The sequence below is a fragment of the Amphiprion ocellaris genome, chromosome 10 (genome assembly GCF_022539595.1).
Source record: "Amphiprion ocellaris isolate individual 3 ecotype Okinawa chromosome 10, ASM2253959v1, whole genome shotgun sequence".
Classification (NCBI taxonomy): domain Eukaryota; kingdom Metazoa; phylum Chordata; class Actinopteri; family Pomacentridae; genus Amphiprion; species Amphiprion ocellaris.
This window is the reverse complement of record NC_072775.1, coordinates 16,992,476-17,121,774: the sequence shown is the minus strand read 5'-3', so window position 1 is coordinate 17,121,774 and position 129,299 is coordinate 16,992,476. Positions and strand designations below refer to the sequence as shown.

The 129,299-nt window shown below is 39.6% G+C and overlaps 8 protein-coding genes and 1 long non-coding RNA gene across 13 annotated transcripts; 8 read left to right on the top strand and 1 right to left on the bottom strand.

Annotated features, from left to right (window-relative positions):
• Positions 1–1,619: 1,619 nt before the first annotated feature.
• Positions 1,620–10,043, top strand: espnlb (espin like b). 2 transcript variants are annotated; one of them, XM_055014631.1, is made up of 6 exons: positions 1,620–3,285; positions 4,174–4,242; positions 5,548–5,680; positions 5,843–5,961; positions 7,688–7,867; positions 7,982–10,043. In XM_055014631.1, exons 2-6 carry the CDS (start codon positions 4,213–4,215, stop codon positions 9,551–9,553), a joined length of 2,034 nt encoding a protein of 677 aa, XP_054870606.1. In that variant the 5' UTR covers positions 1,620–3,285; positions 4,174–4,212; the 3' UTR covers positions 9,554–10,043. The 2 variants fall into 2 exon arrangements, with proteins under 2 accessions (XP_054870606.1, XP_054870607.1); XM_055014632.1 differs by lacking the exon at positions 1,620–3,285 and having other exon boundaries at positions 4,073–4,242.
• An 866-nt stretch (positions 10,044–10,909) lies between these two features.
• rab6bb (RAB6B, member RAS oncogene family b) lies at positions 10,910–18,271 on the top strand. Its single transcript, XM_023285756.3, has 8 exons — positions 10,910–11,094; positions 13,291–13,349; positions 14,032–14,085; positions 14,578–14,683; positions 14,880–14,991; positions 15,120–15,213; positions 16,085–16,151; positions 17,202–18,271. The coding sequence occupies exons 1-8, from the start codon at positions 11,025–11,027 to the stop codon at positions 17,264–17,266; spliced, it is 627 nt and encodes a 208-aa protein (XP_023141524.1). The 5' UTR covers positions 10,910–11,024; the 3' UTR covers positions 17,267–18,271.
• A 387-nt stretch (positions 18,272–18,658) lies between these two features.
• Positions 18,659–25,413, top strand: aire (autoimmune regulator). Its single transcript, XM_023285789.3, has 13 exons — positions 18,659–19,668; positions 19,991–20,165; positions 20,529–20,666; positions 20,910–20,975; positions 21,056–21,190; positions 21,403–21,539; positions 21,630–21,751; positions 21,874–21,943; positions 23,491–23,610; positions 23,784–23,905; positions 24,527–24,605; positions 24,704–24,802; positions 25,183–25,413. The coding sequence occupies exons 1-13, from the start codon at positions 19,522–19,524 to the stop codon at positions 25,261–25,263; spliced, it is 1,491 nt and encodes a 496-aa protein (XP_023141557.2). The 5' UTR covers positions 18,659–19,521; the 3' UTR covers positions 25,264–25,413.
• Positions 25,414–47,145: 21,732 nt separating this feature from the next.
• LOC111578813 (angiomotin-like 2a) lies at positions 47,146–55,067 on the top strand. Of its 2 annotated transcripts, none has more exons than XM_023285778.3 (11): positions 47,146–47,311; positions 47,824–48,603; positions 49,095–49,263; positions 50,756–50,900; positions 51,014–51,103; positions 51,836–52,131; positions 52,241–52,416; positions 52,554–52,607; positions 52,723–52,919; positions 53,111–53,242; positions 53,734–55,067. In XM_023285778.3, the coding sequence occupies exons 2-11, from the start codon at positions 47,900–47,902 to the stop codon at positions 53,817–53,819; spliced, it is 2,049 nt and encodes a 682-aa protein (XP_023141546.1). In that variant the 5' UTR covers positions 47,146–47,311; positions 47,824–47,899; the 3' UTR covers positions 53,820–55,067. The 2 variants fall into 2 exon arrangements, with proteins under 2 accessions (XP_023141546.1, XP_023141545.1); XM_023285777.3 differs by having other exon boundaries at positions 52,506–52,607.
• A 6,954-nt stretch (positions 55,068–62,021) lies between these two features.
• LOC111578814 (uncharacterized) lies at positions 62,022–67,088 on the top strand. Its single transcript, XM_023285779.3, has 5 exons — positions 62,022–62,473; positions 62,937–63,036; positions 63,487–63,607; positions 63,711–63,948; positions 65,176–67,088. Exons 1-5 carry the CDS (start codon positions 62,189–62,191, stop codon positions 66,562–66,564), a joined length of 2,133 nt encoding a protein of 710 aa, XP_023141547.2. The 5' UTR covers positions 62,022–62,188; the 3' UTR covers positions 66,565–67,088.
• A 419-nt stretch (positions 67,089–67,507) lies between these two features.
• On the top strand, positions 67,508–73,942 carry LOC129347218 (zinc finger protein with KRAB and SCAN domains 8-like). Its single transcript, XM_035955286.2, has 5 exons — positions 67,508–67,926; positions 69,580–69,676; positions 69,772–69,871; positions 69,975–70,224; positions 71,043–73,942. Exons 1-5 carry the CDS (start codon positions 67,675–67,677, stop codon positions 72,267–72,269), a joined length of 1,926 nt encoding a protein of 641 aa, XP_035811179.2. The 5' UTR covers positions 67,508–67,674; the 3' UTR covers positions 72,270–73,942.
• A 1,601-nt stretch (positions 73,943–75,543) lies between these two features.
• LOC129349746 (uncharacterized) lies at positions 75,544–79,372 on the bottom strand. The gene is made up of 2 exons (XR_008602858.1): positions 79,246–79,372; positions 75,544–76,095 (listed from the first exon to the last, which is right to left on the bottom strand). It is a non-coding gene; the product is annotated as an uncharacterized LOC129349746 (long non-coding RNA).
• A 2,557-nt stretch (positions 79,373–81,929) lies between these two features.
• On the top strand, positions 81,930–86,670 carry LOC129347216 (zinc finger protein with KRAB and SCAN domains 7-like). The gene is made up of 5 exons (XM_023285776.3): positions 81,930–82,375; positions 83,150–83,225; positions 83,358–83,424; positions 83,524–83,773; positions 84,853–86,670. Exons 1-5 carry the CDS (start codon positions 82,100–82,102, stop codon positions 86,152–86,154), a joined length of 1,971 nt encoding a protein of 656 aa, XP_023141544.1. The 5' UTR covers positions 81,930–82,099; the 3' UTR covers positions 86,155–86,670.
• A 1,898-nt stretch (positions 86,671–88,568) lies between these two features.
• LOC118471319 (serendipity locus protein delta-like) lies at positions 88,569–125,397 on the top strand. Of its 3 annotated transcripts, none has more exons than XM_055014012.1 (7): positions 88,569–88,969; positions 91,567–91,666; positions 91,812–91,878; positions 91,965–92,223; positions 92,751–92,853; positions 123,807–123,965; positions 124,901–125,397. In XM_055014012.1, the coding sequence occupies exons 1-6, from the start codon at positions 88,694–88,696 to the stop codon at positions 123,827–123,829; spliced, it is 828 nt and encodes a 275-aa protein (XP_054869987.1). In that variant the 5' UTR covers positions 88,569–88,693; the 3' UTR covers positions 123,830–123,965; positions 124,901–125,397. The 3 variants fall into 3 exon arrangements, with proteins under 3 accessions (XP_054869987.1, XP_035811182.2, XP_054869986.1); XM_035955289.2 differs by having other exon boundaries at positions 92,751–94,057; XM_055014011.1 differs by lacking the exons at positions 123,807–123,965; positions 124,901–125,397 and having other exon boundaries at positions 92,751–108,209.
• Positions 125,398–129,299: the final 3,902 nt, after the last annotated feature.

Sequence of the window (129,299 nt, the reverse complement as noted above, 5' to 3'; positions counted from 1 at the left end):
ATACAAATGAAAAACGATGCAAATGAATGATCTCAGCTCCTCTGAGTCCTCATGTATTAGATGATTTGTTCTATGGTATACCCTGAAACAGGCCTATACTATTCAGAACTATTATTTCATATCAAGGTAGAACTTCCTGGCACGATGGATCAGCCCATAATACCACATTTTAGTGAATTTCTTGATATACTGCTGTAATGTCCCCTGTATCCATCGAATAAGATACTCTCAACAGTGATGTATATACTTAGCAGCTATAACATTAAAACTACTGGCAAATACAGTGAATAACATTGATAATGTCATTACAGTCCTATGTTCTGCAGAGCAACCTTGGCAGTCACGTAAATGTTACTGTGATGTGCCACCTACCTAAACATTGTGCACACCTCCCCCTTATGGCAATGGTACTCCCCAATGCCAGTCTCCTCTAGCAGGACAATGCACCCAGCCACATCTCAAAAAACGAGCTTGACAAAGAGCTCAACCTGGCTTCCAGACCCCAATCTGATCAAGCATCTGCAGCTTGTGTTACCACAGCGGCTGCACCCAACAACCTACAGGACTAAAAGTCCTGCTGCCCATGTCCATAGGGCAACCCCTACATATCCAGTGTCCAGAGCTGCTTAGGTGACACATGACTACCTGTATCTAAAGCACATGGTGTTTCCTAAATGACACGTGTATTATGTATATACTATATAATAAAGCCTTCTTGTGTTGACCCCAACATGACAGTGTTGTTGCAGACGTAGCAACCTAATGAACGGATACCGGATCACAATGCTCTTCTCATGTCTGTTGCGTAACAGTTTGTACTTTTGCTCAGACTGAGCACATGTGCAAGCCTGTGTGAGGCTGTTCATGTGCAGCCTTCCATTATTGATTATGTACTCACCATGTGCTCTTCTGCAGCAAGGCCAGTCAGACTAATCCCCTGACACAGAGGCAGAAATACTGGGCCTGACACAAAGGCCTTGGACTGAGTGAGGTGCTGCTGCCTATCATCAGGTTCTGAACAAAAAGTTTGGTAAGGTACTGTGGGTCTTCTCAGTGTAATGAATGCTGAATATTTAACCATGTGTTCTGGTCCTTTTTCCATAGCTGCCCATCTATGTACCCTCATCATGCCTATGTATGCATGAAGCTGCTGGGAAACTCTGTAGACAGTGTTGTGCATATATATGAAGTAAATAAAGTATAGTAGACCAATCAGCCCAATATTGTGTAGGTCCCCCTTGTGCCACCAAAACAGCTCTGACTACTGAGTCATAGGCATCAAACTCTTCTGGTGTCCTGTGGTGTCTGAGGCCTCCATCTATCAGGGTTGCTCTGACACATCCCGTGATTGCTCGATTAGGTTTATATCTGTGGAGTTTGGAGGCTACATCAATGCTTTTAGCTCTTTGTTCTGTTCCTCAAGCAGTTCTGAAGCAGATTTTGCAGTTTTCTGGAATGCACAGTCATGCTAGGTAAGACCACTGCCATCAGAAAATGCTGTTACCATGCAGGGGAGGTGTGCATGGTCTGCAACGATGTTTAGAGGTGTCGTCCGTGTCAAAGTAACATCTGCAATGACCTTCAGCTCCCAATGTTGTCCAGTAGAGCATTGCATTGTATTGAGATGATCAGTGTCATTTGTCAACTGTCTGTGGTTTTAATGTTGTGGCTGATCAGTGTATATGCTAAAGGAAGCTTGTTATATTGCCCGTTATTTCATAAACAAAAAAATCTCAGCTGTGGCTGAACATGAAGTCTACACAGTAAGAACAACAGTAAAAATAACAATACAATGAAAGTAAACCAAGTAATGGTTGACCTAATAGTATTAGGAAGATGTATTTTTTGCCGATGATGCGGTTCTGTTGGCTTCATCGGCACATGACCTTCAGCGAGCACTGGAGAGGTTTGCAGCCCAGTGTGAAGCAGCCGGGATGAGAGTCAGTACCTCCAAGTCTGAGGTCATCTTTCTCTGCCAGAAACCGGTTGATTCTTCGTTTTAGGTTGGGGTGAGTTATTTCCCCAAAGCAAAGGAGTCAAAGTATCTGGGAGCCTTGTTCACAAGGAAGATAGAGTGTGACATGGACAGACAAACTGATGAAGTCTCAGCAGTAATGCTGGCATTGTAGTGTACCGTTGTGAAGAAGAATCTCAACCAGAAGGTGAAGCTTGCAATTTACCAATCCATCTACATTACAACCCTCACCTATGGTCATGAGCTCTGGGTAGCGACTGAAAGTATGAGGTTGCAGATACAAGTGACCTTCGTAGGATGGGTGGACTCAGCTTTAGAGATAGAGTGAGTAGCTTAGACATCCAGAGGGAGCTTGGCCACTGGCCCTTGGCATTGAAAAGAGCGAGTTGAGGTCATTCAGGCATCGAATTAAGATGCCTACTGGACATACTCCTTGAAAGGTTTTTTGAGCAAGTCCAACCCTAAGATGACTCTGGGCTAGACCCAGAACTTGAGGGCGGTAGTTCCTATCTCATTTGGACTCTGAACATCTTAGGATCTCCCAGTAGGAACTGGAAAACATTGCTGGAGAGAAGAACTTCCAAAATACCCTGCTTTGCATCCTGCCACCGTGACGAAATTGAAATGACAAGCAAGTTAGTCTCAGATACGTCGGTTAGTGTAAAGACTGGATTGACTGACAGTAATCCACAAATCACAAACTAAATCAGCATACCACAAATTAACAATCATCAAACACATCTGTCTACATCTGCTGCTCACAGATGGGACAAAATGGTGGCCTTTAACAAAATCGGTTAAACTGTAACTGTCACGAACCATTTGTGAACAGGGGTTGCTATAGTGACAAAAAAAAAAAAACAGCCTTTGATGTCAGAAAAGACAAATCTGGAGGTGTCAATAGCGCATCATGCTACAGGGAGCAGCAGTCAAGCAGCCATGCATATAATGTACCTGTCATCATGTGTCACTGCTCATATTTGAGCAGGAGGCTGCAGCTGACTCTAAGTTCTCTCCTACATACATCACAGTGCTATCGTTCTATACTTCCAGCTCCTGGTCACTCTATCCCACCTCTTTAATTATGCATACTAAGAAGGACCCCCATCTGAGGTTTGGGTCCTGGTGGTGCTGCTCCTTAGTCTTACTGTTTATTGGCTGCCAGAGTGAACAGACGGACTTCGGCTGCTAGACTTTCTGCAATATTATTTTATTTTTTAGAATATTGATATTGTATTTTTCTCGAGGTTAACATTTTTTTTCATCATCTGTCACATTTCTGGTGATTTGACGGTTTCAGGAATATATTTGTAAGTACTAAATACATTTGGATTTTCATGACTGGAGTAAATAGAACTAATGCTGATTAAACTAGGACATTTTGAATATAGGGACCCTATATTTATTAAAACAGTGACTAGCGATATACTGCAAAATATAGATTCATTACCCCCAAAAAAGGTATTTCTTTTCTAATTGTTTAAATATATTTAAACAGGTAATTTTTTATAATTATTATTCAACCCTCACTAAGTCTACCAGCGAAGATATGCAGCAATGACACTGAACTGCAAATATATTGCAACCTAATGTCAGTGTAAGATGAATATAATTTAATTAAAAATGTAAAATATTGCAGTGTATTAAAACACCAGTTACAGGTGAAATGTTGTTTTATTAGATATGTATTAATGGAAAAATGAATGACATCAAGTTGTTCTAAATTACGGTGATGTAATTTATGCATAAAACTTTTACACGGTTACCATTGAATGGACATCCGTTCCTTAAACCGTGACAGGCTTTAAACTTGGAGAAACACTGTAATTGTCTGTGTAGTATCAAGACTATCGAATGCCATGGAGCTTGTGAAAAAGTCCTGTGAATCAGGAAGGTTACCCGAAGCAGGATATCATGTCTCTCCACACTCCAACATGCTTTCTCCTGCACTCTGTGTGGGCTACGCTACATTCACCGACCGGTGTCCAGTTTCACCACTTCTTGTTTTAGTTCCAAGTACTACGAGCTGCGTCTTTACATTAACTGTGTGTGTATAAGTGTGTGTCTGTGGCCATTAGGGGGGTCTCAGTCTTTTAGCAGATTACTTTCACTGTTGTGTGATCTGTGTCACATTTCTCCTCTGGTGGTGTCCTCCATTGCTTGTTTATGTGTTCCGGTTTTGTTCTTGTCATTTTCAGAAACAGGAGCTGCTGCAGCTTTGTGACACTGGAGTGTGAATGAGCAGGACCAACATGGAGAACAATAAGGTGACCAGTCGTCAGTCCAAGGACTGAAACAAAAGTTTTAACTTAACACTGGTTCACAAACATGTAGAACAGTGCTGAAGAAAGGGCATTACAAAATAAAGCACTACTGTAATCACATTACATCTCTCTGTAAACACAGTGATGTAATGAATTACAGCTCTTAAATTCTTTCCAAAGTCATTTTCTTGATAAACAACTGAGCCTTGTTCTTTTCAGCACCGGTATTTTTCTGTGAAAGGCTCTTTGGGCTGGTTTTCATCAACTTTGCTAGCTTTGAAGTAATGCTTAATTAAAAGCATTAAAGAAATACACTTTCTATGTCTTCTTCATTAGTTTAGAGAGTTGTGCAGATATGTGGAAACGTTTATAGTTATATTGCTAATTGGAAATTGTGTGATAGTACGCCACAGGCAGTGCTGCAGAGGGGAGTAAGGTAACATATTTTTTAAACATGAGTAAAGTGTAATATGTTACTTTTTTGAGTAATGAAACCAAGACTAATGTAGAAGGAAACAGATATTTAATCAACCATTTTCATAGCAGACACATTGGCTCGTCAAACAGAAAGTTACCTAATTAATTGCTGCAGTATTTTGTATAATTCTGTGTCGTGTGTTGCAAAAATGTCTGAAAAGAAGCCATTATCCTCACCAAAAAATGAAAGTAATTATGACCGAAATCTATTTGGTACATGTATTATTTAAAGGGTTTTGAAAGAAAAAGCTTGGAAACCAGAGCTGATTGAACACCGTAAAGGTGGTAAATAACATGAATGCAGGAAATGTATGTCAAAAAAGGCTAAAATAAAGTGTAGGATTGACTGATTTGCAACAAAAAAAATAATCAATGTTCTACTTTAGTACTGACCTTTCTTGAAAATAAACTCTTACATTATACTAGTGTTGATGATATTCAGCATAATTAAAAGTGAAATATTGGTATCATGTTATTAATACATTTAAGACAATATTGTAAACAATCAAGGACCAGTAATGATATAGTTATAGTTTCAGACTCTCTCCACATCCCTACACTTGATTTTCAGTGTAATTCATTTGCCATAAGAGAGAAAAACCTTTAAATAAACACTGCTGAATTTTACCAACAACATTATTACTGTATCTTTTCAGATTTTCTACAGATATTGCAATAATATGTGGTGAGAATCTGATATTGTGACCATCCCTACAAGGCACCAAATCAAAAATGCTGCTGTACTTTCTTCGGTTAAACATGCTGTATTTGTTTTTTGCGAACTGCTCCCTAAAGCTTTGTTCATTGCTGCTCCATGTGTGTCCCCAGCAGCCAGTGAAGGAGGTGCTCCCGCTGCCTCGCCACCCCACCATACTGCCTGCAGCCTCCCCATCTCTGACTCCTGCTGCCATGTCAAAGAAATTCACCACAGGCTCCATCCAGCATGTCCAGGTGGCCTCTTCAGGTGACTGACACACAGATCACATGTTCGCATTTGATTGTCTTTAGGAATGTGAATACAATCATATGTTCAAGTATTTTTTCCACACATATTTTCAGTCAACCAAAAGAAACATTTCTTTTGAAAGTGAATATTTGACCTCTTCACCATTTTTTTTTTTTGAAGTGGTGACATCGCTCAATCATCTGAAGCCTCCAGAAAGGGACCTCACGCTGATGTCTCACATGAAGTCTATTAAGTCTCTGCGGCATGCTGGCATCACTGCAGTCTTCACTGGACAAACGGTGAGCAGACTAGTCCGACCTTCAAGACAAATGTAAACCCTGCACAAAGTGAAAACACTCCAAATACAGATGATAGTATTGTCTTCTAGATGAAAGGGGCATGATTAAGAAGCTGGAATACAAAAACCTCCCTGGAAATGCCTTAAAAAATAGAATGTCGTAGGATTAAAGCTGCTTTATTGCAAGAAAATGCACATGGATTCAAGCTCACAACTTAATCAGATTCCATTGGAAGTACAGCCCGTTAGTTACTGTTGCTACCACTGTTGATATGTCAAGCTGTTCAGTCCAGCAGGCCATTCAGAGAGCAGAGGAGAGAACAGAAAAGAGCGTTTTATTATTTTGATGGACTTGATTTAAAAGAAGAAATCTGTTAAAAAAAAAAAAAATTACTGGATTTCTCTTTCTTGTTGTTGAAACATTTCACCTTTCATCCACGAGGCTTCTTCATTTCTAACTGACTGATGAGGAGTCCCAAATATATATTGTCACCCACAAAACACGTCTAATAACCCAAATGGTAAATGGCTGTGAAACTGGCAGGTTAGGGATGACTCAAGGTGTTCATGGCGGCAAAACATACCTGGTAAGTGGTTTCGGTGACGCCCTCTTCTGTTTAGAGATGGCTGTTCCACTTGAACAAAGATGGCTCCCTTAACTCTTTTCTTAACCCATGTCTCTTCACATTGCTGTCCTCGCAGGACTGTATCTTACCCCATAGATGCAGGTGAACTGCACAGTCTGGTCCAAAGTAGATGGATCTCCTGTGTTGAGCCATATGCTTGTGGAGCTGTTGCTTAGCCTATATTGGTCTGTGCACTCCTTGCTGCATTGGACTACATTTACAACGTTGCTCAGCTTGTGTATGGGTGTGTTAACCTTAGGGTGAACCAGTTTTTGTCTCAGTGATAAGTATTGAGTGTTGCTGGTTGGACTGGAATCCAATTCTCAAAGCTGATGGGATTGATCATATAAACATATAAAAAGCATGTTTTTGAGACTGTCATCAGTACATTGTGATTTCAAGGTGGAAACGCGCTGCTACTTCACTGACTGATTATTTTGTTCGTGACATATATACCGAGCATGTAAAGTATCATATGTAAATGTTATCAAGGTAAAAAACTTAATTTCAGTTGAAGGGGGTCTTTAAAATTGTATTTGATGGCTGCATACAGGGCACCACTCTCAAGGCTCTTTGGTATGTTCGAAAATCCAAAGCTTGCCATGACTGCCAGCTGTACTTAATAATGTTTGCTAAGCTATGATTGGACAGTCACTTTTACAAAAAGGGGTTCCGCAAACTGACAATTAAGCATCTGCTCAGGTTGTATGTGGCTAGAAGTTATGCTGCAAATCATGCACAGCCACTTAACCACATAAACAAATGAGAGGAACAAAGCTAACAGAAAAATGATTTAATCAAGTGCATGTTGTACACAATGTGGACGTCTAAATAGCATCAATAACTAACACACCTATATGGGTGGATCACATAGGCGTGTTAGTTATACACATTGTTTCTTATTTTGTGTTGACTTTTAGCCTCCTCTTGTTTGGGTTATTTTAGTTTTACTGTGTTGTTCAACAGACTTCAGATAACTATAAAAGCATCAGAAGAATTGATTCTTGAGAATTTTATAACAGTGATTTTATGTTAGTAGATGTGGTTCCAGACCCAGAGCTCAGCAGTGTCACTCTGTCTTACATTACTGAACGGTGACAGAAGCTTGATGGTGAGGAGGTGCTGAAGGAGTTACCAATCGTCGATGTGATCCTGGCTGACATTGACTCCCTGGTGCCCACTCACGATGAAACCGGTCGGCCAATCGCAGAGTGGAAGCGACAGGTGATGGTGCGGCAGCTGCAGGTCAGACTGCAGGATGAGGAGGAGCAAAGGAGACAGGTACCGGTCATTGGTTCTGTTGTATTGTATCCACAGAACATTTTAAAAACACATAAACTCTCTTACCAAATGCTGAACCATTCCCGTCACAAAATCTCCTTGCCTCTCTACTAGGACGTGGCTAACGGCTACACACCAGTAGACGGCTGGAAGTACTCTCAAACTCACAATGCAGTCTTGGGGCCCTTTGGTGAGCTTCTAACAGAGGAGGATCTGGTGTATCTGCAGCAACAGATTGAGTCTGTTTCACTGCAGAAACGCTGCCAGGCCTATGAGCTGGAGCTGACCAGGCTGACTGAGGAGCTCAGGTCAATTTTACCTGATCCTATTGTCAACATTTCCCTCAACAAAGAGGCCCTGCAACAGATGGACTCTGAGGGGAAAATGCCCCCGACTCTGCCACTCTGGTGCAGTCGTGTCTCGGAGATTGTTAGGAGTATGTCTCTGCTGGTGGCTAATCTGACTCCAACCACAGAAATAGAGGGTGAGAGGATGATAGTGGAAGGCATGATGGAAGGGATAAAAGATGGATCAGGAACCGATTTAGGACAGGGATTCATGCAACAGGGCCCTGAGACAGCACATGTGGAGAGCTCTAGTGGATGTAGGATACCACACATAGGGATGGCGTCTGCCTTTAGCCATCGTTTGGAGAGCAACAACTACAGCAGAGCACGGAGGGAAAGGGTGGAGAGGGAGATCCAGCAGTCTGGGGTGTCAGTAAAAATTCTCAGATCCAACTTTGAGGGTCAGATAGGCAGCATTTACCCCTTTGCTGGGATCATAAAAGGAGGACAGGTAGCGGTTGGCGCTCCAGGAGGAAACAACCACAGTGCCAACACAGGCCTTAGCTGTGAAGTCAGCCAATGTGGTGCGCCCCAAAAACTTGTACCTGTAATGGAAACTACCAGCTTAAGAAAAGAGAGAATAGTGGTGCTGTTCCTGAGCCACTGGAAGAAGTCTGCATACGCTATTTCGGTGAGAGCAGCGAGGCAGAGGCAGGAACCGGCTGCAGTGTTAGTAGCACAGCCCCAACAGAAAATCACCTCCATGTTTCGGTTTTGCCAACAACGAGGTGCTGTGGACAAAATGTTAAACTCCTGGAAGAATAAACTAGAACTCAAAGATGCTCAGAACTCGTGTTTATCCTCCTTCTCACAAAACCCGCCCCCTCAGGTCACCTACTCCCCCGAACAATTCCTGCCAGATTTGGACGGTGTTGCAATGAGCCACGACAGCTTGACCCTCGACCTCTTTATGCTGGGGTACTTCCACATCTTAGAGCAAGACCTGTCGCCTGAGGAGAGGAAGATGAGGCATCTGCTCTGCTTCGAAGTCTTTGACCATGTTGGCAGTTTCCCCTGGGAGAAGGTGCGAGACTTCCACAAGGCTGTTCTAAGGGAAATCCAGGCTGGGAGGCGACAGTGGAGCGACGGCTTTGAGGACATCAAAGTTCGCTTCTTTGGTGAATCAAAACCGTGTCGCTGTCCATCATCATCATCATCATCACTGGTGCCAGACTCCAGATTAGTACCCAAGGTTATAGTTCAAAGTGCGACTCCAGATGAGAGTTGCAGTGACACAGACTTCACCGGCTTTAACAATGAGGACATCTGTAAATATATTGACCGAAGTTTTGCTTTTTGGAAAGAGAAGGAAGCAGAGCTGTTTGATTTTCAACATTAGGTTTAATAGCATTTTTGCACAAAATGATGTTGATGTGTTTGTTTTGGCAAACTGATTGGAGCTTAGTAAAATTCTGCTGAGAATGCCTGACTGACGTACTGTTATTGCAATAGAAATTAGAGACTTGGGTAGTTTGCGTAGGCTTCCTGCACCCAGTTATGCCGCTTCTGCAAACAGAAAAAGATTTCTATGATTTTTTCATTTAAAAATGTCTCATGGTATTTTTATTTACTGACAGCAGGGCCAAAGAAAACATTTCATACCGTTGGATTCAGCTGGTAAGATCACAGAGAATTCTTAAAATCAATTTGCACTCTGTTACTTACTTAAAGACGCAATCCACTGACTTAACATATCAAAGTTGATTAGCTATAAAAAGTGACTTTTAAAATGTTTTCTGTCAAAAAAATTGTTATATTTTATTTTTTCCTCCCAATTCAACAACATACCTCTGTAGTGGCATCCCTTGGGGACTGTGAGTTGATCTGTGTTACAAATCTGGGGGTTTGCAGGATCTAGGGGGTAAAAGTTAGGGTTTCTCTTCCCTTTTTGCACCGACTTTGAATTTTCTTTCTTTCTGATGTGCCTCATCTCCAAACTACGTACGAGTGTGATATTAAATAGCTGGAATGCCCCTTTAAAGACTGACACATTCTAAATGAGTGGAATTTTTTCAAAAAAAAAGCAAAAGTAATTCCTCTGATTTCTTTTATTGAATAGTAGTGATAATTCTTTCAAGTCTTTTGATAAAGAAAGTATTCAGATCCTTAGATATAAAAATAGCTGTTCAGATACAACAGTACTATTTAAACAAAATGGCTCTTTCTGGAGTTACATTGCTATACTGGCCTAAATAAATAAATAAATAAAAACTGCAGAATGTAATATTTTAGCAAATTTGACCCATTCTGCTTAACATAGGGTGAACAAAAATATGTAAGACTAAAAAAGTTGAAAATCCTCCTTAAAAAAAAAGATCTAATTGCCTCACTACATGACTAATCATTTCAGTTCTGACTTTAATTTATATTTAGCTATTTATCTCAATGTTGAGCATTTTTTATGCTTAATACAGCATCAGATTTTATGAAATCATTCTGACTATAAACTATACTTCATTCCAGATTTTTAACTGGAAAGAAATCGGTAAGTGTAGATGTCAAATAAACAAAAGCTGCAATATTTAAGTCTAAAATGTAGTCACACAATTTCAAAATTTGGCACAAATATAGTTGGCAAATAAATTTAAAAAAATGTACAGTTTAGTTTCATGTCCAATAGAAAAGGTGAGGGATTGAAATAGGTGAGGTCGCGCAGGCGCACAAGCTCCCCAAATTGACAGGAGGATGCTGAGCTGCATTCCCATCATTCTGTGAGGAGAGGAGGATCCCCCTGTGCAGCCACGACGGAGGAGACGCCGAGCGATAAGAACATATACAAATAATCCAAGTTGAGCTTTTTATCTGCCACCATGTCAGCTGGAGGAGATTTGGGGAACCCCCTGAGGAAATTTAAACTCGTGTTTTTGGGCGAGCAGAGCGGTGAGTCAGTGCTTGGGGAGGTTTGGGTTGCCCCTGGATTAAACATGCGTATACGTTGAAGGCCATGTATGTAATCCGTGTTGATCTGTAAAGTTGACAGTGAATCTAAGAGGATGTGCCGGCTCGCTTTGGTGAATCTGACGCCCATGTTGCTCAAGAAAATTTGATTAACCGAGGAGGAAAAAAACGAGAGCAAGAGAAAAAAAACGCATGCGTAAAAATCAAACCCTTCATTTATATCTAATCCTTGCGATCGCTTAAATACAAACTCCAATTGTGATAAATATCCTTGAGGATTATTCACTCGTCGCAAATGGTCATAATTCGCATCCCGGCAGACGCTGTGAATTGGGATGTTTTGATGTGCTGCAGTGACCGACAAATACGCTCAGCCTTTTCCACATAACGCGTTTATTTCACTCCCATCGCTTATTTCTGACACGAAATATCCTCTCCTCTATCATACGACAGTGTTGGGTATTTCTCCCAGCACTCGTGTTTTCGGAGAAGATGATAATAAACAGTCCCCCATGTGTCAGTTCGGGACACACCCTAGGCTGCTCGATGTCTGTAGCATCTCCAAACCTCGCAGTCTCCGGTTCGGTGCCATAAATAATCAAATAAAACCAACGAGGCCCTGACAGCGTCACAGCCTTATACTATTCATTCAATAATCCATCTATTCGGGGTGGGAACGGGCTGCGTATGTGCTTTGATGTGATGGCACAAATTGAGGAGGAGCTGATCGATAAGGGCTTAGCGCTGTAAAGCTGCCTGGATACGTGTTCAGACATCGGATATGTGGAGGAGCCACACCAGCAAAGAAGAGAAGAAGACACATAGTTAGGGCCTAATATGACAGCAGCTTGACTGGTGTTTGTGTCTTTACATTGTGATGCTCCGGTGTGCATGTGTGTGTGTGTGTGTGTGTGTGCTGCATGTCTATGACAGGGCTGTGTGTCGACTAAAAGCCTCCCCGTATGTGTGTTTGTGTGGCCTCCACTGCAATGTTGCTGTCCACGGTGCTGAACAGAGGCCTGCTGTGGCCACTGCCCATCGCCGCCTTCAAAACTGTTGCCGTCTGCTTGAGAGCAGGGCCCTGCTGGAGGATCCTGTCCTCAGCCCGCTGCACATCCGATGTAAAATGGAGCTAAAGATGCTGCCGGGAGGATGTAAATACAAATGGACATCACTGGGCTCACCTTGATGCTCTAAGAAGTCTGCATCCGGCTCATGAAGGCTGCTAAAAATCTGTGTTTTGTATCTGTCAGTTACAAAATCACAGTCTTCCTCGGTGATTATGGAGAATAGTTTATCAAAACATGTTTTCTGTGCTGTTATTCAGTGGCATTTTTCCTCACGCTGGTCTTCTTACACATGTTTTCAAGAATTAAAGACAATGGAGCAGAAATAATGGGTCAAAGCTGATTATTTCACCGGTATTGCTCATGTTATTTGGATATGGGCAAACATTAGTGTGAATCGATGCCACAAATACAAAAAGCACACAGAAAACAGAACAAAATACAAAAACTCAGCAGGGAAATACTCACCAAATAGCAAGATGCAAAGCTTATAATGAAAATATATAGAATATGGCACCAAATACATGCAACACAGCACATGGAGCTAAAGCTACATAGAGTAGACAAGATTCACAACTTAATAAGGACATAAACACAAATTGGCACAAAAACATAATCCTACATAAGCAAATGCGCAAAAACAACATAATACAAACAAACTAAACAAGTAAATACCCATAGAACGATGCCTGGTATGAAACATAAAGACACACACACAAATTGGCACAAAATATGTGATACAACAAGAAATTCCATGCAAACATGCGCAAGATGCAAAATCTTAGCAGGAGAATGCACACTTACAAAAGCCAAGATAAAAAACCTAATAGAAATATTCACGCAAATTGGCACAAAACATAACAGTCAACAAGAAAACACCCAGAATACAGAACAAGACACAGTAGCTGCTAAGAAAATACACACATAATAGATACAAGACTTAATAAGAAAATGTAAATTGGCACAAAACATACATACATACATCTTGACTGTTCTTACCTGCCATTTTGTCTCAACCAAGAGACATATTTTCAGTAAATAATGTTGATAGAAATTGCTTATTGATGTGTTGCGCTTCACTAAAAGCTAACATGTGTGTGCTCTGTTTCAGTGGGGAAAACATCTCTCATCACTAGATTCATGTATGACAGTTTCGACAACACATATCAGGTGAGACTCAACACAGATCCAGAATCAACGTAGATGAATTTATTATGAACAACTGATTGATGGCAGATCTGGATAGTGATAAGGTAGTACCTCTTATTGTGAAAGCTCCATTTCCAATTTTCTTTTGATTAAATCCATAAAAAAACCCTCTACCAACCCTTTTACGGCGGCACATTTGCAGGAATGATGGGAGTAATCCCTGCAGCTGTACAATGTGTTAAAACTTAGGTAAAATAAAGATGGATTATATTGCAGTATTTGGCCAAAAATTTACACTTGATGTGCAAACTACAATCAGTCTCGCTAAATTAAGTTTGCATGAGTTAAATCCTGATTTGAATGTTGTTAATTATCCAAATATGATCAGAAAACAGTGTAGTAGAGGTATTAGTCTGTTGAAAAAGAGAACAGATTAGAATTTGCCTTTCGCAGAAGTTAGGTACATAACAAGTCTGACTGATAGAGCCCCGAGGGCAGCGCAAAATGAAATTAGTGTTTCAGTCTGATTCACTTTCTGTTCCTATTACCTCTTTTTTTCTTAACAGCTTTTTAGTATTTTGCTCTTACTTAACAACAATCACTCTGCTGGGAACAACAGATGGTGCAGGGAGACATGTAAAATGTAACGTCTGGGTTTCACTCATGATGATTTTCCCCCTTTTTTGCTCTTTCCTCTCCACAGGCGACCATTGGAATTGACTTCCTATCAAAGACAATGTACCTGGAAGACCGAACAGTAGGAAAACCTTGCTTGCCATTTAACATTCACACGTAGAAACACCCTTGTAGGGTTCTAGTCAGTGAACATCCGAAGTATGAAATGTCCCTGTTTCCACTCTGTTTTGACTAATCCTTGATTTGATTTGCTTAATTGACGCTCTCTTCACACACTAACATGATTATCCTAAGGTTATTTCTGGTAGCAATAGCTTCGATGCATTGGCTTTTGGAGCCCTAATAAGTCAAAGCCGTACCAGTGGATCATCTACTTTAGCTGGTATTAATACTGCTTCTTTGTCAGGATATTACGCTCTGCCTGCCTGCCTGCCTGCCTGCACATGAGCTGATACTGGCTTATCCCCTCACAAGTGTATTTACAAGGCCTTTACATCTGTATAGCCTGTGTGTTGTGTGACAGTTGATGCTGAAGCAGCTGCTGGAGGTGTGTGTTTCTGTGTGTGTGTGTGTGTGTGTGTGTGTGTGTGTGTGTGTGTGCGTGTGCGTGCAGGTAAGGCTGCAGCTGTGGGATACAGCTGGACAGGAGCGTTTCAGGAGCCTCATCCCGAGCTACATTCGAGACTCTACAGTGGCTGTGGTCGTCTATGACATCACAAGTGAGCAGCAACTTGTTATCTACATGTCGATGCACGTGCTGTAGTTTTATACTTATGCATGTATGTATATATTAGAGTGTTTTTCTGCAATAAATGCACAGAAGTTTCAATTGAAAGGCTTGTTTGATATGTGGGATTTTAACACCTTTAAAAAAGGGAAAAGACAGGATTTAAAATGAGATTCTGGTCTCCACAGATGTGAATTCATTCCAGCAGACCTGTAAATGGATTGATGATGTCAGGACAGAGAGAGGAAGCGATGTTATCATCATGCTAGTAGGCAACAAGACAGACCTGGAGGAGAAGAGGTAAATATGTAATCGACTCTACCGTTTAGCTTTTATCTCTGATGTCAGGAAAGAAAGCTGCTCAAAGCAACACGTCAGAACAGAATGAATTGGCCTGAGATGCTGAGCCTGGCCTGATTTTCCTGCAGGCAAATCACGATCGAGGAAGGAGAGCAGAGAGCCAAAGAGCTGAACGTCATGTTCATCGAGACCAGTGCCAAGACTGGCTGCAATGTCAAACAGGTGATCCCTGCAGTTTCACCATATTTCGCAGCATTTTGGGCATCACTTGATTTCCGATTCTCTGCCGTTGCTGCATCCCTGCAAGGTGATCGAGACACCGGTGTGGACAAATACAATTTAGATGAGTAAATATATGCAATAGTGGTAACATCCAAAACCACTTAGCTACACGTGCACACAAAGGGGAGGAAGATATAATTTGCAAATGCAGATATTGCAAACTGCCAAAAACAGTGCTGGATTGTAATCTAATACTTTTACTCAAGTACTGCATAATTCAGAAATGCATATTGTACTTTTTACGTCACTACATTTATCCGACTGCTGTACATGTTTAACATATTAAGACTTTACATGCGATAAAACGTATGTAAGCCAATGAAACATGATGGATTTTAACTCGTTACTCAACAATATGTTGAAATAAGCTCTGAAACAAGCCATTTTTTGCACTGAGTACCTTTAGATTTGATATTTTAACTACCTTGCTGAGACAATCCTTTCAGACTATTCATTAGATAATGTTTTTGATGCAAGTTTAAAATTTTTAACCATGCATTTCGCAGTTTGCAGTACTTTTAGTCAAGTAAGGAATGTCAATGCCTCTGCTGTCACTGTTCAAAAATGTATTGAGGCAGCATTTTATCTTTCAAACTCTACATCAAGCAAACATCAGTAAATATGGAAAAATAAAATGCTGTTCCGGCTATAATTAGGGGACTCATCATCTCACACGCAGTCTATACCGGACATGTAATGCACATTTTAACTTTCCTATTCCTGCTTCCTCTCCCTTCTTCTTTTCTACATCGTCTTTCCACTCTAACTCTACATCTCCCTCCTCTCTCCTCCTTCTTTCCTCTCCCTCTAGCTGTTTCGTCGAGTTGCAGCGGCCCTACCTGGAATGGAAAGCTTGGACGACGCGAATCCTGAAGGAAGTATCCTTTATAGCCGCCGTGACTCACTGCGCCGAGAGCCAAACAGCCCGAGAAATGGCCAGCTTATTTTTAATCTCTTAGCGGTTGCTGGCTCTAGTACAAACAGGCAGCCCAGTCTACTGTCTACTAAGGCATCAGCCATTTAACCTTTTATGCTATAATAGAGAAGAGCTGCACAGAGCCAGGAAGATGGTGAGGGATGCTCAGTTGCAGCACCACACAGTGGCTGTCTGGGAGGTGACAGCAGCAGAGGATGTGTGATGGAGGACAGATGTTTGTTGAAGATGTGGAAGAGACTGAAAAAGAGGGATTCTTAACAGTAAATGTGAATTAATTCAAGAAAATAAACTTATATATTCTATTTTCTCCTTTACAATGAATAAGAAGATAACCAATTACCATTTGACTTCAGATTACAGCCAAAAAATGACTGTGTAGTATATGGATTTGTCAATAAAACACTATAGTACAGGACAAATATGCAAGGAAAAAAAGAGATAAGAGATTAGTTTCAGTATCTTAGGGTGCAGCTTTATAGCTATAGTGGTTATTTTATAATCTTGCAGTAAAGTAATTTAGTTTTGGATCTAAAAACTGAAGTTCAGGAAGATTTTTTTGTCCTGCTGATTGTAAGATATTAAGAGTGAACTCTGCTGATTTTACACATAAAGTTCATAATCTTTAGCAGTACTGCTGCATATGTGATAAAGTTGTACCAAGATTTTGTGGCTTCAGAGGGAGTTGCGTGAAATCTGATCAGGCTAAAGACTGTAAGTGTGGGGGTGTTGACTTAGAAAGGAGTGATGTTGGCCTATATCTTCCAGCTTCCTGCATAACACACCCGGATCTTTCACTAAACCGTTGACAGTCGAGCTGCCTTATGGGTAATTTAGGTGAAAGGATTAAATAAACAGAATTAAAAACATGTAATGTCAATGATTTTTTTTTTAAAGGATATTGCATTTAAAGCTATAATTTAAAGCATTTCAGTGTGATATGATGGATCTTTCATTTCATTTCGTGTCTTTTTCTTAACCGGTCCATCCTCAGTGATCGACATCAAGCTGGACAAACCAGCAGAGCCTACTGTCCCTGAAGGCGGGTGCTCATGTTAATGCAGAGCTGCATTTGGACAGCTCCTTTCACACCATAGGCTTGTTGTGTTGCTTACTACTGGTTAGCTTCCAGTTGACTTCTCTAATTGGATATAGGATCCGGGCCTTGTATCTGATTGGACAAATCAAATGTTACCTTTCAGTCTTTGTTCAGTTGTAAAATATTGTATACTTTGTCAATATGTAAGTGACTGGAGGAGAAAAGGGAAGATTAAAAAAACAACAACAACAATATGATGACATGAAAATGACAAAAAACTGTTTGGGAAAACTGAAAAAAAGGAGAAAAAACGGGACAACCAACGGAGTTCTTTTCGCTGTTATGTTTTGTATTTTTTATATATAAAATGGGAAAGCACCAAAAATGATGCCTAAACACAGAAGGAGAAATAGTTGGGGGTCAGCTGTTTTTCTAGATGGCTGAACATGTCTGAATGTCTGCAGCACGCATGCACGCTGATCTGATCTTAGACCTTTGGCCTGCCCTCCAGGGTCTCCACGCTCTGGACGGAGGTTGACTATCTTAGAATGTTTTATAGCATCTCTCTATAGCATCTCATGACAAAACGTATCTCATTTGATATTCCCACAAGAGTCAACTTCCAGTAGGTTCACCTAACAGTAGCTGTGAAAATGTGGCACTCTATCTCTCTATGGGTTTAACTTTTATAGAACAAACTGTACTGTGGTTGAAAAAAAAAAGAAGTAATAAAAAGACAACTTACTATCAACACTCCTCATCCCTTCAGAAAGTCCTCTCCTCTTCCTCCTTTCCTCCCTCTGTCCCTCTGTCTCTCCTTCCAGCCTCCCCATCCCTCCATCCCGGTAATACACATATAACAATCCACTGTAATGCACTGCACTGTATATAATAATGTAATATGTATGTTGTGAACGTCCCTCTGTAGAAGTGGTCCTTGTTCACCAGTATGAAAAATGTAATAATGTTTAATGATTAATAAATTACAGATTAAAGGGCTTCACTCTCCTAACCATCAACATTTACCTGGTAGCAAAATGGTCTACTCTATTTAATCCTGGATTGTATTTCTGTTTTTACAGAAGGAGTATGCAGAATAGCCTATATGTCGCATTATGTTATCAACACCCTTTCACAAATGTTAGGTTTCTAGCAATGCGCATTACAGTTGTGGCAAACCTGCAGTGGACTTGTGACTAATTTTGTGGACAACTTATAGCGAAGAGTTGATTTTTTATTCTGTTTTTTCTTCACATTTGCTAGAATGTTTACTATTCGCAACAATTGTGTGTTTCAGTCAAATATTTCTTTGAGGCTTACCGTTCAAAAATTAACCATCCATCCATTCATTAGCTGCACCCACTTTATCTTTGATGGATATTTAAATGACCCATTAGCACATACCTCAGTTCATCTTCTGTTAAAATGCTGAGAAAACACAGACAGTTAAAGTGCAAGACAGATGTCTGCAAAGAACAAAAAGCACACTGCCAAAGTACCTTGGCAAGGATTTGTGTGAAGAATGCATGTAGGCAAAGTACCAGCTTTAATCTGCAGTTGACAGCAAGTCAAGTAACCTTAAGCACAAAAAAGGGATGTATTTGTTACGAAATATTGGTGTGATTTAGGGAAGACAGCACAGTTCTTCCTTGTTGAGTGTGTTGAAAGAACTATGGAGGTTATTCAATGAGGAACAAAGTGACAGTAGAGTAACTGAGATAAATGATGGGCTGAGAGCAGAACAATCAATCAGTCTGTCAATCAGTTAATTGTTTACAGCGTTGATTTTCTTCTGCCTGTTGCAAAGTCATTGTTGTCGCGCCAATGCTGAGTTCCATGCAGTGAGTCAGTGGCTGCAAACCTGATAGTTGAGGGGAAGTTGAGGTGGAAAGAACCTTTTAGGAAGAAAACTGTCATTGTGACACATTGGGTCACTTCACTGAGCTCGTCTGGTGTAAGAGGGCAGGTATTCCCCTGCAGTTGTTGCAGTTAATGGACAAATGAACTCCACAGAGACAACAGGTCGCTGGGTCTCCTCCCTGAAGTCCAACATGCAATATGGAATTTCTGAAAGTTTCAAAAAAATCCATATACATACATACAGTGAAGACACATGAACGATAATTACTTTCAAAATATTCCACATATCCAGTCAGCCTGAACTGATGGACCAGTGCAATATTTCCTTCCCTGAGAAGGACACACCTCTTGCATCTGCAATACTTGATCTAAGATCTCGGTCCAGTTTCTATGTCATTTGCACGCAAAGCCCATCATGTCCAGAGTGGAGGCGTTTAGAGACACGAACCTTCGCTCTCTGCTGAGGGAGCTGCGTACTGACATTGCTATGGCTGTGGATGACCCTTTCCCTCTCGTCTACGGTTTGGCAGACAAAAATGTCATCACAGAGCAACTACTGAAGGTAAGAAATGGAGAAGATGTAGTGTGGAATAGTTTTATTATTATCATTTTAATCACAAGCAGGTACAGTATTGTGCACCTACCATATTTTGAAAATATACTAAGGAAATGTATTGACAAATTTGTCAGCGCAACTGATTTTTATTTAGTCGCTTCCATGTTGCCAGATATTAATTTGCTTAATTTAGATTTATCCCATCTTAATGCACTGTTGCTAATCACCTTATAATCGTGGACTGCTTATATACATATATTAGAACACACATTTTAAAGAATACGTGGTTTTCAGACTGCAACTACTGAGACAACATGTATTTCCACAGGACACTCTGGAGAAGGAGGGCAGAGAAGGGATCCACAAGTCCATGTACTCCCTCCTGTCCTGGGTCTTGGAGCAGAGCAGGTCCACTGTCCAGGCTTTCTGGAACAATTTATCCAAAGACTACAATCGAGACAGTTACCCAAAGCTGAAGACACTTCTTGCAAACTTGCACTCCAGTATGTGATGCTCGTATTCTTTCAAAATAAATGCCTGTCTTTCTAATCACTGGGAAGTGACTGAGCTGTGTTCATTAGGAGTCTAATCACAGAATAATGCAACATTTTAACACCCTTCAGTGACTAAATTATTACTTAAGATGAGCTATTCAAGTCAAATAAAACACATGGATACATTTAATTTTGAAAGATTTTGGTTTCACAGAAACTGGCATTCCTGAGCCCTGATCCATTTTTGTCAGTGCTATGTTTGCTATATCTTGTTTTCACATCACTGTTCAGGTAATCTTCTCGCATTATTGCATATATATGACTTAAGTTTAGACTTTAATGCGTCACATTGTTGGTGATTGTGTTTGACAGGAAGAAATGCTGCAGCATCCAAAAGTGAAAACAGATCTTCTGGTGGTCACAAGACTCACAGCAAGAAGAGGAGTCATGAGGACAGAGGGACCAAGTCTCAGCATTCACAGTATCATGCCAAGAAAAGTGATGCAGCAGGTTCTCTCCCATAATGCATTTACTCTGTATTTGCCAGCAGTATTACATGTGTCACTGCAGGCCACTCTGTTAGAAGACTGCAAAAGGGGAAAAAAAGACAGACATTTTCATCCTCCTGATGACCAATAATAATGAACTTTATCACAATGGAAATAATTTATTTTGGAGCGAGTGCAACATTTACTTTTGTGGTTGTGTCTTTGGTAAAATCTGCCTCGTGGTTGCCTGTTTTTTGCTTCACAGGGAGTAAAGTGAAGCTGTACAGAGTGAAGAGTGAGGCTCCAGCTCCACGGCTGCCATCTGGAAACAGTAACTACATGAACTGTAATTAAAATAATTATATAGTCATTGCGCTCATACGACATAATCAGCAAAAAATTCTGCTCCAGGTGCACAAGTGGTGTCTTCCTCAGTCCAGAGAGGAGCTCTTCTGTCCTCCTCTTCCTCGGCCTCCTCTACAGATCCACCAGTCAGTCATGAAGCCAGAGAAAATATTCATATCAAGCAGGTTTACAGCTTGGATGGTGAGCAGTTGGACGAATATCTCAACTCTCCTTTCTTTTCTATAGATTGCTAAATTTTGTTTTGTTTTGTTTTTTTTTGGAGGGGGAGGGATAAATACAATATTTCAAAATTAAGTGCAATCAAATTAATAATTAGCATACTTTTTTATTATTATTATTTTTGCATTTTTCCTCCTTAAAAATTCTCCTTTAAAAGTCTTGTTATTCCACAGGATCCACCAGAAAGTGCACTGAAGTCGGTGGGGAGTTTTATTCTTGTGGTTCGTCAGAGGAGACAAATGCAGTGCAGTCCAATTCTGCTTCTGCTCAGAAGACATTTCACCACCAGGGGGAGACAGACACACGGATGGTACTTTCTAACAGCCTTTCACTTATCACTGATCACACCTGTTTTTTATTTGAATGGGTTTCCTTCTGTTGTCTGCGTCTGTTTGTATAGATTCACTTTAATGATGATGAGTGTGCAGTGTGTAAGGACGGAGGGGAGCTGATTTGCTGTGACGGCTGTCCTCGAGCTTTTCATCTGACCTGCCTTGACCCTCCACTCACATCCATACCAAAGTGAGGAAAAAAAGGTTTAAATGTATATGTGGATTATTTTTTATGCATGTGTATTTGTATTCATAGATGCCTTAGTTTTAACTCTTGCCCTAAAAACAATGTGCTATTTTTTTTATCTGCAGTGACACTTGGCAGTGTGAGCGGTGCTGTGGACACAGAGTGAAAACAGAGAAAGCCCACATTCCTCTACAGGTAAGTTGGTGAAGCAGAATTATTAGAAAATGAAGTTTACATGGACTAAACACCAGTGCATTTACTCAGAGATTGTATTTAAGTACAAATTTGAAGTACTTGCACTGTACATGAGTCTTGAGCCACAAAGAAAAGCACAAATGTTCTGCCGTGGGCTGCAAGAGTGAACACAAGAGTCTTCATGCACTCTCAGCATCTGAGGAGGTTAAGACTCAAAGGATTGCTTTTATTACTGATAGTACTGTCACCCTAATGATAGGAAAATCCTTAGTGTTAGCACATTGTGCAGCTAATGTGGCTAAATTTACACTTTGTTTTGAAACACAGTCCATTAAGATTACATGTTAACTGGCAGTCACTTCATAGCCATTTCCAAGCTACAAGTCTGCATGACTAAACTACCAATGTTACAACCACAATATTGTCTGACAAATTCCCCATTAGCACATGAACACAGTACTCTGCCAAGGCTGCTCAGTCTTTGTATCATTTCCTACGGCTGAAATCTTGAAAAATTTCATCTTAGAAATCTCCGCAATATAGAATGTTGCCATTTCATATAGATGTACCTACAAACAAAATGACCTTGCTCTGAGCACACATGTGTTACGCATGTGTACGTCATGTACAGATAACAAATCGTGTGACCTAAATATGTACTGGGCGGTGGGAACTGAAAGGACTCGGAAACACCCCCACAATTTAATCAGTCATTCCTTGTGTCAAATCCTGATCAGTCCGCAGCGTTCGATTTGTAGTAGGATCACAATCATGTGATCGTCAGCAGTCAGCTGACGTAGTGTTCACTTGTAGTCATAGTTACAGCGACGCGGTGCCACTATCTCACAATGAATAAAAAATCTTTAACAAATCCGTGGATCCAGACTATAAGCCACATTACTGCCAAAATCCAATCAGTTGGTCCTTGTGTCAAACAGACAGACAGACAAACCAAAGGTGATCATCACCATAACTCTGCTGATGCTCCACCTCCTTGGCGGAGTAAAAAATGACCTATCTGTGAGTATGGGGTTATTTCTATGGAAAATGATTCATCAGAAAGTAAGTCAGAAGCAATTAAAAGTTCTAGTATTCCACACATACATATCTGTGTCAGCTGTCTTGTGATTTAACTTGAATCTTGTCAGTCACACACAGAGAGAGTGTTCTTCCTGAAGGGGGTGTGGACAGCAGCAGCTCAGCTGCATTTAAAGCTGCAGATACAAAAACAGTCCATGTAGAACAGGAGAAAAGTATGTGAATACCTCCTCCAGTACTTTTGAAAACAATGAAGAAGCATATGCTCCTTTTCATATAAGAATCGCTACCAATGACACCGTAGTATTAGATTAAAAGGACTTTTTGATTTTAGTAAATAAACTCAAGGAAGTTTCAAGTAATTCTGTATATAGCTCCCTTCCTCTTTAGTCATTTGAACTTATTTTTTTTAAAGTCGTTCAGCATCACAAATCACAGTGTGTTTTTGAGTAAACACTTTTGCTCTGCATTTTCTAATACTGATTAAAATGTAAACATTCTGTGTTTAGGTATTTTCTGCCCAGCCTCAGCAAGCAAACTCCATCACAAATGTTTCTTCCTGCTCATCGCTGTCATCGTCCTTCACAAGTGTCACAGCTTCTATGAATGTGTCCAGTGGCGAGAACCAGGTGAAGAATCCATTTTCAGTTTTCTGTAAATTCTTTCCCAGCTTTTCAGTTCCAGCCATCAGTTTCATCATGTTGGAGGCCTTTTCTTCGGTTATGTGTTTTAACCGCTTATATACTTTGCATCGCTGCTAGATGCAACAATATGTTGCTAAATATATGAATTGTGTGTCCAGTGCTCAGGTGGAGAGCTGGTTAATGTGAGGGAGGTTTGTGGTGTTTGTCACCTTGGAGGAGGAGACCTGACTCATTGCCTTCAGTGTTTGGAGCATTTCCACATACGCTGCCACTTTTCCAAGTAAGACAACCACTCATTTCTTCGTCCAACGCAGTGTTACATCACTTAGACTTGCAATGAAGCGTTTTTAGAAGGTGACAGAGAATTCTTACTGTATTTGTATTTCACACAAGATCCTGAGATCCTAAGTATCATCTACATTGTAAGTAATGTATGTAAAGTAGATACAGTCCTTTCTGGGAATTTCTTTCAGTATTGATCAACAGTGTACATTAAGAAAATGTGATCATTATCTAGCTAATGGTGGCTAAGGTATTAGAAATGGGTGTATAGCATGATGTGTAATGTAAGTGATGATCAATGATTTTACCCAATCAATCCATGTGATGACATCTTGTAGCACAGTTGCTCATTTATGTTGATAAAAAAGTAAGATGTGCCCTTTCTAATAGAAAGCTAACCAAAAACACAACATTAAAGAGCCACTTGATCTAGAGAAGTGTTTCCCTAAAAATCATTGGAAGTGTGTTTTACATAAAGAGCCCATATTAGTTCAGTGTGCCAGCTGAAAGGGTCCTCTGTAATCCTCCTGAGTGTTGGAAATTACACTATCGATCAACAGAAACATTATACACCATGGACAACAGTCTGACTCAATCAAAATGTTTGTGTGTTTCCTAGAGGGAGGTCCATCTGCTTGTCCTGCTGCAGGCCGTGGGGAGGATCTGCACAGAAAGAGGCTGAATCCAGACAGGTGTGTGTGCACATGAAGGACAACTCTGAAAAATCTGTGTTTATACAGAGAATATAAAACATTCATTATCTGAGTGTGACAGAGTGTAATCTGTGTATCTCCAGCTAGCACCGCTGGTACAAAACACAGTCAGTCATGATCAGAGCGTCACCGTCTCGGAGCCCGTCCTCCACAAAGATGAGCTGGACTCCATCCTGGGAGACGTGAGTGGGGCTCAGTTACACGTCGATAGCACAGATGTAGACGTGATACGAATTTAGCAGTGCGCGTCAGACACAAGATGGCTGCTCTGCTTGTCCCACAGACCGGGAATGAGCTGCCACAGTAAACATGCAGCAATGAGGACAAAATAATAAGTGAAGTTGAGCAGTGTGTCATAGTGTGGTTTGTGTTGATGTGTAGTTTGTCTTTTCTGTCTGAAATGTGTGTTTGCTATACTGAGAGGGAGACTGTGAATGTGCTAAAAGTATAACTGCTTAATAACTGATGTGTGACCCAGTTTTTAACAATATCTCACATGATTTCCACTGTAATGTCACCAAGTCTTGGGTACAATGATTGATCCTTCTGTGTATCCCGGCAGAACTCCATTGACAGCATCCTGCAGTGGGCTTTCACCAACATTTCTCGGCCTCTTCCAGACTCTCAGGGATGCTACCAGTGACAGCCCATCAGGCACGCAATATTGTAGATCTGCACCGGTGAAATGAATGCATGGATACTTAAAATGAGCTGACTGAATACACAGAACCAAGTGAGGATGATTTGATTCTTTGCTTCTTAAAGTGCATGAAATAAATGTCTGGTGACTGCCTTTTGATTGGACATGTTGCTATAATACACAGCTGGATTGATCTGTTACAGGGTCCCAAGAATTTGCAGTTTGACACTCGTTGACCAGTTTACGTACCATCTTCTGTACTTTCTACTGCAGGAACGTTTACATGGATGCTCCTGTAATCGACCCTTTCTGTCACGGTGTCGGATCTGATCGCCAAATGCTAGTTATTGCACAAAATTCAATTATATGAACACACATACAAATAGAACAGTGGAAGGTTTGCTATGTTAGCCTTTTCATCAGTTTAGTCAGTTAGATTAGCTGCTGAAGTATATGATACAGATCTGGCATCTGGACCAGATCTGGAATGAAGATAGGGTTGCAAATGCTGACAGGGTTAAAAAGTCTGGCTAATTCCTGGGTAGGTTTTCTGTAGTTCAGACAAATAAGAATCACAATGTGAAGAATGATCGCCTTAAACAGTATTCAGCTTTGATAGTTTGGTCAATATTTGTTCAATACTGCTGAAAAATTGTAAAACCAACTATTTTACATTGTTGATGCGTGATGTTGGAGAAGAGAAGACTGCTACTCGCGGAGGACGTCAAGACAGCAGAAAATGGCATTTAGTCTGACTCACCAGATGTAGACTGAGGGTATAAGTCAGTCATGGGCTGCAAATTTCACACAACTTTCTCCTCTCCTTGTGCTATTGACATGATACTGTTATCAAAATCACCAACCACGTTTTACAGAGGATTTGTATTATGCAGTAAGCCAGTCCTGCGACTTTTTAAAAATTCATTTTATGAATTAGCCATTGTAATGACTGTGCTCACCTCCCTGTGTGCAAATGTTTCACCAGAACAATTCCCACTGTCAGAATTTTTTGGGACACTGTTACTGCATTCTTATATATATATATATATATATGACTGTGATTGGGTTAAAGACGTACAGCCAAGCCAGAGTAATTTGCGTCCATAGCGAAATGATAATCCGAAGCAATAGATACTTTATTCCTCCCTGAAAGAGGTTCTACGGGGACAATCCCTGCAACTGGAATACGCTAAAAGGTTCAGGCCTCCCTAAAATGGCCTGCTGTTTCCTGCACTGGAAAACAACATAATGTGTATGAACTCCTTTGCCAAAAAGTTCCCATGAAGTCCAGTGTATCCATCGTGTCTATCCTGGAATATCATTTTTTGTCATAGTAATAATATTTATTCAGGAATATACACAAAAATGACTTTGGGCCCATCAATGAAATTAGCTCGTACTTCAGCAACCACTTTAGCTGCTGTTATATTTAAAAGGTACAGATTCACCAAAACTGACATGCAATGAACCTGACAATTCTGAAATTCAACCTTGCTATAATGCTGGTACCTACTTCATAGTTTGTCTGTCCTCCCTTATCTTATCTTTGTCCCGTCCTGTTATACAAGATCATGGCCAAACAGGAACAACTGTGTCGGGGTCAGCGCAGATGTGAGGGAGCTGGCAGAGGGCCATTGTAGTCTCTGCTCAGGCCAACCTGGGTCTAAAAAACAGAAATACACTTTTTAACCTTTTCATGTCTTTTGTTGTGGTCCTGAAAACCCACACATGCCATATTTTAATATATTTTCATGTTTTAGCTTTGGTACCATGTGTTTAGACCTCCAGGGAACACAGAGAGGAAGATAGACTAATCCCATATCAGCACATAGTTTCACTGCAAACCACTCAGAGATACACAAATGTTAAAAGATAGAGTCTTATAACTGCAAATAAATGCACACATTCACATGGGTACGGTGTAAACAATGCAAACTTCCATCTGTCCACAGAGTCGTTTCCTCTCTCTGTTTGGATCTGGAGAAAAATTCACATACAAACGTTAACAGCAGATGGTTTCAATACAATGAGGTATGCACGCTGAGAAATGCCTCTGTTTAACAGGAATTCCTTGAGGACTATATCACTTAGATGAGGAATGTTGTTTTTGTCATGCGATTTGTGAGTTTTAGCATGACTGTCAGAGGGATGGAGCCCGGCCAGGCAGCGCACAGATTTTTCTCCCCTTGGTATTGGGTTGCCATGGCTCCCAGCCCTTACAGGCCCAAAACAGAGGATGGGAAACATGCTCGTTGCAGTGTGTGTATATCTGTGCATGTGTAGCCCTGTTTATTTAGCAGCCCACTTTCTTAATGGTTCATGAAACATCCTGCATGCTTGGTGGCTCTGTGTCCCTGCAGGGAAGGCAGCATCGCTGACACTGAGAGATGAAAAGCTGTAAAAGAGGAACAAAAGAACAGTTTATGCAATAACAATAGCAAATCTGGCATAAATTAGCCTCAAAGTGTGTATAAATACCAGTAATTTGACTCTCCGGCAGGTTGCATAGTTAAAAACATTACTCATTTTCCAATTCTCACAAGCTGACAGGTATATTTTTGCATAAAACTCTGCCTACAGTGTTCATTCAAGATTCCTGCTTTACCATCACACAGCTCTCCTCTTTCTAGTTGCATAAAACATCCCAGGGGATCTCTTTTTTTAAACAGAAGGAAAAAACACCTTCTCACCACTAGGTGGCTCCAATCCGAGATAGTTAAGCACAAAACACAGAATCTTACTGAACCATGCTTCTTAAAGAAACCATTGCAATGTGATAAGAGGAAGTATTTTTCTCCTGCAATACAATGCATATGGGTGCTGATAAGCGGGAATTACCAAGATTTTATCATAACAAAAGGTGACAATGCCTCATACAAGTAAATTAATTCTATGAGGAGCATAAACTGTAAGTTTTGAAGTACGTATTTCAGATGGAAATGCTGCACTGATGAGTCCCCTACATTTATTTTACAGTTATAGCTGTGATTTACTTAGAATATCAGCAATTTATATATAAAGTGTATGATCAGCTTATGGTGTATTAATACTGATACCATGAAGAAAACCAGATGCGTACATCACAAAGTATCACTGATACCAATTACAAAACATTTAATAAGGCCCATTATACTATCAAACAACCACATTTGAGTATATTATTGCAGCTTATACTTATGTAAAGTAAAGTAGGATTATAAATGGAGTACTTTTACTTGTATTTACACATTTCATTGTTATTATTTTAAAGTAAAAGATCTTAATTCCTCGTATGCCACTGAGAAAGTCAATGTCATGGTTCCTTTCAAAACTTTCCCCAAAACTCTTACAATGTTTTAAAACTAAATGTCATATAGAGTTGTAGTAGTAGTAGAACATATAGGGTTCATTTTCCAGAGTAAAATCATAACATTTGGTATTGTATTATGTTATGTACTAAATAATACTGTGTTGTAGGTTCATCACCTCTGTTGCATCATATCTCCTCTCCAGTCTTGCATACCTTATTTCCCGCCAAACTGCATTCTCACATGTTGTCTAATGAGGCAGAGAGGTCACAAAGGTTATAAAGAGTATTTGTTAGGCATTGTTTAAAGCTTGAATCATTAGTTTTTTGTTTTTGCTTTTGAGCTGCAATTGCGGTAACTCATTCAACAACATTAGTCCAAATCCATGAAGCTGTGAATCTCTCACTGCTTCATCAATAGGTAAATATTTAGAATATGTTTGAGAGGCTGAGTGTTTCTCAGTTCCATGTTTGGGAAGTGGTTAAACAACAGTAAAAGAAAATTGCAGTAAGATACATATCTAGACTCAGTATCAGTCACAAGGTGGCATTCCTCAAACACACATCCTGTTCCGAGGCAGTTGCTCACAGGCCTGGAATTCTTTGGAAGAACATTATAGGTGAAATTCCCACGCTTTGGGCATCCTCTGTTCTCATTTTTTGGCACTTTTAAATGGTGGGCAGCTTTCCAGCATGTGTTCCTGCTGGGTCACCGCTGGTCTGATCTGAAGAGGTGAAACTTGTGCGACTTCCAGTCAGGACCTTCAATCTTTGTTCATACTATTGTTGTGGGCAGGAAATTGCAAGGGGCCCAACGCAGACTTGGCATGAAGCTTCAGAGCAGAAAGTGTTGCTTCTCTGAATCTCTGACTAACAACAGCACGTGTGGTTTGTGTAACTTTGTGTTAGGATCTTTTTCTCTAATATTGTGACATTTTGTTGTGTTTGTGGTTTCAGTAACAACATGTTCTATTCAGTGACAGCATATACACGATTCAACATTGTTTATTGAACTGTGTGCCCACTTTGTTATGTGCTGATCTGTTTGCAGCTGCAAAAGCTCACTGACCTTAATTCATATTGATTGTTGGAACCTCTGCTTCTCCCATGATATATTTATATAAAGATATATTTGGTCCTAGTGCTGGTGCTGCTTGTCTGTGAACAGTTCATCTCTTGATGGTAATAAATGGGAGTACAAGAAAACTTTTTAAACAAGGATAAAATAAGATTTTCCGAGATTTAACTGAAAGTTGAAGGCCTTCCTTTCACCAACACTTCTGATCAAATGATGCAGATAAACTGCTACAGATACCAAATATTTTTTATGACTGAAATAGGGTGTTTCCCCCTCTACTGCGTTTTATGCAAAAATAACTAAAACCCAACTGATCCACAGACTGCACAAAAGCCTGCTGTTTTTCTTAGGCAGACATTATTAGCCAGTGGGTTCTTTTTATTTAGCCTTGCAGAGAAAACTGTAAAAGATGACACTGGGAAAGTGGGTCATTTTAAGTGTTAAGGCTATACTTAGGCACACAACAAAAAGAGACTTGTTTAGTTCTTAAGTGATAGGACATATGATGACAAGGGATGCTTTATTTGTGGTCAGAGCATGTGGAGGTTCTGGGTTATTTTAATCCTCTAAGAGGTTAAGATACTGTGTGAAGTTCCTTTTTGTATAACAGAGGTTTCTTTTGCCTCATAGCTCTATTGTCAAGTCTTATTGTGTGTGTGGATTATAATTTTGTAGCCATGTAATGTTTCACTTCCGTTCAGCAGACAGTTTCAAAAAGAAGCCGATGCAAACTGACAATTGACGGTTATGTTGGTTGCTTTAGGTGCTTCTTTTAACTCAGGACATTTTCTTCTCATAAAGCATTTTGCAGATTTCACACGACATCCCCTGGAGCTAAAGAAAGCTTTACACAACACATGCAGTAGTTCTGCCCAAGACCAATAAGTTTCATGAGTAGAATAGGTGTTGTTCTCCTTTGACTACCACATTTTCACTTTATGCTCCTTCCCCACCACATTGCCAAATAAAATATACCACATTTATGTAACAGATTGTAGTATAAATATTAACTATCCAACAGGAAAACTAATTTAATGCCTCAATCTCGACCAGCTGAAACATTAAAACGCTATTCACACTGGTTTTCATCATAAGCCAAAAATACTATCTGAATGCAATGATTGCTCAATGGCCACTGCTGGGAATCTACATAAACAAACAACCAAGAGGAGATAATGAAGACAACTTGATCAATGCATAAAACAACTCAAGGAAGGAGTGGCACCATATGCAGCTATACGTGGCCTTTACTCATCTATCTGATATCATATGTAGAATGTTGACATTATAAACTTCAAACTCTATTACTGAAAGTCTATTTGATGAGAACAAATATGAAGATTTTCTGTAACCTTCGTCCCTGTTTGATTTACTGAGGTGGTTCAGGGCCAACATTCCTGCGTTACGTAAGACTGGTCTGAAGTCAATAAGAGTTCTTATTTGTGTTTCTGATCTGACTGAAGTGGATCAGAACACACACACACACACACACACACACACACACAAACACACACATGCACACACACGCACACACAGCTGTGTCACATGCTTCTCCCATTCTGCCAAGATACATTTGCTCTCTCCTCTCTCCTGACATGAAGTTTCCACTTTTAGTAAAATGTCAAGGTCACTTTTCCTTTCTGGTTTGACTGATGCTCAAGCTGTAACCTGATTGTGGGCTTAAGTCAAAAACAATGATCCCTTTTGTTTTTTTCAATGAATCAATGACTTTTCTCTAAGCTGAGTAACCGCAGCACAGCAAGATTAAACTGCTGAGACAGCAGCTTCACAGCATCCAGCTATTTGTCTGGACGTCTCACAAATTTGAAGCGGTTTGCAGCGATTTATTGAGACTCTTGAAGTCACCGTCTGTGGTTGCTTCTAGTCTCTGTCTTTCTTGCTCTGTTTAAAGTGGCATGGTCAGGTCTGCAAACATCTAAAACCTCTGGTTAGGGAGAGGAAAACTCTCCTGACTGTCGCTGTTCCCCTGTGTGTCCCCTGAGGAGGCCAGATAATGATACGCTGGCAGGGCAGATTGCAGGGTTGCCATCGGTCTGGAACTGTAAACACAGCGGAGAAGGCTCGTTAGGACATTCCAGAAAAGTCCTCAACTGGGGATTCTTGGAAGAGCTTCTCGGGTGTTTGCATTCTTGCTTTGGGACAGCAGTGCTAACAACGTCTCCTGTGATCACTGCCCCTTCTGAGTGAGAATTATATGAGGGGAAATGAAGGCTAACAGATGCTGGGCATTCCTCTGCACACTGTTAACTGGCCATTGGTGACACATGCAGGAGCAACCAATACTGTTTGCACACTATATATTTGTTCTTTGTTTTTATACTTAAGTTAAAGTTTGGAGGGTATTGCATATTGAGACAAAGAGGTTTCTTTAAACTTGCAATAACTGATTTTTTCCCCCTCTTGACGGGGCAGTCAAGAGTAAAGGACCCAGCACCAACAAATGCAAACAGCTGCAGTGTTTTGTTTTTTTTTCAAACAATTTCCTGTTGTTTTACAAATTTTCATGGTTCTGTTAAAATACAGACACCAACTAGTAAAAACTGAAAAAAGATGTACATTTACTAACTCAAAAAAATAATAAATTGCCAAACCTATAAATAACATTCATATCAAAAATTCAATACTTTTAATTTATATAAATGGTTATTTATTACTTTACAATGTTTGACTGTAAAATTACACCATTTACTACTGTATGTATGTAAATCAGCAAAAAATGCATTCATCATCATCATCATCATCATCATCATCATCATCATCATCATCATCATCATCATTATTTTACAGATATTTGCCACAATTTGAAAGAAAAATTCAGTAATTTAAGAACTGTAAAAATAGCAAATTATTATTTTAATCTATTTTATTTTTCAAATAATAATATTACAGATAATATTTAGTAAAATCACATTTAAAAAAGTAATTTACATGCTGACATTAAAAATCAAAAAGGCCAAAACCACATGTATTGTTCACATCAAAAAGTTATATTTTTAAAATAAGGGTTTTAGTCTTTTACAATGTGTAACTGTTAAAAAAAACACTATTTTATTGTTTTTAAGTCAGCTAAAAAAAAATCCAATTATTTTAAAGAAATTAGATCTTATTTTAATAGTTTTTACCATTTTTGAACATTATATTCCACCTTTTTAAAAACATATTTTACAGGACCCTTTCTGCCAGATTTTCACCTTTATTTATTTATTTTTTAAAATAGTATTTTTTTTTTTACAATGTGCTTGTTTAACTTGCAGCAGTTATGGATCAACTGATTCATTTTGGGTCATGTTTGTGTTCACCTGATGAAAGTAAAGCAACTAATCACTCAACTCCTGAAAAGAATACCTGACTTTTTCACCAACAGGGCAAAGTTGTGCTCCAAACCACTAACTAAACTCAATATAACGCTCCATAAACCTGAGGGGAATTCCAAATTCAGCTGACAATTCTTGTTATTGCTGCAGTCAAATCTTGTTGTCTAACCAGTCTGCTTTCTCTTCTTATTTGGAATGCATTAAGGATGTGCATCAGGTGTGAATGTGTGTAACTGGAGTGTGAAGGCACAAGCTGGTGACAGGGAAATAGCAACAACAACAAAAAAAAAAGTCAAGATAACACTGCTACAGGTTTGAAGAATCATTCATCTCCTTCCTCTTTCAACCAGCCACAAATTTATTCACCAGGTCCTCCTTTAGCTTTTGTCATGCGGATGGCTTTGTTGGTCTTGTGGAGTTTGTGGAGGTGTGCTGTTGTTTCTTTTGCTAGACAGGGAGTTGAGGTATTATATTCTGGTTGGTTGGTCTTAATCAGGTCTATTTGATTGTTACTTTTACTTTGATTTCACCCTGGAGCTAAGTTCACTCTCCAGACAGACCTGTGAATCTGTTGGAAGTAAAAATAACAATGATCACATCTTACAATCTGTTTCTGTGGCTGCCTGGGCCCTGGAGAAAGTACACTTTCATGTTGTAGACTCAGAATTACAATCGTCTATAGGTTCCTCACTACGATTGCCCATTTTTGCTTCATCACATTGTTTTTATATCATCATTTCTTGCAATGTAACGGAAAAAAATATTGATCATAGCATAGCTGTGTTAAAGGGAGATGACAGTATGTTACTTTTATTTATATTGGACAGGGAGTTATAGTTAAGATAACATTGCTAGAGTCACCGTGTAGCATTTAGCTCACATGTTAAGCAATAATCAGCAAAAGTGACTCACTAATACCAGACCAAGTACATCTGTAACAGCAAAATGAGGAAAAAGAGAATGAGTTCAACTTTTTATGCGCATGATAGGCATGAAAGTTAGGACAGTATTGCCTAAGAATCAATAAAAATATGACAGTTACAATTACAGAACAAACAAAGCACATCTTCATTGTATCATTACAATTATCACAAAGTAGCCCTTGTTGCTGCACTTATTAATAATGCATCAAATGACTGTAATTGTAGGAGTCGCACGTGACACATTCAGTTAAAGTTCAGTAAAAAAAACAAAAAACAAAAAGGCTTTGATAAACCCAAAGTATGATATGTACCCAACAGACAGAGTTTGAGATGCAAATTTAGATATTTTCCTCAGGAGATGGTGCAGACCAAAACAGAGCTAAAAGAAGAATGAACATTAAACTTAAATTTGTAGAAAAGCCAAATACATGACTCCAAATGATTGCTAATGCTTTTGAATTTGTTTAATGTTTATGTCAGAAACAGGTTTCTCATAATAACTAATATGACAGCGTTACATTCACATCTGCTGCTTACATTTTTTATCGCTTCTTTAAATCCTCAAACTGGAAAAATGCTTATCTTGTAAATTTGACCATGAAAAGACAAAATCAGCACATCGTTAAAGTAACAATTAAGATGACTGTTTAAGCACGTATAGCTCTTAATTGTAATTGTAGACATCTAAGCATTAGGGCGGCTTATACGGCTCACCCAGACCTCCAAAAAGCCCTTCTGTCAGTTGAAATAAGGTCATCTCAACAAAAAAGATGATCTCAGTGTCATATGGAGTATTTGGAAAGCTGTGCAATGTCAGAATAGATTAGAGGATTTGTTCCAAATAAATGCAAGCAAGCGTAACTGAAGGCATATCTCTGTGCTCGAAGCAGGTAAGATGACTTCAGAGCTGATTTTCAAGTGATCACCAGGTTTTGTTCAGTGAAACTATGAGGAATGTACTTTTTCTTTTAAAATCTCAGTGAACATTAAAGGAACTTGACATTTTCTCGTCTGCAAAACGGACTTCGGGTCATTGTGTTACGATGTCATTCGGCTAAAGATTATAGTGTATTTTTTTCCCTGCAGATGAGTGATAGACAATATAAACATGGAGATAATGGAGACAGATATAATGACATTCAATCAGCATCACTACCATGTCACAGATTCTGTCAGTTTTCTAAGAATGTTAACTACATAGTGCAGACACAGCTAATCTTCTGATAGCCTTATCTGTCTGGGTTAATGCACAATGTGACTCTTCATTAACTTCAAAGAGACTCATTCTTTTTTATTTTCTCCCATTTCATATTATTGACCATTTAAATTAATCGCAGAATAGATGTTTTCCCTGTGGCTTCTCGCCCCTGCTTTAAAAATAGTCTGTCTGTGCAAAACAAGACAATGACCTTCTTTTAGTTCACACAATACCATCTTTGTGTGTCAGCAGACACATCCAGGCCTTGAGTTGCAACCATTAACATATCTCACAGCTGAATCACCGTCACTTACTGGTAACAACACAAAAGCTGAAAGTCATCTGTCAGATAAAGAATTTTTCCATGTAGCACTTGTAGAAATTGTTTGATTTGCACGATAGGCACACAGCGAGCCAAGCAGACAAACAAGGGAGTTAACTATTTGGATAAATCCTTAAGGTATGTGTTGATGTTGAAGGTGTCATAAGGACGATAACAGCTTGTGATCTCTGACGTGGCACGTTGCAGCCACACAACACAAAATTACTATCAAATCCTAGTATTTAAAAGTGTCTTTACAGTCGAAATCTTTTTAATCGCCATATTTAGCCAACTACAAAACATATTTTTCCATAGTCCCAGAGGCGTAAAGCTGCTGTTGATCTGTTTTTATGTGTGGAACTCAGCTAAACCCCTTGACTCTTAGTTTAATCAAAGGAAATTCTTCTCACCTTTTTCATTGCATGAAAACCTAGAATCTAATTTCAGAGTTGGATGCCACTAAAGGTAGTGACATAAAATGTATGTTTTGTAATCTTGGTGAAGTGACCTTTAAAATTATCCAAAAATGTTGTAATAAATTATTTAACAATATTTAGAATAAAGCATGTATCCAAACTAGTCATTATGAAGTACTTTATAGAGGCAATATAAAAACAAAACAACAACAAAAAAACAAGTAAATCAAGATCAGATAAAAACAAAAGATAATGAATAGTCTTAGAAAACAAGAAACATAAATGTAATACAGTAAGGTATAAAAAGAAAAGAGTGTTAAAATAAACACTTTCTGGAGGGTACCCAGCCAGTGTGCAGGGTTGGCGGTTTGGTGCGTAGTATTACACAACAACTACGAGGAGTTGCACAAAGGCTGTGAATAAACTCTGTTTTATTGCACAATTGAATTACAACAGTTGTAGGAGTGCATGAAAATGGACGTAACATAGAAAAGATTAGTGTTTATGGATTGTGTTGCATCTGCAGATTGAATGGAAACATCCACATAGCAAAAACATTGAACTTTTTTCATGCCAGACATTGACCTGAACTCTGCTATGTAAATAAAGTTGTGACGCATACCATCCTGTAATACTGAAAACTAGGGTACTATGAATACTATGAATTTTCCCCTGAAAGTCTCTCGCCGATCGTCGATTTATCACCTAAAAATGCACCTCTGTATATAAAAATTACATATTTAAAAGTTGTATTCCATGGAAATATTCAGTGCCTGCCTCAAAATGACTTAAATTAACAGCAGCTAATAACGTATATTATTTTATAGCTACTGCTTATTATATTACTAATACTAATATTACTATGGTCATTTCACTCCTGTTTTCAAACCAGCATGTGCACTAGAACATCTGGACATCACAAAATTTACTTCTCAGGGTACCTATTTTTAACACTTTTTTTTTAGTGCTCTTTTTATTATGTGTGCTTGTTTTATTTTTATAATGTATATTTGTATTTTTCTTTTTCATTGCTGCTGCTCTTACCTTTTTCTTTATTAGATTTTATTTCATTTTTTTCTGTTTAGAAAGCTGCCTTGATAAAACCCACAAAGAATTCTAACATACCTGTAGTGTAATGTACCCATGCAAATGGCAATAACAAACTCTATTCTATTCTATTCTATTCTATTCTATTCTATTCTATTCTATTCTATTCTATTCTATTCTATTCTATTCTATTCTATTCTATTCTATTCTACACATATTTGAAGTGGAAACCAGTTTTGAAAAAGAATAATGATACAGAAAACTCCACTCTGCAAGTTGACAGGTTTGTTCTTTAGGTTTGTTCCTTTTGAAAATCCTTAAATCTGAACCTGTGTTTTTAAGACTGTCATTGGTACACTGCAGTTTTAAGGTGAACATGCTTGGTCATGGTGTTGATTGCTTATTTCACTCATGTTGTCTTCCAGTACATAAAAAAAAAAACCACCATTTGAACATGTTAACAAAGTAGAAAACAAACAAACTTGACTTTCGCTGGAGGTGGTGTTTAACTCAGAGGTACAGGCTCAATAGTAAACTCTACCAACAGCAACTTCCCATTCTTGCATCACATCCCATCACTCCACAGGCCTTTCTGTCCACCATCTACCTGCCAACCGTCTCTTCTCAGCCCTCTCTGAACCCTTTCACTCTCCTGCCACACCCCCCACTGACCATCCCAGCCCACATTCCCCTCATTGCTTCTGGACTATGGAAAGCCCCTGGTACATTTTCAGAGCTGCTGAGCTCGTATACAGACACAGAGCCCCCTCTCTCGCTCTCTTTCCACGGTGCCGCTGGCCAAAGCCAGCCATCAGATCACATGCTATGTGCAGCCTCAGCAGCAGAGCAGCACAGCTATTTGCTGGGGGCACGCATGCTGGGGACCGAATGAATGATTGGCATGCTGGTGACCTCCCAGGATGGCAGCGGCCCGCCGGGGTAGAGGACTGTTTTAGGACAGAGTGTCATGGCTTGTTGCTGTGTCATTCGTCTGTGGTAGGCATGTTGTCTCCAGGGCAGAAGGCTGCAAAATGTTTTCACACCTCAAAAGGGCAGCTTGTGTTGGTATTTAGAAGAGGCCTTGGAGCTACATCTCAGAGAAACAATGTTCAGATTGATTCAGTTTTGGATGAAAGATAGAGAAGACCGGCTTTGCTCTTCTGAGAGTCTTTGTTACACGGTCTAGCACCCTAGAAAACTGGGATATCAGTCACACTAAAAAAATGATCAGACATCTGGGCAACAGCAGCTCTTGGCTGATTGCTTCTGTTTTCTAACTTTAGAACCCCGTTTACATGCTGACACTGGACCTATCAAGATTCCTTTCAAACACCACAAATGCAATTAGCTGAAGAGAAGCTTGTACCTTTGGTGTTCAGTTAGCTTAAACAGAAGTGGAAGAAGAGAGTTGGGAGAGACAAGTGGAGAAAATGGAAAAGGGAACATCATTACAGTGACACTCAGCTATTTGCCCTCCGAGATGTATGAGTAATGCGCCTGAGAATGAGGCCAAATATGCAATGTTGTGAGACAAGAAGAAACATTAAAGTTGCCATGGTGTTGTCAACATGTAAGTCATGTGTATTAGAGTTGCTACGGGTCAACGTTTTATTAACCAACAGTGCAAAATCCCCATCAATCAAAGAATACTGCTGAATATCTCATGTTTTAGTTCACTGTTCTGGGCAGATTGCCATGTTTTTTTATGATCATTGTCCACCAAAATGTCTCACTCACAACCACTCAACAGCAGCATCCTTTTGCCATTAAAGGCATAAAAGCAGAACATAAAGCCATATACTGTCCAGTATCTGGCATCTTGGCAGACACTTTTAGTAATCTACTACAGAATTACAAACCAGACCACGGACTGCTGTGTTGGTTAATGTATCATTATGTTTCTTAAATCCCTGTTCTTCATACAATTTGACATATAGCTGCTTTTCTTCTTTGAAATTTCCTCTCTCTTTTGAATGCTGGTAACACTGACTACCACAATGCAAATACAATACATGAGAAAACTTCTCAGATATCATGACTGGGGAGAAAAATGTGGATTTTCCAGTTCTGCAGGAAGGGCTTAGAGAGTTGGGTGCATGTGGTCCCTTGAAATCACACCTGTACATTACAGCTGGGGTCAGAAACAATACAGAGTCAAGTAAAGGGACTGCAATAGTTGATCATTTCACAAAGTACCAAGTGTTACGTTGATATCACTCATGGTGGCATGGTAGAAGGTTACTTCAACATAAAGACTGAAAACAGATGGAAACAGCTAACCAGCGTTTGTGCAAACACATGCTAAGTCTTGTTTGGTGAATCAGAACATAAATCAGCAGTGTAAAAATGATAAATTGTGGTTTTATTGAGGTTTATTCTAGCAGTGTCCCAACTGGTTACGGTCTTGGTACGAAAGCAAGTAAGTATTTGTCCATCTAAGGTTTTGGTTGATACCTTATGCACAGAATCCGACTGATTCTTTTCATTACTTTAAAACTCGTCCTAGATATGACTGCACTACACATCTGTTTTGTCATCTTCTCACTCTTAACAGATTCATCTTTTATGACTCACGTCTGAAGTCTGTTTGCTATGAATGCCTGGAAATTCCCTTCACCGCAATGCGACTTGCAGCGACATGCAGAGCTTCTCGACTCTGCGCTTTGAACAAATAAGGAACCAATAGCTTTTCTTATTTTCTTTATTAACCGAAGCAGGTGTGAGATCATGCTTGCTCGCCTGCTTGCTTCAACATAATTTCACCTGGAAACCAACCCTGGCATTGCAATTCAAGCCACAGCGAAATACGAATACATGGGAAGCTTGTCGTCAGCGGTTTCCTGAGAACAGGATACCACTTGAGCGCACCTTGTCTTTGTCTATTGTGTGCTGTGAGAGGGAGGAAGCTGGGCAGGGATGTGAGAGCCAAGAAGAGGAATCCATCCCACTCCTTCCATCACTATCAGTTACATTCCTCCCCAGTCCTGCTGTATCAGATGACCTTGTCTGCTTTTCTGGCTCATTCTTTCCCACCAGTCCAGCAATGTAACATACATCCTGTCCTATGCAGGCCTTTTAACTCGTTGTCTCAAGACGTGTACAGTTATCAAAGACTCATGTGATCCAAAGAGTCCAAAGACCCGAACACGCTTGAGGCAACAAAAACAAAGTGAGAGGGATGGAAAGTGAGACGGCGAGACAGACAAAGAGTCCAGCATCGTGTTGTTTGGACTTCAGATGAACAAAAGCACAAATCTCTCTCCACACAGTCACTTATCTGACAGAAAGGCCTCCAGCTCATGTAATATGTTCTGATAAATGAGTTATAATAACTGCAGATAAGAATAAAATAAAGTCAAATACAAAAAAAATAGATGTTAATTACAATGCGGTATCAGCTGTATTTATTACAAGCCTGTTAGCTTAATGGGGTTTAATTATTGATGATTCTGTAGATTCTTTTCTTGACTAAATGATCAATACTGTAGTATATAAAATGTCAAATATTTCATAAAAAGTTCTTCAGTTACTTGATGGTTACAATGGAGAAATTAAACAAAAGAATGTTTGAGTGTTTTTCATTTAGAAATTTTAAAGATTGATTCATTCTTTTTTATTCTTATTTCATACACACTGTATATATGTTACATGGAGGGAGAGTGTTTAATACTTCAAATAAATATTCAAGTGTAAAACATATCTGAAGTGGCCACAATCCATCTTTATTATTATTCCAGATCCATGTTATGGAAGCTCTTTCAATGTCTTTTTCTTACTGGGACAGTGTGAAACAGTGATGCTCAACCTTTACTGACCCTCAAAACAAAGCGATGTGTACAAATATCATATCAATATAATATTCAGTGTCCTGATCTGTGCTGCACTGTGTGTATGGAGAACTATGAGCAAATCGAGTGTGATTTTTTTCTTGTTTTGATTGGTCTGAGGAGTAAAATTGACCGAATGTTGCAGAAATATGTTGCTTTTGTCAACTGATTCTCGATCCTTTATATTTAACTTTGCAGGCTCTTGTGGGTTGAGATTGCAGGTCAAAGGTTTATTTTTGGCCTTAATGTTGTATATTTTCTGAGTTCTTAAAGACAATGTCAGAGTCTACAAGTACAATTGTGCTCTTTCATTTCCTAGTAATTAAAATTATTAAGCATGTTTCTTCATGTGATCGGTGTTCAATCTGATCGGGAAATTTTGTCTCTGCAGCAAGTTTATTAACCATCTATTCCATGTACATCTACACAGACACAACAGATATTTAATGGACTCACTAACACCCTGAACACAATCTGTCAACCGGTTATATCATCGTAACTGTCAACCTGATGACGTCTATCCAGGTGCTCGATTGTTTGGCGCATTCACAGCAGCAGGACTCGTGGGCTGTAATTATCGGAGAAGGTAAAACGTTAAGTAAGGCTTCACGATGCAAACATGCTGTGATGTTGTCGGGATGTTTATGACTCAGACTAAATCCAGACGGCTGACTGATGCGACTTTCACCTGATGCTTTAATAGTGTTGTTCGTGTCTCTTAAATATACTTTATGCACAGTTTCAGTGCACATGAATGGAACATAAACATTAGGAAAATTCACTTGTTACAGTTTGTGAAATTAAATGCAGAACTGTGTCATAAATGTGTAGCTACAGTGTCTGCTGTCAACTACTGCGTACACAGGATACATCATTATTTTAAAAAAAAATCTACTAGTTAGTTGCAATATTTGGATTACTTTAATAACTGAGTCATTCACACTGGGTGGAGAAAAGCAATTTGCAGGTTGTACATGAGGGCAGCATGGGTTGTTTCCTGGCCAATTAGTTCAGAGAGGTGGATGTTGAAAGTGAGGAAATTAAAAATGAAGTTCTTGCAGGTCTAAACATGACTGAAGAATTCAATATTTTCAACACAGTGTTGAATCTGCCAGCCTGTTGGAAAACGGTTACCAAAATGTGCTTTCAAACTACTAAATGAAGGAAAAGAAACCTCAGAACTTGACTTTCATTACACTAGGGATCAAGTAAATTCACACAACAACATAAAAAAGTCTAGAAATAACAACCTGTAGGACTTGTTTTATGAAAATCAACAGAAACTTTGTTTTCCTACTCTCAGTATCTCCTTTGTTCTGACAGAATGACAAATAATTGCTGTTATTAGAATAGTTCCGACTTTTATTGACCCCTCCTACTAGTTAATCAGTCAATTGAGAGACTCGTATTTGCCACTTAAGCAAAAACTTCTTCTGAAACACTCTACATGAGATTTATTCTTGGATTGCTGTCATCATTCTTAAAAAATCCTTTTTTGTAATTAAGACAGTTGTAAAAGAAACAAATACTATGACAGCCAAGCATGTAAACCTGACTACAGTTTGTAGTCAGTGTTCTTTTTTTAAAGTGTTTAGTTCTAAGTCTGTGAATACTTTTTGAGTTTCAGATAGTCAGTCAAAATTTTGTCCTTTTCACTTGAAGCTCATGTACACAGAACATCACAGTAGGTTTGTTGTCACACTATATTGTGCATCTTCACAGTTTACATGAACAATAGTATCCACTTCCAAAAGCTGTTGAAGTTAATGCAGAGAAAAGTCACTAAGTACATTGTACTTAAGTACACTTTTGAGGTACTTAGGCTTTATTTGAGTATTTCCATGTTATACTCTTTGTTATCTGTCGTCTTACAAAAACCGGTGTGTAGTCAAGGTCACATTTTAAATGACAAACAGTGATTCTTTCTCTAAACTTTTCACATGGTTTAATTTCAGTAAATGATCAGATGATCCAATATTTCATCAAATATCAAAGATTAGAAAAAAAGCCCCAAACTGAAAACAGATTTGTGTATCAGAACTTTATTTCCTCTCCTATTAATAATGATTGGAGCCCGCAGATTGATCTACTGTCCTTGTATATAAAACTGGATGTAATGTAGTTAAAATTAACTCCGCCTGCAGCAGCTATAACAGTAACATGCTGCTGACACACTGGTCCATCACTATTAATAATCACATGAAGTCATATATAAGATATTCAGTCAAGGGGATCAAACCTGTAGTTTTATTTTGGACACATTTTGCAGCTAAAACTTTTTCATTTTTAGGATTTTTACTTGTAACTGAGTATTTTCACCATGTTGCATTTGTACTTTTACTTCAGTAAACAATGGAAACATTTCTTCCATCCAAACTATTATTGTTTACTTCTGTTTGATTTTGCCACTAAATTCTTCAGTCGGCTTACATTATGTGTTACATTAAATGAGATTGTTTTATAGGAATTTTATTATTATGAAATTTGCACTGGAGGCATTTGATGATTTTAAAATTTAAAAAGTTGCATCAAGTTGATCAAAGAACGCATCTACAGAAACAGCAGTCTGTAGCTTTAAGGACTCCCCCACACACACATTTGTCTTCCTGCCTCTTTCCTTTTGACAAAGACATTTTTATACTGACTTTAACACACAGCTCAGATGAGTAAATTTAGAGTCAGACTGTTTCCAGTTGTGTAACTGGTAGTTTGACTACTCTCACTGTTGCCTCATTTGTGCTCATGTTTCCACCAAAACCTCAAGAGAAATATGAGTTTGCTGTATATAGCAACAACACAATTGTGTTTCAGTCTGCAGGGTGTTCTCAGATGTTCCTCAGTGCCACTCTTCTTTTCACAAACAAGGAATAACTCATGAAATAGAAGTTTTTGTCTGGTTTGGGGTTTCGACACTTACAGACAGACAGACAGTGAGGAATTTTTGTGGCACAGCATTTTAGATGTTCATCTCCTGTAACGACTTTTTGAAGGCATCCATAATTTTCAAAGGGTCAGCCTCACATTCCTCTGCAAGTTCACAGGAAGCATGCAACAATGGAGGGCAAAATGACCAGAGGCGTTGTCCACCAGCACACACATAAGCTGACACATGCACACACACACTAGGAGGGAGGAGAGGAAGTAGTGAGGTGGTGTTAAATGACATGAGCAGGCTTTTTAAAAAGGTGGAGACTGTGCTGCTTCACAGTTTGGACCTGAAGGGGGAAATGCAAACATGTTCCACTTTGCTGACCAGTCGCCTCCATGTGAGTGCCGCCCACAGAGACGCAGTGTCTGCATGTTTTTTGAAAGAAGAGCCCTTTTAAGAGTACGCAGCATCTGAAACATGATGGGAATGCGTGTGTATGTGTTTAATTAAGAAGCCAGACAGATGACTGTGGACACGCATCATTAACAGCTCAGTACCAGCTCATGGGGCCGATAGATTGTTGAGTCTAATGAGATATTCAGCCTGAGGCCAGCGGCCTACTGTACAACAATCAATTCCTGTGAGCTACTCGGCTTTGATTGCACCCATCACTTTAACTACTCAGTTGGAGTTTGCATGTGATTCTTTTTCAGGGGTGGTGGGGAAATGTGGATTATGCAGAAGCAGGATAGCATCTGTGGACCTCCCTCTTTCTGCTTCTCCCTCTACTGCTTGGACATATGATTAGTGTGTTATGACTAAAACCCTGGCTATTTAAAGAGCCCACAATAAAAGTCAGACTCGTGTCTAAAGTCCTCAATATAGCCGCCGTTAGGTTGAATCTGGTAATAAATAGCTCAGACTTGTCTTTTGGCTTTGACAGAAATAAAGCCTGTCATAAAGATTTACTTTCCCTCTCAAAGCGGCAAGTTTATCTCTTTAAGGAAACAAACAAGCACGTTCCTCTCCTGTAGCCGTCACATGCCAAACAAAGTTGTGGTTTGGCCTGTTCTGACCGCCTCTGCATACATCCATCTTGTCATTCTGTATGTAGTCTCATCTCAGTAGGGAGAGAAACAGCGTCTGCAGGTTTGAGAGTTGAACTCAGTGTGGCGTCTTCCAGGCTCTGGTCTGCATCTACCCATCATGGGATGGGTACAAAGAGCCACTATGTTTGCAGTAAAGGGGATACAAAGACCTCAGATTCCAGGGGACAGCTGCTGCACACACACTGCACTGCAGGCACACGCACATATTTAAGGCATGTGACAGCCTCCACACACTTGCACCAGCAGAGGTTAAACTTACCCATAGTGACCTGCAGGGAATGCCACGAGGCTGGATTTCTGCGGGCACAAAAAAAAAGACAAACCACCAAATTTTAAGAGACGTTAGAGAGATTCTGCAAACAAAACATAAGAAGTTATATACAGTACATAATGCTGTGTTTTAGCCAAACTGTGTATAAACCAGATGAGAGAACCTCCACTTCTGCATGCTACAATGCCAGTGTATTAGGAATAAAGATAGAAGGTAATCCTTTATTTTATGACTCAGAACGTGTTTTTGAATGATGTCCTGGGAATATTCCTGGAAAGGACTAAAATTGATGGTAATTATGGGTAAATCCTGAGGGTGCAGTAGATAAACCCTCAAATGACTTATCCAAATTAGCTGCTAACACAAAAGTCTGAACATGCAAACAAATGTCACGTTTGACTTCAGACAGGCTTGTAGTTCAATACACGTCAGCTCCAGGCTGGATTATTGTAGATCCCTATCATCAGGATGTTCTAATAATTATCTGAAACACCTCCAGCAGATCCAAAATGCTGCAGCCAGAGTTTAAAAAGGAACTACAGACATATTTTTCTCATATTGAGAGAATCTTTGAACCTAATAAAAATTCTTGGTAATTGGCTCCCTGTAAAAAAACAAGAAGTCCTTAATGAGATGCATTCTATCTTAAAGACATTCATGTCAAAATACAGCACTTTTCTCTCAGCTTGCAGGTTTAATTGTGGTTCCTACAGTTTCCAAAAGCAGAATGGGAGGCATGACCTTCAGCTATCAGGCTTTGCTGCTGTGGAATCAGGTCCCAGTTTGAGTTGAGGAGACAGACACTTTCTCTACGTTCAGATTAGGTTCAAAACGCTCCTTTTTGCTTAGAGTTACGGCTGCTCAGGTGACCCTGAACCATCCCTTAGTTATGCTGCTGTAGGCCTTGACTGCAGGGGGACTTCCCATGATGCACCGAGTGCCTCTCCTCTTCCCTCCTCTCCTGTACTCCCCATACATTTAGATGCCACCATTGTATGCCACTAACTTTGTGTCTTTTCTCTCCTGTAGTTTGTGTTTTGTTGTCTCTGCTGGTATCTGTGACTGAGGAGTGACACGTTACTGATCTGCAGTAGTTCACCAACCTCCAGTGTGTTTGTTATTTTCTTTCGTGTTGTCTGTTTGACTTGTATCTGCTATCCTTTTCTCTCTTCCTTTCACCAACCAGTGGAGACAGATGGCCAGCTTCCATAAGCCTGGTTTGCCTGGACATTCTTTCCCGTTAAAACTTTTTTTTCCCCGCCTCCTGTCTCCAAAGGAAATCATTGGCTTTGTTGGGTTTCTGTCTTCAGCCTTAAGATGACTTTGTGTTGATGTTGTCAACTGGCACTTGAGAAAATATAAATGGTGTTGTTAAAATAATGGAACAAAGTTTCTAGTAATGCCTGAATAACAAATAAATTTTTAGGAAGTTTAGAAAAACCAACACATGTGACTACATTAGCATTTTTTCTTATTTATTTTTCCACATTGAATTATTTTTTTCCAGTGAAAATTAACAAAGTACATCTCAAGTATCTTGTGTAGGTCTACAATTTTAAGATAATTGTACTTACAGGCGTTTTGTTTTCAGTTATATGTACTTTTCTCTGCTTACATTTATTTAAAAACTTTGAGATTTTGATGTTTTAATACTTGCACAATATGATAATGTGATGCATTATAGTAAATCCACCACAGATAATGATCTAATATAATAACATAAGAGGGATACTTTTGCATATTGGGAACTTTTAATACCCTGTATGCATGGTGTGGCTGATTATTCTACACTTAAGTAGGATTTTTAGAACTATATTTACAATGCTGTACTGCTACTTCACACTAAATGATCTAAATACTTCACCAACCACATAAGATCATTAGACAGAGCAAAAACGGTGCCACTGTGCCACTTGAGGAGTCTCATTAGGAGATTTTCCTCCAGAGAAAGCAGATGAATATCTTGCCCTTCACTCCAAACACGAATGCATTTATTTTAAGACATTCACCCAAAGCTCTGTAAAACTAACACCCGTCTCTGTGCTTCTTTTTCACTCCTCATTGGTAATAATAAAGCGCAGTGCAGCCTCCCTCCTCCTCCCGTGTGGTTTTACGCTTTTGATCCCCGAGGGACTTCGCGTTTTACATTCCTGGCATTCCGACCTCAGTCCCTCCTCGGTTACTTATTATCGCCGCCTGCTCTCTCCACAATCATTTCACAGCGAGAGAGCAGCGCGGCAGTGTGTCCGGGGCCACGAAGATGAGACACGTTTGAGTCGGGAAAAAAAAAAAACGGATGTAAAACTTGTGGACGTACTCCGAATTTGACTTCGACAGCGAGGATTTTGGCGACGATGAGCGCGTGAGCTGGTAAGAGGAGTTTTTTTCTTTCTGTGCCGCACGAGAGAGAAACAACAAAAACGAGACGCGAACGTGGATAAAGTAGCCGCAGTGTAACTTCTCATGAGAACTTTTTAGAGTTTAGTGTGTTATGGGGGAACTAGAAGTTATTTACGGCGTTTTAAATGTGACTCCTGTGCTATTAGAGCGAAGTTATTTTACAATGCGGGTTTGTGCGCTTTTGCTCCCCCGTGAGAGTGGAATTTTTGGCGCATGCATTTTTTTTTTTTTTTTTTTTTTTTTTGCCTGCTGTGGAAAATGTGTCCACATCTCTGTGTTGTCGCTGTTGGTAGTTTAAACCCCACACTGCACTTTTTCTATTTAATACCTGTTCATCGAAGAAATCAAATACATTTGCTTGATTTTAAGTGTATGTTGCAGATGTTTCTGTTATTCCCAAGGCCTCAAACATAATCTTTCCTCATCATATATGTTTATTCCTGCCTCCTCACATTTTATCCTCTCATCCTTTTGTGTTCCAGGTTCACAGCTGATTTATTTTAATACTTCCAGAAAAGAAAAAGCAACTGATCTTTAGAGGGAATCAACAAAAGCGGTATGTCATCCACTGAGGAGCCGTCCGGCACGGTCCTGCACCGGCTCATCCAGGAGCAGCTCCGCTATGGAAACCCTACAGACACCCGCACCTTACTAGCCATCCAGCAGCAGGCCCTGCGAGGAGGCAGTGGCAGCAACAGTGGCCCCAGCAGTGGAGGCGACATGAGCAGGAGCCCTCGATCCTCCTTAGAGAGTCTCACCCAGGAGGACCCTCTGTTCCCCCAGCTCTCTGCCAGGCAGGAGCCCCAGGGCCAGGAGCACCAGGGGGACTACCACCACTCAGAAAGCGGCTACCAGCTGCACGGGGAGGCCCTGCCGACCTATGAGCAGGCCAAGGCGCACTCTCAGTATCTGGCCTCTCACTGGGCCCCTGCAGGCCCCATCAGGCAGCTCCACGAGGGGAAGCTCCTGCATGATGGAGCCTTCCATGAGGAGGCAGATCTGATGGAGATAAAGTGCAGTCATGTGCGGTCGCTCAGCGAGCATCGCATGCAGATATCTCTGGAGAGGCACGACGCAGCAGCTAAAGCAGAGGCCATCAAGATCACCTCTCACAGCTACCCTGAGCTCCCTTACTATGCTCCACAGAACACAGGGCCAAGCATGGACAAACGCTGCCCACCTCCAGAGTACTCAGCCCCCATCCAGGGCCAAGGATTTATCCCCCACCAGGTCCAGGAGCCAGTGCAGGCTCAGCAGCACAGGTACTAAAGGGACCATATCTGTGCATGTTTTGTAAAACTATGGTAACATTACATCATAGTCTGTGGTGTCATTTTTATACAAGAACCCGCCCAGTGATCAGTATTGTGTTTCATATGCGTAAACACATGCTTATCAATGTGAGTCACACTGTAGCCAGCATACCGATTCCTATTTCCGCCTAGTAATACTTATCGGAGAACAAGTCTAGCCCTGTAGGTGTTTGTAATGTTTGGCATACTGAAACAGGATAGATTCACATGCTTGTGTTGCCTTGGATGCTTTCACAAAACTATGTTCCTCATATAGGCTTTTACATTCTTTCAAATCTCTGGAGTCAGCTTGCTGGTTAATGGGAATAGAGTGATATTTCAGATGCCAAGCTCCAAAATAAAGTCCTGTCTCATACTTCTATCTACACCAAACAGACTGATTGAACTGAAGCGGCCTTTAATTGAAACTCAGTTTGTACTATGTTATGCATCTCTTATAGGTATGTCCAGTCTGTGGAGTCAGCTGAAGTTCCCTGCTACAACACGTACAACAGTCTGCCACCTGCTGGCCTGGAGGAGCCCAACCAGGTGGAGCTGCTGCTGATGGAGAATGAGAGGCTGAGGCAAGAGCTGGAATCCCACAGGGAGAAGACCAGCCGTATTCAGAAGGTAAAAAGAGAAATCCATGAGAGAAATTCATATTTTCATGAAGCTGACATCTCACACAGATCATGTTACAGAAATTAGAACATCCACAGTTGAGCTAGATTGACACATTTCACATTTAATTCTTAGGGATTTCATTTTCTCCTGAAAATATCAACACAAAAGGAAGAGTTGCAATAACATCTATCAAATAACATGAAAGACAGACTTAGAAGCTGCGCAACAATGTAACTGGCAGCCACTAAATGATGACAAATGAATTTCTCAATCAAAAGGAAAAAGTGACATCCAGACTACACCCTCTATCTGAGCCACCTGTCTATGAAACACAACCCTAGTCCACAGTTGCTTCCCTGACATCCAACTCCAGGCACGCTCCCTCATCTGGACGCACAGATGAGATCAGCAGCTGCTACCTTCCACAGCAGAGGCACAAACAGAGGTCACAGCCTGCTACTGTGTTTACACACTCCTTTCATTGTGTAGCTGACCTAGTGGAGGCCAGAGAGTGTGTGTGCGCTTTAGTTCCAGAGAGGCCATAGATTTTCTGTGTAATTCAGGGCTTGTCACACACAGCGAGTCGATTGGGTTGTGACCCCCATGCAGCTAATGGATGCCTGGGTGAGGGTCTACAGCAGGTGGTAGACTGCTGTTTAAAAAGTGAAAAGTCCTTTTAGGTCTTCCACCAAATAGCTCCTTTTGCACACTGCACTGCTTCTCCTGCCGTTCTGTTGCTTTTCTGACCAACCAGGCCCTAAAATACGATACTTAGTTGTTCAGCGTGGTGGAAACAGTTTCAGCGACATTTGACACCTTAGCCAATCTTTGTAAAATTCACTCCGCTCTCTGCGGGAGTTATGTCACGTGGCCCTCGCCTTGTCTCAGCCTTAAAGAATGATAATTGCAAGGGTTGGAAAGTTTTCTCCGTCAGGCCGCAGCCCTGAGTAAACATGCCTGTGTGACTGCTGTAATGGTGGGTGTCTCTTTGCCGTTTCCACAACCCAGGCACAGGCATGCACACCTTCCCTCCGCTGGCAGCCTTCCCAAACCTGTGTGTGTGTGTGTGTGAGTCTTTGTGTGTGTACGCCAAGTTGTGCTTTGTGGTGTGTTGTGTATGCACACGCTCCTGTGCGCTCACACACCTGGAACTACAGCTATCAGTCCTCAGGAATGTAGATATAAATCAGGCTCAGAGGGAGTGGTGCGGGTTTGAATTCCTTCTCAGAATTATACCACGCACGCACACACACACACACACACACACACACACACACACACACACACTGGGTGTACTGTACATACACAGTTACATATGTACCCATATGTTTATCTTTATTCTAACAACATGAATCAACATTCCAGCTCCTCTCTGGCATGTGAAGTAGGTTAACCAAAAATTCCTCTTCTCCTCCTTCTCCTTTTCTGTTCCTCTTTCTTCCTCTTTTCCAAACCTCCCCTTTCCTCCCCTCCACTTCTTTTTCCCCTCCCATTTCAGTTGGAGCAGGAGATCCAGCGTATATCGGAGGCCTATGAGACGCTGATGCAGGGCAGCAGTAAGAGAGAGAACTTGGAGCAGACGCTGAGGAAGCGGATGGTGGCTGAGATCAGGAGGCTGCAGGATTTCAACAGAGACCTAAGAGGTACTGACATACAAACACTAGAATACCACATAGAGGCTGTCTGCAATAATAGTAGCTCCAGCAGTCATATGCTGTACAATTTCGTCTAATTTTAAACCTTTCATGCATCACAGAAAACTTGGAGAATGCCAGAACGCATGTTGCAAAAGAAGTGGAGGCAGCCGACCATAACCAGCACATCATGGCGAAACTCCTCGAACAAAGTAAGTACATCGTTTTGTTGAGCCAGATTCCTCTCCACTGCTCTGTGTTACATCCTCCTTTGGAATGAACATGCTTCATTGGACGGGATTGTTGCATAGCATGGGGCCCTTTTTGTAGCTATGGGCATCCTGCATGCAAGACTTTCACTTGCATAACACCAGCTTATTTGGTAAGAGGGCTTAATAATAGGGAATTGGATCCACGCACCTCTTTGCCAAAGGAAACGAATCATCTCTAAATCACAGAGCAGCAGTGGAAGTGGTAGAAATGAGGTTCCCCCCCACCTGTTGTGAGTGTGATTTATGTTGTCTGTTTAAGGAACTGGACTCAAGCAGAGCGGTGGTGTTTGTATGGCCTTGATGAGGAATTCTCTGTGCTATGTGGGTCAAAAGGATAGGGCAGCTTTCTCCCCCCTTCCTCCTCCTTCCTCCTCTCAACATTCCAAGAGTGCTTTGCTAAATGAAGAACACTGGCCACCATGTAGCAACTCTGGTACTTATTACTGGGTTGGACTCCAGAGGGAGACAATGTGGAATGCTCAAAGATACCCCACTCCCCCCCGCTTTTTTTTTTCCTAGAGCAGACTTCAGAATACTTTGAAATGATTTCATATTTCAAGTGAAAACACTTACATCCTTTCCAACGCTGCGGCGTTCAACTAAATCCTTGACTCTAATCCTCACGCATTAGCATGCACTTAACCTGACCACCCCACTTTCTGTCTGATTCAGACGAGGAGCAGAACTTCGAGCGGGAGCGTGTAGAGCGGGAGCTGCAGCGATTGCGAGCCACGGCCGAGGAGCAGAGCAGCAGGGCGAAGCGGCTGGAGGAGGCCCTAGAGGCGGCTCGGGGACGAGGTCGCCAGCTTGAGGACGAGTTGAGGAGGAAGAAGGCCTATGTGGAAAAGGTGGAGAGGCTTCAGAGCGCGCTGGCTCAGCTGCAGTCCACCTGCGAGAAGAGGGAGAGCCTGGAGATGAAGCTGAGGACACGACTGGAGCAGGAGCTGAGGAGTCTGAGGGCACAGCAGGTAAACCTCTTGTCCTAGGAAAGCTGTTATGATCCTGGTGCCGTTAATAGGGCTGAGATTCTAAGTATTTCTTGCCAGCTGTTAAAAATACTCTCTCTCTTCATCTCAGAGGCAGTCTCAGCCTCCAGGAGTGACCATGTGCTCCCTTCAAGAGCGCCTACGGGAGCGTGAGGAGCGAATTCTGGCCCTGGAAGCAGACATGGTGCGCTGGGAGCAGAAGTACCTCGAGGAGAGCACCATGAGGCAGTTCGCTATGGAGGTCGCTGCTACCGCCGCAGCCCAGAGGTAAAGACCACTACAGCTTGACATTTGGTGCTCACATACTTCTCATCTCATTTGAATCAAGCTCAGTCTATTGCTTGTTCCATTTACAGAGACACCACCATCATTAACCACTCACCCTGCCACTCCTCTAACAACAGTTTCAACGAGGACCTGCCAGTTGCCGACCACAGGAACCAGGAGATGGAAAACAGGTAGATGCTTTTAATGAATGTCCCCTTTTGTTTTCTCAAGTCGTGACAGAATTTGTGTTTTCGTCACTGTTTGGGTTATCTGCTCACAAATGTCTTTTATTGTGCTCTGCATCAGGATCCGTGCGCTTTACGCTCAGATCTTGGAAAAAGATGCCGTGATCAAGATCCTCAACCAGCGGCTGCACCAGGATCAAGGTCGGAAGGACGAGCAAAGTCCCCGAACAAACCTCCTGAACACAGCAGGGGCGCCTCTCCGACCCGCCTCCTCCACTCCCTCCATCAGCGCCACCAAGAGCAACACTAAGAGTAGAGGTGAGGGGAATAATGATCCCATTTTTAATAATTCATGTGACTGAGGCAGCGTGGCCTACTGTATGTTTGACATTACATATGTGCTGTATAACCCATTTGAATCACTTGGTGGTTACTGTAAACTGCTAGAATGTGTGCAGGATTTTCTGACAGACAATTGAATTGACATTTTCGGTGCTGCTGTCTTTCAGGTAAAAGTCTTTCAGATGATCAGACTTTGCCAAGCCATCAGTTCTCTGTTCAGTCTGAACCTGGAACACTAGAACGGCAGGTGGAGGGACCCAAAACCAAAGAGGCTGCCAGAACTACTAAGCTCAACAGTGGTGAGTGATCTATCAAATATGCATGAGAGCATTTGTTTACAAGCTCCAATAATGCAGTAGTGCTCTCAGTATAAAACCTGAATGCTACATATTTTTGCACACATGCCGTACAGAACGTGAATAAGCAAATCCTGCACACACACACACATGCAGCATGTAAGACTTTATTTGTCTACATGAGAGCAGTTTTGGCCTCCACTTCATGGACACTCGCATTGATTAACCGTACTGCGGATTGACCAGCCAATCAGATACCATCTGTCCAGGTCATGGTTCATAATGCGGGCCCTGTGGAATGTGCATGGTTAGGAAATAATGTGGATCTGTTGACTGAGCACATTCACCAGAGTGGTGTGTTTGACTGTGGAAAATGTCTGTTAACCTTTAGTCATTGCTAGCCGAGCTGCATCCTGGACTTTTTCCACCGTTTTAGCCTTAAAACATTTATATAATTATCCATTCCCTCTTTCTTTCTTTTTTTTTTTCCCCAGACAAGACAGCGCCTAAGAAGTTGCTATTAAACCCCTTCAGAGGCCTGGATGAGCTGGAGTCAGAGGCAGTGGAGATCTTCATTTAAAGAATCGATGGGTGGATTCTGAATGAGACGCAAAAGCAATTCTGTGAAGAGTGAAAGAAGAGAGGATGAAACAAATATATTGGATGCAAGGATGTTGCGAAAAGAGGCCAATGCACAAAAAAAAAGACTTCACATTGTTGAGACAGAGCTGTGCTCTGACTCACATACTTTCATTAAGCTGGGCGGCTGCAGGCAGTTTGCCCGGCAGAGTGACAAAAGATAAATCTTCTGAGGTACTTGGACAGTATTGTGGATTGTAATAGGGCAACATGTTCTCAGAGAGTGTATGCCAAAATATTTATATAAATATCTATATAATTGCTGCTTTTCCCCTTTTATTATTATCTATTTTATTCCTTTCCCCAATCCACTGAATTGAGAAGCTACATATTTATCTTATCTGGTTTCCACATTCCCCAAATATTAACTTAAGCCTCATGCTCCTCTAGACAAATATTCATTAAGAGGTTATCTATGTGACCTGCATTCCCCTCCTCTCCTGAAAATGCAGATTTAATCTGAGTAATCTCATTCCCATCACGTAGATGTTGTCTGTTTGGAAGACTCCCCTTTGCTGATTAATTTAAGCTGATAACACCTGAAACACTGTTGATCTAAATGCTCTTGCTGTTCATATATCTTAAGCCTGAGTAGCTGGTTCTGCAAAGGTTCTGAGATGTGTGAACGCTGAGCTGCATAATATATAAAATTTGGTAATTATTTTTATTTTTTTTGCCAAACTGACACAAACCTGATGTTGTAATTTTGGGACGGTGCAGCATCATGGTGTGGATTTCATCGTCTTTGTTTCTGACGCTTGTGTTTTCTTTTCTCAAAGTATGTTTGCATGTGTGGTTACAGTATGAGTGTGTGTTCTGATGTGGTGACTCTGCTGGTTTGGTCACCACTGAAGGGCAAAAGTTGAAAACGGCGTGTTGGGTTGTTTTTTTTGTTTACTGTGAGCTTTGAACTAACAAACAGGTTAATTATTATTATTATTATTATATTTTATACAGATGTTTGTATTGTTATTTTAGATACAATAGTGCTTTGAGCAGGACGCCAAAGAGTTTATGTTTGTCTGTTGTAAGTTATGTGCCGACAATCACGGTCTTGTCAAGCTGTACACAACCAACCAAGTGTTGACTTCAAACGGACATTTCTGTGAACTTTAAACAGTATGAAGGTTTTTACAGTTGAATTCATGCAACATTTCATAAAGCAATAAAATACTCTAATATACATTAACTGGCTGCTGAACTTCGGATTTATTTCATTTATATTGTTGGCTGCCGTGAACTGCTACACCAGGAAATCTCAAATATGCCGGTAGGTGTTAGAAAATCCAAATTTCTCTGATAAACTTCTCTCTACCGTTCTCACTTGGTCTCCTCGTTCCCGTCCTCTCATTCCAGCACAGAGAAGAGTGCTCTTCATTAATGAATACCAGAGCTGCATTCTTCTGGGTTCAACTTTCTCGGGTGGCCTGCTCACTTGTTCTCCTCTTGCCATGAAGAGCATGCTTGACATAGATCACATTCTCATAGGGACACGTAACTCTATACGTGACAAAGGCAGGTTTCTCCCAGATTAGCTGCTAATGCCATTTGAAATTCCTGTGCACCTTTGCAAGCATGCGTTGCATTCTGAAATGCTTTTCTTGCCTTCTGATTTAACTCTTAATGGAGAGCTCAGTTGGGTGGTATCTGTTTCCAAATAGATGCCTCTTACACACACACACACACACACACACATGAACACACACACGTGCACACAACAGAGCCACAGATGTCGACTTGTACCAGTTTGGGGCGGCTGAGCAATGCAAACAATGAGATTTCACAATGCAGCAGGACAATGACAAGGACAATGAATGTTATGGTGTCATCAGTGTGCATTCATGTTTCACCAGTCATCCACTGTGGTTTGGTTTGTTAAAAATAAAACATAGCAACAAATCTAGTACATGGCAGCTTTATTCAGCACACATTTCTAATTCAGAAATTGTAATACAGGGTGTAGTTCAACAAATTTAAAGCATTTAGATGTTTTGGATTCATTTTTAGCATACAATAACATCAGTTTGGTGCATGAGAACAGCCCCTAAACGTACAGCCAGTCACAAAGAGCGATCTTCAGCAACTCCAGGATCAAGGATTCCATGCAGCAGATGTTATGACCTGCTGATTATGGAGTCTATTTGGGATTACATGGAGAGACAGAAGACAGTAAAACAGAATAAATGCACAGAGGCAAGTTCTCCGAGAGGATGGAACAATTTAACCGCCTGCAAAACTGAGCACAAATGTTTTCAGGAGAACTGGAGTTCTGCAGTTTTAAAGGCAAAGCAAGTCACACTAAAAACTGATTGAATTTAAGACTTTCTGGTTAGTGCACTTAAACTAAAGAACAAAAGGTTTTGGTTATTTTTGTAATAAAAAAACTCAATCTAGGGTTCAAAACTCTTGCGCAGAACTGCATTTCTTTAAACAGTTAAAATCCCTCTCCGGTCATAGGAAAAAAATGGTAAAATCTGCTGTATGCTCATAAAAATTACATATTTAAAAGCTATTCTACATGTAAAGAATCCCTTCCTGCTTTAGAATAGCTTAGATGTACCTCTAAAATGGGCAGATGTAAGGAGTCCCAGACTCTCTCTCCACTTCACTCCATTTACTGCAGCTGGAGCACATCAGCTCACTTATAACTCTGCTTGAACGCTGTAAAATTATTCGACACTACACAATGGCAAATTCTAATATTGAGAGAAATGATTTTGGAAAGCCTGACAGTAAAGATCCTGAAGTTTATTGTGTTTGAAACCACAGAAAGCAGACTCACTGCTGTTAAAACTGTCATTGGTTCGCTGATTTTAACATGGAAATGCTCAGCCATGTTGTTGAATGCTTTTTTTTGCTCATGTTATGCTCCTACAACATAAAACAACATCATATGGACATGTTAACGAGGTAGAAAATTAGTTGTTTTTTTTATACTTTGCCTTTAAAGTTATGAGACATTCTAAAAGCACATTTTTGAGTTTTTAAAAAAAGTGAAAAGTTCTTTGAAACTTTCTTTTAGAAAGAGGTGCAGCCAATCCACACTTAAACAAGTGCATATCAAGTGCACACTTCATTAAAATGTGTTAATGATTTATTAGCACTTACAACTTCAGATGATTACAATGCAAACACTGATTAATGGATAACTCACATTTATAACTACATCATAACTAAAAAGTAATTTATAACCCCAAGTAGTATTAATACAACACATCAGACTTTGTCAGGAACAGATAGAAACAATCCTGGATTTCCATCACAGTTTCCGATGTTTTCACAGCTCAACAACTTTGCCAGGCTTCATTTATGCAGAAATAATACTAAATCTCCCCGATGGTGCCGATTTGGTGCTCTGACCTTCATGTGGAGGGTGGAAATGAAAAAATGATTTTCTCTGTATGGATTGTTCAAACACTGAGAATTAATTAAACAGCGACATATCCACAAAACCTCAGAAAGATCAGAAAAAAATATTTGAAAATAAATTACAATCCCGGGTTTGTGTCCCGGCCTGGGATCTTTCTGCATGGAGCTTGCATGTACTAATTGTGCATGCGTGGGTTTTCTCCAGGTACTCCAGTTTCCTTCCACAGTCCAAAACTATGCAGAGGTTAACTGGTAATTCTAAATTGTCCGTAGGTATGATATGAGTGTACATGTCTGTCTTTATATGTAGCCCTGTGATAGACTGGTGATCTGTCCAGGGTGTCCCCTGCCTTCACCCAAAGTCAGCTGGGATAGACTCCAGCTCCCCACGACCCTAATGGGGATTAAGTGGAGTATAGATAATTAATGGATGGAAGCTAGAATTCAACAGACAAGCAAAGTTTATTGGGTCAAAAGCATAGCCAGTATAGTATAAAGTCCTCAGAGAGCTTTGTATAGACTGAGGAGATAAACCAGAATGATCTTGATTTGGGCTTCAGTACTAAACATTTTCAACAGAGACTGAAATGCAATCAGCGGTATGGCGCTTAGAGTGAACATTACTTTGTTACTGAGGTGCATTATGGGAAATGTAACATCCGGTTTTATAAAAACTTGACCTCTTGGCCTTTGTTGCTTCAATTTTTACCCTTCTTTCATGTGTCCTGTTTGTCTTTAACTGGAATTCGACACTGAACGCTCCTTTAAAGGAGCTTGGATTCCAGTGTGGGGGAACTTTTCTAATATATAAAACATGTCAGATACGCAAGGCCAATAAACAATAAATCATCTATTAACCTACAAAACTGATTTGCCCATTATGCTCATGCACAATGAAGAAAGCATAAATCAGGACGTATCCCGCAGTGGTGTGTTTGATAAGTGGATGGGGACTGTGTTAAAACACCTAAGCAAGCCTGGACTTGGGCAGAGAGGATATGAGCTGGTGAGATAGCACAGATGCTTTTGACAGGGAAGCTTGTATGGGAAAACACAGAGCAGGAACTGGTGGTATGCAATGCCATCAATCTTATTTATGAACTGAGAGCTCTTATCTGGCACACTGACTGACAACATTGTGAAGACTCGCCAAAATTCCTCTGTGAATGTGAAAGGCAGCTGACATGTTGCGACTGCGGCTCTCTCGCTTTTTCCCAGAACTGGTATGATGGAGGAGGATAGAACGTAAATGCGAGTCAGGGGTGAAATTCCTTTGTGCTCAAACATCCAAGAAAGTGAAATTTTCTAGACTTTGTGGAGGAGGTTTTCGCTCATTTTCTCTAGCTTTGCCACATGGGAACTTCATAGTGAAACTTAATGACCGTGAAAGGAATGAGTTTGTTGCTGTGTAAACTGTGAAAATGATGTTCTCACACGGTGTGTTTGTGTGCGCTGCCGGGTTTATTGCCCTGCCCTGAAGTTTACAGTCTGACGGCACATTCCTAATAAGCATCAGTGTTTGAAGTTTCAACACATTCGACGAATGACAATATCAGAGTAAGCCAGTAAAGAGGAGCTACGTGGAAAGCAGGTTATAAAGTAAATCAACATGGCTTTATTCTATTTCTGAATAAGGAAAAACACTCATTAGGGAAAGAGCTGCAATTTAATCCACTAAAACACACAACAAACAAATAACAGCTACTGTATACACATCACAGGCATGTACAAACAAACATAAGGATGCAAATGAATGTGGAGGCAGTGTGATGAGAGATTGACTGACTGGCCTCCTCAGGGCAGATAAATGCACAACTGATTAATGGACACATGGAGTAACTTGTCAGATAGAGGTCGTCAAAACACCCACCAGGGAAGTTAGTCCTTAAAGCTCAATCATCTTTTTTCATGCCACAAAAGTCTTAGCATGTTTTTGGACATTGATAATACTTGCCTCATGCCCAGAGGGACGCAGCAGAGCAACTTGTCGCCACCTGCCACACAAGGCTGCTGCTGCAGAGGCTGCAGTCATTCGTGTTTGTTCAGGGGCCATGTGTTCAAAACTGCAGAGGTGACCCTGAACCCATATTTCAACCACACGTCCATACTGTGGACTAATCACCATTAGAAGATATAACTCAGGCTTTAAGTGACTGAGCAGCGTCAGTGTGTGAAAGATTTGCTGCAAAGTTAACATATTTTCTCAGACAACTTTGAAAATGACCCTTAAGATCCTTCACCTTTTGACATCCACTTATATTCAGACTATTACTCAGGCATCCAGGGCTCTTGAGGCGTGATTCATGCGTTGAAAATCTCCCTCTGACACAGACGAGGCTGTGTAATGTGTCATTGTGTCACCAGCTTCACTGTCAATAAAAGAACATGTGGCTGACTCCCAACAAATGGTGCTATAGTCGTGGTTAAAAGGTTAAAAAACAGACTTCACTGACTGTTGAGAGTAATTTACACACTGAAAAACCTGAATTGTTTGATCATATTAAATAAATTGCTTTAATGGGTAACATGCAATTCAATTACGTATAATCAGATGAAGTTATATTTATGCAAATGGTTTAAGTTACATGTGCTTGAATTATTTGATACCTCTCAAATGAACAGTTTGCATCAATGCAACCTTATTTAAAGCAAAGTTAGGTTGATATTTTTTCAGCTTATGCATTTGCTTTGCTGAAAGACAGAGCTACGGTTGAAGAATCTGAAAAAACCTGAACATGATGATGTCAGATGCGCAAAGCTAAGAGAGGATCAAATTTTTTGGACTTTCACTAAAACTACAATCCCATTTTAATGGGACGAAGTGTCATTTCAAGTTGATAGAATCCACAAAAATGACTTTTCATCACCAAAACAGAAAGTTAGAGGAGATTTTTCCCAGACAGTACTCTACTTTTTACAGTAAAGTCACAAATCCCCTGAGACACAAAACATGAAGCTTGTACTGTAGTTACAGTTTGTGCTTCACCTCCTGGAAGACATGCGTTCTTTGAGTTGAGGGATTAGAGGTGTTAACTGCTTCACAAATCCACACACAGCTTCACATGTACACGATGCTGCCGCTACGCTTCTGCTGTACATGTACTAAGGTGTCATGTTATCAAAGCCTTGGTGAGCATATGCTTCCTAACATCAGACTGTGGAGCAAAATGTGATAAAATACAGCGACCAAATCAATCAAAACAGAGGGTATGCTTTCAAGAAATAGGGTTCTTGCTGTTGAATATTACTGAACAATATCACAGCCAACTACTGACTGCAGTCTTAGTATCCTGGGCTTTATGTAATTCTAATTTCAGAACTTTGAAAGCTCAATAGCGCTACCTGCTGGAATCTTTATTGACATGCATCTGATTTAGCACATTTCCCAAGACACAAAAGGTTTCAGAAGCTAAAAAAAATCACCATTCAGAGGTCTACAGTCAAAAAGTGTATGTTTTTTTCTTTATCAACAGAAAACCACAGTTTAATTCACTGTCGCTATGTTGAATCTGTTATTTCTGTCTGTAGCTAGTCTAACAATAGAATGTTCATTGTTGTAAAAATATTAATTGCTTAGGGTGACACAATGTAGCAATAAGTCACTGGAAAATTCAAAAGTAGATCAGAGTGGAGCACCCCTTTAAATGATAGGTACTTCTTTGTCTTGACACCTGCTTCACTTTAGTTATACACAAAATACAAGATCTGTCCAGCCCTGTTAATGTTTTTACTTTTGACATTTGCTGCAACAAAAGACATGCCTTATGCAATATTCTGGGAGTAAATAAAAGAGGGTGTGATATCCCTTCATGTGTGTTTGCTTTCTCTGTGGCTCTTATGATTCCCTATTTGTGTCTCCATCTGGTTGTCTGTGTACTCTTTTCTGTTTCTTCTTGTAAATCTGCTTTCCCTGCTGGAATATCCGTTTTGTCTCCTGTTCATCAGCCCTGTTTTCTATCCTCCTGTTAGACCTCCTGTTCATCTGCCAGATTTTTTCACCCTGTTGCGTCTTTAGTTCTTGGATGATCATTTTCCAGCTCCCTATGCTGTTTTAGTTATCGGGACTGTAGTTTCTTTGTACTAACTTTGTTTGATTGAAGTACTGATGTTGCTTTTTAAAACCTTACTCTGTGAAAGTGGAAAATATAAATTTGTGATCATGATTACTAAATAGTCATTATTGCATTTCCCTGCAGTGCTCTTTAATACAGCAAAAAAAGCAAAACAACAACAACAACAAAGAAAAATGAAACAATCTGAATCAGAATCAACATTGTTGCTGTTCATTGACATAAACCAGACTGCAATGCCTTTAACTTTGAGTAAAATATTTCGTGTTTGTGCTTCTGAAAATTAAAAAAACAGTGGTACTAAGTAAATAAGTGATAAACTCCTGAAAATTAATGTATATTTGGCAGTAATGATCAGATTACTCCGTGAAAGAGAAAAATGGCATTGATATACATTTTTATAGCAGTGTTTATGAGTGGGACATTTTTCAGGACCTTGATTAATTTTTAGAATTGAGGCCTAATGGCTAAAGCTATTTCAGTTGTTTAAAACGCCTGGACTGATTATAAATAATGCAGAAAAATTAGATAAATTGCATAAAAGATATATTTTTTTATATTTTTCTACAAAATCCACCGGTCAATAAAGTGACTAAGCTATTTGCCACAGTCTAAATAAATAAATAAACATAAAAATATAGCTGATAGATGATACATGACTGGGGCCGGTGTACGCCTGACAACAAACCATTCGAACCCGCTCGCTAAGCCCCGCCCATCCAGCCACCACCGCTACCGTAGCAACAGCGGCATGCTAATTTAGCTCAGCGCTGCTTAAACTGCAAACCCTGTCAGCATCCCGGATCCAGCAAACATTTATAAAGAGTTTCGGGCAGTTTTAAACTCGGAGGGGACAAAACTTATATCCGGGATGTGCTCCGTGGTCGGATGTGATTCGCTTCGTCGCAGTGCGCAACGGTTCAAGTTACCGGAGGACCCGGAGAGGAGGCTGGAGTGGGTTCAGTTTCTGGCCACAGTCAATAAACAGCGATTTAAAGAGTCATCGTGGACTGACATCACTATCTGTCGGGAACACTTTGACGATGACTGCTTCGTACAGCTCACTGACAGCGTGCAGCTGAAGCCTGGTTCTGTTCCAACAGTGTGTCCACAGTCAGAGGATCCAGAGCCGAACCTGGGCAGCAGTAAATGTGAGGTGAGGGTTAACCTCCGACCTGCACCGTCATCACACAGTGCTGCACCCTGGTGTCACAGTGGACAGGACTCCTGGGGTGTTGATCAAATATACCAGCAGAAGTATTGACAGGAACATATGTGATTGACAATAATATACACAAAAGTCAAGATAAGAGTGCAGAATAAATTGTAAATTAATGAGCAAACTGTCTAACCCACGTCTTGTGTCCTTGCATCGTGCCTCAGATGTTCCTAACACTGACAGGTGCGTAATGTGCCATTACAGCTGTAGTGTTTCCATGCAGTAGGTCTATATGCTAATACTGTGGAAGTAAGTATACACATCATACAGTCAGTCCCCACGCAAAGTTTACATATATTTTCTCATCCAGTCCGCACATAAGCACTACATCATCAACCACACTCTGCTGTTAACACATTGTGTGTCTTTTTAAAGCTTTTCTTTTTGTCACTGTGTGTAGGAGTCTGTGGATAACACAGAAGTTGTTTATGAACATGATCGACTCAGAACATGTGATGGCCCAACTGTATGTTCGGAAGACTCAAGGCCAGCTTCATCGGGTAATGTTAAATCATGTGTAGCAAAAAATTAAGTATAATGATGCATTTTTTATGTGTACTTACATACACCAATCAGGCATAAGATTACGACCACCTGCCTAATATTGTGTTGGTCCCCTTTATGCTGCTAAAACTCCTCTGACCCAGTGATGGACACAGGACCTCTGGGGATGTCCTGCAGCAGTGAATTCTGTGGATCCTCTGGGTTGCAGAGTGTGACCTACATAGATCAGACTTATCTTGATACATCCCCCAGATGCTCAATAAGATTTGGATCTTGGGGGGGTTGCTTGAGCTGCAATGTTTAGGTGTGTGGTACATGTCAAACATCCACATGAATGTCAAGGTTTCCCAGCAGAACGTTGCATTATAACAAGATGATCGATGTTATTCACTTCACCTGTCAGTGGTCATAATGTTGTTCCTGATCGGTTCATAATTAATTTGCAGCCTCCCAAGAAGGCCTGGCCCCCAGAGACGTCTCATGTCCAGATGATCCCTCAGATGCATTCATATCTACATATAATCAGATGCAAGCAAAAAATGTGGATAGGGATTTAATCAGGAAAAAGTAAGTTCTTCTTGAAGCATTTTTCCACAGTTTGACCACTTTTTAAAATTTTTTTTTGACAGCAGATTGGTGTGTCATATTTCACTTCAATTATTTATTTTAGAGCTGCTCTTCTAAAGATGGCCGGGAAGTTTGTTGTGAATGAAAAGCGGCTTCTCCAGCTGTTCAGCTCCAAGTGTCCGTCATGTGGAGGTGAACTTCAGATGAACAAGGTCACCCGCGGCCTCCTCGTCATCGTGGACCAGCACTGTCTTCAGTGTGGCTACACGTACCAGTGGAAAAGTCAGGCTGATGGTTGTGCACCAGCAGCTGAAGATAAACATCTGACAGGAGGCACAGAAGTAAGACATCAGCAATCAGACATGCTGCTACGCATCCACACGCAAGAGTTTAGCGTACAGATTAAGATAATTGTGCACTGTTTAGTTTGTCTATATCATGTGGAGCTCTCAAAGGTCATGTTTTTTTCTTATTTTTTTGTACTCAAGTTTTGCATAACCTTGCAATTAATGCCATTTTCATATTATTTGATTTTGTGGCATTTGTAAAATTAATTGGATTTGGACATTTTGGATTATTTTATTTAGCTACAAGCATCTTCTGTGCAGTCTTAAACCTGTAGACTCCAAAACCTGCTGGTGGGTTGAAAGGCATGTTGTCTTTAAAAAGAAAATGTAGAAATTTTAAATTTTATCAAGGCCAAAAACTGAAAGAATCAATGGATTTTCAACTTTCTGGCGTCCAAAGGGATATCATTAACTTCACTTTATTCTACATGCACATTTAAAAGTTTGACAATAATAAAATGATTCAGATATTTTGAAAAGAACAAAATTTCTGCTCTCTTTTATTCTTTCAACCATTAGTGATTCAGCTACAACCAGCAGTCACATGAGAAAAATTAAGAGTTTTCTGGTGAACTAGGCTGAAATTCAAGCTGTGTTTACAGCAGAGAGGAAACAAGGATGGGAACTAAAATATGTCAGCAGTAAAATATCTATAGTAGGTACAATACCAATCAAAAGTTTGGACACATCTTCTCATTCAATGGTTTTTATTTTGTTATTTTGTAGATAGACATCAAAGCTATAAAAGAACACATATGGAATTATGTTATCAACAAAAAAATGTGAATCTTCAGCATTAATCTACAATGTACAAAATAATGCAAATAAATGAAAAGCATTGAATGAGAAGGTGTGTCCAAACTTTTGACTGGTAGTGTAGATTTACCATTTTTTCCCCAACATTGGGAACAATTGTGGGCACTCGGAAATATATTGTACATGTTGATTTAGGTTTTTACAGTTTTTGTGAAATAGCTTGTAAAAGAAATTTAACTTCAGTTTTTTTCTTTTTTTATGATGTATGGAATTATAACCGTGTCATAGTACTAAGAAGACATTTTTAAGTTCTTGCTACTTCTAGCCGTGGTTGTGCTGTTTCCATAGTACTGTATGACTTCATATTGCAGTGAATTAGCCCACAGTGAGTAAAAACAGGAGTTAAAAACACACAAACTGCTTGGGGTTGAGAGGTTGAAACCTTTTCTTGTAATCGTATCACAGGCAGCAGCAACAGATGACACCCACAGCGGCATCACAGGGGTCCCTGAGATTGTTGCAGTTATCGATGAGGAGAGTGATGCCGTGAATGAAACAGAGGAATCAAGCGATCCTGGTGACATGGACTCCGATGAGGACTGGAAGCCAGTGAAGGATTTTTTCCCACTTGGAGTGCTTCCAAGCCAACCTGATGAGGAATCCAAAGATGAAGGGGAAGAAGAGGCGGCTGATTATCCCTCCATCCTCCCTCAACACACTGAGCTCTGTACAGACTGTGGAAAGTTTTTTAATAAAAGAAAGTCGCACACCTGTGAGCACAAAATAAAGCCCTATTCCTGCTATATTTGTGGCAAGAGATGTGTCAGCAAGATCGCGCTCAATTCTCACAGCAGAATCCACAATGAAAGTTACGAGCATCGGTGCAAATATTGTCACGTTACATTCAGAACAAAGGTGGGCAAAATGACCCATGAGCAGACCCACCAAACTGAAGGAAAACCCTATAAATGTCCAGACTGTTCAGAGACATTTGCCTCTAATAGGGAGCGAACACTTCACCTGGAAGACCACAGAGGCCCCAGGCAGCTAACATGTCACATCTGTGGGATGGACTTCCTTTGGCCGCTTTCTCTCCAGAGACACTTGGCGGTTCATACTGGAGCAAAGCCTTTTAAGTGCTCGGTGTGCCAACGTGGCTTCAACCAGCCGAGTCACCTGAAATCCCACATGCGCCTGCACACAGGGGAGAGACCTTACAAGTGTCAGCACTGTGATAAATGCTTCAATCACAACGTGAGCTTGAAGAGTCACATCCAGCGTTACCACACATCCAGCTCTGGACGTGAGCAGACGAAGGAAAAGATAAACGAAAGGGAAAGTGACACTGGTGATGCTCAGTGTAAAGGGAACAACAGAAGTGTGGACTCTGGCCTTGACAATGCAGAAGAAGAAGAGGATACAGAAGAAGAGGTGCAGAAGGAGAGAGTACATAGCTTTAAAAAGAAAAGGAGAAGCACGGGTAGACCCATAGGACGGCCTAAGAGCTTTGGATCGGGTAACACGGTTCTGTCAGTTCAAATGGAAGGTCAGGTATCAAACACTAAGACTGGAGCACTTAATGTGCAGGAGCTAAACAGAACACAATGCAGCGATGAAGAAAGTGAAGACAAATCGTCTGAAAGCGACACATCCTTCGATTCAGCAGCGGAGGAAGAGGAGAGAAGCAAGAAAGCGATGAAGAACACAGCAGGATCAAGAGGAAAACTAAAACTTTCTGACAGTGACTCTGATTTTAAGCCAGCAGACAGAAAGAAGAAGAGGTGCAGCAGCCAAAACCAAGGAAAAAGCTTAGGGAAGCGCAGAGGAAGACCTAGAAAAAATCTAGTGATGTAAAGACTTTTAAAGTGTACAAAGTCAAATAATTAATTTTATTGCAAAGTAAAAGAACGAGGAGTCACACGAAGGGGACATTTATTTCCTTGACAATGGCTTAATATGAGGTACAAATACTTAGGTCTTGGCCAGAGTTTAGATTGCAGTTTGAGAATACATGTTCACTAATGTGTGTAACATAACATCAGACTGGAATGAAATATATTAAATATATATTAGGTGACAATGCTCTTGTCTGCTATGTATTTCAAATACACTATTCTTTATATTACAGTCATATAAAATTATGTATGATATGTAAAGTGCTCAGAAGTTATTCACACATGTTGCAAACTTCTTCTCTGCATCTAATCCCATCACTGTTCAGAATAGCATATGAGAAACCGTTATTCTTCAGAAAAGTTAGGAGTGCATTTTTCATTTTGTGGCAACAGAGAGAGAAACTGTTTCAACTGCTTCTGTAGTTTGGCAGCAAACATAAATACCAATAAACCCCTACAGCACCTAAGGAAAATGTTTCCGTAATAATTATTGTGATAAATTCCTTATGGGAAATTATAATGACTAAAGCTTAAATCGGGTAAATTCTTACAAACATTAAAAAAAAAATTGTTCTTGCTGTCCTGTGATAGTATCTGGCTGAGGATTTTGAAATTGTTCTGCCTCTAATTCTGAATTCTGAGTGCACAGGTATTGTATATGGAATTGTGTATTTTGTATTCAACTGTATTTATTTTTTTATTTAAGTATAGTTATATTTGAGAAGAAAGAAAGCTGAATTTACTAGATCGATAAATCCTACAAATACAGAGAGATTAAGAAAAAATATATATGTACATATATTTTTATAAACAGTTGACAAACCAAAAGAAAAACCCAAACACGAGTGCATTAGTAGTTCATCACCAGTCGGTGTACGCCTGACATCAAACCATTCGCCCCCCGCCGCGAAGCCCCGCCCCTCAAGCCGCTGTCACTGCCGCAGCAGCAGATATGGCTTCTGTTAGCTGAACGCTGCTGGTACTGGAGATGATTTGACCCGTTTCCTCTCACCCTTTTACTATTTATTTAGCTTATTCAACACACAGACGGTCAAAATTTAAACCCAGGATGTGCTCCGTCGTCGGTTGTGATTCGTTTCGTAGAAATGCGAAGCGGTTTAAGTTACCAGAGGACCCGGAGGAGAGGCTTGAATGGGTCCAGTTTGTTCTGGAAGTCAACGGACAGCGACTGAAAGAATCCTCCTGGACTGATATCACCATCTGTAGTGAACATTTTACTACTGACTGCTTTGTAGACCAGAGTTTACAGCTGAGGTCCGGTTCTGTCCCATCACTGTGTGTCAAGTCAGAGGAAGCTCAGGTGAGACAGAAACATGTAGCTGAAAGCTGCAGCTGCACATCAACACACAGATACAGCTCAGAACCACAGTATGAACATCACTGTCAGATATATGCGATTAAAGACTGGTGTAGACTCAGGTGTTAGCTGTTTATTTCTTTATACATTTTAAGATGACACGTATATTTTTATTTTATAACTACGCAGGGGTGTCAGGTGTTGATATTGTTTATATATTTAATAAATAACTAACTGATCCCTTCAGAAACTCACATTAGCCATCAAAGGAGGACTGTTTAGAACATGTTGAGTACATAAGGCTTATTTTCATTAGCTCAGTTGAAATGCTTGGAATCACAGGTGCATGATGTTATTGATGCTACACAATAAGCATATGAAGGACTGTGAAACTGTGTTATCCCATTACTCACATTTACAATTACTAGGGTCATTCACTGTGTATATGGTTTACCGGTTTATGGTTAAGTAAAAGTACAACAATCTATTCAATGTTTTTTTTTTTAAAGTATAAATATGTAACCAGAAAGTACACAGTTTGCAAAAAAAGGTTGCAGTGACTTTCAGTAAATAATATATAATTATATAATATGATGTAAAATAAAGCATTATATATTGTGTTTCTGGATTTGTATTACGGCTGAACAAGTTGACAACAACTTGAAGATATGCAATTAGCAAATGGTGGCAAAGGCTGCAGTTCATGAGATCATCAGACAGTACTTCTGGCCAAAGGTCTACACTGCTTTGACGATGGTTTATACAGCGGTTTTCAGACAATCCTCCTTGTGACAGTCACACTTTAGATGATATCTCATATGTTGCACAGAGAGAATCGAACTGAAGCTTGACTTCCAAATCATGCCATGACTGTTAAAGCTTGCATAGCTGTAAAAGAAAATCACAGTTAATTTTTTCTCCAAAGTGTTAAGACGTAATTAATATGATCACTGCACTGATGTTCATGTTGCATTTTATTGATGCAGATGTATAAGGTGTGCATGTGTCTATGAGAAAGAGAACATTACACAACTACTCCACTTTTAGTGAGTTCATAAAACAGCCCTGTTGTTATATCTGTGACAACACACTTTCCAGATTGTGTTTTAAAATAGTTTATTTAGCTAAAGGATGGAGTGTGTGATTCTAATCCAGTCTACTTTTTGTTAACTTCAGCAACAATCTCCTCACAGTCCACTGTCTGTTCTGTACATGTGCTGTTTGTACACACAGTTTTCTCACCTCACATAAGAACACCTAATCCTTCAGTTTATGACAAGCATTTAGAATCACCACATATAAAGATATTTCCTTTTCAATGAAAAGGAAAGACATGAAAAAAATGTAGTTTGGAAAGTAAGTAAGTGTCTGATAAAAGCTGTCAGGCAAAAATAGTGAAGTAAAACATACAGTAAAAGTATGAAGCTGCATACATTGAAATGCTTAAATAACATACAAGTACATCAAATTTGTACTTAATTACAATGCTTAAGTAAATGTAAACATTCCATACTAGTACACAGTTTGATTAGTTGGTGTATGCACTAAACTACTGTAGTGTGCCATCAACTGGTACATCAGCTATACAAAACTTTTGGAATATTATATGTAAATTTTATTTACTTCAAGCTTTTAATATTTTCCTGCTTTGTGTAGGAGACTGCGGAAACCACAGAAGTTTTTCCTCAGGATGATCAACTCAGAGCATGTGACAGTCTGACGTCTGCTTCAGAAAAGTCTTCCATTTGTATGAGTAAGAATCTTTACGTTGGTATGCTTAAATAAAGATCAAGTCTGCATGTATTCAGACATTTTCTTTCCATGTGACTTCTTAAATTCAATTTGCAGGTGCCCCAGAAAGCCCAGTGCCAAGTGACACCTCTGATTCTTTCTCTGATTATGGATCCTTGCTACAAAAAGTTGTGAACATTGATATGATCCGAGAAAAGTAAGTTACACTAGTAATTATATACAGTTACACTTTGTGTGCTAGGTTTTGTGTTTTAAACCTGTATCTGTAAATTTTGTATTTTTCACATGCTGTTTTTCAGAGCTGCTCTTCTTCAGATGAAAGGGAAGTATGTTGTGAATGAAAACCAACTCCTCCAGCTGTTCAACAGCATGTGCCCTTTCTGCGGTTCTAAAGTAAATGTGGAGAAGACTATCCACGGGGTCGTCATCGTCCTGAACCAGCAGTGCCTGAGCTGTGACTACAGGAACCAGTGGAAAAGTCTGGTCGGTGCCAGCGTCCCTGCAGCTGAAGATAAACCCCCGTCAGGAGACACGGAAGTCAAATCAGAGGTAGAACATCGGTAGTCAGATATACTGCACCATATCTCCATGTACCTAAAGGTGTTATTTGCTTGTATTGTGCATCCAACAAAGCTTTGCAACAAGTCATTGACTATTTGTAATGTCTAGTGTTTTGTCTGTGTATAAATATACACCGATCAGCCACGACATTATGACCACTGACAGGTGAAGTGAATAACATCAATCATCTTGTTACAATGCAACGTTCTGCTGGGAAACCTTGAGTCCTGACAATCATGTGGATGTTTGACATGTACCACCCACCTAAACATTGCAGGTCAAGCAACCCCCCAGCTCCCATGGCAACAGCAGTCTATGATGCCAGTTTCCACCCTCAGCAGGACAATGCACCCCGACACCCTACAAAAACTGCTCAGAAGTGACCCAGGGAACACGACAGAGCTAAGATGTTCCACACTGCCCAGATCCAAATCTTACTGAGAATCTGTGGGATGATTCAGGATAAGCCTGATCTAGATAGACCCCACCCTGCAATCCACAGGACCCTCAGAATTCACTGCTACCATCCCGGTGCCACAGGACATCCTGAGAGGTCCTGTGTCCATGCCCCACTGGGTCAGAGGAGTTTTGGCAGCATAAAGGAGACCAACACAGTATTAGGCAGGTGGTCATGATGTTATGCCTGATCAGTGTATATTTTTTGCAGTCTTGTACATGTTTTTGCTTTAAGCATTTTTTTCGTAGCTCTTACTAAAAACACACTTTAATTAGTAACAAACTGTTATTTGACATTCAGGACATCAAATCTTGTTACATTTTTCCTATTGTCTCCGTATTTTTCACAGATGGTGTCAGTGGATGACAATCAAAGCAGCATCACATGTGTCTCTGAGTCAGTTGAAGTTACTGATAAGCAGAGTGAGCCTGCAGACGAAGCAGAGGAGTCCAGTGATGAAGGCGGCATAGACTCAGATGAGAACTGGAAGCCAGTGATACAGCGTTCGCTTCCAAATGAGGTTCAGAGTGATTCTGAAGAGGAAAGTGAAAGTGAATATGAAGATGATGATCTGTCCCTCTTCCCCCAGCACAGTCAGCTCTGCACGGATTGTGGAAAGTTTTTTAATAAAAGAAAGTCGCACACCTGCGAGCACAAAATAAAGCCCTATTCTTGCTATATTTGTGGCAAAAGGTGTGTCAGTGAGATCGCTCTAAATTCTCACAGCAGGATCCACGATGAAAACTATGAGCATCGGTGCAAATACTGCCACGTTACATTCAAAACAAAGGTGGCTAAAATGACCCATGAGCAGACCCACCAAACTGAAGGAAAACCCTATAAATGCCCAGACTGTTCAGAGACATTTGCCTCTAATAAGGAGCGAACACTTCACCTGGAAGACCACAGAGGCCCCAGGCAGTTAAAATGTCACATCTGTGGGATTGAATTCAGCCGCCCTACTCCTCTCCAGAGACACTTGGCGGTTCATACTGGAGCAAAGCCTTTTAAGTGCTCGGTGTGCCAACGTGGCTTCAACCAGCCGAGTCACCTGAAATCCCACATGCGCCTGCACACAGGGGAGAGACCTTACAAGTGTCAGCACTGTGATAAATGCTTCAATCACAACGTGAGCTTGAAGAGTCACATCCAGCGTTACCACACATCCAGCTCTGGATGTGAGCAGAATACATGTAAAGTAAACAAAATTGTGAGTGATAGAGAGAAAGAACAGGATAAAGAAAAGGAGGTGCAGAAAGAGAGGGTACATGTGCCAAAAAAGAGGAGCAGCGGTAGACCCATAGGACGGCCTAAGAGAAATACACCAGGAGAAATGCAAGGTTCAAATAAGACCGCCAAAGTAAAAGCACGGAAGAGAGCACACTACAGTGATAAAGATTGTGATGATGAGCCAATTAAACATGACGTAACTGTGGAGGAGGAGGAGAGGAGGGAGCAAGCCACCGCACGGAAATCAAAAGGAAGACCAAAAAACTCTGACTGTGACTCACGGAAGCGTCAGAGAAGACCAAGAAGAATCGGGCAGTTAAAGACTCTTAGAAAGACACTGACCTAAAAAAAAACATTATTGAGGTCAAGAGAAAGTTATACATGAAATATGAAACATGAAGGACTAAACATAAACTGGGGTATCTTCAGATTTCATTATTTTTTACTGTTCAGACTATTTCACCTTTTTAATCCAGTTAATTGGTCAGAGGTGGGTAAAAGTAAATGAAACTGGCAAGATTTTAAGTGCCTGTTTTCTGCCATAAGGAGGCCATATGCTGTATAAGAGGATGAAAAGTGCGACTTGCTCATATATTAGTGCCATCTGTTCTGTACTACAGTTTGTCCTCCGTTGGGTTAGTGTGTACAATTAGGCCTGTGCGATAAGGCAATAATCTTTCTTACTGGTGATAGACTTTTCATCTATACAAGAAGAAAGTTACTCAGTAGAAACCATTACGGGCAGAGCTCCACAAACCAAACATTACGAAAACGTAAAGTTTTATAAACAAACTTCGTCGCCTCTAAGCAGCCTGTGTACCTTGACAGTAAAGCCCTATTTGCCCTGTTCTCCTGTGGAGGTCTCCCAAGATGTGCTAGTCTGCCGCCAGCTGGGCCTCTCGTCACCGCTGTCCTCCACCACCTCCACCCAATAAACACACTCCCTGTGATCTGCTGTAGGGGTTGACATCAGGGTGTATCTGGGGCCTATTCAGTGATTCCCAGTCCAAGCCAGACACTCAGCTTTGCCTTGTGATTTACTTGCTTTTTTGTTGTTTTATATGTATGAATGTAAGATAATTTATTCATCGTTATTTATTTTAATTTCTTAATTAAGGCCAGGAGAAAATAAGGTTTGATTTATATTTATCCACCTTACTTTGAATTTAACCACTTCAGCCTATTTATCAAGGTGCGCAGGTAATAATTTTAACATTAACGAAACAACAGATTAAAACAATACGGGCATAGAAATAAATTTAAACACCTCATTGTAAAAATTGTAGATTAATACTGAAGACATCAAAACTACAAAAGAATGCATATGGAATTATTTTGTACACAAAAACAGTGTCAATCCCAGCCCTTTTTATAGTTATCAGAGGGTTGAGGGTGCATTTCAACACCTTTGATCAAAGAGAACCTGAAAAGCAACTTTGTAGTTGTGCAAGAAGCTCATGACTCAAAAAGGAATACAGCAGTTTGATTGAGGAACTAGAGGTTTCCCCAGTAGGTGTTTATAATGTCATAATGAATTTCTATAATGTTAACAAGAAAAGCACTCAGAGAGCGCAGTACTCCGCCAAAGCCGCTCAGTTGTTGAATCATTTCTGACAGATAAGTCCCGATAAGTCTGCAGCGGTTGGTTTGTAGTAGGATCACCATCATGTGATCGTCAGCAGGCAGCTGACGTAGTGTTCACTTGTAGTCATAGTTACAGTGACGCTGTACTGCTATCTCATAATGATACAGAAATCCTTAACAAATCTGTGGATTCGTGGATCCAGACTATAAGCCACATCACTGCCAAAATTTAATTAATTGGTCCTTGTGTCATTTCTGACCTTCCCTGAAAATTTCATCCAGATCCGTTAGTCCATTTTTGAGTAATATTGTGAACGGATAGACAAACAAACCAATGGCGATAGTCACATAACTCCGCTGCGTTCTTTGGCGGAGTAATTATAATTATAACAAATTATTGTTCTTTTTTGCAGATAAATAAGAAACTAATGTCAAGACCAATGTTCCCTCTAATTTTTCATGAGTCTGAGCAAACACACAAACTCCCTGAGCGTCCCTTGGACCACTGTGAGCAACATCAGACGTGTGCACTGTGGTCACACCAGCATCACATCCATTCAAGTTACATGGTTCATTAAAAGAATCAAATTACAGCATTTACATTTCTGTTAAAACACTTTGTCAACAGGAGCCAGTTGAAGGCTGCAGTGATTTTAGTGACACTACGATGTATAAGAGTGAAGTTATTGAATATTTGTCTCTCTTTACTGTTGCAGTGGTTTTGCAAATTGCAGACGGACCCTGTTCACTCCATAGACACCAATGTTATTCCTGTAGCTTGAAAGACAGCTACTTTTGATAAAACTGGGCTTGTAGCACATTGTCTGCCTTGCAATGATGGGAAAGAGGCACCATTTATGTTTTGACAACCTATATCTAATGAGTTATTGATGCTGGAAGCCCGAATCTGTGAATATCTTTCCAACTTTACTGAACTTGGGGCCACTACCACCTAAGGAGTGATATATTTAATTTTGAAAAAAGCATTTAGCCATACTTAAAGCTTTAAGGGCTTTATTAACACGGAACTAGAAATTTTGTATTGTTTTATTATCACAGGTTCTGTCTGAAAAGAGGTGGCATCATTTTAAACAGTGAAATCAAACTAATAAAATGTAACGACCAACCAGTGAGTAATACTGGATTCTGCAAAAACATAAACAACTTTTTTAAAATCTAAATCTCATCTTAACACAGTTAATGTATTAACTTATTTTTGTGTGTATGCATGTATTTATTGATTTATTTAGTACTGTTAACATAGAGTTCTGAGTGAATTTTTCTTAAGATAGGCAAAGGCCATTTATTGATTACATATAGGCTCTTAAATGTTTATTAAAAACTAAAAAGCATTTTAAAAAAAACAACTTAGGCATTTATTGAGTCACTAAAATACTGTAGAGTACAGACCACATCAGCATGATTATAAGCATCCTCTGGTAAATTAACAACCAGATACTGATGTCTCTCACCATATGGACTTCAGGAGATGACTGGGGGATGATAAACTGTGACCTACTGGTTGGGTTCTCTCTGTTCTCATGTTTCTTACATGTTTGTCCCCTGACAGCCGGGTCCTAATGTTTTTTGAGCAACACACCATACTATGACGTTTTTACAATGATGGTTCTACTATGGAACCAGTTTGACATGTTCAGGCATTCTTTGTGTGAAAACTCAGAGATTTCAGGTATCAGAAGGTGGTTTTCAACTTTCTGTTAGCTTTCTGCTTCAACTTTAAACTAAATTTCCTTCACTAACCCAGCCCTCTGGACTTCCAGGAAGCTGTGTTCCTATTGGCTGTCCAGGTGGCTGCTTGGTGTTATCAGGAACACCTGAGCAGCTTGGTGTTATCAGGAACACCTGAGCAGCTCAGTATCTTCTTGCTTTATTTAGCTGCAGCCAAACATTTCCTCTGCTTCTCTCCACTGAATCGGGTTTGACTCTGTTGCTGTAGTTTGTTCTTTAGGCATTGGCTTCCAGCAGTAAAATCGTCTTTAATGTGTTTCTTTGTGTGTTTTAGGGCTTTGTACTGGATTGTTGTCTTGGTAAATGTGGTTCTTTAGCCACAGTTAGCACATGGTGCTAATATGTGCAATGATTAGTGGATTTGGTGCAGCTGAGTTGTGTCTTTATCTTGGCTGTAGTGAGTCTTTAGAGGTTTTTGGTCAGACACAATCTGTATTCTTGTTTGAGAACCAATGTTTGTTGTCCAGAAGGTAAGAGTTCCTGTCCTGATTCTCTGTTCTCAGAGGTTCTCTGGTAGGCTGCAGGAGACTTTAGCGTTTGGGTTGTGCTAGTTTGGTTTTTGTATGGTTTCATTTGGACGACTATCTTGAGGCCCCTCCATGTGGTTTAGTGAGGTTTTCTGGAACAGTTCTACAAAGCAATCTGCAGCAGAAGAGACTTTGAGAGTTTTTAGGAAGTTCTAGAGATCAGACTTTAGAGCAGCAGAAACATTTGTCAGCAGTTTGAGCAGGAGAAGGTGAGCTTCAGAGTAGAAATGAGACGGAAACCTTCTTGACCCGTGTGGTGAGGTCCTGTACCAAGAGTTTGAGCAGGTTGTGAAGAGTCTGTAGTTCTTTGGTCTGAAAGCACAAAAAGAGTCGACTCATTAAAGGAGAAAACAGGAGATATTGTTGGTTCTTCTGTCGCTCTCCAGTTTCCTTAGACTGAATATCAAGTTTATATTTTAAATGATTTCCCATGTGAGCCCAAGAAGACTTCAATAAACTCCCTCCATCCCCTGGACACAACATATTTTATTACCATGTTAATTTTTATTTTTTTTTAATGTTTTTGAGTTTCAATCAGTTTTAGCATAGTTTTTTTTTCTTTGCTTGTTTAGTTTTGTCATCTGTGTAAAAGGTGCTAAACAAATAAAGTTGAATTGATAAACTGAATAATTGACTAACTCATGATTGTGACAACAGAAGTATTTTCATTGTGATTTAAGGGTTTATTTCATTTTTAAGGTTGGGGTTAAAGTCTTGACAGAAAAAGAAGATTAAAGAAATAAACCACATAACAAAAAGCAATTAAATCACAGGAAAAAATTAATACAATAAAACTTTTAAAAAGTTTGATTATTAAAAAGATTTAAGAAATTTAAGATGTAATTTTCTAATTAATTAATTAGTTTTGTCTTTTTAAAGGTTTAATAATCTAATTAAATATTTAGCATTTTTAAAAAATGTTTAATATTCTTGTTTAATTGTATTTTTTAAATGTTTAACGATGGAAAATATTTTATCTGTAATTTTTAATATTTGTATTTTCAAAATTTTGTTTACTTTCATAATGACATGCATTGTATCTTGTTGAATTATCTAATTCAATATTTTGTCTTTAATAGAGTTAAACATTAATTACAATTAAATTATATATACATATACCACCTTTTAATGTTTGGTTTTCTTTTTAAATGCTTCATTGTATTTTCTGTTTAATTCCTATTTGAAGTTTTATTGTCTTTAAGATGTAATTTTCTAATTAAACATTTAATTTTGTAATTAAATGTTTTGTCTTTTTAAAGGTTTAATGATCTAATTAAATGTTTTGCTTTTTTTAAAAATGTTCAATGGTGTTCTTGTTTAATTGTATTTTTTTTTTAAATGTTTCATGATGGAAAGTATTTCATCTGTAATTTGTAATATTTGTATATTAAAAATTTTGTTTAATTTCATACTGACATGTATTGTATCGTGTTGAATGATCTCATTCAATATTTTGTCTGTTTAATAGAGTAAACATTAAATTACATTAAATTATATTAAACAGACAAAATATTGAATGAGATCATTCAACACGATACAATACATGTCAGTATGAAATTAAACAAAATTTTTAATATACAAATATTACAAATTACAGATGAAATACTTTCCATCATGAAACATTTAAAAAAAAAATACAATTAAACAAGAACACCATTGAACATTTTTAAAAAAAGCAAAACATTTAATTAGATCATTAAACCTTTAAAAAGACAAAACGTGGGTGCCCGTATAGCTCAACGGGTTAAGTGGGTGATTCATGTACAGGGGCTGGTCCCCGACGCAGCGGCCTGGGTTCGAGTCCCGCTAGTGGCCCTTTTCTGCATGTATTCCCATGACTCTTCTCCCCCGTTTCCTGTCTGTCTCTCACTACGCCTATCCAATAAAAAGCTGGAAAAGGCCAAAAAAGAAAAAACAAAACATTTAATTAAAAAATTTTATGTTTAATTAGAAAATTACATCTTAAAGACAATAAAACTTCAAATAGGAATTACACAGAAAATACAATGAAGCATTTAAAAAGAAAATTAAACATTAAAAGGTGGTAAAACATTTAAAAAGAAAAACCTTAAAGATTTAATCGAAACATTAAATATTGCGAAAGAAAAAGAAACTCAAACAAGCCGATAAAACATTTGCAAAAACAAACATTAAAAAGACAAAACATTTGGAAATCAAATCAGACATTAGACAAGAATAAAAGGTGAGAAAAGAGCAAAACTAAACATTTAAGAAGAATCAAACTAAAGAGGAAACATTTCAAAAGACACCAGTTAGACTTTAGAAGATCAAGTTAAACAGAAGAGACAATAAAACGATCAAAAAGAGCAAAAACAGAAAAAGGTCTGAAAACGTTTTCTAGTCTGAAACGAAAACATCAAGTTGTTTCTTCAAACATTTCCTCTTTCTATGTTCTTGGTTTGATTGTGGACAGATTTACTAAGAACTCATTTCAGAAAACTGCTTTCCAGATAAAGTCTACTCGTAGTTGAAGGCATGGATCAAACTAATGTTACCTTCTGATCTCCACAAACTTTACTGTTCAGTGAAGAGAATCACAGTTTGTTCAGGATTTCTAAAAAACCCACAGGTGAAGGTCTGAGAAGAACTCAGATGGATGGTCTAAATGTGAAGTCAAGACTCATGGTCACAAGTTTTAAGGCTTCTGTTAACCAGAAAGTTCAAACTAACAGAGAAGTACTGAGAAACTTTTAAAATTTCAGTCCTCAGACTGTCTGAAGGTTCAAACTAACAGAGAACTACTCAAGAACTTTTAAGATTTCAGTCCTCAGACTGTCTGAAGGTTCAAACTAACAGAGAAGTACTCAGGAACTTAGAAGATATCAGTCCTTGGACTGTCTGGAAGTTCAATCTAACAGAGAACTACTGTGGGACTTAGAAAATTTCAGCCCTCAGACTGTGTGAAAGCTCAGGTCCTGAGGACTCGGGAGGTCTGGAGGCTTTGAAAGTCTTGGAACTGAGGGTTCAACCCTCCAGCACAAAGGCTGAAGTCCAACCTCCTGTGAAAAATGTTCGAGTCGAGACTCAAGTAAAAAAAAAATCGAAAATGGCAAAAAAATAGATGATAAATGCGCAAAAAAACCAAGCATTAGTATCTGAGCGAGTAGCTCACGGGATAAGACGAGAGACTAGCAAGTGGAAGGTGGTAGGTTCAAGACCCACCACTGGCATTTTTCTTTGTCAGGATTTTGATAAAATTTAAGAAAGGTCTGGTCTTGAACCAGCAACCTACACCTCTACAGGTAAACCCTTAACTCATTGACCTGCAGATCAGATGAAAAGAAATAAATTCGTCGTCCCTTTGGCATCGTAGTTCCTGAAGTGACCACATGGGTGGAGCCAAGGCAGAGTCTGGGTGGAGTCAGGGTAGAGAGTAGGCGGGGAGGTGGGTGGCGGCCTCCCCCCTCTACAGACCTGACCGTGAACACCGTCGACACCCACCTGAGGGAGACGCTGCCTAAGATCTCAAGGCTGCTTGGTCGTGGTCTTTCTGGCACATACTCTTCCAAGATGAGCCGGGAAGTTTAACACTGATGGAATGACACCAGGTCTAAGCCGACAAACTTCCAATTCCTCCACAACCCATAGTCTCTGGGAAACCTACATGGAGTAAGAAAAATAGACAGAGAAGTAATTAAGTCTGTACACAACAAATTAAAAAGAAATCATGCTAATAAATTAAGTACAAAGAACGGAATTCGCCAATATACTGGAGACTAGAGCTATTTAATTTGATAAGTATAACCTTGTTTAGTAACATTTCAATTATTTGAGAGCAGTCCTGAAGAACTGCCTGTAATCCCAATCATAAAATGTGTTTGGAGGAAGAACATAGATGTAATCTGGATATACATGAGTTAGGCTTTATAACTACTATTGGTAGTATTGGTGGTAATAATAGCAATGTGACTACTACTAGTAGTAGTGGTAGTACAGTAACTACTGCTGCCGATACTGGCACTGCTACTACAACTTGTAATACTATTACAAATGCTGATACTACTTCTACTACTCTAACAGCTGTTTATACTACTACTGCTGCTTGTACTTTTAGTATTACTACTACTGCTTGTACAACTATACTACAGCTACTATTAATCGTCTGGTATTTGGTTGTCAAGCTGCTAGCTCGCCTTAGCGTTTTGCTAGTGGCTAACTAGTTAGCTCTCATAGACTGGAAGCTCTCAACAAGATTTCATAATGAAAAAAGAGCCAAAAATTATTCTTACCTATGAAAAGTCATTCCAAGTTTCCTTGTCTCAATTGTACGAAGCAGTGTGTAACTGTATGCAGCACAGTGAGACGGCATACTTGTTTCCGTTTTCACGCCGTCTACATCCACAGAATGCACTGAAACTTTGCCCACACTAGCTTAGCCTCGCTGTAGCACGCAGCTCAAAGGGGCGTGTCCTATCTACTCATTCATATCTATGAGAACAGCGATGGCTGCAAATAAGGACGCCTGATGTTGATTAGCTGCGTAAATACCATTATATACAGTCTATGGTAAATACGTATGTGAATCGCATCATTGGCTGCAGCAGCCAGTCACCAATCACTCACTGACTCACATTGAAAAATAGCACAGAATGAATTGTTACGTGTTTATTTTATTTACAATTTAGGTTGGAATTTTTTTTTGTGTGCAGCGCAGATTTTCTGTGTGCGGAGACCGTGTCAGCGGTGCGCAATTGCGCACGCGCGCAACTTCGAGGGAACAGTGGTCAAGACAAATCTGTATGATGTTGTAGTGGGAAAATAATGTTTTACTATCAGCATTAACAGTGACTTTGCCCTATTTAAAGGTTGAGTCTGTGTTTCTGGAGAAAGATTGTTGATATTTCAGTAGATATTTAGGTGTTTAGCATGTGCCAGATTTACTATCCCTGTAGCTCCCACTGCGAGGTGGTGTAAAAACAGTGGATTCTCTTTCAGCACACACACAGAATGGACTGTTAACAGACCTTAATGGGTTATAGACCACATTTGATAAGTGTATTGAATTAGAATTGCATACTCAGTAAACTGTGACAGCGAGACCCTGAAAATGAATTAACTTCTTAATTAATTTTCTGTTTACACTTCTGCTATTCCTGATGTGACATGTCAAAGTGTCCTGTGTGAAAAAGGCATGATGTTCACATGTTTGATTTTCACACAATGACATGTCATACATGATACACAGCTTTGGGTTTTTGTTTGTCCTCATTCATAGATATCTGCTTCAACCCCAATGTAGTGAGTGAAATGGAATTTTATGTTTTATATTTCTTAAAGAATAGAGGAGTGCCACTGATTCTGGTAAGACATAATGTTGAAAGTTAAATTCACATCTATTTTAAGACAGATATTGTGAACCTATTATTTTGTGGTAAAGTGGGAATTTTCCAGATTTATATCAATCTGCTGAAGTCTTGTTGGACCTGCGTATCAGTACAGTATCCTTACCTGCGTGACTATATTACAGTACTTTGTACACTGAGTCAGTAGATGATGCACTTCATACTGAGTCTACTGACAGCGTGAGAGAGGTCTCAAATATGACCACATTACCCTTGCACCCCTTTATCAAGTTAAATATAAAATGATCTGATGAGTTTTGTTTTAGAATGTTGCCAAAGACCTGCTCAAATGGAATCCAGTTACATATCTCTGTCTAATATTGTAAGGTCTTCACCTTAGGAAGAGAGCAAAGGATGTCGGCAGTGTAGAGTTCAAAGGAAAGTAGGAGAAATGAGGTGTGCTGGAAGGAGCAGGAGAGATTAAATAAGAATATCAAGACGTGTAGTTGGACACAATTAAATTAAACAGTAAACTGTTGAAAAAAAATTAAATCCAGCACAGACAGATGTGACTGCTGCTGGGAAGAAGAATTACCAAAACGTGACGTTAGAAAATATAAATATGAGGAAGAAAGAAGGCATCTGATCCTAAACCTCAGGAAAAGTTAAATCTGATATAATTCTGAAAAGAGCTCAACAAAGGAGCGTTATCAAAACATATTTAAGTATTTAAAACAAATAATTTGATGAGTTTTTACTAAATGATGTAAATATTGAACCGTCTAATCCACACTCTGCCCGCTAGGTGGCGGTAATGTGCATCTGTTTAATGTTTGCCAACCGTAGAAGAAGAAGCTAGCCAGCTGCAGCTATGGCTAGCTGTTAGCTTGGGTTTGTTGTTGTTGATAGCGGACCTCAGGTGTCCCTGCAGGTTCCTGTCAGTTCTCATGAACATCAAAATTTAACACTCCCTGACCTCTTCAAGACCCAGAGGATCATAGTTTAAATTCGGAATGTGCTCCGTCGTCGGTTGTGATTCGTTTCGCAGAAATGCGAAGCGGTTTAAGTTACCAGATGACCCGGAGGAGAGGCTGGAGTGGGTCCAGTTTGTTCTGGAAGTCAACGGACAGCGACTGAAAGAATCCTCCTGGACTGATATCACCATCTGTAGTGAACATTTTACTACTGACTGCTTTGTAGACCAGAGTTTACAGCTGAGGTCCGGTTCTGTCCCATCACTGTGTGTCAAGTCAGAGCCAGAGGAAGCTCAGGAGAACCTGCAGCGTGTGGTGAGTCTGCTGTGGCAGCTGCAGCAACATCTGGAAGCATCATACAGTACATCCTACATGTCACACTGTAGCTGGATGCTTGATCCCAGCAGCTTTTAATGAATAAAGTTGTTAAATATCTAAGTGATAATCATAAAGACAACAGGTCAATGCCATTGCTTGTGTACAAGAACACAAGCAATGTTTGTTTTTTTTAAGGATGAGGTTTCAAATAAATGAAAATGACACACATCTTAGACATTGAAAGTCAAATAAATCTAAACATCGCTTGGTTACTTACTGTTGTGGTAGAATTTTGTGGAGTTGATTTCTATTTATTTAGTCTGATTAGCCTAAATACCTAATGCCGTCCTGCAATAAATCCTTCATGGAGGTCATGGTGTTTAGTTTTTGTTGAAACTCTTGTAGAGAGGCGTTGAATTACCTTTCTGACTATTTGGAAGATGCAGTTTAGTGGCGCTATTAAACTGTATTGAATTATACACAGCAGTATTTCAGTTTTTGTTTTATTGTTTGTTTTTTTTTTTTTTTTGGTCTAGATTCACTGTTTTAAAGGGTGATCAAAAATAATGAGAACACAGGATGATATAGCACAATACAATCAAAGGCACCACCCAGTGTAATTTCCAGAACTGGCATTGAGCATGTTCCTGATAAACTGGAGTGTATGTATTCATGGTCCTTCAGTGCTTGGAGCTGTGGATTGGAACATGCATATATTTTTTGTGCGTTGTTGTAGTTTGAGTTGAACTACAAGCTTTTGTTTTTGTGTAGGATTCTGTGGAAAACACAGATGCTCCTGATGATCTTGAAACATCCGATAGTAAACCTTTCTGCCCTGAAAACACAGGTAAGACTCTATGCATGAAATGCCACATTAAAATATTTTTTGTCACACTATTTCTCTTATGAATATGGAACTATTTTGTATTTTATCCTGTGTAAAGTGTTTTTTCAGTGTAATATTCACCTGATGTTTCAGATAGCATCTCCCCTGGATCCGGCCAGATCCAACAAAAAGTTCTGAACAAAGATTTAAACAAGGAAAGGTAAATGAAACTGTTTCAGCATATTTTCAATTTATGATATATCGGGTTTAATATTTTGCTGTGTTTGACAGTCTGTCATTTTTTGGTGTTTTTTTTTAGAGCTGCACTTCTACAGATGAAAGGAAAATACCTTGTGAATGAAAGCTGCCTCCTCGAGTTGTTTGTCCGCAAATGCCCGTCATGTGGGAGTAAACTTCAGATGGAGAAGGTCACCTATGGCTTACTGATCATTTTGAACCAGCGGTGTTTTAAGTGTGACTACAGAAACCAGTGGAAAAGTCAGATCAATGCGGACGTCCCTACAGCTGAAGATAGAAACCTGGCAGGAGGCAGCGAAGTAAAATCAGAGGTAAAACAGTAGACAGACATACTGCACTGTATCTGGTTGTAGCTTAAAAGATTACAGCTGATTTATTTGATTGCTAATGTAAAAGTGACTACTGCTTCTAACTTTCTCTGTGAGTGATCGCTTTACATGGAAATATCATAGAATTCACAGCACAGTTGTCTTAAGCTCTGATGTATGGCGAGTTTGCCACATAGTGTTGCCATTATAAAATCTGCATAGTTAGAACCAAAACAAGAAACACAAAAGTAGAATAAGGGAAAAGTTAAGACATAATAAGGACTATGTACACCTTTCACATGTACATATCTGGCTTTTGTGTATGTATTCTTAATGGGCTGTGTTTCAGTTGCTATGTCAGTGCTGTTCTTTGTCTGACAGTAGAAACCGAAAAAACACGTAAATGGGTGTTTTTTTTTTAGGAAATTAGCTGTATCAAAATGCAGTGTATTAGAACACAGAGAGCAGGAGAGAAGCAAACCGAGGTAAACACTGGCTGAGTTTGTATTTCACAGGAGCACAACAGACAGAAAAGCAAAATAACTCATCCAGTCTTTGTTTATTGGTTTTAAACCAGTTTTACAGTTTCCACAGAGCTCTGACCAGTGGACGTACAGTCAAAGCTAATGGTAACATTAGCCACATTAGCTGCAGAATGTGCTAACACTCAGGATTTTCTAATTGTTGTGGTAAATTGTGCCTTCAATAATAAAAACAATACACTGGGTCTTCAGTCCCTCAGATGCTGGAAGTGCATGAAGACTCTTGTGTTCACTCTCGAAGCAGACTGGATGTGTTTTGCTTGTGGCTGAGACATTTTAGACTGAACAGAAGCTGCTCCTGAAAGCAAATAAGTAAATAAACCTTATGGACTGTGAGGTTAGTGCTTATTTTGAATGGCTTACCTGGCAAAGCAGCGGGCAGTGAGGGGGCAGGATTCAGGACTCTCAAGCATATTTTGCAGGTGTGTTAGCTTGCACCTCCTTTTTAGAAAACTGACTCTAATATTACATAAGAAACATTAATATCAGAAAAATATTACTCATACTAGATCTTCATTCTTGCCACTGTATCATTCACAGGAGGTGTCAACAGATGAAGACCCCAGCAGTGCATTTTTGTCAGAGATTATCACTTTTAGTGACGATGAAAGTGATCCCTTGGATGACGGAGAGGAAGATGATGATGATGAGGAAAGTTCAGATGGGGAGTGGAACCCAACGGAGGATTTTGCACTGGAGGAGGAGCTCATGAAGGACTCAGAGGATGAAACCGAAGATGAAGGTGAAGACGAAAATTTTGACTCCGTGAGTGGCCTCAAAATGAATGAGCTCTGTGCAGAGTGTGGAAGTTTTTTCAATATTCTGAAGCCTCACACCTGTGAGCACAAAATAAAGCCCTATTCCTGCAATATTTGTGGCAAGAGGTGCGTTACTGAGATCGCTCTAAATTCACACAGCAGAATCCACGATGAAAACTATGAGCATCGGTGCAAATACTGCCATGTTACATTCAAAACCAAGGTGGACAAAGTGACCCATGAGCAGACCCACCTAACTGAAGGAAAACCCTATAAATGTCCAGACTGTTCAGAGACATTTGCCACAAATAAGGAGCGTAGAATCCATCTGGTAGAGCACAGAGGCCCCAGGCAGTTAAAATGTCACATCTGTGGGATTGAATTCAACCGTCGTACTCCTCTCCGGAGACACTTGGCGGTTCACACGGGAGCAAAGCCGTATAAATGCTCGGTGTGCCAACGTGGTTTCAACCAGTCAAGCCACCTGAAATCCCACATGCGCCTGCACACAGGGGAGAGACCTTACAAGTGTCAGCACTGTGATAAATGCTTCAATCACAACGTGAGCTTGAAGAGTCACATCCAGCGTTACCACACATCCAGCTCTGGACGTGGACAGAAGAAATGCAAAAAAAATAAAACTGTAAGCGACACTGATGATGCTCAGGAGAGTGGAAACAAAAGAGGCACAGACTATGGAGTTGACATCATAGAGGAGGAACAGGATCAAGAAGAGGAGGTGCAAAAGAATAGAATACACAAACCAAAAAAGAGGAGCACTGGCAGACCCATTGGGCGGCCTAAGAGAAACACAGCAGACAACCTTTTTCAGGGAGGAGAAATGCAAAGTTCATCTACTAAGATCGTTAAAGTAAAGGCGCGGAAGAGGACACACTGCAGTGATGAAGATAGTGAAGAAGAGCTGATGGAAAGTGACATAACCTTTGACTCAACGGAGGATGAAGAGGAGTGGAGTAAGAAAGTCACCACACAGAAATCAAAAGGAAGATTAAAAAACTCTGACGGTGACTCAGGGAAGCGGCGGGGAAGACCAAGAAAGAATCAGGCAGTGGAAGACTCTTGAAAAGACACAGCTCAGTGTTGGACTGTTTTCCATGATGTATAAAATATTAAACATGAGGAAATGAGCATTAACTCTTTAAACTGGGGTCATTTCAGATTCAAAGACACTGTTTCACCTGATAACTGGCAGCATTTTAAGTGTCTGTTTTCTTTGCATTTAAAATATCCTGTTTTTTTCCTTTCATTATGAGGCCACATAGTACATATAAGAATAATATATATATAGTATAAGAGGAGTTACTGGCCATAACAGAGCCACATGTCTTAGTGCCATCAGTCGACTTCCCTGGCAACAGTTTGTACAGTTATCAGAATGGTTTGAATTATGTTCTTTCAACTTTGAGGCAACAGAGCTGGAAAATGCCTGTATAGTTTGGTGACCAGGTAGCAGAAAGAGCAATGGAGCACTTTGAGGAAACAGAGATTTCCCCCTGTATGTGTTTGTAATATTGTAATGCAGTTTTTTAATGTTTTAAATGAAATGTCAGATAAATAAACAGAATTCAATACAAGCCTATATGAGGTCATAATGGCAAAATCTTGTGTTACTGATAGTGTTAATGATTCCTCTGCGCTGTGGAACATCGAGACCCTGAAATGAAAGTATCTACTTTATTCATTTTCTGTTTACACTGGTACTTTTACTGATGTGAGACGACAAAGTATCTTAAGTGAAAACAGGCCTGTTGTCCAGATGTTTGACTTCCAAATGAAACTTTGGCCTAATGCCATTTCGTAGATACCTAGTAAAAGCTTGACCAGACAGTTTGGGGGTTTTCTTAGTCTGCATTTACTGACCTCTGTCTCAGCCTCAATATAGTGAGTTAAAAGGAATTTTTATTTTTTTTTTTAACTGAAAATTTTCGAAAGTAAATTGAAGGCAAAGCAACAGACATGGCTATCTCCACAACATTTTTTTCTCTCGCTGTGATCATTCCCGTCATGCACAGTCCTCTTGTGCAGAAATATATTCTAAAGTTTATCTGCTGCTTGCAACTTAGACAAATCAATATAATATACTCTGATATCACAGTCTCTCCAATCCTTTCACTTCAGAGGAAATTTTATATTTGGGAGATCCACGTTGCTGAAGCGGCTTATTGAGGTTCACATAAACTTAAATGGTGAGTCTGTTAATGTGTGTTAAGATATTAACTTTCTAGGTTTATGCTGATCTGCTGGAGTCTTCTTGGACCAATGAGTACACATTAAATGTTTAAATGTCTGCATTAAACCACAAGCAAGTTATAGTGTATTTAAGAGTTAATTTTTTCTGAGTAAGTAGGCAATTTAGTTCATATTAATGAGTAGAGTGTGAGAGGTCTACACTGTCTGTGGTGCTTATACAGGTCTTAAATACTCTGAGCATTCAAGCTATACTGAATACATCTGTGTTTTTTTTTTATTAGCCTAACTTCATGAACACGGTTATAAAAATGAGACATCAACACCATCAACACCAGAACCTCTTCAGTTTTGGAACGATGGATTGTGTCTATCTGCATTTACACATCATACGGCCACTGCTACAAGAACTGCCGGAGATATTTTAAAAAAGCATCAAACTGTGTGGCTTCACAGTGATAGAGAAGGCCCTATGACCGACTAGATATCAGTTGAAAAGCAGTTGCAGCAGCAATCAGGAGCCGTAGACTAAGCGATAAGTGTGAAGGACTGTGAAAAACATTATTAACATGCCTCTATAGACAGCATTCAAAACATGCATAGTCCCAACAGTGAAGCACAGAAGTAGGACTGTTATGATATGGGGCTGCATGAGTGGGAAAGATGTTGAGAGGCAACATTTATAGATGGCACCACCAACGTAAGCTAAACAGACATGGAATATTCCAGCATGATAATGAAATCATGCTGCCAAAAAAAGAGTTTCTAAAGAAGAAAAAAGTGAAAATTGACCAGATCAAGCATGTCACCTGACTTGAATGGAACACAACATCTTTAGGGTATTTTAAAGAGAAAGGTTCAGCAACACAACACATCCAGCATTGAGATGCTACAAAAATGCTTTTGAGGAATGGCAGAATATCTTCCGAAATTTGGTTCCATGCTGAGAAGGTGGACATTAGTAGTATTTTAAAAAGAAAGGTTAGAATCCCAGTATTGAAAGGCGCACTGATTTTAGCTGCATTGACTTCCAACTGTGGGGCTTGTATTTTTATATAGTAAATGCAAACTTTTATTTTACATAATAGTAAAGACCCTACTGTTCAGTTTAGTAGTAATACAATTACTGTAAGCGGATACAATGTTGAACTGTTGTATCCTGTCAGTAACGACCACGAAGATGAAGCTGATATATTGAATGTGGAGGCGGGATACGCCTGACACCAAACCAGGCGAACCTGGACACAGAGCCCCGCCCATTCCGTTACTATCACAGCCACTAGCAAAGCGGCTAGCCAGCTGTTAGCATGTGGTTGTTGTTGTTGGTGGAAGACAGCCTCTCAGTCCGCATGAACAGTGCAATTTAAGCCCGTCCGACCTCCTGAAGAGCCAAAAGGACAGAACCTAAACCCAGAATGTGCTCTGTCGACGGTTGTGATTCGTTTCGCCGAAATGCGAAGCGTTTTAAGTTACCAGAGGACCCGGAGGAGAGACTGGAGTGGGTCCAGTTTGTTCTGGAAGTCAACGGACAGCGACTGAAAGAATCCTCCTGGACTGATATCACCATCTGTAGTGAACATTTTACTAATGACTGCTTTGTAGACCAGAGTTTACAGCTGAGGTCCGGTTCTGTCCCATCACTGTGTGTCAAGTCAGAGTCAGAGGAAGCTCAGGAGAACCTGCAGCGTGTGGTGAGTCTGCTGTGGCAGCTGCAGCAACATCTGGAAGCATCATACAGTACATCCTCCATGTCACACTGCAGCTGGATGCTTGATCCCAGCAGCTTTTAATGAATAAAGTTGTTAAATATGTAAGTGACAATCATAAAGACAACAGGTCAATGCCACTGCTTGTGTACAAGAACACAAGCAATGTTTGTTTTTTAAGGATGAGGTTTAAATAATGAAATTCTACCAAAGCAGGATAATGTCAGTTTAACTGGGAGTTTTTACTTCTACTTTCCACTGCAATAGACTGTGAAACACTCTTGTAAGTATTTATTTCTGATACAAATAACTCCATGCATCTTTATTTTGTATAACTGCATCAGGCACACAGTGCAGACAGACTGGAAGCAGGGATGCAACTTACCAGTATTTCCGTTGGGAATTAAGATGTCCATTATTTTCCCAATTATTCGATTAGTTTTTTGCTTTATAAAATGTCGATCAGTGTTTCCCACAGTCCTGGAAAATGTCCTCAAATTATTTGTTTTGTCCACAACCCGAAGAGTTTACTGTTAGAGATGACATGGCTCCCATATGCAACCTTTACTGAGAGTGTGCGACTTGAAATTTCAGATGGTTGTATTGCCTGAATGAATGACGATCATTAGCTGATCTGGTGAGCCTTCCGTTATCCCAGGTAGCTGACTGATATCAGAAGAAGACTGGTGACGAAAAAAATTATTTGCAAATTAAAACATTAATCAAATAGCAATTCTCGTGTCACTGAAAGTCAATGCAACTTAACTAGGCTTTGCAAAAACAGCTCTTCATCAGCATTCATGGTGGATTAATAGCTGTGGCAATGCTGAGCTAATATAAGGGGTTGGGGAGAGCAAATCATTTGCTAGTGCGACCAAGCAAGAAAGTTGGGAGGACCAGTGCAAAAGTTAGTCTGGAGCCCTGGAGGAGCAAAGAAACCGACAAAATATTCAAATCTACATAGCTTGAAATGGCCTTCATAAAAGAAACAAAACGATCAAGAAAACACAGCAAAGAAAGGAAGAACAGGATGAACGACATTGTTATACCAGCTGGAGTATCTGAAGAACTCCGAAGGATTTTCTCCAAAAATAACATACCAGTGCACTTCAGACCCAGTAACACTCTGAGACAAAAACTGGTTCATCCCAAGGATAACTTGCACAACTGTCTAACACAAGATTTAAAAAAGAACGTATGAACTATACATCAACAGAAAAGCTACAACAGTATAATGTAAAATTAATAAGTAGATGGGATTCTTGGTTCTGAATAGGTCTGTGTGCTCCTACTTGTTTCACTCAGGGTTTTGTTAAGAGATGCCCAAAAGAATAAAGACTTTTTGTATCTGTTAGTTAATTTGTTAGCAGACAGGCTCTTTTGCAACAGACATTTGTCACTCTGTTGAGAACATTTCTGTTTTACACTTCGAGAAGAATCCCAACAGATAGGGAAAATGTAATGACTGACTGACCAACCGCATGTGTTTATATGCACAGAGTAATGTGTGTCCTTGTGCAGTCCAGTGGTGCTTTCACAGATTTTTATCCTCTAGTGCTGTTGAGGTCAGTGTGATGAGTGCTTGTTATTTTCAATGTGCCTCGTCTATGAGACTATTTTACTGTCCATATTTACCTTTGGTCACATGTTTTATAGTTAATGCATGCACACAACCTCCTCATGTTTTCATACAGTCAGTGCATACATTCAGTTGTCAGTTTATTTGGAGGCTCAGTCTGTGTCATTTCAGATAGCAGTGTTGCAGTATTGCCTCAGATTTAGTTTACTTGGGACCTAAAACTAAGTTCTGTAAAATGTTTTGGCAGACGTTTCAGAATTTCATGTTTTGTTTTATTTTGTTTTGAGTTGTTTTGGGGGGTTTTCTTCTGTATTTTTGCCCTCAAAAATCATCTCACATAGGACAGGGTTCAGTTTCCCCAGAAATATAACTCCCACAGTGATATCTGGGTAATTATTTATAGCAGATCTAAACAGTTGAATTGGTCCAGTTGAAGACAAATCCTTAATTATTAGCCCTTGAAAATGCAATACATCAAATTCTGCTGATGTTAGAGACTTCAAACAATGGTGAAATGTCAACCATAGACTGCATGTCTAGTAGGAAATATGGCTACATACACTTTATGGTGCCCCAGTACCACCCTTGTTTGAAAATGTTTCACTTTTTTCAATTTTCAAGGACCTTAGTGACTGTGCTGTGGCCGCTATTGTTGCTGCAGCTGACCAGTGACTGGAGCCACAAATTACTATCATGATGTTTCAATTAGGTAGTAATAATGAAGGGAAAATTTGTGATAATGAATTTAGGTTAAAAAAAAAAAGAAAGGAAAAACATTTCAAAATATTTATGTATTGATGCCATCAATAATGCAGACTAATCACGGAGGCACCTAATCTCAAGATTTATGATATAGGATTGTTGTTGAAGCACTTTAGTTGTATGTTTCTTATAAACAGGAGTAGATGTGTTTCTTGTACTTTAATGTGCTGTGGATGGAAACATAAATGCAGTTTAGTGCAGCTTATATTTAAGAGGCTTTTGTTTTTGTGGTTTTGTGTAGGAGTCTGTGGAAAATACAGATGCTGCTTGTCAGTGCGATGATCTGGAAACATCCGGGAGCCCAACTTCCTGCCCAGAAAAATCTGAATGTACTTTAAAAGGTAAGCATCTTTACATTTTGTGATAGATTAAAAATGAAAAGGTTATTTTTTAGTCACGTTATTTCTCTTTATATGAATATGAAATCATTTTGTAGGTTATGAAGTGAGTCCTGTGCCTCAGTGTTATGCTCACCTGATGTTTCAGATGCTGCCTCTTCTGGATCCTACCACACACAGCAAGAAGTTCTGAATACGAATTCAAATGAAGGAAGGTAAGTTACACTTTTACATTTTTAAAAAAATTACATCAAGTTGTGTTTGACAAACTGTCCTCTTAACTGTGTTTTTTTTTTTTTAGAGCTGAACTTCTACAGGTGAAAGGAAAGTACCTTGTGAATGAAAGCTGCCTCCTCAAGTTGTGTGCCCATAAATGCCCATCCTGTGAAGGTAAACTTCAGATAAAGAAGGCCACGTATGGGACACTGATTGCTTTAAACCAGCGATGCCTGAAGTGTGACTTCAGTAACCAGTGGAAAAGTCAAGTCAATGCTGACATTCCAACAGCTGAACATAGAAACCTGACAGGAGGCCGAGAAGTAACTCCGGAGATCCAACAGGTTGGTTTATTTGATTGATAATGTAAAAGAAATGTTTTACTGAGAAAAATTTTTAGCTTCTATTTAGGAAAGAATTGTGATTTTGATAATCAAGTCCCATCATGCAGGAGGTTATGTGACATATAGGCAAACTGCAGTGTTCTATTGGGGTCAATTCTTTAACCTGTGTTTGTGTTCTCCTTGTCAAACTGGCACCATTAAAAATGTTGTTTAGAAAACCATCATTGAGTCATTTCAATACTGAAGAAAACGCGGAAACCTCATTGTTTTGAGCATATATTGTCCTTAATGTCTGATGGACAGGCTTTCCTCAGAAACTCAGTTATGACACAGAGAAAGATGAATTTTCTTCCAAATTGTGGCTTGCCTCTCTCCCTTCATGAAAACCTCACAGAACAATAAATGATTCTGTGTCCTCTGCTTGCACTGTCCTTTTTAGTAATTTGACTGTAATTATATATTCAGTTCACCTGTAGCAAAATATTACTCATACTAGATCTTCATTCTTGTCACTGTTTCGTTCACAGGAGGTGCCAGCAGATGAGGACCCCAGCAGTGCAGTTTTGTCTGATGTAACTCTTAGTGAGAAAGAAAATGATCCTTCAGATGATGAAGAGGAGGACGATGAAGGTGAGGACAATTCAGATGGGGAGTGGAATCCAAAAGAGGAATTTTCAGTGAATCAAGAGCTCGTTAAGGACTCGGAGGATGAAACTGAAGATGAAGGCGAAAATTTTGATTCCGCGAGTGGCCTCAAAATAAATGAGCTCTGCACAGAGTGCGGAAGTTTCTTCAATATCATGAAGTCTCACACATGTGAGCACAAAATAAAGCCCTATTCCTGCAATATTTGTGGCAAAAGATGTGTGACCGAGTTATCGTTAAAAAAGCATAGCAAAATTCACGATGAAACCTATGAACATCCTTGCAGATTTTGTTACGTTACCTTCAAAACCAGGGTGGACAAACTTAAACATGAGCAGAGCCACCAAGACAGAAAAGATCCGTATAAATGTCCAGACTGTCCAGAAACATTTCCCACCAGTAAAAAACGCAGAGCCCACCTGGCAAACCACAGAGACCCAAAGGTGTTCAAATGTGGAGTTTGTGAGATTGACTTTAAGGATGTGCATCATCTTCAGAGACACTCTGTTGTACACACAGGACTCAAACCTTACAAATGCTCGGTGTGCCAGCGTGGCTTCAACCAGCAGAGTCACCTGAAATCCCACATGCGTCTGCACACAGGGGAGAGACCTTACAAGTGTCAACACTGTGATAAAAGCTTCAATCACAACGTGAGCTTGAAGAGTCACATCCAGCGTTACCACACATCCAGCTCTGGACATGAGCGGAGGAAGGGGAAGGCGGATAGAAGGGAAAATGTTACTGGTGATGCTGAAGGCAATGGGAATAAGAGAGACACAGACTCTGAGTTTGACAGGTTAGACAAAGAACAAGAAACAGAAGAGAGGGTGCAGAAAAAAGGAGCAAATAAGCCAAAAAATAAAAGGAGGAGCACAGGTAGACCTGTAGGAAGGCCTAAGAGATATGCTGAAAGTAACTTGGCAGAGGAAGTGAAACGCCAAACTTCAAACCCTAAAACATCAAAATCAAAGGTGCAGAAATTAAAGAAAACAGGTTCCAGCGATGAGGAAAGTGAGCATGAGCAATCAGACAGCGACTTATCCTTTGGCACCAGCAGAAGAGGAGGCGGAGACAGCAAAGAGGAAGAACACTGCAAGCTCTAAAAGAAAAGCAAAACATAGCAGAGACTCTGATTTTGACCCAGGAGAAGAAACAAAGAAACAGAGGTGCAGCAGCCGGAACAGTGGTAAGAGCTCAGAGAAACGTAGAGGAAGACCAAAGCAGAATGTGGTGGTCTGAAGTCTTTAAACACACTGAGCTGATGAATTCATTTGGTGAGATCAGTTGTGAAAACAAAAGGATCCCTAAAGATTGGAGGGCTTTACAGAGCTGTACTGATATCTCTTAGTAGATACATTGAAACAAATCCTAGTATGAGAAACAAAACATTCACGTCGGACAGCGTCTGTCTGAACAGAACCGTCTTCCTCTGTTAAACATCATGTTGTTTGATCTTCACATATGTTTAATCTTGTTCACTGATGTGTAGACTGGAATCTAGTTGGGAAAAAAACTGAGTGGGGCTGCTATTACAGTGGGGTTTATTTGAATTTGTCTGAATTCTTTTTTAAGAAAAGTCAGTATTTGTTCAGAATCACTGGGAAGCTATTGAACTTGATAAATCGTCTGTGATAATTTGATTTCACTATAAATGGGCCCAGTCACGAAATTACAAGTCAATTTAATAGTAATACAAATGCCAGTTTCAAGTTAAAAACTGTCTACCTAGCTCTAGCTCTATAAAGGTACAGAATTAAACCTGTGATTTAAAGTGCTACTATGGACTATTTAGAGCCATCTGTTTGCAGAAATGGAATATTGTATACGTACATATAGTATTACATTTTTTTATTAGTGTATAATCACTAGTAGCTATGAATCATGTTTTCCTTAGCTTCTAAGGAGCCCTTTATATCTACAGATAGAGCAGGACCCCTTCCATGGAGTTGCATCACCATTTTTCTACAATAAATGGGAATGGGTTTTGAACTGATGATGTTTATTTACATTGTGGTAGGTTTGACGTTACCATTTCATTGTGAGTTTGGAGTTTTGGCTCCTTGCTTGTTTGAGCTTCAGTGACAGCTAAAATGCCTCAGAGGTTTTAAAATTTTTAAAGATCACCATTGTTTTTGTATTGTTTTAGCCATTAGTTACAGAGAGATCAGCTACATGACTGCTGGCTAATGAGATTTATTGGATTTCTTTGCAAATAGTCATTGCTTGCAATTCTGCTAAAGTAAAAAAGATGGTGAAATGCAGTTTAGTAAAGAAGGCTACCAATCTCTCTACTGGTTAATTGGCTCACTATATAGTTGCAAGTAATGAAAAATATATGCAATTTGATAGAAAGCATAATTACCTAGAGTGGGTTGATGACAGACTTTTGCACATGAAAAATGTAAATATAAATGTGTCTATCTTTTACATTGGATGTCTGCTGTCTTCACCTTTTGAACTCCAAATCAGACAACAGGATGCCTGCCAGACTATAATAGAACTGTTGTGTGTTTAGTACAATTGAACAGTGGCTTTTTCACACTACCTTACAACGTCTGAATTTAAATTGCATCGGTGTATCTGCGTTCAGAGTTCCCACTTTGATCAAAATCCTGAATGAATCCCCCTGCTTATATGTTTATCCTCTTTCTCTCTCTCAGTCTGTATGCCAGCGTTAAAGCATTCTTCCAGGCCCTCCAAGTTTTTTTTTTTGTAATAAGTTAGAAAAAATTCTGTAGCTTTTCTCTCTGGGAATCAGCCCGCCTGTTGCTGGCTAAGCCAAAGGCTGCTTTGTGGATTAGAGCTGCTGATGGTTGGCAGATCTAAATGTGGCCTCTGTTTGGAGAACTTATCTGAAAGAATTTGTTTTAAAAATGTGGCTGAGCTCCAAACCTTTGTACTTCATGGATGCACTGGTGAGGCAATAAATAAGGTTTGGGTGTGTCAGGGCACAAAAAGCTGCTATGTAAGCAGTTATGTGTATCAGAAACTTGATGTTTGGTGTAAATTATCATTAGTTGTATTAGGTTTAAGTAAAAGTAAGAAGAATCAGTCAAAATGTAAATAAAAAAGTAACCTATTTAGTCCAAATTGTGTCATAATTCATTTGGAAATTTGACAAGTAGCATAACAGAATTCTTAATTACGTTTGCCTATTCTCAAAGTTGGCTCATTATGCATAAATTTACTTGCCAAGTTATGTATTCACACAGGCCCAGTGATCTGAATGGAAGACAATACGATCAAATACGTCAGTAAATCAATCAGGCTTCTTAAGTCAGCACTTAAAAATAAAACAAAGTGTTGGATACAAACTGTAATGTAGCTGTTTAATACATTAATAACCTAGATTAATGAGAAGAGTGAATAAAACATTTTTTTGGTCAATTTTTGGATGTGTTTATTAGTTTCCGCAGTGAAATTTAACATTATTAATCCACATTGTCACATTTTACAGTTACCTTTTCTTTCATTCCTCCAGTTTTTAGCACTTTACATCTAAGGATCTTGTCTGTTTTTAACATAGACAATAGAAACCTGAACATTTTGGGGTTTAAAATAATTATTGGATAAAACACTGAGTTTTAAGACAAAACCTTTAGCTTTACACTGTTCACTTTGGCTATGTTTTGCAATTTTTGAAGACAAATAATGTTAATTGTCACATTAATGAAGAATTTGTTTTGCCTCTTAACCGAGGTTCGACCACTGCTCTGCTATTGCCAAGAAAACCACTAGATGTCATCCTTGTGCTACAGATACTTAGTTTCCAGAGTATTTCCACCACATCATCCATACACCGTAATTGCTATGGTAACTGTTCTTGATGCTGCAGTACCTGAGTTGGCCAGTTGAGTGAAACTGAGCTCTGCCTTCTTCTCTACATTTTCCTCTGTTCTTTTCCACCTCTCTCTCTTTCCATCTCTTCTCTCATCCTCTTTCCTGTAAACCAGTGTATTCTCCTCTCCCACACCACTCTCCATAGGTAGACACCTGCTCTTGCAGATATCAAAAAGCCACACCTCAAAGAGCACAAGAGTATTATACAGGAGCTGCGATGCCCTTGTCAGACTGAGCTGCTGAGGCTTGCAAAATTCATGCACCCTGTGATTTACAACGTCACAAGGACATCATAGCAGTTATTTACTGTTTTGTTTTTGTTCTGTGTTTTTATTCGGCCTCTCTTTCCAGATCTGTTTTCTGTCTTACATCCATGGTGCTGTTTGTCTGCCTCTAAACCCCTCTCTCCATCTCTGCCTCCCTCTCTGGGTGTAAAGACTCGAAGCTGGTCTTCTTAAAATGTCAGTTAAATAATCGGAGCCGCTCTCCTTTGACTGAAGACTAGATTGATGCTTTGAGGCCGACTTGAGATGAAGAGTGCATCATGGAGAAAATAACTGTTTTGGCATGTTGGCACCATGAGTGTGACGATCATATTTATTTGGCACGCGAATTTACTCAGTACTGGGCAATGCGATAGTTCTATGAAGTCGTTTTACAGCAAACCAGAGCGAGACATGAAGATTAGGAGACAGAAGTGAAATAATATGAGCTGAGATTAGAATTTAAGGAGCATATCCACAAGCAGCTAGAGCCAGCATTCAACTTTTTTGCGTTTATGGTTTTCGTATTTGCTTAGCAAATCACATTTGAAAATGGGTTTCCCCACACAGAAACTCAAATGCCATAAGCCAGACAGATAGCAATCCACCTGGGCCGGATGACATTTTCTCGCTTACCAATTCCCAGACAACATTACTTGGTTGTTTATTGAAATGCACTTGGCCTTTGGACTGTTCCCATTTTCTGTCTTGTGCTGTCTGAGTTTTAATATGCAGTGCAATCCCGCTGTTTGGTCATAAACTTTCTGGCCCCTTAAAACTCTCGGTCCAAGTGGGAACTTTTAAAAGCTTTAAGCACCATATTCAAATTGGCAACTTGGTTGTGAGTGGGAATGATTGCATGTAATGATATTTGATTACACTTAATTTTGCCCGCGATATGCTTGTTGACATTCTTGCCAAGAGTTAGAGAAGAAGATGGAAGTCACTTTCATGTCTGTGCAGTAAATATGAAGATGGACCGACAGCCAGCTAGTGTGATACCAAGACCGGAAACAGGTTGATGCACAACTTTCAGCACCTGTAATGGCTCACTAATTTACAAGCTATACGCTGTTTTGTTGAACCTGCCAAAAAAAAAAAAAAAGTTTTGTGTTTTACTGGCACTGGTATGTTTCTGTTGACGACTTGTGAGGATTATCTTTGCAAAAATATTTACAGATAGACATCAGAACATTATTTTTTGATACAACTTGCTTTTCTGTCACAAGTCTGTTTTCGTTTCCCCAAGTGGAATGCATGGAAGATGTGTGTCGAACATGAATGAGTGTGTGCATGCTAATTGAAGTGTGCAAGATGGTGACTGGCGGAGCAATAGGCTACTTGCAGATAATTGGCTCCTGGCCAATCATAGCCCTCAATATAAGGAGCCAAGATGGCTCTCCAACAGTGCTGGAGATTCACTCACCTCCCTCCCCTTCCAACCAGTCACACTTGTACTCTGCATATCCACCTGCAGCTTTTGCCATGAGAATGAGATGCAGATTTGTTCCTCTTGTGGATTTTGTGTTGATCAACCACCGTTTCTTTTGAACTTGTTTCTCCTGTTTATGCTAGACGGAAAGATACAGTATTATGGATTGCTGATTTTGATGAGGCTGTGTTGGTTATGTTGTCTAGATAGATTTGTTTGTTTCTTTGGCTTACCCTGGAGCTAAATCCAACTCCTCTGTTCAACATTGTCAATACACAAGTTGTTTGTCTGCGAGGGACCTGAGCTGTATTACAAGCAAGTTTGACATAGTCAAGCTTTCTTTGTTTTAGCTGACTTCACAAAACCCAAAGCCCAATCAGAGATACTGTGTATCACAATGTACAGTGGTCCTTTTTTGTTTACCAGGTTTTCTTCATCAGGCAATGAGTGCACTCCCATAAACGGGCTGCTTGATGCGTCATTTGACTCTTCTTCTGCACAAAAAGTAGTGATGCCGTCCTGCTTACTTAAATCATGAGAATGTTATGATGAGGAGCATATAATATGATATGCAAAAAACAGTGTTATTGCAGAAAGGGCACAAGAGGTAAGCTGGTAGGAATTTGTTAATCATGTAACTTAAGATATCTTTTTCACCACTTCATTTACCTTCAGTGTAGCCGCTTATTTCTATCATGACAGCTGCACATTGGAGCTCTTAAGCTTTAAACTTCCTATTTTTAAACATGATACTCAACGAGTGCATTTAGATCTGACACTATCCCACAATGAAGGACATATGGAAAGCCCTTCAGTTTTTGGTCAAATCAGAGTAAAATAAATGTTATTGATTGAAATACAAATAGACTAATGCGTTTCGCAATATTTGTGTTTTATCACCTGCAATACCAGCATTGTAAAATGGATCAGGCAGCAAATCGGGATCGAGAATGAAAATATGTTTATGCATTTTCTGCATTACCATCTAAACGCATGTAGGTTCCTGTAGAACTGCAATCCACACACTTTGTGATCCGGTAACTGCACGGCTTCATTTAGGGCACTTTCATATTCCTTCAGCTCAGAATCTGTATCACTCATAGAGAAAGAACTGGTGAAAGGGTGGCACTTCTTACAGACGATTTAAATCCTAAGCTCTGAACAGAACCACCCTGGGAGCACGTTAGGAGTGCAGCATTAGTTACCATGGTGATATATAGCTCTGGCTTCAGGCTTAGCATATCTAGTCTACTCATTAATCTCACTTCACAGTACATCCCTCTGGGTAACCTTCATGTCTTGTCTCAGCCACCTATATACAAAGTTTGACATTTTGGGTGGAGGGGAAAACCATATCTGTTGACTTATTTTAGCTCAATACTTAGTTTTAAGACTGAAACCGAGGGGCTGGGAGGCAGATTTTGTCACCTTGCTGACAACCAGTCTAGTTGTTTCCTCCACTTTCCAGTTTTCATGCTAATCGAAGCTAATTGACAGCTGGCTGTAGCTTCATATTTATTGTGCAGACGTAAGAGCAGGGTCAGGCTTTTTATTGAAATTGCCAAGAAGGTGAATAAGTGCATTTCACAAAACGTCAAACTATTGCTTTAATGGCAGAATTATCCACCTGAGATGTCTAAAGATCCCCATTAAATGTAAAAAGAGAATGCTCTGCTGTGTGTCTGCGCAGGTTTTTTGTGCTGGCATTTCCCTGTGTCGCTCTTTGCCTGTAAAGTTCCACAGCAGTGGTTTATGTTGTCGTTCATTGATTCAGAATGGCCTCCTTTTCTGCTGAATTTCACTGAGAAGACAGAGTGCTGTCATAGAGTATTTATCAATCACACAGCATTTGTGTTCTGCTATTTATCGCGGCCCCCTCCTTCTACCCCCCATCTGTGCAGAATTACCCCCATAAACAGCGCAATCACTCGTCTCCTGTTATCCAGCCTGCTTGACTGGCACGTATTAGTTTGCTTATTCTGTCACAGCGGCATTGTCAATCCAGAACAGCAGGGACCGAGTAGTACGTCAAGGGTGTCAGAAAGTTTTCTCCCTGATTTGGGAGATGTGTTAGATCTTAGTAAGAGACGAGCATAAAGTTGATGGCAGAGGGACCCAAAAATCCATACTAATGTCAGTTTTTGAATTTATATCCAGTTCCCAATGGCACTCTGAAATATTTCATAGCATGCGTCAACTATAGTATTCACAGCAGAGATATATGTGTCTAAATGTATGTGCGTGCATCCAGCTCCCTTGCAACTGAATGAACAGTCATGGAAAAACAAATGATCAAACATATGGGACCAGATTTCATCTGCAGTAATGGTAACAACACACTGAACACGAATAATGCAGCAAGAAGTATTGATAGCCAGCAACAGTCAACAGTTATGCTGCCGTCTGCAGCTAATTCTATGTTTTATCAAATCTATTTGCATCCATTGCTGTAGTTGAAGCGTTTAATCATACCATGATAAAGTTAAATGTAAGACAACAGGCCTCTGAATGTCTTCCACTCACATGGATAGCTGCACTGTCGATGTTCTTCAGCTCCAAGTTTCCAGTGTAAAACTAATGATACCTGACAGATAGTATCAACATACAGGAGCTGCAGCATATTGCATTCCTTCAGCATTCCTCTGCCTGTTGCTCACCTCAGCAGGGATAAAACCCTCAGACACTAGCAGATAAGAAAATACGCTGATACAGAAAAAAAAAACGCCGCATTAGAGATACTGAAAGAATCATTTTGTGACTTATTCATAATGTAACAACATTTACTACTCAGTGGCATCCATACTAATGCAATGTGGCTACGAGTGAAACAGAGAATGAGAAAAGTCATTTGAGTTACAACTCGTGCACAATGCTGAGGTGAATAATGATGCCCAGACTGCAGCGATATCTGGCATATATCAGCTTTAAAGTGTGCTGACGTGCTGTCACTTATTCATGTGCATTCCCAATTTTAAAAGTTTTCTCACCCAATTTACAATGCAGGGACAGTACAGATTGTCCCTCAGTCTCTAGTGATACAAAATGTAAGTAACTGGCAGCAATGTAATTAAAATTTAAATAATATTTACATTATTCCCTCAATCCTGCTTCACACATTTATTTTCAGAGGAGGGGAAGATATTATGAGTGAACACAAAATCTCACATCGGCTCCCTGCTCTCCTTCCCATTACTGAGATACAGTCATTTGAATCAAAAATTTTAATCAGCCTCCTTAAATGTTAATCACTTCATTACTCACCAGCGCACATGTGGAGTGGCAGTCCGTGGGAAATCAGAGGTGACAGAAAACCCCAAGTGGGCTGTGACACTGGCAGCCGGAGACAGAGACACTTATCTGTACTGTGTTCCTCCAAATCGACACAGGCGTGTTACATGTCGGCATCCTCGCAGCAAATTAATACCTCCCCACAGGATCCACATACTGTACGTGCACAAACACTGCTGCATGTCTGTTTGCAAGTGTTTTCTGAAACATGAATCCACTGGGGACAATTCGGATAGAGATATAGATATCTCACATACCAGAATGCTGTTTATGTATTTGTGTCTCCAGCTCCACAGACTAGAAAAAGCATCATATTTTAATCCAGACTGAAATATCTGGGGTGGCTTGCTGTAGATTTTTGTACCGACATTCCTGGTACCCAGAGGATGACACCTACAGACGAGGTGAATTTTCATCTTGTGCCACCATGAGGTTAGCTTTTTAGTTTTTTAGAGCCATTAGTATTTTAAGCTCCATTCAGACTGGATTTATTTCCTGAGGGCATGTGTGGTGATTTTATCATTACCTACTTTGGTCAGTGATTTTAATTCCCTCTAAAGTGCATATGTGGTTAATTTTTCACCCAGACCCCAGTAATAATTACAGTTACCTATCATTTTTCAGAAAGCTCGCCCGTTCTCTTGTAATTTAAATCCCTGCTTTCATACATTACATTCTTTTTTATGGGAACCAGCTCCTTGTTTCAGTCAACCCTGTCCTGTTTCTGTGGAAGGTGAGATACAGAATTACAGTAGCTCTCTCGGCATACTGCGCTGCATTGCTAAAACCCCTGCATTCGCTGTTTTTTTCCTGACCTGAAGTGATCAAAACAAGCTGCCAACACAATCAACAGACCTCAGAAGTGGTATCATCTCTGAGCATTCATCTTTTTGAACTCCATTCTCCCTCCATTGATTCTCCTGTCTCTCTTCTATTTTATGCCAGCTTATTTGGATGATGCTTTGATCCAACTTTACAGCACTGAAACTGAATATACCTTTTATATTCCTCATTGGCTCCTCTACTCAAAACCTCCATCATTCTGTCTGTTCCACTCTGCACCCAGCTATCATAACTTACTCTCTTTGTACATCTATGTATGCTTTCCTTGTCCCCCTCCTCACTCATTCTGTAATTGCCTCTGGCTCCTTTTCTTACTTCTTCTACCTGTTTTCACACAATCCCAGTATCCCTCCCCATCTCTATTATTTTCTCTCTCTCTGGTTATGTTTCTATCCATCATTCCCCATCTCATGCATCTCCGTCCCTCATCCCTTCCTTCCATACCACTGCTTTACTAGCCACACCAGAGGTAATTGGATTTGATTGGAAATATAAATATATATATATATTTGTTGGCTCCAATGCTCTGAGGCAGCACATGTTATTCAGATCAAGCATCTGTGTGTATCTCTCTCTGTGTGTGTGTGTGTGTGTGTGTGAGAGAGAAAGAGCATACCGGCTGCAGATCACCTCGCAATTCGGAGGTCATAAGAAGGATACACCATGGGAATCATGAATATGTATAAAATATCATTTGCTTTCAAAGAAGGGGTTGTCAGGCTAAATACCACCGCTGAGTACAGATAACAGTGGATAAAGTGTCAGGGTTATCTTTCCATCTCATTGCAGCCGCTCAAACACACCCTGTGCATGCTAACTTCCAAAAAATATAATAGAAATTCTACTGCTGCCCTCACTCTACTGGTATTACCACTATATTCTCATAATAGAGGTCAACAGTATTTGAACATGCAGGGATAGGACTACTCTACAGAAATGTTTAATGTAACCCTCTGAATATTTTTGATTTGGAGGGTAAGGAAATAGACCTTCCCTAGGGAATGTTAGTCCTTCATTGACAATTTTATAAAAGTCTGAAGATGTACATATTTTAAACTGGTTTTAGCTGCTTGTAATAGTCCTAACATTTTAGCATTTTATATTTATTTTAGGTCAATAGTAATTTTACATGTCTGTCGGCTATCATGTGCAGGACTTTGAGCAACTCAGGTTGTGTTAAAATGTGCCATATAAGTGGACTTGATTTGACTTGATGGGGCAATATTGCTGTAAATAACAATATGAGTTGTGCAGAAGATTAAAGTGGTAAAAATAGTTAGCAACTGTTAAAATTGTCCATTTGCGATAGTTTTCCATTTCCTAAAGCTGCCTGTGTATCATGACCTGAATGTTTGTAGTAGTCCTGAGCAATATGAGGAGCCTGAAAATTATTTGCTCCTAGATGACACATTTTAAAAGTCCATGGGTCGTTTCTTTGCAATGAACCCCCCAGTGAAGTCATGGCGATGACCTCACAGCATAGATACGGCCGTCCCACTGTGTAGAGAGCGCGAGAGAGGAGCGTGATACATCAGGCACATTATGGTGTCGGTAGCTGCAACTCTATCAACTTACAGTGCCATTAAACCAAGGACAAAGTGCACATTCTCCTCAGTGAAGTCCATTCACAGATCATATAAAAGGATATATGGTGTGTGTAATGGTGTTTGATAAGCACTCTAAAATGATTATCATTGGCCCTACATGACCTTGTTGGCATAACACTGATTTTCAAAGCACATGTCTTGGATGAAGTTGTGATGCAGAGCTGCGTTTTGTTTTTTTCAAAAAGAGTAAGCTTGGAAAAGTTAAGTTCAAATTATTTATGATGCCCTGATGCCGAAGGAGCAACAAGTTTAAAGGTTGTAAAGTTAATGTATCTTATGCTACACACGCTGTATGAACCGCATGGCCTTTATATCTCAAGAACCCGTGTTTCACTGTCCCAGTTCTCCAGTAGTGTTGCAAGCAATACTTTGCTTGAATGTTTTGCATGAACAGCACATAGCTTCCAGTGGCATAAAAATACTCTTAAAACCTGCATCTGTTGTGCATAAAAGAAAAAATGTAAAGAGAGAGACAGTACAGATTCCAGACAGCATCATGGTCAGTTAAGGTCTACTTCTATGACCAGAATATTCAGCTTGAATGGGTTAGTTAGACCTTGAGTAAGGATGTAGGATGTTTCAAGGTTATCAGTGAATCATTTTATTACACACTGGAGCTGAAAAAGTAACTTCCTGCAGGTTGCTGCAGGAAGAAATTACTAAAGTAATGTTGAAGTTCTTTCAGGCAGCAAAACAGAGTTGTCATGGAAGGCCTTGGTCATTGTAAACCTTATATTACATATTAAACAATATATTATACCATGCTTGGTTGGTCATTTCAAATGTCAACATCTATTGTAACTGCCATTAAAGTAGTGTACAAGAATTTGTGGTTTAGAATGAAAATTCACATCAACTATTGGATGGATTGTCTTGAAAACTGACCCCCTCAGTGTGATTTGCAATAATGCAGATGATCCCATCATTAGGTCAAATAATGAACATAAAGCATGTGATGTGGAGCAAGACTGATGGCTTTGGGAGGTATGTTGAGCCTAAAGTTCGACTTTTCACTGCTGGGAAGGTGGCTCTCTTTTAACCTGCTAGATCGTTGCTGCACAGCTAACCTGCCCTGGAGGAGGTTTTGCTCAGAGTTTCAGATTTAAATCAGCTGTAAGCAGCACCACCCTGTCACCAACTCTTTTCCTGATGATATTTTCTATTAGGGGATGCAGATTCTGAGCTGAAGGAAACATCTGTAGAGCTGTACGCTAGTGATGCCAATGAAAGGAGCCATGCAGTTTCAGCAGAGCAACCTGTATGCATTACATGTCCATGGGAACCTTCATGCATTCAGCTGGTGATGCAGGAAATGCAAAGGTTGATGTGCTGCCAAATCTGTTGTATGCTGCTGGCATTGCAGCTAATAGAGCACAGATTAGAAAATTGATTAGTCTATTTTGTTTGTCACAAATAGTACTCAGTCAATACTATTAATTTCTCTTTGATTTGGCCAAAACTGAAGTGGTTTCCTCATATCCTTCATCATGTCAGACCTAAATGCCCTTCTTCAATATCATGTTTAAATGGAGGAAGCTTAAAGTTTAATGGCTCTAATGTGCCGTTCTCATGTTAGAAATGAGTGGTTGCATTGAAAGTGCACTTAATGATGAAATAAATATATTAATTTACACAATTAATGATTTCCTACCAGCATTACTCTCTTGCCCTATTTGCAGTAACAGTGCTATTTACTCTAATGAATGTTTTCTGTATTTCACAGCTTTCCATCATAACAACTTGTTCCTCTCAAATAAAGTAGGCTGCACACTATCGGTTCATTTTGTGCAAAAGAAGAGTCAAATAATGCATCCAATCTGTCATTTAAGTAAAGTGTGCACAGAGCCTGATGAAGAAAAGCTTGTTAACAAAGAATATCTGTTTATCTCTGATGGGAGTTTTAGGTTTTGTCATGCTGGCTAACATTCAGAAAGACCCTGGCTATGTCAAACTTGCTACCTAGTTTCCTTGATGTGTCAACCTGGCACCAACTCCTAATCTGGTTTATTGTAAATAGTTGCTCAAACAAAGAAGACGCAGGCTGATTTCACAGCTCTACACCCTCAGTACTACAGATTTAACAGAATTTGAACCAAACAATGCACTCCTCTGAAACATTATGATTGAAAGCCCGGAATACACTGCTGAGTGATGAAACACCTTGTAACCCTCTCTGAAACGTATTTACATATTTAACCACTCACAGGACCTGCTTAATAAAGTGCAGCTTGTCAGCATTTTGCACATCCATCCCTTCAGGTCTGAGTAGTAAAATGCATTATTTTTCACATCTTGACTTCACTTCTGTCCCTTTGGACAATACATCACAACCTGTACACAAAACAGCTCGGAGACAAAAGAAAAAAAAAACAAGCTGTTACATTCACAGTTAGAGTCCCAAATGACAGACATTGCGTCAAAATGGCCGTCCCATATGGCATGCGAGTATTGCATCAATTTCTCCTGCCTCAAACATCATCCTTCAACAACACCCCGACACACAGGTAGGAATACAAGTTCAGGCTAGAGAGGTGAGAGCAGAGAGGAGGGGGAGGAGGGACAGTGTTTGAGAATAACTGAGAGAGGAGGAGGAGGAGGAGGGTGAAAAAAAATGAAGCTGTGTTTGAAATTATAATTTAGTTCTTGCCACACATTGAGCAGTGCTGAGCCTGGAGCCTGGAGCTCAGCACAGCTCACAGTTTACTATTTGTTACACTCTCTCTCTGTCTCTCTTATTACAGGGCTCTTATGATAAATCCTGAAGGTAAATCCCTGTCTATTAAACCAGCCTCTAACATTCCCTATGAAACCTGCATGTGTGTGAAAGTCCTGCTGATGGGGCTGCTAGTTGTAGCCAGTGCATTTATACATGTGGACGTTTATCATTAATCTGTGTGTGTTGCAGTGAACTATATACTTTCTGAGCCTGGTTTATATCCTCTATAGTATCACTAGAGGGGACACATTTTGATAAGAAGCGCTTTTTTTGGTTTAATTTTAGATTATGCACATTGTTGGGGGCGGAGTGAATGATCCCTGACAAGTTGAAAACTACTAGTGGGGTTTCGTAACTGACAAAAAAAAATGCTAAGTGGATTAAGAGCTTGTTATCGTGAAGGAGGAGAGAGCAGACGGGCAAAATTAATACATTTTAAAATTCTACTTGGATTCAGCTTCCCATGAAGTCAGGATGGGAAATAAAATCTATCTCACTCTCTCACTTTTAAACCCTTTCTTTGGCTGCGGTGCATCCTCCAGGAATATCTGAGATTTATGTTGAGACGCTGCCTGGGGCCAAGTATTAACTATATAGTACGTCAGTCAGGGAGTGAAACATCACAGGTTTTTCTGTGGAGAATGAGAAGAAAGTGGAAAAGAAGAAGCATGAAGAAGGGATGGAGAGAAAAAATGAAAGAGAGAGAAAAAGAGTGTATGCCTCATCTCCATTACATCTCATTATCTTTAGCCGAAGGTCCCTTCAGGACACACACTCACACACATCCATGCCCACTAATGCAGGCACTGTTACAGTAGCGCCACTGTAGCTGGACATGAAGATTGATGGGCTTCTTTCTAAATTCCAGGGAGGTGCCAGGGGCATTTAGGGCAGACATAGTCTTTCTGCATCTCTGTCACATGCACACTCAGACTTTTCTCTAGCAGCTCCATTACCTTAATGGTGATACTCTGAGGAGAGAGGAGAGCAGGGAGACGGCGAAGAGGGAAACAAAGAGAAGTAGTTCTTTGCACAGTTAAGAGAGGAGAACCAAGGTCAGGCCTGAGCATTTTATTTCATGATCATTTGCTGTCCTTTAGAGAGTTTCATGATCCTATTAGTACTTTAGGTCATCCATGTAAGACCCTGAAAAGTTGTACACGGAGTTAACGTGACTCTCCATCCTCATGTACCAGGGGAGAAATGTGCCCTCAGCCTAGAGTCACGACTATCTGTGAGTCTAATGGTGAAAAGACAGCAAGAGGCTCAAGAGTTCGTCCTCTTAGTTCAACCATTAATAATCTTTATGTGACCCCTTGATAAATAATAATATGAATTTATTTAATAATACATGTAAAATCTACATTCTCTTTTGGAATTTTATATATATAATATATATCTATATCTATATCTATATATATATATATATATATATATATATATATATCTATATCAAAACATATATATATATATATCAAAACATATATATATATATATCAAAACATATATATATATATATATATATATATATATATATATATATATATATATATATATATATATATATATATATATATATATAAACATATATTAAATCTTATAGGTTTTAATCCTTTTGCAGTATAGCAGAGTTTTAAATGGTAAATGGTATCTGTGCTAATACTCCTGCTCTTGTGCATTGGTACTGATGGGATGTACATTAATCAGCAATGACTGTTTTGCAGGAGCTGAAGAGGGAGTGATGGACCAGGCTACGGCAACTAGCAGAATAGCAGAGCCTATGGTAGAAAGACCTCGGAAGTGTCCAAAAAAAAGAAACTAAATTTGAGAGGAACAATAAACAAACAAACAAACAAAAATATGGGAAATATTTTAATTTTATTTTACAATCATTTTCTCTGAAAATTACAGACACTAAATTGACAGCCCTGGTAAACTGTTGTTAAGTACTATACCAAACTAATTTTTTACTGAAAATGTACTATATTAATTACACAGAATGTTTTTCTGCTTTTTACATTGCATACAAATGTTCATAAAATGACAGTAATTATCCCCAGTCGAATATGTCATTCTTCATATAAAAATTTGTGCCCATATCACCAAATAAACATGTATCCTTGTAATTTTAAGGTAAATCTTAAGAGTTTTATATTTCTATATACTTCAGGCATATTGCCACCTCTGCACCCCCACTGGCCTTGTAGTGGCAGTGTAGAGTTTTTGGATGGTATCATGAGTTTCATTGCTGAACTTGGAATGTCTTGTATTGTCACCACACTATTGGAGCTCCTCATGCTCTCATGGCTGCCTATATATTTTTGCACTTTGTACTGTAGAAATAAGTACTTATTTAGTTTTTCTGCTGAATTTTTTAAAAAAATAATTAGCACTATATCTGTCATCTAAAATAACACTGCTTTTTAACAATCTCAACACTTTACTGAAGGTGTTTGTTGGTAATAATGTAAGAGAAATTTTTCCATTTAAATAATGGGTTATTGTCTTGGAAGTGTGGAAATTTCTCTGTATTTTTGTAATTATCTCTAAACATGAGCCGGGGACTGCAGGAAGCCGCCATAAGGAAGCATCAAAAGCCTTTGTGCCATTACGCTCAGTGCAAAATTTTAATTATTTCAGCCATGCAGATTTAACTTAGTTGGAATTGACATTGCATATTTATTGTACTGTATTCCAGTAAGTGCATTTAACGAAACTGCCTACAGAATTTCAGATATAAATCCAATTGTTCAGCTAATATTAAAACACTACAGATTTCAGCATTGCAAAATTTCTTGGTATTTTACACAATGAAAAGATAAATGAATAGATCAGTGGCATGTGTTCAGTACTGTGGGCAGTCAGTATCATGTGGTTTGCATCGTATAGTAGCAGAATTGATATGAAATTTGTTTAGTTGCTCCACAATCTTTGCCCTCTGGCAAGTGCAAAACATAACCCTAACTGGGAATCACTGACATGGAGCACAGCATACTGACAAGAACCGCGATGTAGAGAAGAGTAAGAAGTAAGAGAGGTGATTAAACTTTAAAAATCACATGCATTTCGAACATTTGCTCCAGTTGTTTTGTCCTTGGACGTGTCGCATTTCACTGGAACGCCACCGGTGAAGCAAGACAGTTAGACAGTGCTGCAGTTTCACACGCTGCAAAGAAACACAAGCTCTCAGAAATGAAGAAGACAATGGAAAGAAAAAAACTATGAAAACGTCACTCGGACAAACTTTGATGTGCAGAGGACGTTTGGAGCAGAATTCTCTTTCTACAGGCCGTTTGTTCTACAGGAAGTTCATTAGTGTCCTATCAGCTGCATAACAGATCAATAGCTGTCTGGATTCACTTTCTCTCTGTGTGTCTGAGCATGTGTGTGTGACACAGTGTATTCATGCCAACTTGAGCTTGTGTGTGTGTGTGTGTGTGTGTGTGTCAGTCAGAGAGAGGGGGCATGTGTTTCAGATTGAGCAACACGACTTCAGCCGTCACAGCACTCAGAGCTGTCCTCACGGCTCAGGATGGGTGGGAAGGAGGGACGGATGCGGGGATGGATGGACGGATGAGTGACAGGAGGGAGGAGGGGGATTTGCTTTCGTGATCAGAGCTTTGACATCTGTAAATTTAATTAAAGCAGTGTGTGTGTGTGAGAGAGAGAGAGAGAGCAAAAGAGGGAGAGTGAGGGACTGTGTGTGTGTGTGTGTGTGTGTGTGCGTGTGTGTGTGCGTGTGTGTGTGTGTGTGTGTGTGTGTGTGTGTGTGTGTGTGTGTGTGTGTTCCCCTCTCTGATTGCCTGCAGGCACAGTTCTGCCTCTGTCAATGGTTTGTCCTTCATCAGGCAGTCCAAGGTTGACTAATAAGCACCATGGCACATGCACATTTCCCCTTTGCCTCTCGCTTCCTCTCCACCTCAAATTTTCTTATTTATCTTCATTTTAATACATCCAATCTATCCTATTTTTTTCTCCCTCTCCTTTTCGCACATTTGCGGTGGATATTCTATTTTTTGGTGATGTACTGTATAATGATAGCACTCGCTCTTGATTACAGCTTGTCACAATCCCCACTGGACCATTAGGGGGCACTCTGAATATCTATAATGTAGCCTGCTGGCCTCAATCAGAGCCAGATCTGCTATCCAGCATTTGGTGCGAGAAGTGTAGATTTTGAGCTCGTATGTTGCCCATAGCAGCCATTTGCACAGTCTGTACTTAGGATTGACAGAGCTTTATTTTATGCCAGCATGAGTCATATCAAGGTCCCCTTGTGGTAAATGGACATGAGCGGATGTGCGCTCACATTTTCCTCATATTACACTCACTTTCAGTTTATTTTCAAGTGACTGGAATAAAGGCCAAATGGTCTAAATAACCTTTAGCAGTCCTTTTCACAGCCATCATGCAACACGTAAACATCTATTTAGGGCAATATTTCATGCCGGGGCTAAGTGATTTGCCACTGACTCACAACTCTTACGGAGAATATCCACATCTACTTCATTTAGGTGAAGTTACTCAGTCATAGATACAGTACACAACAGAAGTGAATACACGTCTTTGCATTGTCAGTTAAATGTCAAAAGATTCAACATTGTAATATCTTCCAGTGGTGGCATTACTTCTAAGTGGAACCGTAGGGTATTTGTTCTCATGTAAAATTAAAAACTTATCAACAACATGCCACAAACTATAGACCACATAGCAGGAACTCAATGCAAAAAGAGACATTTTCTTCAGTGGCTCTTTGCTTTTCGGGGAAAGTATTGCTCTGCCTTTTTCTTTTAAACACTCCAAAGGTGTTCTATTGGACTCAAGCTAGGTGATATTCTTAGCCAGGTCAGACTTTTCACTTTTTTTTGATAACCTCTGTGCCAAGTCTGAATCACTTGTCTGTCTGTCTGTTTTTTTTTTTTTTTTTTTTTTTTTTAAAGTTAGAATATACAAGCAGTGTGCTGTCTACACTGTCATGGTTTGATGAACAGGAAGTGCTGCTCTGATTAGTACTACTATGGCAGATTGTTTTGACTAATTCTTCCTGTTTCCTTTACCATCTATTTGAAGTCTCACAATCAAGTTTTTCATATCCTTTGGCCATTCTTTTCCATGTGGAGCCATGATGCAGACAGATACCAGTCAATAGATCCAAAGCTGAGAAAGCTCTGGTATTTATAAGTAATTTTATGCCTACTCGCGTGCTAATGAAATTAATTGGAAATGACAGGTGTACAGTTTTGTTTCAGTGATCACAGGTGTATTTGCTTTTGTTGCACTGAGTTTCTACTCTGGAGCCTGTACTTTCAGTCTGGTCTTTCTATAGTGAAGCTTCTGTTTTTGATTGTTCATAAGAGGAAATAATCTAGTTGCACTTACTCATTTTTGCTGTATACCGTCTGTTCTTGTAACAGTTTCTTTTCCTTAGATGCTCTGGCATGAACTCTATCACCAGATAAAAATGCTGAAATAGATTTCAAGTTGTGTTTCCTTTCTGCAACATCTAGAAATGACAGCTACAGCATAGTCGAAGTTGGCAACACACTGCTGATTGTACGTATGAGGTTCAGTTTGCGTGTCACAGTAATTAAAACAACTATGTTATGTCTTTAGTTGTTCTGGAGGAGCTTTCCCCATTAAGAAAACAAGTAAATAAATGATAATTTTGACTATTCTGTTTTAGCTCTGTCTCTTCTAAGTCCCCAGCATCAATAAATAACTAGAGCATCCCTTTGGCTATGGCTGGAATAAGGCAACTAAAATGCTTAATTCTGGCCCTGAAAAATTTGGCTTTAATAATAGAATAAGCAGCAAAGTAACAATCAACAACAAACTCACAAAACAAAACAAAAAATCTTGTTGTTTGATCAGCTTTGAATCGACCAAACATTGCTACATCCTGACTGGGCATCTTTTTCTCTCTTTTTTAAAAAAAATCTTGCTCACTTTAAACCAGACAGAAGAAAATACAGAAATCGTGTGATTTAAAATGATCAAGACTGACTTAATTTTTTGATCAGTTAAGTGTGATGATGCAGGATTCCACCACTCAAAAGAAAAAGTTGATGAAGAAAATACATTTTCAGGGCAGTTAAGGTGAGAAAAATTCCATGGTTGCAGTTTTTAAACACACAGATGTCCGTGACAGGTTTGTGACAGAAGGCAAACTTTGCTTCAGAAACAAGAGGACAGGGATAACATTTTGGACTTCTTTGCAATTCATATGTGACACATGGAGAGGAATCACAGTGGCAGAGCTTAGACATTTTGCAACGGACTCCCAGATTGCCATGGTGGACACCTACTGGCTGCTTCTGACACCAGTGTGTGGAAATCATCAAAGGCAGTTGCGTAATCCTTATTCAACATCATACCTTTGGTGACAGTAAATTCCCAGAGGGGCAGAGGTGAGAAGTTCTGCATGACTTTCCTGCTCTTTGATGGACTGCATGAAAGTAGCTTCAGAGTCCGAGTAACTGAGTGAAGAAAGTGTGAAATTCTCAGTTGGTGGCAAAAGTATCCCAGTTGCTGAAACACTCACCTCAGTAGTAAACAGTGGAAATTTGTCACTGAAGAAACAGCTAGTAGGGTTCCCTTTAAAACAAACTCCTTCTTAGACTGCTGATGTTATACCGCAATTAAATTTTTCCTCTTTAACATTATGTTGATCAGCCAAGTTGCACTTCACATTCAGCTAAGCATTAGAGAAACGTGTTAACTCCAACCATTAGGTCTATCTGGCCGTTTTCTATATTCTAATTACATCTGAAGTGCTGAGCTACTGCTGCTGCTACACTTTACTGCTCTTGAAGCTACATTATCAAGCCCATATCTGGTCAGCAGCACTACTTACTAACTATAAGAGAAGGTATTTTAATTGTAGCAAATTTAAAGGTGTACAACTTAATATTTTCATATTAACATTAAATCAAAGTTCTGTGTCTACTGTTGAAGAAGTGGCTGGTTGTGATCAACTGTGTCCTCCAATACAAAACAAAACATTTCAGCATCTTACAGCTCATTGTTTTGGTTCTATGGCCCAAAACTATTCTGCTCTGCCATGCTATTTTAAGCAAACACAACAAAAAAAGCAGCTCTGATGAATCACGGTATCGATCATCATTAGTGGTACACCACCAGTCCAGCAACAAACAGCAGACAGACAAAGTTTGCAGCTATAACAAAAGTGGAACATCTCGCAGCTAAGAGCCAGATATGTCCCCTCAGTAGTGGGTGAAGAAAAAATAGCTACAAAGAGAGTGAATATTAGACTTTCATGCGCTGGTCGGCCAGAAAAACACAATGCTAATTTAGAGTTTCTGCTGGATGTGCAAATAGGCAACCTGCTGTCTATTATAGGGCTTTATAAAAATCATAATATGTTAACGTGTTGCCTTGCATGCAAATGATGAAAAAATGAGTTAATTATGTGCCAACAATTTTGTGCTGTAGAGCTGATGCACCTTCTGTTAGATATCAAAGTCAGAGTTCTCTTTATCTTCCTCTGTTTATTAGATTGTTTGAAATTAATGAAAGCGGCTGTTTCCTGGCCCTCACATAGACACTCCTGGAGATTGAGCCCATCCCCAGTCTCTGATTTCCCTGTGTTCTTTTTTCTCTGTTACATGGTCTAAAGACGTGCAGGTTAGGGGAACTGTGCACAGCATTCATTCATATTAATGCATGTGAGTTATTGTTAGACCTGCGATGCACTGGTGACCCGTACATGAGCCCTCTTTGTTTTTTTGTTTTCCACCCACTGTACGCTGGCATAGGATTCAGTCTAGGGCCCCCTGTGGTGCCGAAAAAAAAGGCATGAATATACTTTAAACAAGCGTGTTTTAAATTCACTCTGCAGGCCTGCAGAGATCAATGACAATTACACAGGCTGTGTTTTTACAAAACAAAATGAAAAAAAGCTCCCTGTCATTAATAATCATACGGAATAATGTTGCTTTCTGGTAAAATATCAAACCGGACATTGTCCTAAAGGACTGAAACCCACTTACTATATCTTGACTACTTCAAATTCTGAGTGTGCAGGCGTTGTGTGTGGGTGTGTATGAGTGTGTGTGTCAACCAGCTTATGTGCCCTGCTCTGACACTAATGCAAAAAGCCACCTCAAGGGCAACATACAGTAGGAGGGCGGGGATATGTCTTCACTGATAAAAGGCTCCAGCACGCACGCACACACGCACACACACACACACACACACACACACACACACACACACACACACACACACACACACACACACACACACACACACACACATTATTGCTGATGCCACCCAGCAGCCAAGTGTCCAAATTAATTACAGCCATCCCACGTGAGAACAGAGCAGCTGGCACAGGCCTTGACTGCTGCTCCTCCCCTCCACTCAACTCTTCCTCTCTGCTCTTTCTCTCCTGGCTAACACTTCACTGCCAGACTGCGAGTGTTGAAAACAGTTTTAATCACTGCTTTTCTCTGCTTTTCAGAAAATGACAGTTCTTAGGAGTTTGAATCCTCCACGTTTTCAGCTTTAAAGCTTCCGTATAGAGAGCGAACCCAAACCTTCTCATCTTGGTTGTGCTGATGTTTTCCCAGAGGGGAGAAAAATTCCAAATAAGATCTCTCCTTTGTGTCTCTACACATGACTGAGCTCGGTTTAACACCAGCATGTGATTCTGACCGTTTTCTGATACCTATTAAATTAATCTCCTGAGAAATAGACTTCCTCTTGTCTCAGCCTGATCTCTTTTTAAGATCTTTAAATGTTCTTTTTTCCTCCCGTTGTGCTGATCCTTATTTGTCTGAATTAATCCGCTTTTGAGGTAACAGTAACTTAGTTGCCTTATAAATACCAGAAATTTGTCTCAGTGATCAAATTCAAGTGTTTTATCTCTTCTCAGAGTGCTCGAGATTCTGTGTTCTACACATAAACTTCAATTTCTCATTAATTTGTCACAAATCTCACTAAAAATTAATCTCCGTCTGTATGTGTGCGTGTGTGTCTGGTTCTTCGCATATCTCGACAAACATACATCTGACCCACGTCAGACTTGGCGGAACTATTCCTGGGGACCCCAGCATGTGTGGTGTTGAGGTTGAAGTGATTTGGATAATCAGTGACCATTTTAGTGCAATGTTTTAGAGTTTAACTACTGACTGTGACATCTACCTCTGATGATGCAACAGCAGGCAGTGCACTAGTTTTGTTTGCTTTTCATGTAATTTTGGGGTTTCTAATCCCCTGCGTGTCCACATAGCAGATGGATGGATGGTTTCTATATGGTTGCGGTCTTTTTAATGTGAGTCATACTTGCTATTTTCTTTTTTAGCGCACATTTGTTTGGATGGCAGTTTGATTCATATTTCTTTTAAATCTGTAGTGAAGATTTTTTGCTTCAGTATAGCTTCACAAAGACATTCATTAGCGCTGTTGCCTCACAGCCTTTGTGTGTAGAGTTTGCATGTTCTCCCTGTGTGACATGCATATCAGGTTAATTGGCGATTCTAAATTGGGCGTAGGTGTGAATGTGAATGATTATCCGTCTCTTTGTGTTAGATTTGTGATTGACTGGCAACCTCTTCAGGGTGAACGCCGCCTCTCAGTCAGACTCAGCTTGGATTTTTTTCCTGCTTGCCTATTCATTGTCCCACAGGTTTATTCAGGCGAAAACTGTGAGACCACAGCTAAACATCTCTTGCTTTTCTTGTGTTCCTCCTGTTATTTTCAATCTGGACAGGATAATTTGTCTCAGATTGATTTCTTCTTTTGCTCATTTGTCCTAATTAGTGCAATGTGGAGGTGTGAAAAGAATTCAGTAATCTCCAAATAAGAAGATGCTTTTTTTTTCTAATGAGACAAAGAAAAGACTATTGTGAGCAGCAAAATGTTTCCTCTGGGTTCAGTTCTCAGAGGTATGTTCAAATCTTCCTCTTTCTGTTTCTGACGCTCTGTTATGTCCCAACTTCTTTCTGTCACTCTTCCATTTGTATATTCACAACCATAACAAAACTGGACACAGAAAGACATTGGAAACTGTTTATATGGATTTAGTATGTTGCCAGGAGAGAACTCTCTCCATCTGGTAATTCATCGAAGTGAGGCAAGAAATCTCTTGGATTACTTGATTACTCCTCTGCAATCCACTTCTCTTCTCCTAAAACCTTACAATGACAGTTATTCTTACAGAAGCTATTAACAGAATTATTATTTACCTCATGGTTTTGAGCTTCTGTCTTCTTGTCAGTTGGAATGTTTTTAAAAACAATTCATTTAAAAAAGGGAAATTTAGTAACAGCAAATGTCACCTGTGTTTGGTACTGCTGTATCTTTTTTGTTGTGTAATGACCAACAGCTTTTGATGACTGAGTTTGCTATTTAGCATGTCACAAACACAAAGTAAATATACCACAACTTACCAAAAAAAAAAAAGCAGTGGAATCTCAACATTCCATTATCCTGTAATCCCCATGTGTCAGCTGGCTGCTGATAAACCAAAGGTATACAGTTAAACATGCATTAAGGACACAGTTACAAATTAAGATTGATATTATTCTATTTGATTTGAATTTTTTTTTTTTTTTTTACGAATTTCTTCAATTTAACAAAAATGCAAAAAGTATTTCTACACTACTTGTATTTACATATGTATGTATGTTTTATGACTGTTCAAAGGAAAGGATGTATGGATTCCAATCAAGACTGTACTCCCTCGTTCAGACATAGGTCACATTTACAATAGTGTTCTTTGATTCAGACATATCCCTCAGCATGTTGTAGAGAGCCACAGTACGCAATATTTGTGAATTAAATTCACTCTGTCATCACAATAGCTTTATTTTTATGAACATTTCGGTTTTTGAGAAAAGATCATGGGAAAGATGCTTATGGCGTGCAGTTTATGTCTTTTTATGCTGTCTGTGATGTTTTTGCTCCAACATTGGCCCTAATATGTGGATTAATAATCCTCTAAATTGTCTCACACAGTTTGAAGTACGTTGCTTGTGAGTGTCTGGAATGCAGTTCAGACATGTAAATCTTGCTATATCCAACCTAGCAACTTTGCCATTGTGATTTTTACAGAAAAGGTACTCATTCAGACGCAAAACTGACATGTTCAGATACTGATAGTCAAATTAATGAAAGCCCCACTTAAAATGACAAATTGCCATTTCTACAGTTTTTGTACCAAGTTAAAAAAAAAAAACGTGATATTACATGTTAATTATTGAATTTTACAGATGCTACCAGCAGAATTTTGTTGCCTCTGGACAGAGCCAGGTTTATAGTTTCCCTCTGTTCCCAGTCTTTGTACTAACTTAAGCTAACCTGGTGCTCTATTTTCCATATTTTCCACAAAAACAAGAGTTATATCGATCTTCTCACCTAACTCCCTGTGAGGGAGCAGTGAGATGTTTGAGGTTCACTGTGCTGGTTCAAGTACATGTGGGATTGGCAACTTGTCAAAAAGATCATCGCTTACTGCCAAAATGAAATAACAGTTACAGCATGTCAGCAGCAAGACGAAGTGTTCAAGTCCCGTATTCGAGTCTAGTTCTTGTCTGGATGTCACATGTGTGAAATGTAAGCCGGTTGGGCTTGTCCAGTTGACAGTGTTTGCCCTGTAAATTTAGTTGCTTTGAGAAAGGTACATGAGGTCAAACAGAGCTCACATATCCACATGGTCAGTCACTGCTGAGTGGAAAAGCCCTCCGGCGTTACACGATGGCAGCTGAAATCCCTGCTGCTCACTGCAACACAACACCAGTGGAATCACAGCAGCTGTAAGATCACACTTTCAGTTCTGGGCTCCTGAGAATAACTGACTAAAAAACATATTGAGAACCAAGCTGAAATCTAATTCCTTTACACAATATATTTTTGCAAATGTGGAGTTTCATGTGATTATTGTATTTCAGATAAAAAAATGACATCTGAATAAAAGTTAGTTCATCATATGTATCCTAGTACACAGTAGCCTGATGAGATGTTCATTTGCACAGTCAAAGTTTTGTACACTGATCAGCATAACATTGCGACCACCGGCCTAATATTGTGTTGGTCCCCTTTTTGCTGCCAAGGCATGGACTCCATTAGATCCCCGAAGGTGTGCTGTGGTATCTGGCACCAAGATGTTTGCAGCACATCCTTTAAGTCCTGGAAGTTGCAAGGTGGGGCCTCCCTGGATCAGACTCGTTTGTCCAGCACATCCCACAGATGCTCGATTAGATTGAGATCTGGGGAATTTGGAGGCCAAATCAACACCTGAAATTCGTTGTTGTGCTCCTCAAACCATTCCTGAACTATTTTTGCTTTGTGACCCAGTGCATTATCCTGCTTAAAGAGGCCACAGCTGTCAGGGAATACCGTTTTCATGAAAGGGTGTACAAGGTCTGCAACAATGCTTAGGTTGGTGCTACGTGTTAAAGTAACGTCCACACAGCCTTCTTCCCATAGTGCATTCTGGCACCATGTGTTCCCTAGGTGAGCGGTTGCTCTGTGGCTATGCAGTCCCCATACATAACAAACTGCGTTGCACTGTGTATCCTGACACTTTTCTATCAGAACCAGCATGTGGTCTGATCCATGTTGGATCAGAACACAAGGGCCAGCCTTCACTCCCCACATGCATCAATGAGCCTTGGCCGCCCGTGACCACTGGTTCACCACTGTTCCATCCTTATACCACTTGTGATAGATACTGATCACTGCAGACTGAGAACACCCCACAAAAGCTGCAGTTTTGACGCTCTGACCCAGTCGTCTAGCCATCACAATTTGGCTCTTATCAAACTCCTTATACTTGCCAATTTTTCCTGTTTCTAACACATCAACTATAAGGACAAAATTTTCACTTGCTGCATAATGTTTTGCCAGGTTGGTGTATATAAGCTGTTTTACATTCAAATACAACCACCCTCAACACTTTGACTCCTGGTAACTTATCTGATGTTCTGAAAAGCAAGAAAAGCAGGTTTCCTATCAGCTTTACGCATCCTTGTGTGTATCTCCACTAATTACAGTTGCAGACAAATTACAGCACTCCCAGGAGATGAATCTACAGTCAGCTCTTCAGCAGAAATGCAAATCGTGTCAGGTCGGCTCAGTTCTGCTGTTAAGGGTAGACTGATTTCTCCATTATTTGCACACTGTGAACAGAGTGTTGTCACTGTGCGGTGATCAAAAATGTGATGTTTGACTTGTGTGGTTGGATGGTGTTCGCGCTGAAACCACAGCATTTCTCGCCTCGCTACTGAGGAATAAATGATTTTACCGAAACATTTTTCTTTGCTGCTGATATTTAGACACAGTTATTTAATGCATTGCGTCACTTTAAAGGAATAATTTGCTGTTTTGGGAAATATCTGCTTTCTTCCCAAGAGAAATGTCGTGCAGTGAGATACCACATTACTGTTTCTCGATTTAGTAATCAGATCATAATTATTAATAAGTCCATTTTTGGTTGGTTATTGGCAGTTACTACTTTTGTTCTGAATTTTAGGATACTAGCAGTGCCACTTTGAGCCTCTTACACATGTAGTTGAGCCTTATTTTCATTATGACAGGTTTTACCTATGATTTACCAACTACAGCAGGTGAGGAAACATGCTGAAAGTGGCAAGTTTTTGATGGCAGAAAGGTTTTTTTTCTTTGATAAAAGAACCAAACAAGTGTGATCACAGAGTTGTGTCTGGTTACATGAGACTATAGCTTCATATCATATTATTCAACAGCAGTTACTTGACAGTCATCTCAAGCAATGTTGTGGAGTAATGGAAAAGTAATGAAACAGGCAGTAAAGTGACAAATTGCTTTCTACAGCGAGTAAATGTAAGTGAAGTAATGCATCACTTTAAACAAAAAACAATAACAGCTAGTTCAAGTGTGCCTTTGTTCAAAAGTTTAAATAAAAAGTCCCTTTACCAGCACCTTCCAAGCTCACAAGCTATATGGTTTTTTTTTGGTTAATTTGTACAAAAGCATGAATGTAAACCCAAGTTGTGTTTTGACATTATGTTAAACTACTGTAAATGTGGCACTATTTTTTCCTGACCCAGCAGCTCAGAGCAGTGGTTCCATGTTTGCCAAGAAATGACAACACTTCATTTTATGTAAAACCACAACTTGCTGTTCTTACGTCATCTGAGTGAATCTGGCTTCTTATTCACCATCTAGCTACTAGCAAAAATGCAGATAAGCGTGTTTATCAAAACACTGTATCCTACATATGCTTTAATAAATGTCACTATATGTTTTGAAAGTCTCTAAATATGAATTAGATTGGTAATGATAAATAATAACCTCAGTTAAACCAGCCTATGGTGTTAAACTCCTTGAAATCAGTTCACTGTGTTCTCTTTTCATTTATGTGGGCGGAATGTACAAAAACACACCGCACATAACATTAACATTAGGAGACAGTGTGAAGTTTAAAAAGAGGGCAGAAATGAAGAAGTAACCAGAATGAAACTCTTCTGAACCTCTGTGAAATAAATAGTCCGTGCGTGTGCTTTTGCTGTTGGCACTCTTATTAATTCATAGCTTGGTGCTGGCCCCACGTTGGTGCTCCTGGATATCCTTCTCTGCTCAACCAACCGTCGTTGCAGAGACACATAATGGGTAGCTGGGATTTTGGAGGTGTGCACATTAGCTCCCCTGTGAGTTTCTGTGAGCTACACTTACCCAAACAGCACCTCTCTCTGTCCATAGCTAAACCACATAAGCCCGTTTCAGTCTGTCGACATCACTTAGCATGGCCACAGTCACCAAACTTCTCGAAAAGTAGTCATGTTCCATTCAGACTTTGGCCAATCTACCGTTCTCAATTTCCTTCCACAGCAGCGAACATTACTTGAAATAGCTACAAATATTTTCATCAAAGATGGTTCTTAACAGACTTTAACATCTGAACTAATTACAGGCAAATCATCTGCTCTTTCAGGCAGTGTCAGTCCTGAGCATCTGGGAATATGCATCTAATCTGCAGAAACTTGCTGCCTCTTCTTCATTCTGTCTTCCTGCACAGAAGCTCCACTTTATTCTGTGAAATGATGTGCTAAACCTGTTGGAAATGAGATGGATGTGCATGTGTGTGCACCTCCATGCTGACACCGCCACATGCACTGTTCCCTCTAAACTGCGCAGTTGCGCACTGCTGACATGGTCTCCGCGCACAGAAAATTTGTGCAGCGCACAAAAAAAAAATCCAACCTAAATTGTAAATAAAATAAACATGTAACAATTCATTCTGTGCTATTTTTCAATGTGAGTCAGTGAGTGACCGGTGACTGGCTGCTGCAGCCAATGATGCGATTCACATACGTATTTACCATAGACTGTATATAATGGTATTTACGCAGCTAATCAACGTCATTGACAGGCGTCCTTATGTGCAGCCATCGTTGTTCTCATAGATATGAATGAGTAGATAGGACACGCCCCTTTGAGCTGAGTGCTACAGCGAGGCTAAGCTAGTGGGGGCAAAGATTCAGTGCATTCTGTTGATGTAGACGGCGTGAAAAACGGAAACAAGTATGCCGTCTCACTGTGCTGCATACAATTACACACTGCGTCGTATGATTGAGACAAGGAAACTTGGAATGACTTTTCATAGGTAAGAATAGTTTTTGGCTCTTTTTTCATTATGAAATCTTGTTGAGAGCTTTCAGGCTACGAGAGCTAACTAGTTAGCCACTAGCAAAACACTAAGGCGAGCTAGCAGCTTGACAACCAAATACCAGATGATTAATAGTAGCTGTAGTATAGTTGTACAAGCAGTAGTAGTAATACTAAAAGTACAAGCAGTAGTAGTATTAATAGCTGTTAGAGTCATAGAAGTAGTATCAGCATTTGTAATAATATTACAATTTGTAGTAGCAGTGCCAGTATCAGCAGCAGTAGTTAGTGTACTGCCACTACTACTAGTAGTAGTCACATTGCTATTACTACCACCAATACTACCAATAGTAGTTATAAAGCCTACTCATATATATCCAGATTACCATCTATGTTCTTCCTCCAAACCCATTTTATGATTGGGATTACAGGCAATTCTTTAGGACTGCTCTCAAATAATTGAAATGTTACTAAACAAGGTTATACTTATCAAATTAAATAGCTCTGGTCTCCAGTATATTGGCGAATTTGGTTCTTTGTATTTAATTTATTAGATAAGATAAAGATAAAGTTCTTTATTTCTCCCCACGCCAGGGGAAATTTACATTGCTACAGCAGCTTATGTAACAGTAGACATAGTGATAAGAATAAAATAGTAATAGAACAATAGTAATAATATTTACAATATATACAAGGGTGAGAGATGAGGATAAAGTGGCTTAACAGAAAAAATAAAAATAAAGTTTAAAAGTGCAAAGATGTGCAGTGCAAGAATGTCTGTGCAAATTTTATGGTTTGGGGTGCTACTGATATAGTCCAGTTTATGTTAACATCAGCCACTGATGCTGATGTTGTAAAGTCTTATAGCAGATGGAATGAAGGACCTGCGATAGCGCTCTTTCTTGCAGGGTGGATGTCTCAGTCTGCTGCTGAAGGAGCTGCTTAAAGACCCCACAGTGTCATGCAGTGGGTGAGAGGGATTGTCCATGATGGATGTGAGCTTTGCCAACATCCTCCTCTCACCCACCTCCTCTATGGAGTCCAGGGAAAAGTCCAGGACAGAACCAGCCCTCCTGACCAGTCTGTTTAGTCTCTTTCTGTCCCTTTCAGTGCTCCCTGCTCCCCAGCAGACCACTGCATAGAAAATAGCAGACGCTACCACAGAGTCATAAAATGTCCTGAGCAGAGTCCTGCACACTCCAAAGGACCTCAGTCTCCTCAGCAGGTGGAGACGACTTTGGCCCTTTTGGTCCTTTTGGCCCTTTGGCATGATTTCTTTTTAATATGTTGTGTACAGACTTAATTACTTCTCTGTCTACTTTTCTTACTCCATGTAGGTTTCCCAGAGACTATGGGTTGAGGAGGAATTGGAAGTTTGTCGGCTTAGACCTGGTGTCATTCCATCAGTGTTAAACTTCCCGGCTCATCTTGGAAGAGTACGTGCCAGAAAGACCACGACCAAGCAGCCTTGAGATCTTAGGCAGCGTCTCCCTGAGGTGGGTGTCAACGGTGTTCTCTGTCAGGTCTGTGGTAATCCTGTCAAAAAACAAAACAGAAAAAAATCTAGATTATAAATCAACATGTAACCAAAGCACTCTGTGTATAACGCCATAGTATAGGATGTAGTTCAGAAAATGTCACAGTATAGTATGCTTTACTCAAGAATAACATAGTATGGCCTGTAGTTCATAGTACAGCATGTTGGCAAGAAAGAAAAACTAAACATAGATTATTATGTGGTTCAAAAAGCGCAAAATGATAGGATGTTGCCTAAAATTGTCATGTATATGTGATTCAGAAAATGTCATAGTGCAGTATATTGTCAAAATAGTATGTAATTCAAGAAAACATCAGAGTATAATATGTCATCTAAAAAATGCCATAGAATAATAATTTCATTGCACAAGTATAGTAAATTTTAAAACTGTTCAAATTCTTATAATATGTTGCTAAAAAACAACAAAAAAAACTAAAACAAAAAAAGGTCAGTAATATGTCAATTTAAAAAGCCTATAGTATAGAGTGTCGCCCAACAAACGTCACAGTATAGCATGTCGCTCTAAAAACGTCACAGTATAGCCTTTAGTCCACAGCTGTCAGTAGGTGAGGAGCAACACAAAAATAGTCCAAACGCTGGTTTTCAGAGGGTTAGACGAGTATTTATTTGAAAGAGTAAGTTTACAACAACACAACATGTGAGAGGGTTAAAAACAAATGGGTGTTAGTAAAATAAAAATAAATAAACAGAACTAAAAGTGAACTTCATGTTGACATTGATGGGCATTCCAACCAGGAACAAAGTAAAAGATAATCAATACGAAAAAAAAAAACTCTTCCTGTTCACCTCTTAAAACCCAAAAACACACCGCAGTAGCACCCTAAACTAAAACTACCAATGGGTTCCCTGTTTTCCTTTCTGAACAATTCAAAGGTCCCTCTCTCTCTCCCCACACATCCACCAACCACTGGAACACATCTCCAAAGTTCTGCCGGGCCAGCTCAGCTTCCCCTCAGAAGAAGTGCCGCCACCTGCCAGATGAAGGAGCCTTTTGAGAGGCAGCTGGCATCGTGATTGGACTGTACTTTGGTCTGTTCCAATCCAGCTTCAGCTCCAGAGACGGCAGGCGGGACGAGTCAACGGAGGCCGGGTGGACGAAGGCATGCAGCTGAGTACAATCCAGAAAACAACAGAGGAGGAGTGCAGGGCCAGAACAAACAGAGTAGCATCGTATGTCGCTTAGAAAACATCATAGTATAGCCTTTGGGATGAAAAAACGCCATCATATACATTGTATATTGTACAAATAACAAGTCAAAGGAAAGAGACATCAACTGTAGAATTGTAGTAATTGTGGGCTGACTGATTTACTGATTATCAGTATTTTATTTTTTTACTGATTTACGGTAATAAATACATTTAAAAATGGTGCTACTTTGGCTCTGAACCTTTATCTACCTGTGGTCACTCTGTCTTCTGGAGTGATTTGATTGGTTATACGTAACGAATAAAACTCCTTTAACTTAACATCTGTAAACAAAACAAAAACGTATCAACAAAGTTTTCTGTTAAAGTTTGTGTTCTTCAAAGTTTAACTCCAAGATTTTAAATACTTTAATTTACTGCAAATTAATATCTACTCCAAATGTCTCACTAATAATCATTATCAGCCTTAAAAACCCACAAAACACCCCTCTATACTCGACCAAACTTAGTACAGTCCGGTTCCCCCTTCTATAAATCTGCTTGGAATCGTCCACTTCCTGTTTGTCAAAGTGGCCTTCTACCTGGACAGGTTTTGTTGGAGCTCATACAACAAACATTTTGGGTAACTGCACTTTAATATGGATGGATGACACTGAATTAGAGTCTGTTTTCATGAGACTGAGTTCAGATGTGTAGCTCTGCCATTAAATAGTAAATTATTTCTCAGAATTCACAGAGAAAAGTCTGAAATGTTTGCTAGGTTAGCGTCCCACATGTTCTTTGGCTCAGCTAAAGCTAACTCTCTCCAACTTCTGGATCTCTTGAGTTGCTTGTTGTTAAATTATCTTGCTATAGGTGCTGAAGCTCAGAAAGTCTGAGATGTTTGTTCAAAATAAGCTCATTCTCAAGTCTCATCTGAACTGTCCTCTTTTGTTTTAACTTTCCCTAAACTTAGGAGTTAATGAAAGAGCAGCACATCCAGACTCAGTCTCATTTATGTAGAGATTAAACTTCAGTGTCATTCATTGATGTTAAAGTGCAGTTTTTCAAATGTTTGTTGCACATGCTCCCGACCAAACCAGTCCAGGTGGAAGACGATGTGAAGAGAAAGCTCCAGAGGATGAATATCACACAATTACGTTGGAAATAAATGTCCTTTAATTAGACGTTGTCATGCAAAAGTTGGATTTCCCTTTAATGATGTTCAAATCTTTGTTGAGTGCTTTGTTGATGTTGGTTTCTAAATGTTTTTTGACACTCAGCCCCAAAGATTAAAACCTTCTACGGCTCACAAGCTGCAACAATTCACACATTATCAACTATCTTTCTGACTAAACTAAGATAAAAAGTGAAAAACTGTCTGATTCCTGCATCATGAATGTAAATCTTTTTGGTTTTTATGACAGTAAACTGAATGTATTTTGGCTTGACATTTTATAAACAAAAACAAGAAATGAGTTACTGGAGAAAACAATCAACAAATTAACGGACAAAGAAAATGTGTTTTCTAACATATATGGCTGAATTACTCCAACATCACAAGATACATACAATTTTAATTCAATTTTATTTATATAGCGCTAATTACAGGTCAAATTGTCTCAAGACTTTATTTTTATATTTTTTTGTCATATTTAAAATATGGCAAAGTAAGAAATTTAAACCTCTTGACTAATCCAATTTATTATTTAGTTTTTAAGAGACTAATTGACAATTAAAACTTTCTCCACTAAAACTAATAAACATGAGGTCAAATAGAAGGAACAGTTTTAAGTACTGCAATCCCACGACGACAAGAATAAAGTTTCTCAAAAAAAACTAAATCTGCTGGTGGATTCCATTAAAGTCCTAATAAATGATAATAAAGTGTGATACTAAAGGTTTGTGGTGCTAAAAATCTCCAAGTAAAGATATCAAGTTGAACATGTGGATGGAGGTTGATAAAAGTTGACCTCCCTTCATTTCTCTGGAGCGACTCCATGGATTTTATGGATGGTGGTTAAAGATCTGGTCTTCTAGTGGTCTTCCTTCCAGTCACTGTAAAAAGTCACTCCATCCTGACCGACTTCAACACCTCTTCATGACAACTTGTTCTGCCTCCGACCTCGTGGTAACTCCAGAAACTTGGGAAAACCCGTCGAGACTCGAAGAACTCGTGGAGACTCGAAGAACTTGTCGGGCGGGGGAAGGTGTGGTGGGTGGTGGGGGGAGGTGGGGGAGTAGAGGGGGGAGGCCACCACCCACCTCCCCGCCTACTCTCCGCCCTGACTCCACCCAGACTCCGCCTTGGCTCTGCCCATGTGGTCACTTCACGAACTACGATGTCAAAGGGACGACGAATTTATTTCTTTTCATCTGATCTGTAGCTCAGTGAGTTAAGGATTTGCCTATGGAGCTGCAGGTCGCTGGTTCAAGACCAGACCCTTCTTAAGTTTTCTCAAAATTCTGACAAAGACAAACAAAGAAAAAGGCCGGTGGCGGGTCTCGAACCTGCGACCTTCCAGTTGGTAGTCTGTCTTCTTATCCCCTGAGCTATTCGCTCAGATACTAATTCTTCTTTTTTTTGCACATTTATCATCTATTTTTTGCCATTTTCGAGTTTTTTTTTTTAACTCGAGCCTCGACTCGACCGTTTTTCTCAGGAGGTTGGACTTCAGCCTTTGTGCTGGAGGGTTGAACCCTCAGTTCCAAGACTTTCCAAAGCCTCCACACCTCCCGAACCTCAGGACCTGAGCTTTCACACAGTCTGAGGGCTGAAATTTTCTAAGTCCCACAGTAGTTCTCTGTTAGATTTAACTTTCAGACAGTCCAAGGACTGATATCTTCTAAGTTCCTGAGTAGTTCTCTGTTAGTTTGAACCTTTAGACAGTCTGAGGACTGAAATTTTAAAAGTTTCTCAGTACTTCTCTGTTAGTTTGAACTTTATGGTTAACAGAAGCCTTAAAACTTGTGACCATGAGTCTTGATTTCACATTTAGACCATCCATCTGAGTTCTTCTCAGACCTTCACCTGTGGGTTTTTTAGAAATCCTCAACAAACTTTGATTCTCTTCACTGAACAGTAAAGTTTGTGGAGATCAGAAGGTAACATTAGTTTGATCAATGCCTTCAACTACTAGTAGACTTTATCTGGAAAGCAGTTTTCTTAAATGAGTTCTTAGTAAATCTATCCACAATCAAACCAAGAACATAGAAAGAGGAAATGTTTGAAGAAACAACTTGATGTTTTCATTTCAGACTAGAAAACACTTTAAGAACTTTATCTGTTTTTGCTCTTTTTGATCATTTTATTGTTTCTTCTGTTTAATTTGATCTTCTGAAGTCTAACTGGTGTCTTTTCAAATGTTTTGTCTTTAGTTTGATTCTTATTAAATGTTTAGTTTTGCTCTTTTCTCACCTTTTATTCTGTTCTAATGTCTGATCTGATTTCGACATGTTTTGTCTTTTTAATGTTTAATTGTTGTTTTTTCAAATGTTTTATCAGCTTGTTTGAAAATTTTCCTTTTCTGTCCCAATGTTTAATTTTTCGATTAAATCTTTGTTTTCTTTTTAAATGTTTTACCACCTTTTAATGTTTAATTTTCTTTTTTAATGCTTCATTGTATTTTCTGTTTAATTCCTATTTAAAGTTTTATTGTCTTTAAGATTTAATTTTCTAATTAAACATTTAATTTTCTAATGAAATGTTTTGACTTTTAAAGGTTTAATAATCTAATTAAATGTTTAGTTTTTTTCTAAATGTGTAATATTCTTGTTTAATTGTATTTTTTAAATGTTTAATTATCTAAAATATTTCATCTTTAATGTTTAATATTATTGTTTAAAAATTTTTGTTTAATTTCATAATTACATGCTTTGTATCTTCCGTTTAGTTATCTAATTAAATAGTTTGTCTAATATAATTTAATTGTATTTAATGTTTAATTTTGTTTTTAAAAGTCTTATTATATTAAATGTTTTTTCCTTTGATTTAATTACTTTTTTACTGTAGTTTATTTCTTTAATCTTTTTTTTCTGTCAAGATTTTAACCCCAACCTTAAAAATGAAACAAACCCTTAAATCACAATGAAAATACTTCTGTTGTCACAATCATGAGTTAGTCAATTATTCAGTTTATCAATTCAA

Bases quoted from the DNA above. Each gene is read 5' to 3' on its own strand.
- LOC129347218 (XM_035955286.2), top strand. From the start codon at position 67,675: ATGTGCTCCGTCGTCGGTTGTGATTCGTTTCGTAGAAATGCGAAGCGG. The intron at 67,927-69,579 runs GTGAGACAGAAA...TGCTTTGTGTAG, and splicing joins TCAAGTCAGAGGAAGCTCAG to GAGACTGCGGAAACCACAGA. The intron at 69,677-69,771 runs GTAAGAATCTTT...TTCAATTTGCAG, and splicing joins AAAGTCTTCCATTTGTATGA to GTGCCCCAGAAAGCCCAGTG.
- LOC111578814 (XM_023285779.3), top strand. From the start codon at position 62,189: ATGTGCTCCGTGGTCGGATGTGATTCGCTTCGTCGCAGTGCGCAACGG. The intron at 63,037-63,486 runs GTAATGTTAAAT...ATTAATTTGCAG, and splicing joins CTCAAGGCCAGCTTCATCGG to CCTCCCAAGAAGGCCTGGCC. The intron at 63,949-65,175 runs GTAAGACATCAG...ATCGTATCACAG, and splicing joins ATCTGACAGGAGGCACAGAA to GCAGCAGCAACAGATGACAC.
- LOC129347216 (XM_023285776.3), top strand. From the start codon at position 82,100: ATGTGCTCCGTCGTCGGTTGTGATTCGTTTCGCAGAAATGCGAAGCGG. The intron at 82,376-83,149 runs GTGAGTCTGCTG...GTTTTTGTGTAG, and splicing joins AGGAGAACCTGCAGCGTGTG to GATTCTGTGGAAAACACAGA. The intron at 83,425-83,523 runs GTAAATGAAACT...GTTTTTTTTTAG, and splicing joins AAAGATTTAAACAAGGAAAG to AGCTGCACTTCTACAGATGA.
- rab6bb (XM_023285756.3), top strand. From the start codon at position 11,025: ATGTCAGCTGGAGGAGATTTGGGGAACCCCCTGAGGAAATTTAAACTC. The intron at 14,992-15,119 runs GTAAATATGTAA...ATTTTCCTGCAG, and splicing joins ACAGACCTGGAGGAGAAGAG to GCAAATCACGATCGAGGAAG. The intron at 16,152-17,201 runs GTATCCTTTATA...GTCCATCCTCAG, and splicing joins CGACGCGAATCCTGAAGGAA to TGATCGACATCAAGCTGGAC.
- LOC111578813 (XM_023285777.3), top strand. From the start codon at position 47,900: ATGTCATCCACTGAGGAGCCGTCCGGCACGGTCCTGCACCGGCTCATC. The intron at 49,264-50,755 runs GTAAAAAGAGAA...CTCCCATTTCAG, and splicing joins AGACCAGCCGTATTCAGAAG to TTGGAGCAGGAGATCCAGCG. The intron at 51,104-51,835 runs GTAAGTACATCG...TGTCTGATTCAG, and splicing joins GGCGAAACTCCTCGAACAAA to ACGAGGAGCAGAACTTCGAG.
- aire (XM_023285789.3), top strand. From the start codon at position 19,522: ATGTCCAGAGTGGAGGCGTTTAGAGACACGAACCTTCGCTCTCTGCTG. The intron at 21,752-21,873 runs GTGAGGAAAAAA...TTTTATCTGCAG, and splicing joins CCACTCACATCCATACCAAA to TGACACTTGGCAGTGTGAGC. The intron at 24,606-24,703 runs GTGCACATGAAG...GTGTATCTCCAG, and splicing joins CTGAATCCAGACAGGTGTGT to CTAGCACCGCTGGTACAAAA.
- espnlb (XM_055014631.1), top strand. From the start codon at position 4,213: ATGAGCAGGACCAACATGGAGAACAATAAG. The intron at 5,962-7,687 runs GTGAGCAGACTA...GAACGGTGACAG, and splicing joins CAGTCTTCACTGGACAAACG to AAGCTTGATGGTGAGGAGGT. The intron at 7,868-7,981 runs GTACCGGTCATT...CCTCTCTACTAG, and splicing joins AGGAGGAGCAAAGGAGACAG to GACGTGGCTAACGGCTACAC.
- LOC118471319 (XM_035955289.2), top strand. From the start codon at position 88,694: ATGTGCTCTGTCGACGGTTGTGATTCGTTTCGCCGAAATGCGAAGCGT. The intron at 91,667-91,811 runs GTAAGCATCTTT...CTGATGTTTCAG, and splicing joins ATCTGAATGTACTTTAAAAG to ATGCTGCCTCTTCTGGATCC. The intron at 92,224-92,750 runs GTTGGTTTATTT...TTTCGTTCACAG, and splicing joins TAACTCCGGAGATCCAACAG to GAGGTGCCAGCAGATGAGGA.